The sequence below is a fragment of the Fusarium mangiferae genome (genome assembly GCF_900044065.1).
Source record: "Fusarium mangiferae strain MRC7560 genome assembly, contig: FMAN_scaffold005, whole genome shotgun sequence".
Classification (NCBI taxonomy): Eukaryota; Fungi; Ascomycota; class Sordariomycetes; order Hypocreales; family Nectriaceae; genus Fusarium; species Fusarium mangiferae.
Window position 1 is genome coordinate 1,622,238 of NW_024573925.1, and position 135,195 is coordinate 1,757,432.

A 135,195-nucleotide genomic window follows, 5' to 3' on the forward strand; every position below is an offset into this window, starting at 1 on the left:
TTGGGGGATTGCAAAAATCAAGAAGAGGTCGAGATTGTGCAAGTTGATAGCGAGCAGTATTTACAACGCGGCTGGTGGGCGGAGTGTTCGGTCGTTCAGCGGTAGCTTCAAAACAGCAATTGGATTTGGAATCGGCATATTTCTCACCATTTTGCCATCTCTTGTTCCACTCGATGTCCGCTCCTCATCTATTACCCTTCGATTGATCCGCCTCTCACACTGGCAGGATGTCGATCGGCTCCTCCGTGTTGACTGGGAATGCTCACAAATAAGAAATCATTGGACTGTTTTCAAGCTAAACGAGTGCTTACCGCCTCATGGAGTCTTGATCGTACGAGGAGACAAGCCTAGGGATGATTCCACGGCGACATGGCGTTCCGTCACCTAGGCAATTGGCTTCTCCTGTCGTATTCCGGAGTCATATTTGCAGTCAAGTAAAAAAGCCCAAGTTCCCCTCTTTGGACAGTGACTGCCATTGACAGCATACCAAGTATAAATCAAGGACCTGATCCCGGCTGCTCCCATCTTCCTTGGAGTTCTCCAGCTTCCTTAGTTATTAACGCATTCTCCAAAGAAAGTTCATCGCTCTCCTTTGCGTTTACTTTTTGTTTCAAAACATTGCATTATATCAACATCAAGCATGAGATACAACGCTTTGGCCTTCATGGCCCTCGTCAACGGCCTCGCTCAGGCCAATCGTTTCGACTGGCAGAGCGAGTCCAAGGCTGATGTTGCCAAGCATGAGCACAAGAACGCTGCCGACCCTGTCTTTAAGGTGGAGGTGAACAAGGGTCAACTTGAGGCTGGAAAATTAAAGAAGGAGGGAGAGAAAGCTGAGCAACAGGCCAAGAAGCTGGAGGAGAAGCTGCAGAAGAAAGAGGATGAGCTTGAGCTCAAGGCTGCACAGGCTGGAGGGAACCGCCATCACCACCACAGCCACTCCTCATACTCCCCTGATCCTACCTACGATCCTGCCACAAAAACTACTGGATATCATCACCATCACTCAGGCCACCTCCAAAAGGGCCCCTACACGCTTGATGGAGAGAAATACGACTATATCCATAAACCAAAGGTCCACTTCCACACCTCTTACACAACCCACGCACCTACTCTCAGTCCTGGATGTGTCGGTGACAAGTGTTCTCGTAAGCCTTGTAAGGAATGCCATGGCAACTGGGCACAGCCTGGCTGCTGGCACTGCAAAGCCCTTGGAGCCACTGGCGAGGAGGTTGCTGAACAGGCGGCGAAGACCACCAAGCATGCTCCCAAAGAAACCAAGGCCAAAGAGGAGAAGGAGGAGGAGGAGAAAAAGGAGAAGGATCCTCACGCAAAGACATACACGCATGGAGACAAGACTGTCATTGTTCCTAAGGAGACCAAGGCCCCTGAAGCTACTCGGCCTGAAGCTCCCCAGATTGAACAACCTCATAAAGAGGGCCCTAAGGTCATCGTCATCGAGGATCCCAAGAAGAAGCCTGAGGAGAAGAAGTCTGAAGAGGAGAAAGAGGAGAAAGAAAAGTATCACGATGAAAAGCCAAAAAATGAGTTCCCCAAGGAGAAGCCCAAGCATGAGTACCCCAAGGAGGAGCCCAAGCATGAGCCCAAGCATGAGCACCCCAAGGAGGAGCCCAAGAAGGAGGACATCTGTGACAAGGTCCATCACCATGGCCAGCCTAGCATCTGTGACAAGATCAAGCATCAGCACCACAAGGTTGACGAGCCTAAGAAGGAGAACATTTGTTCGAAGCCCAAGGGTTGCCATCCCCATCAGGCTCCCGCCCCGGCCCCTGCTCCCGCTCCTGCTCCTGCTCCTGCTCCTCAGCATGAAGTAAAGCCTGCTCCCGCTCCTCACCACGAAGTGAAGCCTGCCCCTGCCCCTGCTCCCGCTCCTCACCACGAAGTGAAGCCCCCCCCGGCTTCTGTCCCGGCTCCTCATCACTCCGAGCAGAAGCCTGAGATTCAACCTGTCCCTATCCCTGCTCCAGCTCCCCAACAGCCTGAGCAGAAGCCCGGAGAGGTTCAGCCGGCTCCGGCTCCGGTCCCAGCCCCTGCTCAGCCCGAAGGAGCCAAGCCTGAAGAGGGCAGGTACGGCAATGCTCCATCAGTTCCTGTAACAGTGCCCAAGTCCGGAGCCACCTACAACCGCGTCTCTGTTGGCATCGCCGTCTTTGCAGGTGTTGCCAGCATGATGCTTCTATGAGCTTCAAATCAAGTCTTGTATGAAAGTGCGCTGAACGAAGCACCACTGAAAGGGATACGTTGGAAGCGGTAAGATGGTGTTTAAAAAAAATTGGTGTTATGTCCGCAAGATCTTTGGAACAGGGCCTTTGAGATTATCTTTGGATTCATAGATGACTAGTAGTTTTCAATTGATCGTCCCCTCCTTTTGTTTCACTTCTCTCACATAATGAAGAGAACCACACCCATTGAATGCCCGTTTACCAGCGGGAATTTGGTCGGAGTAAGGATCGGATCGAGAGGCATACCGCCGACCTGATGCTTTGTCATTCCAAGCTGACGTCAATGCCCTTACCTAACAGTGCGGGGCAGGATCTCCTGGAAACCTTGGGGATGGCGACTTATACTACTAGTCTAAGGTAGTTGTGGCATATTCCCCTTAAGGAAAAGCACGATTTTGACCATCTCATCGATAGTAGGAATTATAGAATCTGAAATATAATCTTTGTTGGGGACATGGCGTTCAAATATCATGAGGTACCTAGATAATATAAAAGCTGCTAAACCGTCGAGTTACGCTCCTGTTACTTTGGCCTATTTCCCGGTTGGTTGTAGTTCGATGTCTCGCTGCACTCTGTACATCTGGCAGAACCCCCCTCCTTCGTGACAGTTTTATCTCCGAGCTACAGTACCGAAGACAAAGGTATAAAACGACGCCTTCAGGCTTCATTTATTTCCCTTGATATCCAAGACTTTCGGAAAACCATTCTACTTTCAATCAAGCCGAGATGAAAGACAACAGCATTCCTCTTTATGCTTCGCCCCAGCTGGGCCAAAAAGTCACTGACTACGCAGAGCAACACTCGACCCCGTTACCCAAGTACATTAGTGACTACCACGCGGATGTCTCTGCCAACAGAGAAGATTCTTACTATATGAGCTCTGTTTTTCAGTCTCAATATAATACCTTTCTTGCAAAATCTATTCGTGCTACAAGGGGTAGGTCAAGATACCTTGACATGGAACTAGAGTTCCCTGAGGCTTTTGTTATCAGCCAGGAGAGCAATGCTGATCACCGTCTAATAGTTCTAGAAATCGGTGTCTATGTTGGCTTCTCTGCCCTCGTATGGGCTGACGCTGTGGGACCGAGTGGACTCGTGACTGGCCTGGAGTTCGAGCCTGAGTACGCTGAATTATCCAAGAAGGCTTTCGCAGCAAATGGAGTCGATAATGTTGAGATCATCGTCGGCCCTGCTTCTGAGTCGTGAGCTATTCATATATGTATCATCTTACACCCCAAATTACTGATGCTCGAATAGTTTACCCAAACTCAACCCCACGGAGCCCTATGATCTTGTTTTCATCGACGCAGACAAGACTGGTTATCCGGGATACTTGAAGCAACTTCTCGAGTTGTCGGAGCCTGGTAGCTCGAGCAGAATCCTTCGGCCAGGCGCTCTCATCGTCTCGGATAATGTGCTGCGCCGAGGGTTGGTTGCAGACGACAAAGCGCTGGGTGACGACGAGCTCAAAGGCGATCAATTGAAGAACGTTTTAGCTGTGAGACAGTTCAATGACTTGGCACTGCAAAGCCCACGACTTGAGACATTTCTTTTGCCGTTGTGGGATGGCGTCAACGTTTCCCGCCTTCTTGATTAGTGGTAGCACTGTCTCGACTGGAGAACGATCAGGATGGCGGCATATGGTTATATATATTAGGGCTAAATGAATATGAAGACAAAAAAATATGTATAAAAAACCGTTCGTGACACATCCTAGGCTGATATCATCTCCGTTGATATTCACACTTCATGAACTCGTATTTGGAAAACCATGTCAGGGCATTGTTATATCCATATGTCGTTATTACGCCCCCTTCCCCTGACTGGCGGCAAGTGATTGACTATGACAACACTACCGAAACGTAAAGTGATTAATTAGTATCGGGTGGGAGAAGAGTTGTAGGCTGCCATCTTCTTGTTCTCGCGGTTGCGGCGACGACGGCCAGAACAGCAGGTAACGAAGACGGCGATAGTGCCGATGAGACAGAGAATAGCTGCGGCAAGGACGAGCCAGATACCAACAGACCAGCGAGCACTGGCGGAGGTGTCTCGGTTGATACGTCGTCTGACAATGGAGAATCCAGCGAAGTCACAAGCCAGGGCAATGATAGTAACAAAGAAGGCCAGGAGTGAAACAAGCGTGGACATGAGGGAGCCAAAGATGCCGGCACCGAGAGCCAGAAGGAAGGCAATGAAGCAAAGTCCAGCACCAATAGGATGCAGGACCATGACATACGTCAAGGCCTTTGCAGTGTCCGAGCCAGCATTGGAGAAGTTGGTGCCGGCTACGGCATTGGAAGGGTCGTAGCCAATGCGAGCGCTTGTGCAACTATCGCTGCGGGATATTAGAAGACGAAATCAGACACGGTGTGTTCAAGTGATATGAACTTACCTTCCACTGCTTCTTGTGACACAATACCCAAAAGTTCCAAAATTCACACCATTTCCTCCCCCAGAATTGCCGTTCAAGTTGACCTTGAGGAGGGCTATGTCATTGACAACAGGAGCTGTAATGCTCACTACAATGAGCATGACTGTTGCTGCCAAGAGGAAAAAGGCACCGATATGGTGGATGAATCGTCCCAGACCCATTTTGATGGTTATGATGGTTTGGAAGTAGTGGTAGCGTTGGGCGTCTGCGACTCAAAAATCGCAGGAAATTATGCAGTTATTAAGAGGAAACAAAACCGCTTGCCGATTGGAAGTGATGTGAGACGATACGAAAATAAAAGTCAAGAAACCGAGAGAAGCAGGCCTAGATATATAGTCACTCGGTCGTATGAGGGTTCCCGTGTCATGGATTCATGGAGCCAATGCCAGGAACCAACATTGTGCAGTGTCGTTACGTGAGACGTCATCACTAAGCCTTGTTCCAGGTCTCGTGTGTGCCGAAATCCGTCATGATCAAAGCCAAGACAGGCTATATTGTGGTATAGCATCCTCGTCGCAAGAAGCCGTCTCTACTACGTAGTGACGTAGAGTTGGTGGCTTTGGCCGAATCGTGGCTCATCTACCGGGGTGTGGGCCGCCCCGAATTTCTTGATTCGGGTGTCTCTTTTGTGTCAATTAGATGATTTAGATCAATCTTGGCCCTCTGACCCTGCATTTCAGACAAGACTAACCCACCTGGGCCAGATCATACCAAGATCCTTGTTTGGAAGTTCTGCTTGTTTCTTTTCCCAATCAGCGTCACACGTATCTTATTAGTGTGAACTGTAATGTGGTTCAGAAAAGCATGTGGTGACTACCAGGCATCAATACGACGAGGAGAAATCGATTGTTAGACTACTCGGTGAACCCCGTTCTGTGTCTAGCTGCCTCTCCATGCACTGATTGTGTACTTATAGCTGTGTCTGGGTGCATGTGTAATCTTTTCTCCCAGTCGTGCGCTGCATATTGCGATAACTAGTCAAGATCTGCGCTATGCAGAGAAAGAAGCGAATCGTCAACATGGCTGAGTTAACAAGGTGGAGAATAGTAGATATGTGTTGCGCAAGTGCCGCCTAAGCCTTGGGTAATGAAGCCGAGATTCAAATGTCTTGGTCTTCAGAAGTGATACGCGTCTCTTGCTCATCCACCTTTGAGTTTGGTTCCCGGCGGCGCTGCATACGTTTTCGACGCTCCCATTCTCCCACTGCCTGCGATATTGGCGCTCTAGGCGGTGTTTTTATCTTCGTTGGAATCCAATTGCGGGTTTGTATTCTGTCAATCTTTCTGGAATCCATTGTTGGTTCCCGTCCGAAATCAACGGCCCATTGGCTCAAGCCCCTGGCTGCGATACTATTAGGGAGCGACTGTTGCAGAGTTTTTGAAGCAAGAGTCTTATTTTCTGTGGCAAAGTCTGGCCAGACACTCGCGAGAAACGAGCTTGAGCTACCCTTATGATTGTATGCGGGAGACTCAGTTATTTCGATGAAAAATTTGGTGTCTTTGAAAGACTGCGAAGGCTGCTTTTCAAAACGTGGTTTTAGCCCGTCTACTTTCACAACGGACCTTGGCTCCTTGCAGGATGAAGGAACAGTAATGTTGACTGGGCTTGAGGAGACGGCTCTGGTGGCAGCTTCACTCTCTTTCATCAGTGATATGAACGCAGAACCTTGACCCTACAGTTAGAATAGTCAGCGAAAACAGCTTGTGTCCGCACAGTTCGAAATCAGACATGCCGGCATGAGTTTGAAGAACTCTACTTGTCCATATTGTTCAAGCGCTCTCAGAACAGAGCGTCTCTCAGCAAAATTTACTGGCGCGGGCGAGACGTAGAGACGTATAGAGCGCTTCCCGATTTCTATATTCTTGAGATGACTCGTAGCTATACGCTCAGCCTTCGCGGCTAATTGGGCTGCTCTGTAGGTTTCCGAAGCAGACATGTTGAGTTGGTGAAGTGAAGAATTCAATGCCAAGGAAACGATCCACTGGGTTGGGCTACCTACATTTCATATTCAATTGTTGCTCGATTTTCCTCCACTATCGGCTCGGCTTCGGTGGGGCCGTACTCCAACTCAGGTACGGCCAGAGCTCTTCACCTATTGGATCCATCTTTATTGCTTTCAACCTGGAGCTCGAAACATTTCGAACCGAACCAGAGCGACCTGTTGTTAATCCCCAGATTCCTTGCCACGTCTTGCAGTCATTGCTGAGAGTGTGACTTTCCTGTTGACACGCCGCATTTCACATCCTCCTCACATAAGAGATACAACTCTATTCGCGCCCTCACGAGAGGGCATCATCACTTTCGCGATGGCGACACCAACAGCCGCAAAGCATGCTTCGCAACAGGGCCGGACCCCCTCGCAACTCGCCGCCGCGACTCCTCCTGTATCAACTCCCTTCTCCAATCCCGCCCATGTTGTCTTTTCGCCCAGGGGGCCACGATCATCCCCTCAACAATTCAAGAAGTCGCCCGCCGCATCAACCTTGATGGCGCACGCCTCCAGCGCTCCTCTCAACTTCGACAGCCCTTCCACAGCTGCCGCAATGGGCGCCCTTGGAATTCCTAGTGGGCTCGATATGGGTCTCGATAATGTCGGTGTTGGTGGACTGGGCTCTTTGGGTGCTCTGGCGAGTGAGGATGATAAGTTGAAGCGCCTGGAAACGATCATAGCCACCTTGGATGTAATCGTATTGTTCCCTATGTGATCGGCCGTGTTGCTAATTCAGTGCAGCAGAAGAAGGGACTTGTGGGCGAAGCAGGATTGGAGCGCCTGGCGCAGCGAATAGGACTTGACTGCCTTTCGGAGGATCATACAGCACCTGACGGCCGAAAGCAAAGAACTCTTGTGATAGCGGGCTCAGCCATTCAGCTGGAAATCACCCTGCACAATAATATTGTCGAGAATATATCCCTGGCCTTCCCGGAATCTGCTCGTTCAGTTACCGACCATGTCACCAGAGCGAGCGAGATTCTCTTGAGGGACTTGCAACTTCTCCCCAACCAGAGCCCACTGACAAAAACTCTTGACAAGTTTGCGGCCAATCTTGAGCGACTAGCCGTCCTTGATAAGCTTAGCATCATTCCTGGGCTCGACTGTCATGAGGCATTGGCTGGTATTTATGTGAGCTTAGAAAGGCTTCACAAATGGGATGTTGGTCGGCTTCGTGATGAACCCGGAATGGGTGGCAAGTCGGACAGTGAACTGTCTACCATGGCGATGTGCACGCGACATGGCTACCCCGTTATGCATTCAAAAGACCGAGTGGGCCTCGCACTCCAGTACTGGAAGGCCCTTCGCCTCGTACAGCCAACCAACACCAAGTTGGCTTCATTCGCTTCTTCTCATGAACCGGTCTGGTCTCTTCTTATTGGGTGTGCTTCAACAGGAGGCATGGGACACATGCCTGTTCGAGTCTCCGAGGACTGGATCTCTAAAGATGTTGTGAAGGCAGAGCCCTCGATGGACCCTAAGCGTCCCAATCTAGACTGGCAGGAACCTGATAACGTCGTGCTTCCGCACTCAGAAGAAAACAAGGATGCTAGCATGGAAATGCTCCAGCCAGATCTCTCAACCGCCAGGGTGCCACAGGTCATGTTCGTCGCCACATTTGACCCTCCTGTCATCCTGCCCCAGAACGAATGGCTCCGGCTGCACTCATACGCCAATGTTAACGCAAACCCATTGTTTGGGTACTCACCAACCTTTGACAGTCTTTTCTTCCCTATCCCCCCTGGAAGTGCTCAGGACCCTAGCGAGCTCCGGGCGATCTCTCGCAGCCGTGATGTCCGCATTTATAACCAAGATCAGGAAGCTATCGTTAAGCCTCATCAGAACACATTGTATATCTACAAGCAAATATATTCACAAGTGGTGACTGAAATTCCATTCTCTCATCCTCAGCAACTCATCGAAATGCTCCCCCTGCTTCGACAGTATGCTTTTGTCGCAACTTTGCTAGAGAACAGCTTTGGATCACAGACGAACGAAGTTGAGAGATCACCCAAACAAGGAAACAACGCATCGCCGGTGCCGAAATCCAATTTAACTACCAGAGATGAGCTGGCTGAGTTTATGAACTCAGCTTCCGTGACTGACGATCATGCCTCTGCTGCACCGGAGGTCAAGCTTGACGTTACCCTGTGGGTTCATCCGATTCCACATCTTCAAGTTGTCTTCCCATTCCGAGATTCCACTGCCAATATTACCTTAAAGGTACTCGAGGACGGAATTGTGGAAGTCGTCGAGGAGAATGTCATTCCTCGTGGTGATGATAATAGAATGAAGGGCAAAGAACTCACGCGGGCAGACTTGGGAAAGCTGCTAGAATATATGGAAGATCTTTGCAAATGGGCAGAATGGATTCGGACAAGACTTGCATGAGTCGTTGAGACTTGATATAGTGGTTGGACAGGAACTAGGAGTTGGACAATACCCTCTACGTACCATACACAGTGGATAGGCGGAGAAAACTCAACGACTTATGCTACCATGATATGACCATACCTTTCCTCATGACACGACAAAAAGCCGGACTTAAATGTTGATAAACATAATAGATCTCAAAGCATAGGCTTAGGTTTAGTCATCAGCGATGTAGCCCCTCAGTCCTGCCATTGCATCACGTTGCGACTTCCCTTCCTCCTTAATCTTCTTCACGCGAATTACGCTATCGTCCAGAGTGCGTATGGCACAGCTTCCATCGCCTTGATCCCAAACCAGATTCTCCAAGACAACCCCAGTGTCTTCAAGGAGGCGGACTTTTGCTCCATGGTTCCCGATATCCTTTGAGGATATGGTCTCGACATCTTGGAGAATCAACCGCTTTTTATCACCCTTCTTGTTGACAGCATGAGTCCATACAGACCCAAGAACTCGTATCCTTCGCACAATGTCGTCCCCTGTCCACTGAGTCCATTTTATACGTCCATCAGCCTTTGTGAGCTTGGGCGCGTGTACGAGCTGCTCGTCGCTCAGCTCTTCTGCTCTCCATCCTGTATTCTGGCGAAGTGGCACATAGACTCCATCCCGCAGACCTTGAATTAACATTTGCGCTCCAATTGGTGCTAGGAGGCTCGTCAGTTCTTGGACGGTACAGCCTGGAGGTATCGATATTCCGGGACGAGAGGTTTGAGACAGGATAGTCCCATGATCGAAGATTCTGTGGTCTAGTGTTTGCAATGAGATTCCCGTGTAGTCATATCCTTGGAGAATCGCATGGTGGATCGGAGCAGGCCCACGAAGACTACTTTTGTTTAGGTATCTGGCGGAAGCATGCGTCATGAGACTTACTCAGGTAGCAGAGAAGGATGCACGTTGAGTCCACCGTATTTGGCCGAAGTTAAGATCCTGGGCGGGACGAATAGTCCGAAGGACACTGCTATCACAAGATTTGTTCCTTTAGGGAGCTACTGTTTTTAGCCACAGAGTTCCCAGGAAGTGCTCAGCAGGAAGCACGCAAACTTACATCCCATCCTGTGAAGGTCTTGCGCTGGTGAATATTCAATCTCAAGTTTTCTGCCAGTAACTTACAAGGTACTAAATCGATATATAAGTTCAACATCGTGGTGTTCTCATAGATTTGGCATACCTTCTCTCAGTGTTTTGAAACCTCTTCCCATGCGTCGTGGTGGCAAAACCATAACATCCAACGACTCTACAAGGTTCTTATTGTGACGATGCTCTTCGTAGAGAGCTTTCAGAGATGCGCAACTGAACTCATCGGATCCGCAGAAGAGAATGCGCAGCGGGTCTGGGGACTTTCGAGTCACACTTTGCGAGAAGAGCCGTCGCCATTGAGGAAATCGCACATCGAGCAATGATCTAGATTTGGAACCGGCAAATAGAATCATGCTCTCAGTTTAGTATTAGTATTGAGCCACTTGGATCTGTTAGGAATTTGCCGGCGTATCAAGGCAGGTTGGTAGTCTGAAGTGACAATAAAACAATCGCGTTTGTTGCATCTCCGCTTATATGCATTGACATTTTCGTCAAGGAAGACCTAACTATCTCACTCGCTTGAACCGAGCAGAGCCTGAGAACGGTTCAGAAGGAACTTGACACCATCCAACAACCTTGCCATAGAACCTGGCAATTGTATCAGATTATTTTTGTGTTTGATCTGTTCTTCATTAGTTCAATTTGTCAAAACAGACCGTTATGGCGCAAAGCCATCGCCCACATAAAGGTGTTTGCTGTAAACGGGCACTTTTGGAAGCGAGCAAAGAACTGATGAACTATTATGTATTTGAGAACTATTAGGTAGCAGGCAGGAGCAGGAAGAGCCTGGGACCGTTAGGTGATTGTGAACTGCGAAAACTCAAAACTGTCCAACAGTGATGCACGTGGTTCATAGGCTGGATATTGAGTCTTATTGCTATCTTCACCCGCATGTAAACATATTTATCTGGCTAGCAATTCATTATACAAGTATAGAGTTGACAGTACAACTGCATTGTTATGAAGAATGATACTCGTCGAAGCGATGTTTAGGTAGCCTCTGGCGACGGCAAAGAATAGTCAAGTCTTATATCCAGCAACTGGGTTTAGACAGTGGATAGTATGGTTTATTTTGATATGTTTAAAAGAGATCATCCACGGCCTTGTCAGCATCTTTTTGGATCAATTCGACCATGCCCTAGAGTAGACTGTTAGGTTCTGATGAGTATGGTTAAACGGGTCCACAAACCTTGGGCATGATAGGCTTGCCGTCTTCACCTTGTACATATCGGAATGGCATCTCAGTGCTCTCGTGTTCGTTGAATTTGAGCTCAGGGAAGTCCAGATAGGGCACCTGATCAAGTGGCACTGGTGTCTATCATAAGCTTCCGAGCTACAGGGGCCTAATAGGCGGATAACGAACCCTTGTCTTGAACAACAATACGAGTGACCCGGACGGCCGTATCTGTTGTCATCTGCTTGGGGCCGAGTCTGCGACCTTCAAAGCCCTTCTTTCGAAGCTCTGACGTACGGTCTAAGATCTCTGGTCAAAATGCATCAAAAGACAATATGTTGTGAGAGCCACAAACCTCGGGGAGGATCGTCGCCTTTCACACAAACATGAAACGTTAGTAACAGTACGCCTGCCGTTCCTCATGCTTTTTACGTACCGAGAATGCCTCCAAACAAGAAGGCATCAAAGTTCTCACCATCCTCAGGAGAGAGATCCTTGGTGGCTGATGGATCTAGCAGGCAAACTCGCGACTTGTTGGCGGCGTAGAGTTCCTCAACACCACGCTGCTCGGCAGTGAAGGCGGGGTTGCTGGCCAGGTCTGTTGGAACCTGGAACGCAGAAGGCAAACTGGAGAGGATGAAAGAACCATGAGTCGCTTGTGTCTCGCGTGCAATGGCCAGATATTCGAGTTCGGACCAAGGGCCCAGCTCTGGGTCGAGATGCTCAACAATAAAAGTCTTCCCAGAGGCTGCCATTTCTTCTTTGTTCTCTGGTGAGGGAGCAATTCTGAGCAAAGGTCAGTGGCGCGTACACTAGGCAAATGATGGTGGTAAATACTAAAAGCTTAGGCTATTGATCGATGTTTTCTGATATTGAATAACGTTCAGAGTTGTACCGTGAATATGAGACTTTACAAAAGTGAATGTGGTGGAGAATCTGGTTGGTTTAGTTGGAGGGGGTTTTGAAACTCCCTACCTAAGGGACCTTATCCATCTGTCTACTAGCTTGAAAGTTAGTTCATAGGTAGGTAGCCTGAAGCAATAGTGATCATCTGTATTCTGTAGATGCACCAAGATTTTTAATCCATTCCTCTCGCCTTTCCAATATTGAATATCGCTACTTCTTATTGATTTCGAACTTGACCATAAATGTAGAAGAATGTCGGGGAATGAAAACAACAGAGCAAGCCAGTGGTGATCGATCATTGGAGGGCATGCAGTTGATTTACTGATAATGCATACCGTTTACTGACGTTAGTACTGTGTCACTTTATTGGTGCTGTTATGTCCGACGTCCACGAAGCTATTTCTTACTGACTACCAGTAGGAGCAAAGTTGACAGCGCCACGATATTAAAAAGACAAACATGAACACGCCGGCCAACACGAACCGGCATAAAGAAGTTGAAGGGTATGCGTCGGAGTAAAACAAAATAAAAAGAAGAAGAAAATGCGTGGTACCTATGGATGCCACAGGAGTAGGTAGTCCAGATTAGAGGCAAATGCCCAGTGGACCCTTGCCCGGAGGAATTACCTCCCTACCTCATCCACTGCAACCAGAATTAATGCGCCAAGCCACAGTTGCGACCAGCGACAGTACGGAAGCTACAGCATCGCCCCCACTAGAGCCCGTCCGGGGTCCCGAGGGGCCACCTCATCTCTCCTGGACTAACAAAGGTCCCAACTACTGGCTGGATTGTCCCTTTATCAACCAAGGCACCTTCATTCCAACAACAACTCTTATTGCTTTCCATGTCGTCGACGAGGAGGACCTCCAATTCTTTGTCTTTTTAATCTTCACATTCCGTCGTCTTATAAGTAACCGCCCTTCCTTTCTGTGTTCTTTTAACATTACCCGCGGCGTCCTGCGTCCGCAACTTCATCATGGTTCTCAAATTCATGATTCCGTCCCCGAGACGATGGGCCGCCCTGGTCTCCTTCTGTCTCGCACCAACTCTAGCCATCGCTGTAGGCGATGCGACCGCAACAAAAGCTGCAGCTGCCGACTACTATGTTCGCGACCTTCCGGGGTTACCCACCGATGGGCCCGATGTCAAGATGCACGCTGGGTTAGACAAACTGTTTCCTCCCTTTGCTCCAGGCTTACTGACGCATCCGCGTGCCTTTCAGTCATATCGAAGTCACCCCAGATACGCACGGGAACTTGTTCTTTTGGCATTTTGAGAACCAACATATCGCCGATAGACAACGGACTGTTATTTGGATCAATGGTGGACCAGGCTGCAGTTCAGAAGATGGGTCCATGATGGAAATTGGCCCCTATCGGCTCAAGGATCAAGACCATCTGGTCTACAACAATGGCTCGTGGAACGAATTCGCCAACCTGCTGTTCGTCGATAACCCTGTAGGCACCGGCTTCAGCTCGGTCGACACCAATAACTATATACACGAACTTAAGGAAATGGCGGATCAATTTGTCAAATTTCTTGAGAAGTGGTTCGCTCTCTTTCCCCAGTACGATCGCGATGATGTGAGCAAACTCTTCCTTTTGGGCTTTTCAATTTGCTAAGAACAACGCAGATATACATCGCAGGCGAGTCTTACGCCGGACAGCATATCCCATACATCGCCAGGGCTATCCTCGATCGCAATATGAAGAATCCTGCAACCGCATGGAACCTGAAAGGACTATTGATCGGCAATGGATGGATTGACCCAATCGAACAGTATCCGGCTTACATTACATTTGCCATTCAGAAGGGTCTGATCAAGAAGGACTCCGACGAGCACAAGCAACTGCAAGGCGATCTGCGCAATTGTCAAAGAATGATGGCCTCGGATGTTGGCCATGTTGACTACGGCGAATGCGAAGCTATCTTGTCAAACATGCTCAGACTAACCAAGAACGGTGACGGCGATAATGCATGCGTCAACATGTATGATGTACGACTGAAAGATTCATACCCTAGCTGTGGCATGAACTGGCCTCCGGATCTGGTGCACCTAACTCCTTACCTGAGAAAGCCGGAGGTTACGAAAGCCCTTCATGTCGATGGTATTAAGAAATCTGTCGGCTGGACCGAGTGTAACGGTGCTGTTGGAGGTGCCTTCAACGCAAGGAAGTCTAAACCTTCGGTTGATCTCCTGCCCGCTCTCCTTAAGGAAGTTCCTATCATGCTCTTCTCTGGAGCTGAAGATCTCATTTGCAACCACATTGGAACCGAAAACATGATTAGCAAGATGGAGTGGAACGGTGGGAAGGGTTTCGAAGTAACACCAGGTAACTGGGCCCCGCGGCGTGACTGGACTTTTGAGGACGAGACAGCTGGTTTCTGGCAAGAGGCCCGGAACTTGACATATGTTCTTGTCTATAACTCTTCCCACATGGTCCCTTTCGACCTTCCACGACGAAGTCGAGATATGCTGGATCGCTTCATGGGCGTTGATATCAGCAGAGTGGGTGGCGACCCTGCTGACAGTCGCATTGATGGCGAGAAGGGGCCAAAGACTAGCGTTGGCGATGCCAAGAACAGTACTAAGACCGCCGACGAGGAACACCAAAAGCAGTTGGACGAGGCCAAGTGGGCAGCATACTACAAGTCTGGCGAAATTGTTCTGGTCATCGTCATCATTGGTGTCATCGTTTGGGGATACTGGATCTGGCGTGAACGTCGCAGGGGTGCTGCCTATTCTGCTTTGGCTGATCATGATCTTTCCAGCCGATCCAACGGCCACCGAGCCAAATCGCAACCTGGTGATCTTGAGTCGGCGGCTTTTGATGAAAGCGAACTGGACGATTTGCATGTAACAACACCGGGAACCAGCAACAGTGCTAGGTTTCCAGCGAATCATGACAGTAGCGAAAAGTTTGTCACCAAGTACGTCGAATAATGGAAAGCCAAAGTCATGAATGGGCCTTGTTTCCACCTGGATAAGGTTCCTTTGGTTGTATAACACAGCTGGCGCCCTGGTTCTTTTGCATAAAGTGGTTGGTTGTCACAAATGGGAGGTCTGGCGTTTTCCTCATTTATATCGCGAATCGAATCAATTTTGTCATCATCTAAGTTGGTAATCCTACGCCGACAAACTCCATATCTAGATCTGAGCCCTCCCGTGAAACCTTGCCCCGAGATCATTGTGTGACTTGCAGCCTGTGCATCGTGCTCCGTGTTCCAAAATAAACAATCCACCTATCAAGTAAAGCTGATATTTACGCCTGCAGTGCTGCGCCATCGTTGCCCATAAAAAAAGAAAGATTGTAAAAGTCAAAGTTTAGAGTTGCACATCGTTATTGAGCAGGCGAACTTCTTCACCTGGTTTGAAGGGAGGAAGGCCAATATAAGGACATCCGTCACAACGGAAAGCGTCGCCAAGAGAACAGTTGCCGCATGAGCCGACCTTACCTTGCACGGTGAAGTCGATCTCAGCCAGGTCGTCTGTTGCCAGCTTAATGCTCTCGAGTTTCTTGTCAGCGGTTGCGCGTTTGTCGGCGTCTTCGGCAGCAAGACGTTCGGCCAGACCACATGTGCAGTCCTTGCAGGCCCGACGACGTTTGCCAGCCTTGGGTTGACATTCGGCAGCTAGTATGTTGTCAGGATCGCATTCGACTATGAAAGCATTTGCAGGGGTTACCTACGGATACTGATAGGTCTCGCGAGATCCGCTTCAGTCATGAGAGTATCCTCATCAATTAGATCGTCGTCCTCAAGATCGTCTTCAAGATCGATGAAGCCGACGCCGGCGGGGACCGCTGGTTCCGGTTTCGCCTCAGTAGGCTTCCTCTTCAGGTTCAGAGGAACAGAGCCATCTGCGAGAGGACCGGGCTGGGATTTCTTCTTGCCAAACTTCAGAGTAATGGCTCCGTCATTCTCACCGTAGTCGGGTTTCTCAAAACCACCCCGCGATGATATCAACCCGGCCAAAACCGCTTCCTTTGACAAAGTGGACTCCTCCAGGCTGTTGCCATCTTGAGACTGTAGGCGACCGCTAGGCTTGAGGGACTCGGCGACAGGACCAAGGACAGTTCGGTTCATCAAGGCGAGGGATTCGCCCAGCATCGAAGAGGCATCGGATAGGACCAAGACGAGGTCGTAGGTGGAAGGAGGTAACGTGACCAATCCCAAGGAGAGACGGTCAAGCATCTGAAGATCGGTGAAGGAGCGATCATAATCGGCGAGGACAGATGTGAGGGCGTCGGAATTGGAGGCAAGAGAAGGAGGCGCCAAAAGAAGGGTTCGCTTGGGTGGCGAGGATTGGACAGACTTCGTGACAGGCATGACGAAGTCGTCACTGGGATCAATCATGAGGGTCGCGGGCGCCATGGCGAGTGAATAGACAGCAGAAAGGCAAAATCAACGAGGTAGATGGGAACAAGAAGTAGGGGAAGATTGAGGGACAGGCCGTTTTTAAGATCTTCAAGGTGATGTTAGACCCAGACTTTTTGACTCGGCGGTCCGTGGTGTCTGGATTAGTCAAAGAACGGTAGTACCGTGCACAGCCAATATGAACTGTGCAACATGCCCTAGCATACGGGGGGTTGTACCGTGTGGGCTGACTATTCAGATGAACGGTACTGCATCTGATATTAGAGTTGCGGGGTCATTTTTCTGCTTTTCCACGGCGGGGGGCTTTTGGCTTCTTCGAAGGGCCCTTATTCCGACTGCGGAGACGCCGAGTACTTCTGCCGAATTAAATTGTTACTATGAGAGCCCATCATATTGGGAATGGCTTTGCAATCATGCAGTCACAATCAGTTGTCGCTGATAAGTTGATAACGAAGTAACCTCTAAGAATTGGTGTTTGGTGTTTCCGTTTGCATTTCCCGGAGATGCAAGAAATTTGTGTTCTTTGGATGGCTAAGAGTTACCTGTCAAACCATACGACTTGGCCTTTCATCCCTGTTGGTTTCGAGCTCTTCTTTTCTTCCGCACTTCAATTTAGGTACCTGAACTGTCTTGAGCAATGGGTACGACACCTTAGGTACCTGACATATGATCATTGGTAATCCGAGCCAGGTGGGGAGACAACGGCTCGGAACCACCTACCGTAGATATTGCAGTACGGGTCGGGAACGGGCGGTGGGCGATGTCGGACCAATCCCGAACAGTACGATTGCTGTTTGGTTTCGATATGCGCCATTACCATAGGTTGCCTATCACTTGTGCTCTTAGGCTCAATCTCGTGAGCGGATGGCACGGGCATGGAAGCCGCGATCCCGGCCCTCAGTTTATGGCCTGCAGCCTTCGTGACCTCCCATTGATTGTGGAATTGCGGGGAGTCTTTTTCTGGGGTATAAACGTTGGAGTGCTTATGAAGTTATCCCTTTCGAAATTGTGAGGCTTAAAGTGACTGATTGGTGTTGCACAACAATTTTGATACAGCGCAATTCTCACCTGATCTTTCGTAGATATTCGAAGCATTCTGAGATATATTTTTCGGTCCCGTACAGTACCTATCCAGGTCGTTGGTGACGACTTGTTGGTTGACTATACAACTTGATTTGATCTCGTGTTACACAATCTGGGTGTGACAATGTCTTGATTTCTAGCTTTTAATTTCATATTAGAACAGCAAGAAGGCAACTCGACTCTCCTTTAGTAGTATCAGTCGATTGGTGTTTGTGCGTCGCTGGTTTTTCTCTAAATCTCACTCGGTTTCTATAAACCATATGAGTGACAGGCATTGCGAGTAGGATCTAACTACCTTACTAGGTAATGTTATATTGACAAGAGAATCTTATATTATCATCATCGCAATGCTCTTCTTTCCGCTTCTCTTTCAAGGTATTCTCGTATCGATAGTCTATCGTATTTCAAGGTCTGCAATATTCCGGTGCTTTGATGCCTTTACTGCAGCCAAGTGATTGCCAGTGCTGTGCAGCTGTCAGTGGCCGTTATATTTTATCTCTCCTTCTTGATTTCACCAAATCGTGGGATAAACAAACGCATATGTGTTTCTAATAAATTCTTGCCCCAGGCAACAGTGATTCACTGCCTCCTTCCATCCTGCTCTTTCTTAAATTTCTTTATCTCCTCCTTCTTCTCTTCCTCTTCTCTTCATCTTCTCCTTCCTTAACCACACTCGCATTCCTCAACATCCCTCATTGGCACAAGAAGGTACAGGATCCTTACGCTTGCCTTTGAGAGTCATCTCTAAGATAAGGCTCTGCTTTATTTCTACTCTTTTCAACTCCGAGAGCCCTCGTGCGGAGAAACAACTTGCTGTTGTCTTTGCCGGTCAACACTTCTGTTGGTAGTAGTCAGGCAATACTCAATCCTCAAGGTATGTAAAAGCTCGGCTTTTTATCTCATCTCATATGTCTTCTATTCATCGAAATTCCCTGTTGTCGTGGAACCGCCGTGAGAAGTTCTGCTGCTTGGCTTTGGCTATTCCACGTTTCGCAGTACACGTCTGCCACTTTCCCGCGTTCTCCTTCTCATCTCATAACATATTTTCTCCCTTCTCGGAAGCCAGGGAGCCTTTACTACTTCATTCCCTTCTTCATTTGCCGTTAATAAACACTCATTTCATCTCTGCTCACATATAGTAGCAACCGCGTTTAGACTCGAACCGACGATCTACTTCCATCATGTCGGACTGGGACAACGACCAGGGTGGATCGGCCGATCCGAACACTTTTGAGCAAGAGAACTGGACCAGTGGTGGCCAAGCTGCGTATGTGCTCTCGCTTGTGTTTTTCTGGAACTCGATATATTGACCTTTATAGGAACGCATCCACCAATAACGCTGGCTTCGGGAACAATGGTTTTGACGATGCCAATGATTTTGCAGGCGAACAGCCCGCTGGTGATGACAAGTGTTTCGGCTGTGGCGAGACTGGGTAAGAACCAACTTTCTGGGGGACCATATCATCTAACAAGTTCAGTCACCGCCGTGCCGAGTGTCCCAACCCTCAGGAGATGACCTGCCGCTTCTGTAAGCAGCCTGGTCATATGATCAAGGATTGTCCCGATAAGCCCCCCATGATCTGTGAGAACTGTGGTGATGAAGGTCAGTTCCACCCATTGCTGCGTGATACTCTAGGCTCATACGTCCAGGCCACATGCGCAAGAATTGCGAAAAGCCTCGCAAGATCAACCGCGACCACATTGCTGATGTCAGCGCCGATGACGCCTGGAACAAGATCAAACAGGCCGTCATTGACCGAGATGTTGACGACGCGAAGGAGGCGGTACAGGAGTACATAAAGGCCGTGGATGGTGACATCACCTACCGCCAGCTCCAGGAAGCCCTGATCGATCAAGGCATTGGCCTCTGGCTCATTCCGACTGAGCGAACTCTCGTCCAAGTGTTCACCAACATGGATTTGCAGGGCCATATCGACAAGAAATACACCATTTCTTATCGCTTTGTCGAGCAGGCAGATCGTCCTCGCGAGCTGGAAGGATGGCCCAAGAGTCGGGATGAGCTTCTCTCTCGTTTGGACGATGCTGGCGAAGTCGTGGATCGAGGTGTTCCTCTTTGCCTGAACTGCAAGGAACTTGGACATATCTCCAAGTTTTGTACTCAGGAGAAGACGGAACGTACTGATGTGGTCAAGATCTCTTGCTTCAACTGCGGTGCGGATGGCCACCGCGTCAGAGACTGTGAGTCAACCTATTGATAGTCCATCAATTGAACATGATATTAATCCATTAGGTCCGGAGCCCCGTGTGGACAAGAATGCTTGCAAGAATTGCGGGTAAGCTTTGAACAAAGAATCTGGAACTGTGAACTGACAGCACTAGCAAATCTGGTCATCGGGCTGCTGACTGTGAGGAGCCGCCCAATCCCGCCAATGTCGAATGCCGCAAGTGCAACGAAAGTCAGTCTATATGATACCTTTTCACTGGCATTGTTCTAACTATTGTAGTGGGTCACTTTGCCAAAGATTGTCCTCAAGGTGGTGGCAGCCGTGCTTGCCGCAACTGTGGTCAGGAGGGCCATATCTCGAAAGACTGTGACCAACCTCGCGACATGTCGACTGTGACTTGCCGCAACTGTGAGAAGCAAGGACACTTCAGCAAGGAGTGCCCTGAGCCGAAGGATTGTGAGTTGCTTGCGTTGCTTATTGTCATAATTGTGACTGACCAGTGTCCAGGGACTAAAGTTCAGTGCTCCAACTGTCAGGAGTACGGCCACACCAAAGTTCGATGCAAGGTCCCTCCTGTCGATGAGGCTGACGGGTTTGGCGTTGCTGGTGACGGGGACGGTGGATGGTCCAACGCTGGTGCTGAGGGAGGTGGTGATGGCTACAGCAACCAAAACACTGGTGGCAACGACGGGTGGTAAACACCATTCATGGCATGAACCTGTCCTGTAAGACAGCCTCTTCTGCGATTTTGATGGGTATAGTCGGTGGACGGCATTTAACGGAGGTAAAAAAAAGGGTGATGTTGGACGCGATTTCGTCAGAGGTTGGCCGTTGAAAGTAATTAATCCATGCATCCACGTAAATGCCTGATGAATCGAGTGGTCGTAATCGCTAATATTAGTCGCCTTGACCACTCAGCGAAAGTTTTCGTGAGATGCTTGAAATGGTTACAATGTGGTGAGATCAGGTATCATCAAATCATGGACATCCATTGAGGTATTATGATTGTGCCCATTAGGAGGAGGATCTTCCTAGTGTTCCCATGTGCTGGTGGCTAACTTATTTTCACATTTTCCCGAGTGTAACAGAGGATTTCAAGCTGTTGGTTTGTATCATGTTGCGGAAGGGCCGTAAAGTCGGACATACTTTGTTGTGTTAGGTGGATATAATGATTCAGCCAAGGCTGCGATGGAGACGGGGAACAGACGTTTCTGGTCGCAATTTTGTTTGTACTCTGATTATACAATCTTGCTGCGATTTATTCTCATATTCAGGTTAAAACTGTATGGTAGCTCGTGCTTTATGGTGTCGTTGGCAGCAATGATGCCTCATGGGCCACTGATAGGGGGCTGTCGGTGCATCCCTCTAGCTCCACGGATATTGGGAAAATAGCTGGTACTAGTGTCTGCGTGGATATTGATGGCGAATGTGTTGTCTTGGGCTCGGCGTGGTATGACGAGGTTGTTATTTGGAGGACCCAGCGAGTTGATGGTTATGGCTGAGTTGACTAATGGGGAGCAGCTGGTGTGAATTGTGGTAGGAAACAACCCGAGAATAAGGGCGTGGCGTACCTCAGTCCTACCACTGAAGCTCCATCTACTAATGTTTCAAGACAACATGTCATAACCGTCTCGGCAGTGTGTTCTTTGCCTGCCACTGTATATGCAAATCTAACTACATATACATTGTGACTGCCTGTACCCCTTAGTTAAAATATGTATTGAACAATCAACTCTGTATCTTGTAAGCCAGTATCGTAGGGAACACTGTTCTCATTGCTCATCGATCGGCCTTTGCACCTGAGTCCCAGAATTGTGTGCTGTATTGCAATCCACAAAGGATGTAAGAGGATGTCTTTGCATCTTACTTCATAATAAAGATGCCCGAGAAAGCACAACTTAACGGCGGGCAATATATTAAACCATTAGGTTGAAGCCAATCAATAATATAGCAGCTATTTTGTCTCCCGCCTGTCTTCTGTCTCCTACCTCATGGTTGCTAATTCAGATTGGAAAGTCATTATGTAGGGTAACCAACTCATTGTATATGTCAGATAACCAGGGTCGAAGGTATTGGATCAAGCTAAGGTTAGGTAGGTAGGTAGAAAAAACCTCCCATTCATCCTAGGACAGCAGATAAATCTGTATGAAATTCGCGCTGTTGTGCTATATCGTGACGGCTGTTATACATCAGAATCACAGCATAGCTACCATATATGGACGTCGTATGTATGTTAAGCAACATACCTATGAGGCTTGGCAACTAGAAGACAACCCCCAACATTGAATGCAAGGCCCAATCTCGATCATATCTCAACAGTCCACCCAGATCTCGATTATCACCAAAACGTCGATCGCTTTGTGAACCGGAGTTACTGCAAGGGCGGTCAGTAGACTCAGTACCTGACGGTCTCATGGGGCAGAGCGTGACGATGGAACATTCACTCCATGACCACATCGCTCGTAGGTGTATAGTTTTTAGGTAAACGACAATTCGCGAAGCTACGTTGATCTGAGACGAAGACCTCGAGAGTTGGCGAAGCAGGAGATGCTGTTATGTTACTGAAATGGTTGGTACTTGGCTCGGCCGAGTCCACTTAAACGTCATGCTAGGGCATGGGGCATCAAATTAGAGTTGTGGAAGCGGCTCTGCTGGATACCCAGAGATTCCAGCCTCAATCTTTACCGGAATCTTGGTTAGAGCTACAAATCCATTTTGAGATACACAATATCAATTACTGGACCAGTTTCAAATTTCTGAGGTGACGGGGCTGCCTTGGATATCTGCAATTCTATTTGAGGGAACTCATAGGCCGGGTTTGCGTCATAACTCAACACTTACAAGTTTGTCCCTGGCCCTTGCGTGGGCTGATGAATTGCATGAAGACATGATGGTATTCCCGTTGTATATGCAAAACAAAACTGTCTTGTCTGTTCGTTGCCTCTACCAGCATTGCAGGCCAGTAGAGAACGAGAAGTAAGTACATGCTATTCTGCTCCGTCGTTTCTTTGACCCCGGTTGGCGCATCGGTGCCAGTGCTAGCTTATGCAGGCCGCTGGGGCTTTATTAGTGTTGGAGATTGTGGAAAAACTTGGAAATAGGTGTCGAGAAATGCAAGGTAGTACCCGACCGCCAGGCTTCAACGAAATCCAGGTCTTAGAACGACCAGCCTTGAAAGAATGGGAGGGGGTTCAACTGAAAATGAACGGCAACGGAGGCTTGCGCAGCATTCCATAATATATTCAACATGATGTTCTGATTGCGGGTGAGTAGGGAACAGACCAACATATATACTGTTATCGAATCAGACCGTGGGGAAGTCTGTAGAAGTACATAAGTGAGTGATCCAGCTTATTGACAAAGCAGGTGCTCAGTGCCTGTTGTTTTGCACTGGTAGGAACGAGGCCGTTGAGTATCTGATAACTCGCATATCTAAGTTGTGACTGGCTGAAAGAGCTGACGTCATGGACAAGTCATATGGCGCCTGAATAACTGCAGTACGAGTTCCTGACACAGTGTTTTGTCCTCGGGCATGTCAGATTTTAAGGTGACACAGTGTATCTTCTTCCTTCTCCTCAGTCCGCCAGATTTGCATGATGGGGTTTGTTATCACGCCTGCTCTTGTCTTGTTGAAGCCTATCACCAGCCAAGAGTTCACTCACTCACGTACCCCTCACAATAATGCCGAAGGTAATTCTTGCATGTCCCCGAAAACTCGAACGCCATCAGAGTTCGACGTGATGCGAGGATACCACTGGACACAGCCGATTTCACAAGACAACGCACACTCGTGCGCGAACACAATGCGATATTGCTTGTGAGTGGCCAGAGTGAATTGAGGACCCAACCCAGTCCAGGGGGTCATGCCATTAGCGTACAGCCTTGATTTCTAAGGTGGAACGTCGCCAGGTGAAAGCTTCAGTGTGTCGATCTGGATGTCCAGGTTCCTTATTGCTAATTCGCCCCTGGCAAAAAGTAAGGGGCTTTGCTTCAGAGCGGATGAAAGACAATGGTCCTGTAAGCTGGGTGCTGATCGAGATAGACAAGGACATGAACAAGAGCGCGTCTGATCAGAAGAGGCTCGCGACAGTCAGTTCCTCTTCGCGAGTTAGGTGTGTGTAGTAGAGTTCAGGGGGTGTGTTGCAACCAACGTCGATCCCTCAACGACGCCTCCGACTTATAAATCCATGAAAGCTGGGAGGGGTTTTGAAGTATGTGTGTACTCATGAAGTAGAAAGTTGCAGAAATGAGAGACTCGTGGGGTTAGTACCAGCCAAGAGCAAAGAGTCTGATACAGAAACGTGACTTTGGAACCTTGGTTTCCAGAATGAAAGGCCAGACGAGGGGCGGGACTCGGGAGCGTGGAGCGTGCCCCCAGACTGGAACACAGAGAGGAGCACGGAGCTTTTCAACCAGCAGCATAGAGCATGGGGCGTCAAGCTTGGCTCTGGTATCCAATCTCAGCTTAATTCTAATCAATCTACTCCGTAAGATATCAAGACAGTATTCGGGTTTAGTCAGGGAACTGAAAACGGATCCAGTCGCGAGGTTTCCAAGATTGAGGGTGGTGAAGGAATTATTGCTGTTGTCAAGATGAGCTTGACGAGGCCACTCCTTGCGTCATCACAGAAAGGTGCGCCAATTGGATTGGATGAAGTGGGAATGACGGTGATGCTCCGGTCCAAGTCCCCACTTGCTTCATACTGGCTCCTGCTGGAAATGGGGTGTGGAGACAGAGAAAATGCTAGCATATCTGGCATCCGCACAGTGGCAGCATTGAAAGCTGGTTATCTCATTTTATGATTTGGACCCATTTGGATCCTTGGAAAAAGTATGTGCTAGTCAATTACAACTTCCAACGTTGAGTCTGTTTAAAGGATTGTTTTGCCGACATTTGCAAGCCATGAGGAGAAACAAAGACAACTTACCTGTCGAAGACCATTATAACTTATGGCTTAACCACATGATGCGGAGAGAGCTCGGCGGCATTAAGCTGTAATCACCGATTCGTGGGATGATGCTCGGCCATCACGATCGATTTTCTTTCTCTGGGTTCTTTCTATGGCACTTCTGTTTACAGATTCAATGCTGCGTTTCTTAATCAGTGAAACGTTGCCCCCCCTTCCCCCTTGCAACTCAACTGAAGTGATTCGCCCAAAACGCACTCGTCTGGTTGGTTCCCCGGACCTTTTTGGAGGGGAGGATCGAACGATGCAGTCAAATACAGTGCCTACAGTGTGAAGCAGGATGCCTAGGGTGTATCCAGTATCCAGGTGCGAGGCCAGTGCCTGTCGGTTTTGTCAGCCGGCTTAGTGTTCCCCTCAGTCAAGTCCTTTCCCTTATTTTTTCGCCCCCCCAGGCCTTCTTGAGTTGCTTTCAGGAGCCCAGCCGCCGCCGTCTTTTTTTTTTCTGCGCCTTCTTTTCCTCGCTGCCAACAACGTCATCTCTGACGTCTTTTCTCAATCTAATCCTTTCACAATCCTCGTCCAACGACGCAATCCCGCAAGCAAAGCAACGCCCGCTTTGTCGCTCCCTCGAAACACGGCGCAAATCTATCGTATCCTTTTTTTTGTGTGTGTTTTGCTTCGAGAGGCACGAGCCTCAACTCCACCACGAACGCCTTTCGCGCCTGTTTATCCTTATCCCCTTTCTTAACCAATCCTTCGCTTAGTACATCATCTGTCTCTGTCCACAGAAGAGACACGCGCGCGCCTCTTCACTCTTGCTTCACTCTTGCTTCTGCCTCGTTGACGCCGAGTGCCGAGTATAAGCAAATATCCCTTTCACACGCTCGAGGTTTTAGGACGCATTCCCTTGGTTGAAGAGGTTTCAGAGCGTATGCTGTGCGCTGTCTGCGCTATTGACTTGTCGAAAAGCGGCCATCGCCCCTGGTCCAACTCTTAAAACCGTGCCGTCCTATAGTAGAGTCTCAGACGGCTGCCGCGTTGCTATTCTGTTCTTCTTCGCCTCTGACCTCATTTGACTTTTTTGTCTTCTTCCATCTTTGCTGCTCTACTGCCACCCACCCCACACTTCCAATCCAGCCAGCACTGTTCAACCTGCCAGCCCCAGATATAATACATCATCGTCATCATGGGGACTACAACTGAAGCCTCTGCTGGAGGTGAGTCGAAGTCCCCCAAGCAATCTAACAGCTCTCCTGCTCGGCCTGGTATGTTCTTCAATTTCCCCTACTCTCGTTTATTATAACGTCGACTTTACACCTACATGCCTTGTGCCTTACCCTATCCTGTCGCATGACGTATGCTTGTCATCGGCATCGATCATCCCTCTCTATCCTCACCTCTGTCCACTTCCGTCATCGCTTTTCTTCTCCATCTCTTGTCATCCGTCATCGTCAAACCAAGGCCCCTTCATTCGATTGATTGCAACGCTTGCTTACATCCTGTCTTGTCGCAGAAACTACGACCGACACGAAGGCAGCCGATCCTCCCGTGAAATTAGAGGCTGCCAATGCCGAACAAGCCAAACCTCTTGCCCCTCCTCCTCGACCTGGTCAACAGCAAGGCAACACCCCCGACTACTTCGCGGTTCAGGCCGGCGGATCTCTCAGTCTGGAGCCCAATCCATTTGAGCAGTCCTTCGGGGGCGCTCCAGAGACACCAGGGGGAACAAAACTACCTTCAGTTGCTGCATTGACATCACCGTCCTCTCTTCTGCCTGGTAGCAACGCGACACCATTCAATTGGGGAGGAGGCTCCTTACGTACTGGTCCTCTGAGTCCGGCAATGCTTTCTGGTCCCGCTAATGATTATTTTGGCGATACACATCACCTTCGTGGCGGATTTCCTACTCCTAACGAATCCTCCTTGAGGACGGGTTTGACACCAGGTGGCAGTGGTTCTATGTTCCCTGCTCCCAGCCCTAACTCCCAAGCACTCTTCGCTCAGCTTGCTAGTGGCGGAGCAACACCTAGCACTCTCGATTTCCATCGCACTGCGATGAGTGCTGCGGCAAAACGTGATCAAAACGGCACTGCTCCACGTCCTCAAGCCCAGCAAACTTCCCAAGCACAGCAACCCCAACAGCCTTCTGTCACTTCCCAACCCCAAGAAATGCCCAACGGTGCTTCAACCAATAAATCCGAAGCGAAGCCCGCGTCCGGGCCCTTCGACCCTCACGATAACGACGCTGCCAACGGCCTCTTTATGCTAGCCCAGGGTCGAAACGGAGCTCAAAACGCGAACCAATTCGCTGTGACGTCAGGTGCACCTGGTCACGCCCATCCTGCCCCTGTCGCGCCTCAGAATATGAATACCTCACCTCAAATGTCCAGTGTTAACGGCGGCTCTATTGGCTCAGCTCGCGGTATGAGCGAAGGAAGCATGATGTCGGATGAAAGTGAACAGACACGACCTAACACCCGTGGCCGGGGCAAGAAGAACCCCTCCGCGACGAACGGTCGCAGGAAGGCGGATGAGCCTCCCGCAAAGACTCCTGCTAATAAGAAGTCCAAGACTAATAATTCCATGTCTATGGATATGGATATGTCTGATGACGAAACTAAGATGAAGTTTGAAGATGGTGGTTCTAAGTCCAAGATGACTGACGAGGAGAAACGCAAGAACTTCCTTGAACGCAACCGGTATGCATGTGATAGTATCATTTATTATTTGTCACTAATATCTGTACAGTGTCGCTGCTCTTAAATGCCGCCAGCGAAAGAAGCAATGGTTGGCCAACTTACAGACCAAGGTCGAAATGTTCAGTACTGAGAACGACGCCTTGACGGCGCAGATAACACAACTTAGGGAAGAGGTCGTCAATTTGAAGACGCTTCTTCTTGCCCACAAGGACTGCCCAGTTACTCAGCAGCAGGGGATACACAGTGCCTTTTTGTCCCAGGTTGTTGAGCCTTTCAACCCTCAGATTAACCCTTATGGCATGGCAGCACCTATGCCAAACCAGCAAGTTATGGCTGGCCAGGGTGTCCAGCGGCGTTTCTCATAGAACGAGTTACAGCCCCAGTTAGGACAGTATGACAAGGTTGAGCAACTTGACCACGCTTCTCCATCGAACCACATAATGCATGGACTTGACGACCCCTTCTTTCCTCAATCACGACACCATACGACCTCACCGAGGTAATTATTTATTATATGCATATACAAGGTTTAGGTTTATTCCACCGGAGGCCTATCGGCTCACAACTTCATTTCACATTTGAGCTGTACAACATTTGATCGGAGGCAACATAGCATCCAGACGGAGGCGATGTCTGAGACCAGGAGTTTGTTGAGCTTCACTTGGAGATCACTCGACGCTCTTGTTTTGCGCGAGGAGGCCGCTCTCTCTTGAGCGTTTCTTACTAGAGGCAGCGCCGTTACAACTTTTAACTTGTACGTAAAGTATTTCCCAGCAAGGTACACGGAACGCGCAGTTCAAAAAGGTGTTTGGCCAAGTTGACCTTTTTGCCAACTTGGGTGGAGGGCGTTTTGGGGAATTCGGCTCCTGGAGATCAAATTCTTTGGTGTTTTGGTTTTGAGATTTTATACGTAGCTGCAAGCAACACAAGCTACGATTGAGATGATTGATAGTTGCACTATGAACACGAAGAGTATATACTATGATGTCGTTTCACCGGTGATATTCCATTATTTGCTTCACACTGGGTAGTAGCATCACTTGAGTGGTAGCTTTTAGAAGCCAATTGAGACGTGAGGCTGTTATTGAAGATGCTATTAGTGGCGGCACGGCGATTGTTGAGATGTCCTTTTGATCCATGTTTGGAACATAGAGCCAGCTTGATGATTCATAACCGTCGTACCAAGCTGTTCGAGTTGGGGGCATTGACGTTATTTGATTTTGCTCCACTGGCTCATGGTGAACCTACCTATGGGTAAGAGGATTTCAAGGTGGGGTCTGGCAGCAGCCCAATTGGGTCTAGCGTTGAACAACCAAATCATCTCTCATGTAAACAAGGCGATGCGCTTAAACAGTAACATCCACGTCGCGAACCACCCATCACCATCTATGAAGCCATAAACAGATTGAACCGTCACGAATTGCATTGCGATAGCATCTGAGCCTTTTATACAGCATTTTTAAGCAGCCAGTACACGAGAATCGCGACGCGACGCGCCTTTTCGACCCTCCGCGACAGTTTCAGCATCCTCATCAGTGCCGCACTGCACCGACAACTCCCCAGCATCACGACCTCAGAATTAAAAAAAAAAAATCGCATCGTCGACGGTCCCGAATGCGCCACCCATGACGACTCTGGTGACGACTCGGCGGCCGCTACAAGTAATTAGCATGAGCAACGAGCACGGGCGACGATTGAGTAAGCGTCTCGCTGGTAAGTTGATTGATGACGAAGGCGATGGCACCCACAAGAGACGACCCGCTGACCGTCGAAATGCAGCGGCGGCGACAGATTATGAGCATGACGATGATTTCGCATTTGTTCGAAAATCGAAACGACTTAAGACGGATAAGTCAGATGAATCAAAACCAAGGCCAGAGCCAGAGTCAAAGGCAGAGCCGGTCAAGAAAAATGCCAAGGGACGACCTCCGAAGCAACGCGCTGCTAAAGTGCCAACAACAAATGGAATCATTGCGGAGGAGACACCTACAGAGAGCGAAATGAACGCTACGACGAAACCTGCGACAAGAAGGAATAGTAGACGAAAAGCAAGTGTCGACGCGTCAGAAGGGCGACAAACTAATGTCCCTAAAAGACCATCGACTAGGAGGAGTACACGAAGGTCGGGGGACTCACAGGATGAAGTAGTTCCTCAAGCAGCGTCAGCACCAGAACCGGATTCCGGGCCCCAACCAGAGGTAGTACCTGCACCGACACCGGCTCCCAATGTCAACGGAACGTCCAAGAAACGGGGGACCCGTGCAAAGTCTACTCGACCGCCCCCGGATTGGGACAAGTCACCGCAGCGTGAACTGCCTGCACAGTCGGCCACGATCGCGCTGCCTATGAGCGACACGCCCATTATTAACCGGAATAAAGAGATGCGAAAGAAAGGGGGCAGCTCCAACAGGCGGAGCAGCCTTGGTAACCGTGGAAGAAGGGCGAGCTCTCTGATTGAGAGTGGACAAACAGCAATACCTCATCGAGAGGTCAACCCTGCGGATTTCTATAAACACATTGAAGCCGAAGGCCTGACAGAACCTCGACGTATGAAGCAGTTGTTAACGTGGTGTGGCGAGCGCGCGCTGTCAGGGAAGCCTCCTCATGGCACACCGAATTCTAACGCCATTCTCGGTGGTGAGTACCATTTTCAGATGATGCATGTCATGCTTGAATACTGACTATAAATAGCTCGTGCCATTCAGGATCAGCTATTGAAAGACTTTGCGGCCAGGTCCGAATTCTCGGACTGGTTTAGCCGGGAGGACGATGCCCCAAAGGCGCCTGTAGTGATGAAACCCAATCCTAGAAACATGGAGTTGGACGAGAAATTGGCTCAGCTTGAAATCAACATCAAGAGGTATATCTATTTAGGCAACCGACTGGACTCCAGACTAACCTCCTCGTAGATTACAAGATGAGAAGAGAGCGTGGCAAGCAATACGGAAACCTCCACCGGAGCAACCACCTCTTTTCCCTGAAGACGAGATCGGACCTCTTGTTCTGCCCGACTTTGATCTCTTGGACTCGGAAGAAGGCAAAATCAGAGGCTTCCTTGCAGACGAGAAAGCATCGTTCGATTCTGTTAGGTTAAAGACAGAATCAAGACTGCGCAGTATTCAGTCGTCACTCGAGTTTCAGATTGACGAACTTGCCGATAACGTTCACAAGCTCGAGCAGCGGGTTGTGGTCGCGGGCAAGGAAGCGGATAAGGTTCTCAATGTGAGCGCCCTTCGTCTTCGACAACGTGAGGAGCGAGAGAAGGCGAGTGTGGGAACAAGGGACATGCCGGTTATTGAAGTTCTGAGGAGTCTAGGGAACATTCTGCCTGAAGGAGGTGGGTGAAGGTGCAACACCTTGAATTTGGAACGAACGGCTTGATACCCTCTGTTTTTATTCATGACCCCCTTTTCTTCAGCCTATGATATTGATGACGAGACGAGACAAGAAAAGACAAGATTATGCGCCCCTTCTTCTTCTTCTTCTTCTTCTTCTTCTTCTTCTTCTTCGCCCCCCGCTTCTTCATCCCCGTTGCTTTCTTGTCATGGCCCTCAGTCACTTGTTGCGCCGTTTTTTATTCTTTGTTTGGTGGTTTCGTTTTGTTTTGCATTTGTTCTAGGGCTGAGGTCACGAGGCGATATCCCACGGAGTTTGCGAACTAGGTTGGGGGCATGAGGAGTTTGGAAAGATTGGTTATACTTGCTTTGTTAGTTGCCAACATGCAGAGGAGATCCCACACATACGTGGTTCAGCGAGTTGAAAATTCACTCGAATCCACATACTCCTTATTTCGCTCCCTGCTTGTATGCAGTGGTCCTCCAAGCGACGTGGAGGTCCTATCTTGAGATTTAAAATTCTCGGCCCTGTGGCCATGATAATAAATGATGCTAGACGTATAGTACAATGACTTTGCGTGATATTCTTCGAAATACAGCTCTCGCCAACTTCTTCTTGGGCGTTCCATGTAAATTCTAGTTCTTGACCTCAGGGGGCTCAAGAGGAGGCATGAAGCCCATACCACCACCCTCGCCACCGTCAACACTCCGACTTCTCACATGGGCCCTTAACTTCTCAAGGATTTCACTGTCCTTCCAGCGCGCAGGCACGGGCCTGTAGGCGGGCTTGAAATTGCCCACAGTCTGCGCCCATTCGCCCGAAGGAGGATGCCTGGTAATCTGATCGCTCTCAGGCTTTGCGTCGATGTCAGCGGTAGATGGTGACTGGGCGGACGAAGGGTTCGTCGTGGACAGTTGCTCCTTTTGCGTCGCCCAATAGTAAATATCCCAGTCGTTCTCGTCAAGGAGTAAGTCATACTGGTCGAGAAGTTCAGGGGACAACGTGGGCAGATGGGCGGCTGCGAAGGTGGATAGAAGAAGATCAGACTCCAAGGTACCTCGTTTTCGCGACTGGTCTATTGGATGGAATCAGCAGTAGTTCACTTTGATCAATTGACAGTTGAAAACGTACAGACGAGGCGAGCCCGCTTGGTAGCGTCGTCCTCACCCACCCGGCGTAGGGGTTCGACTCTGAACTTAGCACCCTGAAGTTCGCCCACCTTGAGCTCCGAGGATGAGACACTATCAGATCGCTGTGAGATTGTTGTGGTGAGTGGTCTAACGGGTATGGAGACAATGCGGCGTAGGGCAGCCGGGCGCATAGTGCGCGAAGTGAGGGAGGTCATGGCTGTCTTTTCCGAGAGAGTTGTATGAGGCGATGGAAATATAGCAGGGCGATGCTGTCTTGTGAAGTCGGCAAAGAACTATAAATCGGGAGAGTAGTGGCAAATAAGAAGCGCTTGTCTATCGTTGACGTCGAGGTTCCGAGACTTCAAAAGCCGCGGCCGAATGATAATTTCTGACCCGGAGCGGGTGGGTCCGGGGGAGCAGGTTATGAGCAGGGTTCGGTAGTTGACTTGCATAGGGAATACATTCATGAAGAAATGACTAAAAAGAGTTTTCACAGCGAAAAGGAGAACCTGATATATATGTACAGAGCGAGACGTAACTCCATTTTATCCTTGACAATAACTTTATTTCTTCTACAACGGACAATCACCTGCCATCAGCATAATGTCTAGGCCGACTTCTCTGTAGTACGGTCAGGCAACTCGGTCTTGTTGTCGACATTCTCTTTCTTCGTTTCCCCCTTTGGCTTCGACTCTTTAGGCTTGGGGCTTGGGTTTCCACCCCACTGAAGTTTTCGAGGCTTCATATACGACCTGAGGACCTCATCGGTGACAGCTTTCCTTCGGTCTTGGAAGGTATCTACAACAGACTGCAGGGCCTCAATTGCCATCTTCTTCAACTCTCCAGTGAGAAGAGTGCCGCTCTTGTAGTCGTCGTAGATCTTTTGTAGCTTCTCGTCGTCATCCTCGAAATAAGTGAGGTAGATGTAGGCCACATCTACGTCGGGGTTTCCTCCCTTCTCGCGATGCTCTTCAAGCGTCTCGCGGCCACCACTGAAGGCAAATTTGTTGATCTTGTTCTGTAGTAAATAATTTCAGCTTCTGCACCTCAATTGTGTGGCATGCAGCCTTACCTTGATCTGCTTCGCTGTATCGGTCATAAAGATGGCTGAGTTGGGGTTTGAGGATGACATCTTGCCACCGGCACCCTGCAGCGCGGTGAGAAATTTGGAATGGATCAAAGCAGGCTTCGGCGACGGGTTCTTCATCCTGTGGGCGTTGTCGCGGATGAGCCTGAAATAGGGGTCTTGGTCAATGCCCATGGGGATAAGGCACTGGATCTTGCCCAGTGCCTTGGTGCGAACGGGAGAAGGGTCATCAGACCAGATCTCGGGGTAGGATGTAGCGAAAGCAGCGCTACACTGCACAGCTGGAAAGAAGATCTTGCCGATGTTGGCGCTGTATCCAGTTAGTGCTGCGGTAAGTAGACACGCGGACGATTTGACGCACCTCCCGTCGAAGCCAAAGGCTCCACGGACCTGGTTGAAGGTCACCAGCTTGGAAAACTCATAGGCGTTCGTAAGGAAGTGGTGGCTCAGATACTCGAGATCACTGTAAATGAAGGTCTTCTTCTCATCAAAGCCAAGGGCAATGATATCTTTGGCGTTCTCCAGAGCGTATTTGTGGGTGTCCTCGAATGACAAGCTGTCTTTGAATAAAGCCTTCTCATCATCCGTCAACATGAAAACCAATGGCACGTCAAAGACATCCTGCAGCCACTTTGTGAACTCGAGGGGAATCGTGTGACCAAGGTGAAGACTGCCAGTACTAGGTCCTCGACCAGTATAGAGGAAGAAGGGCTCGCCGTGCTCGTACTTTGTAAGGATCTTGTCGAAGTCGCGGTGGCTGAAAAAGAGGCCGCGTCGTAACCAGCGATGAGGCTTCTTGCCAGTCACCTGTTCGAATCGCTCGAGAAGCGCGTGGTCGATCTTTGAGGTATTCCACTTCCTGTTTCCAAAGTGTTAGTCACATCATAGTCAGGTCAGAGGGGTAGCACGTACGAGCAGATGGCGTCGTAGTCAATGGCAGCAACTTCACCATTCTCACCCTGAGCTCCCTCGACTGACCAAGGATTGATATCCTGGTCCTGAACGGCGGTTTTGGGAGGGTTGAGGTCCGCCATGCTGTGCAGTTTCGAGTTGGTTTCGTTTCTTTGTCAAGTTGAGGCACCGCGGGGTCTTGCAATTGACAATGGCAGGAGTGGGTGGGTCTGGAGGGGCACCTTCCTCAGATATGGGATAAATGACAGCGCACCAATCAGAATGATGCCCCCAGACAGGTAAGGTATCTCGTACGTGTCGCATACCTAGAAACTCGATGATGGATCCTAGGTTCCTGTGGGATGGCCATTTTTGTTGACTGCATTAGATATGTGAAGGTCATTTGTCAATTTTTAATCATTTCTGGAAAAACTGAAAAATAAACAAAAAGTATTAAGTTGGCCTCAGACGATATACCCAGATCTCCAGAGCTTAAAAGAGTTTGAACAGATATGACTCTATAGCTGGCAAGGCTTTATTACGGTAGGTTGAGTTATTGTAGTTGACGGTCTTAATTGCGGCTTGAAACTAGCTGCACGGATGCCAGCTGAAAAGCCTTGGTAAAGAAAGTACACAATTAATGGCGTAAACGCTTAGAGAAGCATGCATTCGCCACAGGCTCATTTTCCATGGTGCCTAAGCTTGTTGCTGTGTTGCCTACTGTCTGGTCGAAACATTGATAGGTTTTACTCGACTGAACAGACCTCACAACCTTGAGTCATTGAGTCGTGAGCAGTTCTGTTGGCTCAATACCTCATGTACGTACGTAAAATTATTGCTCTTTCCATGACTTTTGTTACACATGACTCTTCAAAACAGAGACCCGAAATTGCCAAGGCCTAAACCTTGTCTTCCCAATCCCAATCCTACATGCTACGGATTCCAACGCAAGCCTGCCCGGAAACCACTAGCATGGCCAGTCGAAATCAAGACAGAGGGACACGATCATATAGGTAGCTCCAATGCCCTGAACAGGTCTTCTGAACAGGTCTTCAGAACCCGAATGGCCGGCTGTTCGAGGCTCGAAGGAGGCTGCGGACCCAATAGTTGACACGCATATAATACCAGTCTCTCAAATAAGATGCTTTGATCGAAAGTAGGCACGGAGATACATGATCTGCCAGGCCCAGAGACCAATAAGCAACCAAGTGGTGGCGATACCGAACCACTTAACACGGTTGTTGGTGCTCTCGTTGGTATCTCGAAGCTTTTGCTCTCGGGCACGGAGGTACTCCATCTCGGTGACAAGCTCGCCAGTGATTTCCTCGATGCGGCGGAGCTCGGCCTCAACAGGCTTGAGCTTCTCGGTGGCCTGGATGGCGGACCAGTCCTTGGCGTCGGCGCCGATGTCGATATCGAGCTCAACATGGCGGGTAGGGTTGTTGATTCGCTGGGCTGAAGAATTGTCAGCATGTTAAACAATAGATTAGAGCGGAGCATGCAACGAAAACACCAAACATGCTACGGTCAGGGACCATCACATACAACCAGTAACAATATTTTCAAAACAAACATCAAAGGCAGCGTCAGCATGTGATGTAAAGACGGTCCTGGATTCCCCGACAACGTCTCTGGGTCGACCGTACTCGTTGCCAACGGCATCTCGGATCTGTAAAGCTATGTCAGTTTTGCTTTGTAACTCGTAATCTATCTGTGCGCAACGTACGTAGAGATTCACCAACATGCCATCACCCTTGTAGCCATCGACAGTCGCTGTCACCACGACAAGGGTGTCTTTTCCGACAAAGTTGCGCACACAGCGTTCCCTCTTTGAGCTCTCTGCTTGTGCGATCAGGTCGAACTTCAGAGCACTGGCAGCGCTAACAAGCAGCAGAACGCTGCAGATATACTGCACCAATTTCTGTTGGAGAGCCATTGCCGCGGTCAAACACTTTGTAGGATTTGATCTCCCTCTCCAATAATCGTATTCTATCGTATCGTGGATGGTAAGTCGGAGAGGAAAGGCTACGTAAAGTAGTTCTTGAAGACAGACAAGGGGCTTCCACCTGAACTTGGGTCTAAACTGAAAGGTGTCCCAGTTGAGCTGTGCCCCACATGCGGGAGACACCCCTAAGTTTAACTCGCGACCAATTATATGAATATGGCGCTTGCCTTGTAGCCTCCATCACGTGTGGGTCCAGCCTCGTCAACTTCAGTCCGTTTTCGCGCCTGAGCATTACAGTCTAAACACAAACCAGCACTATCACCGGCTGATTACCTCAACAAGAGCGATCGCACAGGTTTCCAAGATGCCCAAGTGTAAGCCCGCCCCCTAAACAACTACATATCTCCAAGAAGAAACATTCGCTAACGCATATTACAGTCTTCTGTAAGCCCCGTCCCTCGTGCGCCCGAATCAACAAAGGCCCTCTCCAACTGACAACTTGCTCCCAGGCGATTATTGCGATGTCTACCTCACGCACGATTCCATGAGCGTGCGCAAGGCTCATAACAGTGGCCGAAACCATTTACGAAACGTAGTTGACTATTACCAACGTGTGTCCGGGTCCGTAGGTCGTGTTATAGTATGAAACTGACGTCCTTCACAGAAATCGGCCACGAGAAGGCTCAATCCGTCATCGACTCCATCACCTCTTCTTATGCTGCTGAAGGCCAAGCACATGCAAATCCTATGCTTCCTCAAAATCAACCTGGACAGGGCTTTCTTCCCCCTCCCTTCGCATTCCCAGGTGGTAAGAAACAAGATCCCATGATAATTAGGCATCAGGAGTACTTACACATGAATAGGTATCCCTCCTCCGCCTTTCCCGGGGATGCCAGGTGCGCCTCCTGGACAATTCCCCCAAGGACTGCCTCGTAAGAACATCCTTTTCCCTCAAGGACAAAATAATTTCTGACAATATCCAGCCCCTCCTGGCGGTGGTCGAGGCATGCCCCCCATGCCCCCATTCCCTGGGCCCAATGGCATGCCCGTACCTCCTAACGGTCTTCCGTTTCCTCCTCCTCCAGGCGGCTTCCCGTTCCCTCCTCCGGGCGCTCCAGGAGGACCTGGTGCTTCCGGCGGTGCCCCTCCTCCTTTTCCTGGCATGTCTGGCATGCCTCCGCCTGGCCAAGGATTTCCACCACACGGATTTGCTCCTCCCGGAGCCGGAGCCCCCGGACATGAGAAGCGATGAGTGTCATCTTTATGACAAGGATGAGTTTGGGCTGATTATAACCATAGCATCATTGGCGAACTGGGCGTTAGACAAGAACTGGGAAAATGGAAAGGACTCCCTGTTGGAGATACTGCGAGGTAAATGTTTTCTTTGACAAGAGGTGGGCCTCCCGAGCACGAAATGAGCACCGGGTGTCTATCAATTTTGGTTTATGGTATAGTTATAGGAATACATGGTCCTGTTACTGCTGCGTCAGTCAGGCAAATATTGTGTATGCGTGTGTATTGGTAATTATCATACATGAGAGTTACTCTCTTCAATGTCATAGTATCCTCCAACCAACTCCCATATAGAATCTCTTCAAAAACAAATCCCAGATAGCAAATCATAAGCAATATCATTTTCATAATCCTCCATCATTCGTGTCGTAAAGCGTGAATCATCAGTCATGAACCTTGTCTTATATCTCCTGCAACGAGCAGTGGAAATTGTTTGCCTCCCTGGTACACCAAGAATGCCATCTGCACCAGTAAACCCAATCAGTTGCTCAGCGTGTTCAGGTCCTATCGAGAGGCTTGTAATGATCGCGAGCTGCGCTCGATCTGATGACTTCTCCAACTCCATCACGAACTTCCTTTGGCCCGCTTATCTTCTTGCGAAGCTCTTGTGATCGCTTCTCACGCCGCCTCTCGCTGAATTTGCGCGGGAGGTTCTGCAACTCCTCTAATTTGCTTCCCAAGGAAAGCCTTCTCTTTTCTTTATTAGCACGCCTGTGGATGTTATTGGCTCGCCAGAATGATCTCTTGACTTCGCCATCCGCCGAATGTGGCCTCTCGTCATCGTTGTAGTTTCGTCGTAGAGATTCGAGACTGGACCGATGTCTCATGACTCGGAGGTTACCACTTGGAGTTCGCCCAATAGTGCGACGCTCAGTGGTGGGCCAATCATAGCTGGTGTAGTAGGAGCCATCACGAGGCGGGAGGACGGCAAATGTGCGCTTCATCCTGGAACTGAAGCTTCTCTGAGGTCCTTTCGGTCGGTTGTCTACCGGAGGATATTGGTAAGTCTGTTCACCGAGTTCATCCGACCAGTGCAAATCACAGTCATCTTCACAGTATCCATCGCACTCGTCTGAGTCCTCGCTAGACCACTGAGGGCGCCAAAAAGGGTGCAATTTGTTTTCCTCCACGGGGCTGTCGTCATAGCCAAGATACGCTGGTTCACGTTCCATAGTGGGCATTCCTCTGATCCTCCCAGTGCGCGAAAGGGACAGAGTGCGCGACAAGAAGCTCGAAGGTCTTCGAGCTGACGGTGTATAATCAACCGAGTGGCGTCGTGTACGATTGAAAGCACGGCGTACCACAGAAGGACGACGAGGGGGTTTTTCGTTCATTGACTCAAAGTAGTTACCCATTTGGGCCATTTTCTCATGAGCTGGAGTCGTTCCTGATGGGGTGGCAGGGATAAAGTTGATGACTGGTGGATGGTTAGGTGGCTCGGGAGGCGCTCGGGGGTTTCGAAGAGGAGAGTCGACATCATCAAGAGAAAACTTTGGCTGAGGAGGTGTGGTTGGAATGTCCTCCGAGGAATCAGTCGGCATTGGCACATCCAGATCTTCCTCCGCCTCTGATTGAGTCTCGTCTGGCGACTCGGAGGGTTTCGTCGAATGATCTATCATCAATAGGGACGAGTTCTGGTGTGGGTACATCTGCACTGCGAGCGCTTCTGATACCACTGGATTGGTCCCATTTGTGTCGACTGAAGCTAACGAAAATGGAGTGTTTTGTGAGCCATACCCCTTTGTGTTCAAGAAGTCGTCATGGCGTTCAGAACCTGACCGACGGTGACTTTCTGAGGTATTGGAAAACGTTCGTGCTCCAGGCGTGTCTTCTGAGAAGCGAAGGTCGGGCACTCTGGGTGTGTCCTTCTTCTTGTTGAGGTATTCCTGCAAGGCGTTGTGAAGCTTCATACTCTCAGTTGTCAGGGAACTGGCTCTTGAACCGTTACGGCTAGTAGGAGCAGATAGAGAGGACGAGCGAGCAGGCACGATAGGTGGATAGTCCATGGTTCTCTCATCAGAGCTTTCGGACATGGAGTAAGATCGGCCTCTCAATTGACGCCGCACAATGGGAGGCTCATCTTTCATTGATCTATCGTTCAGCGTATGGCTGGCGCTGGTAGTGCAGCTCGACTTTCGGCTGGAGTGCGACCTCAGTGACGGCTCTCTGGACTTGGTTTTGTGTGATGATAGTCGACTAGGAACAACCACCACAGGTATGCCCCCTGCTTTCCATACTTCGCGTCGAGCCTTACTGCTAGAGATAGAATTAAATGTCGCGTTCGAGTATTGGCTCTCTGACTTCGGAGCAGTGGAACGGTTTCGACCACATGAATCGGTATGCGATCTGTCCGACTTTAGAGAGTGTGCGGTTGAGCTAGAAGACTCATTGGTCGAGTCTCTCAGAATGGTCTGTTTTCGCACATGACGCAGTGTCCTCTGCCTCTTGGGGACTGTGTCCAAAAGATATGCCTCCACAACGGTCGAGACAGTGGATTTGGTAGAGATGGCCGACATCCTACGTGGGTCAGAAGTTGTGATTGAGGTCGATGTAGCCGAGGGGGGGGTATCACGGCTCGAGATGCCTCGCGGAAGTGTCTCTGTCGTTTGGTACAAAGGCATGCCGCGCACAGCTTTAGCTGCTTGTGTCGGTATGATTGTGTTGGGCTCGACGACTCTCGCTCTGTTTGGGCTTAAACGAGGCATAACAAGTGCTTCAGGCCGCTTCTTCACAGTCACCAGTCTTTGCAAATTGTGATCCCATTCCTGCTCTACCTCACTGACAGAGCCCCAGTCGCTGTCGTTATGAACCCAATCCCCTGCTGGTGACCGGGACGTACTGCTCCCTTCCGATTGAGGTGCCAGGTTGCCCAAAGCCAGATCGAGCTTTTCAGGTCTGTCGATACGAGAATTTGAGTCGAAGATCTTGCGTACAGTTGGTCGTGAGTTCTGATTGACAACAGGCTTGTCTTCGTCTTCGGATGATAAAGGCTCTTCTCGCGCAGTTGTGAAGGAACCGGATTGGGATTCACCAGCTGTAGTACTTGAGCCAGCACGGTCACTAGCAATGGGCCTTAGTAATTGCGGGCGACTTGTGGAATGAGGCGGCGTCACATCGGGCGTAGGCGGGCTCTTCTGATTAGGAGGCGTGGTGGGTGGACGCAGATGTGATGGCTGGGGAGTTCGTAGTGCGATATCGGTCGCAGTTGGACTATTTGTCTTGCCAGAGGAGTTCTCCGAGGGTTGGCGCGAATGTCTCGGCGGGGTTGGTGGTAGATCTGGACCACTACCTATCCTTCGCGACTGATGTTTGAGAGTTCGTGGGCTCGATGAATGCTTTCCATTGCCGGAAACAGAAGTGTTGGTAGCCAGTTCATGTCTAATTAAAGGGCTAGAAACTCGAATTGGTAATTCGGAGGTCCTTTCGGATCGAGGTCGTGGGAGAACCTTGTGCTTTTTGAATTGTAATTGACTGGTTGGGCTGGTCTCATGTTGTGTTTGGAGCGAATAATCAGCGGGAGGTGCCATCATGACTGGCGATGGAATAGAGTGTGCTGATAGCATGGCTTTTATTAGATAAAAGGTTTTTAGAGCTTTTGCTTCGCGGCAACGATGTTGGAGCGGTTTGGTGTTGGCATGCTGGCTGCCATCGGACAGGAAGCAGGGTTTTGGAACAGTTGCGGAACACAACAGGAACAGGTCAGACGGTAGTCCGAGACATGTAAGTAGGGAGGCGACGCGCTTGAATAATGACGGGCCTTAAGCAGAGCGAGAGTTGGGAGCAGCTTCGAACGCGAGCTAGCACCCGAACATAATCGCAAACGTGGCTTACAGAGTTGCGTTGAGTGTCGAGCGCGACAGTCGAGTGCGCATACTGGGACGAGATGGGCGTAGTAAGAAATCTCGAGCTGGAATCACGTCAAAGTCGGCACATGAGATGACGGACGATCTTAGCTTCCAGTCACTACTGACGTAGATCAGAGGAAGAATGCCAGAGATGGAACAGGGACGAGGAAATGAGGTGAGGTGAGATAGCGAGAGAGTTGGAGAGGCACTGGTTGAGGAACAAGAGCACCTAGAGCCTAGAGGACCTTACCCACTAACCTACTAGGTACCTAGATGACGGGAGAGTGGAGGAACCCAGCCATGGAAGCCCAGAAGAAGCAAGTCCTGTCTGGTAGCCTGTTAAGGATCAACAAGGAGGGAGGGCGGCCCAAGGGGGGGCAGCTGCGGAACACGCCAAAGGGCCAGTTTCTAGCAGCCCTCAGTGGTCTCAAAGACATATTCAGTGGCCCCAGTGATGCATTTCACGACCTGCAGTGGCCCAGCGGCCCGGGCCAACAGGCGCGCTTCCTTCCCTCTCTCCACTCCACTCCACTCCACTTTCAAAGGTCGAGTCACCCAGTGCAGGAAGGAGCGAGTCGTCGAGTCCTTCCACTCTCAGTGAGGATTGGCAGTTCTGGTTTCTGACACTAAACCACTGACGCAACCACAGGCTGCCCTGGGGGCCATTGTTCAAGTTTGAGGTCCCATTGGATTGGTCCAATTCGTTTTCTGAGTGCTAAATCTGGATCTCTATTTCGAGCTGCAGTCTCTTAGCTTACTGCTTCGTGCACAGGGAAATTCAATGCAATGATAGACGTGTCCGGGGTGTATTGTCCACATTGTCGTAGCGCAAATGCCGAGTCTTACGAGGGGCCAACTAAATAAGCGGATGGGATCTTACTACTACTAGAGCGTCTAGATGTTCAAGGGCGCTTCCACATGTGCAAGGGATGGTATTGAGTTCTTTGTCTGTAGCTCGGCAAAGCTGGCTGGCTGGATTGTGCCGTTATGAACCTTCTATTGGACAGAGTCAGGCGTCTCAGTCAAAGCCTAGAACTTGAGGCGATTCCTCATACTGTGAGACAGTGCGATGAGTTGTAAGTTGAATGGATATTGCGAAGGTGAATGCAGCCTTAGAGCTCAGAGGCACCTTGGGGTTCCCAAAAACGATAGAATGCATCATAGGACTGAACATGTTAACAACAAAGTACTTCTAAATAACCTCATTGGCTCGTGATACGGAGGGAATCATGAAGGGATAGTATCCTTTTGCGGTAAAACGAGCAGTTCGCACATTGGATACTGCATATTTCTTGAGCCCGATGTTTGTTATTAGCTAGAAGAGGTCCAGTGGTGTTCACACACTTTTCCTTGATTGCCAAAATAGCGAAAAGTGCAAGGATCATAGCCTGATCAAGAGTTGTTGGAAGAATGGCAAAGTGCCCCGCTCATATCGTTTGTGTGGTGGAATAAGCCTGTACGTAGCCCCAAACAAGGTTGTCCAGATCGATTGATGGCTGGCTGAATGCCTCTTTGACAATGTTACAGGTCTTGATTTGGGATTTAATGGCGATCCGATGCTATTGGATATCCTCAGGTCGGTCGCCCCAAGCATTCGTGTGTTTGTCCTCTGTATGTTCCTTTCAACGGACCATGCCATCTGAATCACACTGGAAGCCAACTCAAGTGCTTCCCATGACAACACCACCATCAAGTTTCTCATGCTTTTGGGACAAATCCACCGCGTTAAAGTGTAACCCTTCCGGGGTTGTGACAGAGCCACTATGAATGAATGGCAACCCAGCTTGAGTTTCTGCACGCCAGCATAAGTGTTGCCTTGACCAGCCATTCAGGATTGAAAGCACCTCTCCACCCCGTTCACTCACCTGCCTTTGCATGTCTCGATGATCGAATCAAAATCATTTGCTGCAAGTCGTGCAACCAGAGCGATTACCAGCCTTTTTTTTTTTCCTTCTTCGTCTTTTTTCAGTCTTGCGTCTTATCGGGGGCTAATAAGATACCTAGGCCCGTAATTCAGCTTACTGCGTATATCCATCGACTCTCGCTTGGGTACATTGTCAAACGTCTGAGCCTGCACTTGATTCTACTCGTGGACTTGGACGAATAAATGATGCTCAGTCAACTCGCCGTGACCAAGTTACTACTTTATTGACAGGGCCCAGACATGCTCGATGCACCCCTTAGGAGTGCATGCTCTAACAAACAGTCTTGACAGGTTTCAAGACATTGGCCTCGCACGTCTCAAATTCAGCCCTGCAAGTGGACATCGACGTAGCTTATTGATGAGCGCATGCAAATGATTTCGATCGATATGATATCACAAGGACTCTCTGTGCCTGACTAGTTACTGTCCCTGCGTCTTTCAAGCGGTGTTTATTGTGATCAAAACTCCTATGGGTGGATGACTACCTTATGAGAGGCGGTTACCCTGGAGCATATGTGAGGGGTATTACGTCAGGCATACAAAGCTTTGTTCTTGATATGAAGAACACATCATCACGATGGGATGGCACGGTAGTCTGTGTGTGTGGTACGGTATCCAAATATACCCATAAACAGTACTAATGATATAGAGTCGTCGTTTCACGCATGTGAATACAATACTGCCTACTACCCTATGTGGAGAATCAAGATAATGTGCTACCGCAGCCAGTAGACCCTAAGTACTAGAAGGATATTGTAGAAAAGTCCAACGTGCCTATGAATGCCTAGCGGGTAGCCAGTGCATAAAGCATACAGCATTACTGAAAGACACAAGTGACATTAGCTGTTCCCAGAGGTTGAACAACGTAGTATCATAGGATGGGAATATAGCTTGCAACATTATCTATAACAATTATGATTATTCCAGGGTGCATTTTTATCATTTGGCAGGCGAGCGGACTACCCTGCAGCTATTCCAAGATCCCCGCCTTTCCCTGGAAGTTTGCAAAGCCCTCAACATATATGAAGCGTATACTCAGCACCACGACGTAGTAGTCGAGATGTCCGACAATTTGTAAGTTTGCATTTGTAGTTGTATACTTGTAGTTGAGCGATCGTCCTGTTGGAATATCCAACAAGCTCTGGAGGTTTGTGGCCTAAGCAGTCACAGATAAACCAAGCAGATGGAAATCGCTATCCCTTGTATGAGCAATAGACCCTCAGTGTAGGAAACGAAACAAGGAGAACCGCCTCCAGTTCACCGTATTTGGACACCAGAGGACCACCGACATACCAATCTCCACATCGGCATCCATGTGACGGTCTGTAAAACTCCATAGTTTGGGACGAGAAACGATCTGCCAGGCTTGCCAAATTGGCTTGCTGATAAGCCACGTGCGAGAATGAGAAAAACCATTGTTATCACGAACCCCATCTCACCGTAGAGTAGCGGCACAATTTTCTGCAGCACCGTAGATCAACACTTGAACCAAACGCTTCCTTGCTCCAGCTCTCAGACCACCCACTATTTGCAAGGCTCGAGCGTCATGGCAGTACACTGAAAGGACTGCTTGGGTTGATAGACCCCCACTCACTGATGCAGCCTGGGCCAAATTGACAGGGCAGCTCGATAAGCTTACATAGAGTGCAAAAATGCAGAGCTTTGCCAGTCACTGGACTCAACAGCAAATCCCCGCAACGAAAGACTCTGGCCAGGATTTCGGTCCCACGAGATCTTGAGATCTAGAAGTGTCACCGACCACTGCGTTGGCCATCATCGCGTTCGTTATCTGTCCTTGCCCACAATGGGCTGATTATCGCAAGAATCGAGGTGAGTGGTCATTCAGCCTGATCTTGCAGTGACTGCGTGCGGGGATGAGGTGCGCTGATGGCGACAAAGATACGAGCCGCCGTCGGATTTGTATGGCCAGCCTTGTTAATTCCCTCAACCTGAGTATCGTGCCTTGTTGTCTAGTTCTGTCCTGGCCATACCCGCAGAATGTTGACGCGCCGATGTCACCTGAATAAAGGCTAGACGAACAGCTCACGTTATGTGGCGTTTGCGAACCGATGGTGAAGTCAAACCTACTGTTCATAACGGACTTCTCCATGGGCCGATTCCCACAATAGAGCCGGAGGCCCTGCTGCGAGTCCGAACGGAGGCTTCACGTTATATTTATCAACGTCGCCATGTCCAGTTCCCTAAAGCTTACTGGATGGGGCATGACGCTAGAATCTGAGGCTGAGTGCCGATGAGGCTGTGGCTATGATGCTACTGGTAAGGACAAGCCACAGAATTCTAGGTCCCGACGGGTAACTTTGAAGCTGGTAAGTTTGCACAACCTTGGCAACGTTACTTTGACAAAGTTTTTGCTAGCATCTTTCGCACCCCTGCCAATAAAAGTTGCCGAGCTAGTGGCTGTCGCCGGTTTTCTTCTTTCTTTTCCAAAGATACTGCAAGGGAAAGAAAGGGTGTGATCAATACGAATCAGCAAAACTGATATCGAATTGATGTCCGAATGGAGATGGAAGAGACGGCCGCACCTTGTAAAAGGGAAGTGCAAAGAGAGGTTCCAAAGAGAGGGCTTTTGGCTATTGGCTATTGGGCTATTGGTAATGGTCACTTGCCCACTGAGTCACAATCACTCAGCAATTGGTCGTGTTTGTCGGTTTGCATAGATAATGACAAGAACTGATGCATCTCCAGACTGCGTCACTCAATCACCCGATTATACATACATAGGCCACCCATGGAGATCTGTTTGGGGGATACAGAATCCAAATTTGGATTCGGAGAGCACGAGATTCGGAGGTTAAAACACGATGAAGTCATCAGACGCTGGAGGCCGTTGAAACATTCCAGCTATTTCGGTTGTTTCTACCAGCGATCCGGGGACCTGTTCTGAGGCTCAGCTCAGATGGGCGGGCTCCATGCTCGTGGCCCGGCAACCCCGGCGCTGGCATAGGGCATGTGGCGGACCGCTAGCCTGCGCAAAGAACGCCATTTTCCAAGAATAGCCCTTGTCAATTCTCGAAGGCAGCCTTACACATCTGATTGACCCGACGTTACGTCCGCCATCGTCAACTGGATGTTTAAGCTTTCTCACGAGATCGAATCGTTACATACTGACATAGCCACACATGCGCGTAGGGTTCTGATTATGCCACTCCGTTCTGGACCCTCAGTCGCTTCAAATTCGAAATTCTCCAACAGGGGTGCATTGCCAAGTCTTTGGATTACTCGTTGACGGTCAGGTCAAGACAGAATTTGAAATTGTAAGCTTGGTGAGCCCAACAGCTATCACCGTGGGTCCTGTATGCAGAGATTTGCTCTAGACTTTGCTAGGTGCAGTAGCTGTGGACATGGCATGGTCCGCTGCTGGTTGACGATAACGAGAGCCAAGGAAGCAACATGGCTCTTTTGGGTCTGTCTTCCTCTTTGGGACATGGGGGGAGTGCCGTGAATGGTGGTTTACAGCTGTCAGCAATACGGAGATCCAGGGTCTTGGCACCGGACAACCCACACCTCGTATCCATATCGCCATTTTCAACAGCCACTTCGCCATGGGCTTATCATGAGCCCTGCTCACAAGAGCTAGTCCCGTCATTGGCTTGGAATAGAATCGAATTGACGAAGACTTTAGTCGGCTCCGCTCTATCTCGCTTACCTACCCAACAAATTTAGGCCACCAGGTCGACGAGATATAAGAAATGCTCTGCCTCGCCTCCAGCCCCTTCTCTCATCATCTTATACACCATCGTCTTTCGTTCAAAGATTAGCTCTGTCGATCTAGGATCTAGATACCTTGACAAAGTACATTCGTTTAAACAAGCACAACCACTAAACACCAACCACTATCATGAGGTCTTCAGGAATCATCGTCGCTGCTGCGGCTGCTGTCGCCAACGCTCACTACGAGAACGTAAGTTGCAATGTATACTGTTCATGTTTCGAAACTTGTACTAACTTTCATGACTTAGCCCTCTGTTGGCTTCACTACTGTGTACACCCACTCAGCCAACGTCACCAAGCCTACTGAGTACACTACCAGCACTGTCTACAGTACCAAGACCTATACCATCACCCAGTGCCCCCCTACTGTTGTCGACTGCCCCGTGGGCCATGTCACTACCGAGACCATCGCCGTTTCCACAACTGTCTGCCCTGTTACTGAGGTCCCTACTGAGCCTAGCAAGCCTCATGAGCCTGTTTACCCCAACCCTACTGAGCCCAAGCCTCATGAGCCTGTACCTACTCACCCGGGTCAGGAAGTCATCACCAAGACTCAGACATACGCCTACCCTCATCCAACCAATCCTGGCCAGAGCGTGACCAAGACCATCACTTACACCGTCCCCAAGGACCATGGCCACAACGCTACTGCTGTCAACCCTCCTCCTCATACCTATCACCCTGTTCCTACTGGTGGTGCTCCCGTCTACCACAATGGAACCACACCCGGTTATCCCGGTAACCACGGTGGAAAGACTCCTCAGGGTGAAGAGAGCGGTAACGATGATGGCACGGACAACGGATCCCATGGTGGAAGCAGCAGCGGCAGCAAGGGAGGCAATGGTGGATCTGAATCAGAGGACCACGAGCCTTCGACGTCCTCTGATGTTCCCGAGACTGTCCAAACTGCTGGTGCTCACATGAACGCCGTCACTGGCCTGCTCGCCATTGTTGGTTTCGCCGCCGCCTATCTGATCTAAGATGGGCCCTGACCAAGACACCTTTTTTTCTACAAACTTCTTACGATCCTTACATGATGCATGAAAGCATAGCATTTGGGCATGATTTGATTTTGTTTGCGAAAGCGAACGGCGTTTACAAACAGGGGTTATTTCCGCTACGGATACCAATGGATTGGGCCTAGCGATGACGGGATTGGGGATGCATTATATGAGATCCGAAAGCACATGCACACGACTTGTATACTAACTAATTTCTACACTTAATACTAGCGACCATTCATTTAGACTAGACTTTGATTCACATTATACCTAAAAGGGTGATTTTTAAAATATAGACGGTTGCTAAGACACATTGCTATTCCCCAGTTCCATTAACCCTTATTCTCTGAAACATAAAATCATTACCAGGGTTGAAGATAGAACAATGTCTCGTATTTTGGTCCGACGTCTAAGCATTTGGTAGACAATGAAGTCCATAGCGCAAAGGGCCCAGTGCTAGCTATGCTTTGCTGCAGATCGCATTGAAAACCCAAGCCTGTGGTACGTCTTGTTCGTTTTCACACTCGCTCATATAACTCAAATAAAGTGCATATCGAAACAGAACCTCCCTCAGTTCCTCTTTGCGTATGCTTCTCCCCACTCCGATCTGCCAGTTATCTATATCCAACTTGACCCCATTTGCACCCATCTCCACAGCCCATGACTGCCCACGCAAGCCAGCCCACAGCGCCATTAGGAACGATTCGTCAATGTGCAGGTTCTGTGGCACGCTGCATCTTGGTGACCAGATAGACGGTCGTCGACGGCGTCGTTCTGGGTCTCGCGCGATCCTCATAAGGGTGTCTTGAGCAACGACCGGATCGAGAAATGATACAAGTACTTCAAAGGTTCGCTTTGCAAGTATGGTGTTGAAGAACCGGGACGTCAGACGGACTTGCTTAATAGCCGGGGCTTGGAGGTTGTCAAGGATCTGGATAACGATTTCTGTGGGGAGCGTTTCCATTGTAACAGGCCACAAGGGAGCCATCATAAAGGGTTCAGTGCTGCGTCGTCAAGTTCGCGGAGTGAGTGAAGACGAGGGCAATGGAAAAACAGAAGCGGCGGCCTTCATGATAACGAATGGCTATGTCTTGCTCTATGTACCTCCCTTTTTGCGAATAATCTTCCGACCTGATGCCTTGCCCGCCCTACAAACTCCCAATCCGTAAGGGTTCTCATGTGAGACAGCCAACACAGTCAATGTAGATCCACCAATTTGGTCAAGTACAAGAGGCCAATTAGCTCGTAAGGGCTCTCGTAAGGCTTGCGGGGACGGTAAGCCAACCAGACTGACTGTGTTTTTAGTCTATCGGCGTGGGGATTCTAGGGGTGTAAGATGCCATCCATATTCGACTGTACTCGACTAAGGCAGTGTCTTGTTTCTTGGACTTCGGTTTATATTCATGACTTCTTCAAAAGACCACTTTACTCGCTAGTCTCTTCTTGCCACCATGCCTTCATTAAACGTAACCTCTCCGTCCTCTCCTTAGCCATCCTCCTCCCTTCCTCTGTTTTCATCATGCCCTCAAGCAACAGGAGCTTGTCATCAAAATGCTCCATAGTGTTCTCCAATGTCCGACTCTTGGCACCTCCAAATGCGAACGTCCTCGCAATACCTACGGCTCCAATGGCATCTAGGCGGTCGGCATCCTGAACAACGGCCAGCTCCGGATACTTGCCCACAAGAGCCCGTGTCCGCGCCGGGTCCTTAACTTCGGAGGAGTAGCTGACGCCGAGACAAATGGCCTGGACGGTGTCGGCAAGGGTCTGCGGTGCACCGAAGGACATGAGCACGGATGCTACCATGCGAGAAGGGTCCTCGCCGGGGCGGAGGTACTTCTTGTCGCCAACGTCGTGGAGCAGTGCGGCCAGCGTGACCAAATCTTGGCGAGTTGAAGGGGTATGAGACTGGATATGCTGCGAGAGACGGAGGACACGCTTGATGTGGTTGAAGTCGTGCGATGCGTCATACTTGGACATGTATTCCTCAACATAGTTTGTCACTTTGCCAACAAGGGCGTCATCAACTGACCAGTCTTGGGTAGTCATTCTGTGAGGTCTGCGACCTGAGATGGCTATGTCTGCAAACAGGACGACAGATTTGGCGTTTCAATAGAGGAAACGTGTCTCGATATCTCACGGTAACCTGAGATTGTCCTGAGGATGACTCAAGCACGGAATAGTGGAGGTTGGAAATAAGACCCTAAGATTCTATGCCATGAACTGGCCCTGGACACGAAATGGAACTCCTCCTAGCCTTTGTAGCACAGCACTCTGATTTGAGTACCTATCTACGGTAAGGGTCATAAAACGCAATCTTTAAGAGGGAAGTTCATTCAGATGCCTGAGGTCGAATATATCACGCTTGTCCAGAGAATGAAAGACGCGATGGCCCGACGTGTTTAGAGAAGGATAATCTGGACACAAAACGGGTCCCCCACGTGACGGGCTACCAGATTTCCAATTGGGACTCATTATTGCATTGAGAAAGTTCTCTGATGTACCTCATAAATGAAGTCATCTGTGTTTCATTTCTGTCAGACTCAACATTCGACAGATGTCTTGAACAAGCAAGTATCGTGATTCTCAACTGTGGCCTCTCATCTGATGATTACTAGCACCTCTATTCTTTCTTCTATTTCCTTTGAGAAGTATTATGCAAAGGGAACACGATTTTGCTTGGAGTTGAAGCCCTTTGTCCACATTCTACCGCTTGCCCGCTTTCTTACTTAAGTACTAATCTATATGTACCTACTAGGTATGGTAGGCAGTCAAGGTACTGTAGTATATTATGAGTGTATGAATAAGTATCAACTTGTACTACAGTGTAGGCATTGACTGTGCTGAAACATGATTCAAAATGTCTAATAATAGACATTACTTGTCACTTGTAGACTGTTTTGATTACTAGATATACTGGATTTGTGCCATGCAGCATATTAATGGTGAAGTGTTATTCTTCATGAACCTTAGGACAAAAACACATCGATACGAGCGAAAAGGTGTTATCTGAGACAAAGTTCGTGGCATGCAAGACCATCTGAGTGTACCAGTGACCTGTTGCCAAGTGATTGGCACGCGCTGTGGGAAAGCCGTGTTCTATGCTGTCGATACAGTATCAATTAGAAGGACAACAAAAGCCCAGACTCACTGCTCGACATACCGATTGCCCATTCGATCAAGCAGAGGAAAGGTCACGCTCTGACCGAGATTCCGCAACGAGGAACCTTCATCCGTATCATGGAGTCCCTAGAGTCCCCCTCTTTCGAAAGGCAGCCATCATGGGGAACGACTTGGTTACCCTGGCCTCTCGCGGTGTCAGAAGATTTACATAAGTGCCTTGGAAATTATATGAGGGGAAAAGAATAAACTGGTCAAAGTGCATGCTAACTTCATGATGAATTGTGTTAATGCAGTCTGAGCTTTTTTGTCGTTGGGGACTTCAGTCCTGGGTTTTCTGTCGGTTCCCTACCTAACCTGGTAAATAGAGCGGTGGTGGGCGACTTCGTGTAAGTGTGACGGACCTCACATACCCGCCGAAGCTAAAAGGCATAGCATGCATAGAGATGGATTAGAGAGGACTGATGCTACCGATGCTAGACCCGGGAAGGTAGAAGGCATCGGGGACACGCGGACGGGCCGTAGAGGGGGAGATGGAGATAGTACGCTTAGACCCATTATGCTTATCGAACGGGCACCTGGCCTGGCATGTTTTATTTTGTCTGTGAGTCGAGGTCATCTTAATGATAGTCATAACTTGTCATCAGAGATTTCAGTCTGCATAAGAATGAGGAGCGAGCAGAGGTGGCTGGATAGGGGGATACAGTTAGACGAGGCCTCGATATGTATGTACCTTGTAGGTGAAGGCCACCGCCAATTCGCATGTCTCTCTTCTGGGTCATGTACTCTGTAAGCGTAGCGCAGACGCGGCAAACCCACACTACCATTGTCGACTTGCATCTGAAGCGTGATATGGCGTACATACTACCGCCAATACGACAACAGCGGAGCATACAGTTCCGCCGTGATTCTGAGAGCAAATCCATCTAGTGAGTCAATTATTGACTGGACCAATTCTTCAAGTCGGGCGCATGAACTCGAGGGTTGCACTACAGCTCGCCCGACTAGAGAGCGGCCCAATAGTGGCCAGAGGTGTCAAGCGGTGCAGTGCAAGTCAAAGGCAGAACATTACGGCAGATGCGAGGCAAGGCGATGCGATGTGCGATGTGCGATGAGCTTAGGCCTTGCATGATCCATAGATTTCAATGTGCTGCTGAGGCCACGAGAGCCGACAAATCTGGTGTCTAGACCGTACAAGAAATGACACTGATGTTGCGTCCTTGCATGGCTGAAATGCAAGTGGTTGATGTGAGATGTGGTTGACGGGTGTTGGTAATTGGCTGTGATGCAGCGTGACGAGATGTCGAATCTAGCGGTGCCACAAGCCAATGACGGCGTTGGAATAGACGCTCTACGGGGGTCGCTCTTTGGGCCTGTTTAGCGGTAACGGGCTTCTGATTGGCGCAGTGTTTCTCCCCGCTCTGGGGCTGCTTCTAAATATCGCAGCATTTAGCATGGGTTGTGCCCCACTCTTGATGCACGCACTTACTTGATCCACACTTGCTTAACCGCCCACGCTTGTCCCGGGAGGGAAGAGGGAACCGTTCAATTGTGATGGGTCGAGTGATAGTAGATGACATGAACTCGGCATTTCCTTGTCTGCAGTCTGTGATTGGTTGTCTCTGTAGTTGAAGAGTCCTTGTTTCTTGTAATTCGTAATTCACACGGGCAACAGATGTTATTGTCAATACATTGGGTCCATCACAATTATCTTCCTAGGTAGGTACCTATCCATCCATCCACATGATTGATGATGATTGATGATGGATATTGGATCTATGTATCCATCCTTGCAAAATGGCTGTGGCCGCTATACACGGCCGTTCCTTATAAACAGGACCAACACCCGCCCCCAAAGCCTCTCTTTTCTTTCTTTCTCTTCTTCTTCAGCAAGTCCTTTTCAATCGCAAATCCTGTTTTTGTTCTTGGGTCTCTTACCCTCCCCCTTTTGTGTTTTTCGTTGTTCACCGTGGAGCCGGCCTCTACATCTATCTTTCTAATTTTCGTTGTCTCTAATCAAAGATATCCGTCAACTCCAAAGCCTACTCAATAAGTTGCTGGCCAGCTTAGAGACATCAACATTTAACGATTATCCTGTTTTTTTTGTTCGTCCCGCCTGTTATAATCATCTAATTGCAGAAATCACGGATTTCACTTGCTCGCGCCAACTATCAAACAATATTGCATTGATCAAACTTTCATTGTTCGCATCATCGACTCACCAGACAACTCAAACGCATAATTGAATCAAATCAAATCAAAGCAAAATGTCGGCTGTTCAACTTTCTTTCTCTCTCCGCGTCTCCTCTGGCGTCAAGACTGTCCACCTTCTCGGCTCTTGGGACGGTTACGTCGGTCAGCTCCCTCTCTCCAAGGACAAGTCCTCCTCCAAGTCTGGCTCCTGGAAGGGCACCTTTAGATTCCAGAACTCAACTCTTGAGGCTGGCCAACGATACTGGTACTACTACATCATCGATGGTTACCATGTTGCCCACAACCCCAGCGTCACCTCAACCATCGAGCCCACCACTGGCCGTGAGCTGAACGTTCTTGACGTCCCCACCGACTCTCACAAGTCCTCGTCCCACCGCTCTTCATCCTCCAAGTCTTCCTCAAAGTCTTCCTCTTCCTCCAAGTCCTCATCCAAGTCATCGTCGCACAAGTCTTCCTCCAGCAGCAAGAGCTCTTCTCACTCCTCCAAGGACAAGGAGTCGCGATCTTCGCGATCCTCACGCCACAGCTCTAAGCTCTCAGTTGACATCCCCAAGGGTCGCCCTCTGTCAATCTCCCAGATCCAGGCCCCCAAGCCAATGTCTCCCCATGCGACTAAGCACATCTTGGATGCTTCCTACTACGACAACGAGGAACTTGAGGAGCTTGCCGACCGCTTCGGCAGCGCCAACATCGAGGACGAGTTCATCACTGACTTCAGCACATCGCCAATCTCCTCCAGTGGTTCTTCTTTGTCCTACCGCTCCGACAGCTCTTCACCCAACTCGTCCCTCTCCGGCTACAGCACTCCCGGCTCCGACGTCAGCTCTTGCACTTGCGAGCGCTATGGTATTACTCGCAAGGGCGAGCGTGTCAAGCTCGACTGCGGCGGATCCCGCTGTGGCTACGATGACGATAGTGATTCCATCTGCTCTAGTGGCAGTGAAGACGAGTATGAGTATGAAGCCTCCGTCTCGCGCACCAGCTCTCGCCGCCACGGCGTGGTCGCATAAACGCGCCAGGTTGCGGAGGGCTCTGTGGCAACAGGTTGAGAGAACCTATAGCCGTTCATTCTTTAAATCGGGCATCCCCTGGCAGCACACTCGCGCCGGGATGACTCGACCTATGTTGTTGTGGTAATATCAGCAATCATTTTTCTGTTCCGACCTGCGTCACGCTGTCAGTCGGGATGGTACGCCGAGCTGGTCTCGTACGTGCCACCGCGCCGAAGTGTTGATCGTCAGCTAGGTCGATGCTGCGGCCGTTCAGCGCAGTCCTCTCGTGGCTACGCAGACGTAATTTTTCTTCCTCACTCTGTTGGTTCCTGAGTGAGCTGGGAGTCCTCGAAAGAGGCTGCCCCAGAAGCAAACAATGTCAACGCATGAGAATCCCATCTGTCCTGATGATGGGATCCCGTCTCTTGCAGACAATATCTGGATGTGGTTCAGGGCCTGGCGATTGATGAAGGTCTAGACTAGCCATTACGAAGTATGAGGTGGATGATGAAGGACAGTCATGAGCAACGATTTTATGAATGAAATAGCTTAGCTGTCTAGGATAGACGACGATTGAATCTATTCATGAAACGAGATAAGAGGCCTTGAGTAATAGAGCAACGTGATGCTGTGAAGCTATCGATTTCGGTCTTTCGGTTCAATGTTACTCCCCATCGTACTGCACTTCTAACAGGTACTAAGGTGGTAGTGAGTAAGGTAGGTAGGGCCTCCAGGAGGCGGGGCCCCAATCTTATGGCGGGGTAACTCCCTATCATGTATTGCCCAGCTGTAGTATCACAAACTCATCTTCACCGTACTTGTAACGTCTTTCTACACGAAACATTGCATTGTATCTCTGGTTTATGTAAGACGAGGCCCGAGGTCACCAGTGATCAGTTTCGAATTCAATTTGAGTGCGTGCCACTTTCTTCCTCAACCACGTTCCCTCCATCTCCTTCGGTCATTCGTCGAGCTTCACTTAACACGATCTCAAGTGTAGCATCGCCAAACTGCAAATATGTCCGACGAGCAAATCATACTCCCCATCATCGACTCCCACATTCACCTCTACCCAGCGGCCGAAACAGACTCCCTCGCTTGGTACACACCCGATGGCCCCCTTGCCGGCCAACATTCCCTGGAAGAATACCGCGAAGCTACCTCTTCGGCACCGTCTCTCCTAGGCTTTGTCTTTGTCGAAACAGACCGCAAGAATGATGTTGAGTCTGGCGCAGTCGATGGCTCCGGCTGGGAGCAGCCTTTGGCTGAGGTCTCGTGGCTCAAGCGTGTTGCGCTTGGCCAGCCGCGCGAAGGAGAGGGCCACAGCCCCGAGGATGCAAAGCTGTGCCTCGGTATTGTACCCTGGGCGCCGTTACCAAGCGGCCCTGGGGTTCTAGAGCGTTATCTTGATCGAGTGAAAGAGGAGGCCGGCGATGCTTGGCCTAAGATCAAAGGGTTCCGCTACTTGCTACAGGACAAGCCTCATGGCACTATGCTGGACGATAAATTCATCGAAGGCGTCAAGCTTCTTGGTCGACGAGGATTTACCTTCGACGTTGGCATTGATCAGCATCGACGCGGAAAGAAGCAGCTCGATGAGGTGATCGAGTTTGTTGACCGTGTTCACGATGGTGTTCCCGAGGAGGAGAAGGTCACATTGGTGCTAAGTTCGTGCAGCCCTTCTCCTTGCCCTACTTCATTCTAACAGCGTCGTCTTAGACCACCTCTGCAAACCCGACTTCAGCATCTATAACCTTACATCAGACCCCAGCTTTCACGCCTGGCGTACTGCTGTCTACACCCTCAGCAAAGACTCTCACGTCTACATGAAGCTCTCCGGTGGCTTCTCCGAGATGCCTGACTCCCTACGAAACCAGGACCCCAACCACATCTTCGAGGCTACTCTCGCTTGGCTCGGTATTGTCCTCGCTACCTTTGGTCCCAGCCGTATCATGTTTGGCAGCGACTGGCCTGTCTGCACTGTCAACACCGACAATGCCTGGCCTAGATGGCGTAGCATCGTCGAACGCATGTGTTGGATGGCTACGCTGAGTGATGAAGAGCGCGCAATGATCTTTGGAGGTGCGGCCAAGAAGGCTTATGGCCTCTAAACTGAGGAACGGCATTATTAGGGCAAATACTATATAAATATAAAAGCCTAAAGAAAGCTTCCTTGATGAGATACACGAGTGTAAATAAACAGAAATTCTCATAAGAAAAATAAAGGTAACCCTTGCTATGAATGAATCTCATGATTTACCTCAGAGACGACTTTACAACTGGCCTTTTGACAGAAGCTCCAAATCTCAGGAAGGAAAAGAAAATCAATTATGTTCGAGAAACTCCAATCTACAACCAACATCCATTGTAAAATGCAACGCCGGGCTCCCATGACTATCAGTCGTAGAAACGTGAATAAACAATGTCATGTCAGGGCTCTAGAGCAAGCTCGTGGCACCCCCCGAGCATATACCATGCAGAAAAACAGGCTCCAGTCATGCAGTTTTATGTGTCATTAGTTTTCGCGTTCATCTGCCCCTGTGAGGCTCATTGTGTTTCTCCCCATCCAATATTACTCTACTCCACGTCCTCGGTAGTTGCCCATCTTCTCAATGGAGTTCATGATGCCGCTACGGGCCATGCCGCCTGGACGAGGCAAGCCACCTGCGCTCTTTGTTCGCTCGTGAGGTGCTCGGAGTCCCAAACCTGGCGCGCGTAGTCCTGATGCACGACTGACACTGCTTCTAAAGTGATCTGCACTTCGTTTTGGCGTTTTAGTCTCAGGCTCTCGATCATGTTGTCTCTCATGAGGGTAACGAGACGCAGATGGAGGCTGTTGAGCTTGTTGCTGTGGTTGAGGCTTTGGTGTCTGCGCAACAAAGCTCTGCATACTCATCATCTCCTCGGCAAGTTGCACAAGCTCTCCCTTCTCTACGCGCTCCTTCTCCAGCATACTGCGCAGTGACTCGTTGTCGAGCTGTACTGTGTGGACAACTGCCTCAAGTCGTTGGATGTCAGCATTCAACTCCTTGATTGCTGCGCTGTCTCGCACTGCTTGGGCCTTGCGCTCATCGGCCTCAATGTTGTCGGGCTCGACTCTGCTCATTGTTGTATCTCGGCAGACGCGCAGACGTTCGTTCTCCTCGACAAGTTCTCTGATTTTGCTTTCAAGCTCATGGACACGCTTCTCCCACCGAGTCTCGTATGACTTCTTCAAGGCAGTGACCTTAGATTCGTGCTTGCTCTTATAAAGAGCATGAAGCTCGCGAGCCACCCGCTCGACTGCAATCTCAACCTCGTGATTGGTGTCGTTTGAACTCTTGGGCTTTTCGGGCGACGACTTGTCAGTGTCTTTCCCGGCACGCATACCCGCCATCTTACTCTCCGCCTCTTGGTGCAAAATCTCGGCTGCCTCACGTCGCTTCTCGCTCTCTTCCAACTTCTGTTCGAGTTCTTCCTGTTCTCTTTGGCTCTCCACAATTTCTTCTTTGGCCTTCCGCAAGACATGTTCCATCTCACGACCGCGGTTCTCCCAACCTTCTTTCTCAGCAATAAGTTGCTCTTTGATAGAGCGTTCCTCGCGGAGCTGCTCCTGGGACTCACCCACTCGCTTCTCTGCATCGCCGACTGCGGCCTTGAGCGATTGCACTTCGGCTTCCTTACCGCTCAATGAAGCTTTGAGTGAGCTGATCTCTGACAGAAAGCTTGATTTGAGAGACTCAAGTTCTCTCGCGGTGATACTGGGAACGCTTCGAGGTGTAGGCATAGGGGGGATATCAAAGTCGATGAGGTTGGCAAATCCGCCACGAGAAGGTGTCGCAGTTACATCAGGTGCTGTGCGAGATGGAGAAAGCCCGCCCTTGGCTGGTGACTTTTGGGGTGATTTCTGTGGAAAACGCAGCTGCTCTGTAAAGTCCAGAAGATTCGTTGTGTTTCCTGAGTCGTGTCTCGGTCTGGCTCGCGACGTTCGTGATGGGGAGGGATCAGCTCGTGTGTTTGCCCGAGGCGTGAGACCACCCATGTCGGACAGCTTGGTGGGACTTTGGCCGAGTTTGGCGAACATGGTTAGGTTGGGCACAGCCGAGAAGGTACTGAAGGTACTGATCGCTGTATCATCAGGGCACACGGAATCGTCGACCTCCATTTCCCCAGAAGGGTTAACGTTGATGGTGCCGGTAGTGACATCCATGTCGTCCAGGCCGCCTTCCAGGACGCTCTGCTCATCTTCAAATATCTCAATTGCGCGCTTGAGGCCTTCATTTTGCCGCACTGCATCCTCTAGGCTCATCGTACTCTCTTGGGAGGTAGGGCGGGCTGTGTTGAGAGGGTTGCTGATCTTAACAGGAAAACGCTTCTCAGGAGACACCTTTCTAGGGCTGCGAGCATTGGGGCCCAGTCTATCTGTTGGCCTTCCGTCTCTCACCTCTCGCTGGTCGGTGAGGATCTTCAACGGTGAAAGAGTCGCGCCAGAGAGGACTCGGGAGTGTCGTGATTTTGAGGGAGAATGGTTCTCCTGATCGGAAAGCGCAGTGTCGTTGAGGGTAGACACGAAAGGAGATGATCCCTGAGAGGGCTGACTCTGTGATTCCGAGGACGTAGAGACTGTTCGTACCTCGTAGGAGTCGTATCGCTGAGCAGTAGCTGGTGTCTGGATATTGAGATTTGAACTTTGCGCGGGCGACAGTGGTGTTTCCATTTTGATGCACGCTGGATCAAGGAAATGAGATAATCAGACAGTCAATATGTGTAGTCACAGCTCCAGTCGGTAGAGGATATCGTTGACTTGATAGTTTGGTTCAAGCCACTTTTGAGCAGTGTTGCTTGTTTAGAAAGTCGAGTTCAACGGTCACGCTAACACCCAATATGTTGACTTTTGGTAGTTGACCCGACAACAAGCAACAGTGGATCTCTCACGTGGTAATCATACCTTAATCATCATCCAACAGGTACCTACTAACCTTAGTCCTTGTATATTAGTAGTTTCTTAGGTAAGGTAAGGTACCTGTAAATACGAACGTAAATACCTACTAAGTTACAAACAAGACACTCATTTCACCTACGGTTGCTTAGTTGCGTTATGGCATGCCAATGTTCCTTTCATCTCACAAAGTTATTGCCAAACTGACTTGGAACTTAAGCACATCTGTGGCCATGCAAGTGCTTCGTACACTTGTTCTCACATACACTTCGTAACACTTATCGCCATGACACATCTGCACAGGAATTCGGGCGCATATGATCCAAATCTCTAATTGTATCTATTCTCGAGAAAAAAAAAACAACTTTTATTGTTCCTTCATAATTCGTTACCTAATAAAGCAACATTTCAAAAAAGAAAAACACACATCGTCTGTGCCCGCGATTTCTTGACCACGGTGAAACGCGAGCACATAAGAAAAGAAGTGAAGAAAGGAGAAATGTAAGATCGTAATTCGTAAATCAGAGCCTTTCCCATAGGTTCCTTTCGACGTCTCGACTTTCCAACATTTTGGGCATGCCAAGACAGCTAAGTAAACAAGGGTCCACTCCAAACTCATCATTCCCGCCTGGGCTCATTACAGGCAGTACTGTCCCATAGTATGCGATCATATCGCATCTCGGAGCAAATCATCGAAGGGGAAACCTTGCTGCAGTGACTCTTTCCAGAAATTAAGCCTCCATGCAGACCGTGACTCATTAGTCATTGTATATCCGTGACAGAGCATGCTAGATCAACAAAAATCGGAAGTTGTATCGTGAACTCGTCGGCATCATCTTTGCAATCAAGGGCTTTCCGATGAGGGACACTCCAGTGCCTAACAAAAAAGAAAGAAAAGAGTTCTTTTTAGAGAAAAAAAAAAGGAAATTGAGAGAATGTGTTTTCGTGTCCCTGATTGTCGGAGATGGGACGTATCATAATTTCCACTTGCACTGTTCAATGAGTGCACAGGGGAGATGCCACTGTTCCTTGCAAAACTTCGACAACAAAACACCGCGGGTCATTTATCGGTCCTGAAAACTAACCGAAAGATTGCTGTCTTCGAGGAGCGCTAATGGCAGAGGGAGGCCGGGCGCCAGTATCGTACACCGGGGCAGAAGGATACGAAGGAGACGCAGCAACAGTGGATGCAGGTCGAGCCAAGTTGTCATAAACAGGAGCAGGGGCATAGGAGGGAGAGGTGCCGATGCTAGAATGAGGGCGATTCATGGCGTCATACTGAGGAGCAGGGACACTTGTCTCCATGGTCTTGTGTCGCTTCAGGTCGAAGCTGTTCAAATGATCATGTACATTTGGACCAGGACGTGGCGTCTCTGCCTCATCATCTCGTCGTTTGTATGGACTCATGCCATTCATCACACCGGGCTGGCCATATCCGTTGTGCAGGGTGTAGAATCCACCAGGAGAAACCATGCTGTCATTCGATGTTATGGTTTTACGCCGCTTTACTTCGAAGTTGCCTGCCGAATCATGCCCATTGGGACTTGATCGGTGAACGTCATCATCCTCATCTCGACCTCGCTTGAGCATACCCCCGTCTCCATTGGCAAGAGGCTGATGATGAACATTTGGTAGAGGCTGCTGAGCATATGCATTTGGCAGACCAGGCATACTACCAGGCATGTTGTTCATGGTGTCGTGTGCGTTATGCGCTGACCTATGAACCTCCTCGTCTTCCTCTCTGCCCCGCTTGAGCATATCTCCTCCATTCTGCATAGGAGGCTGATGTACATTCGCAAGGGGAGGCTGTTGAGGGTAACCATTAGACATTGCATGCATGTTACTCATAGGATCATGTCCATTAGAGACTGGTCGGTGCAGATCTTCTTCTTCTTCTCGCCCTCGTTTAAGCATACCACCTCCGTTTGGCATGGGGGGCTGGGAACCATTTGTGAGAGGCTGGGGAGTGCTTGCGAGAGACTGAGGACCATTTGCAAGGGACTGAGGAACGTAGCCTCCGGTTGGCAAACCAGGCATCATTGGGTGATGCTGCCCAATTGAAGGCAAAGCATTGGGAGCAGGGGGTCTCTGATTACCGAGTCCTTCGTGCTTGCGGCGCTCGGCAGCTGCCATGACCTGACTGGTCCGGTTCGAGTTCGACGGATGATAAAGAAGTGCCCCGATATTGTGGACAAACAAGGGGAACAGGAGCTCTGTGATCTTCTCCTTGTTCGCAAAGTCTAGTGCACGGTCGTAAGGGATCCTGGGCCATCGTCAGTCAAACATCCAGCAATGGGTCTACAGATCCAACTACATGGGGATACATACCAGACACCTTTCAAGTGCATGGGACCAATCTTGACGACGTGGCGAACCTTTTCGCTTTTCAGGATGCCGTCCCTTCGACCTCGAGTCATGCCAGCGACATTTAATAGTTTCGTGCCGTTAATCATGTGGTTATCTGTACTTGAAGTCAGCTGGTGTATATGGCGCTTAGGGGTAACAATTCTGACCTTCTCTCCGTGCTACACATATACCTCTGGCTTCCACCTGGAAGCAGAGGCTGCCTTCGTCTTCCCACAGTGTAGCCGTGACTCTGGGCTTCATACCGGGGGGGTTATGCTGGCCAGTTGTGTCGAAAGCGCCATTATTACTACTGTTACTGTAACCTGGCTGCTGCATTGCTCCTTGGTTGCTGAGCGCTGAAGGTACTGGCAGTACATTTTGGGGCGCGGGCATGGGAGTGGAGACTGCGGTAGTTGGAGCACCATTTGTAGAATAACCATAGCCGTACTGTGGTGTCGAATAATGAGGTGAATAATACATGTCTGGCTGGGGATGGCCTTGGTTCATCGCGGAGGTGTTGTTGTTGTTTTCAATGGGGGATGATGGGGTGCGGTTGGTCTCAACGGTCGAGATACGGCGGTTGAGCACTCTCTACTAGAGATAGAGAGAGGTAGGGCTGGCGTAACGTTAATATGGCAGCACAATTGCGAAGAGGAAGCAGTCGAGGAAGGATGACTGCAAACTCGAAGGAAGAGGAGGTGGACGGCAAAAGGGAAAGAGACCGGCAAAGAAAGAAAGAGAGAGAGAAAAGAAATAGAAAGAGAAAAGGAAAAGGAAAAAATCCCGAGAAGGTCAGGATCTTGGTGGTGAGGGCAGAATGAAGAGAAAGGAACAGAGGAGGCAGGTCAAGGTACGTACCCTCAACTTGCTTGATCGATGGCCGTGGTAGAGGTACCCTCAGTACCCTCAGGGCCTTGAGCAATACCCGCCCCTCAGGCAGGCAGGTCGGGACGGGGGGGGGGGCAGGCAGACGATGGGGGAGTGCACTTTGGCTTGGTGAGGAGTGTGAGGGAGTGTGGAGCATAAGAAACAGAATCAGAATACATCCTTGGTGAGAAGGGAACGAGAGGGTGTGGCAGATATCCACCACAGATCCAACCTATCAAGGGCAAAGAGGGGTTGATCCTTAGTTTAGTTAGTCTGGCTCAAGAGTAAACGAAGAGGCAGGAGAAATACATCATCCACAGATGAAATCCAGGAAAACCATTTCTATGCAGCAGACGGGAGGCGGAGAATGATAGATGATATTCCAAAGTCAAGGAAAGACTATTTTTTATGCAGAAGCTTTGAAAGGCCTGAATTGTATTGTTCATTTGACGAAATCATGCTCAACGGCCTGCGGCACTAAAAAGAACGACCATGCAGCATGTATGCACACGCACCCAATATGAGTCTATTTGGGGTTCAGTGGACCACTTGCATGCTCTGCTCGTACCTTGAACTTCGCGGTTTGTGTGCATGGCACAGAATTCTCAAGGTTGATAAGGTCCAGAGCGATAAAGAAAAAGAACACGGCTGTTTCTGAGGCTGCTCGTCTTCGCAATTGCTCGTGGCTAACGAGTCTATCGCCTTTTTGAGTTCCGAAATACCGGCATGCAACGGTCAACAATGAATTATCTGAAGAATGAACTTGAAAACCCTTCTCACCGTACGAGCCGACATCGCCCTTGACTTTTCCAGGTGTGTGCTGGCGTGGATCATGAAATAGACTAGACCATCTTTGGCCCGATCACGCACGGTACGATACCTACTGTGTAATGCTTGGGTTCAAGCTGAGACTCAATGCCTGGGCACCCGCTGTCCTCATAATTGAATGCTTTTGATGATATCTCGTCTTTCCATGAGCACACAACCAGACATGGCCTGGCTTGAAGTATCCCGTCCTCCTCATCTCATGGTTCAGAAGTGCCTAGAGAAATATAACTACAGGCAGTCCTTCGGCTTGTCGTATGCGCACTGGGCACTCTCCTGTCAACGCACAACAGAACCAGGGACCATCCAGCCCGCAACCTGCACACAAACTCGGTGGAGGAAGGACTCTCTGTAGGGCGTTGTCAAAAGCTAAAGAGCGCTCCCAGCAACTTTGGTGGGTGGTGCGAGGGGTGCGGCTACAGGGGCAGAGGGAATTCATCGGGGTGTAGCCAGAACAGCGTAGCACCAGGCCACCTCAAAGTGCGTTGGGCGGAGAGGGAGTTGATCATGGGTTTTCTCAGAGCGGTTGTTCGTACAGTTACCGACTGAGGTATCGCGATTGCAACTAGTACTAGGGTCTCTCCCTAGGTAGAGTGATCGGTCACCCAGAATCCCAGTGGCTACAGGAGCCTCGGGAGGCAAGAAAACAGCAAACCTGGTTGTGAGGTGTCAAAATAAACTTGGTAAATGTTATCCAGATTAGGATAACTTTTACCAAGTCTTTTTGTCATCTAGGATCGAGGACCTGTGTTTTCTTTCCTCCCTAGAGGAGGCCACGGGGTCGGCAGGGCTAAGGCACCCAGGCCACAGCGTGCAAGGATGAAGGATCCGGGGGGGAACCAGACGGGAGCGATGCTTGGTGTCATTAACCCCTGGCAGCTCAAACTCCGCTTACTCGCGCCAGCAGTTACTGTGCACCCACAGTGCACCTCAGCACCCGCTTGATGCGACAAGGAAAAGCCCGCACACAGCGTCGATTCAAGATACAACTTAGAGACGGGCAGAGAGTAAGTCATAACATTAGAAGCTTTACTCAAATTCGCTATTGGGCGATGCACTAATACTAAACATCTCTGAAGTTGTGCCTCAGATACCTGGCTTCAGCTTGACAATTCATCTAAAACCCAAGTCACCTCGATCATAAGTTGTTCATAAACAGTGAGATTGACTACGTAGATCACATTACAAGGGTCGATTTGATTGGTCTTTTCTCCCCTCCAGGACCTTGTTGTCGTCCATTTCCCACTCAATCACATCAATCCCTGGTTAAATGCTTGACCAGTGTACATACTACACAATTGAGGTAATACTGGCCAGGTTCGCTAACTGCAAGCATTCTCTGGATACTTCCGACAGGCTTACGGATATTAGGAATCATTCATGCCCTTGTTTCATCACCAGTTCTTCAGGCTATAAACGATAGTTATCAAAGCATCCAAAAACAGCTGTGAGTCTATTTGATGTCGTCCACAGCTGCGCTAGAGTTCAGGTTGCCTTTGTGTCGCGTCAGTTTGTTGTGGGCTGGGCTTTTCTCATTTGCCTACCTAGTTGTGTTATTGCTTTCTGTGGCCGTGTCGTGTCAGTGTCGTGTCGTGTGCTAGTAGTGTGTTGCGCTGTCATGTTGTCTTTGTTATTGTGTGCTCTTGTCGCTTTTACGCCATTCGTCGGCTTTCAACTCTTGGTTGACTTCTTTCGCGCTCTCCTTCCTTCTAGCTCTTAGTTGCGGCACAGCACTGTGCAAACTACCCGAAGACTTTGCTCCCCATGTGAAGTACGGGCTGTATTTGCGATTGAGTTTCCAGAGCTCTTTAACGAGATTCATCCAATCAGAGACTTCGAACATCAACTAGAAGAGACTTGGACCGAAGGACGGGAGAGGATATTATTAATGGCATCAGAGTTTGCGCTTCCAGACTCTCGGCGCTTCTGATCTTTCTGCTTTCTTAACCCCGAATGATCGATCTGTAGGTACCTAGTTAACTACCTACTTAATCGTAGTTCTCAACGGTGCGCCAAACCACTACGGGACCGTTACTTTGGGTTCCCTGTATTGCGTCAAGTGCCGGGACAACCTGTGCACCATTATTTCTGTGCAACTACCAACAACTCGTATTGAGATAAGTTGAGAAACCAAACGCGACCAAAGACCATCCCATAGTGCCGAGAATTCAACAATGGGGGTATCATGCAAACTAGGAGCGGAAAGGCTGTGTACTCTCACTAAGTTCTGACTACGGGATTCGCTTGCGCAGGAACAGCCACCGATGATGAAGGGAGAGGTCTTGAACAGAGACTCACCAAGTCAAGTTTCTGTAAGAGGCTCAATGGATTTGGTTCCGGCCCGAGATTATTGGTCTACAGTTGTCAATGCTCTTGTTCTGCCAACCTCCTCCCCCAACCCTGACTGAGCGAAATATGGCCACATCAGCATCCCGGTCTCTCTACATACAGTTGCTCAAGCCCGGGCCCACGGCCGTTCGTGCGGAAGTCCGTTAATGGCCCGGCAAGTTCAGCAAGGCTCATGGCCCATGTTGCCATAATCGCATGGGTCGCCGCCGCTCTCCGAGCTGCCCGGATTTCCCCTCTTTGACTAGGATGTTGGAACAAGCATCCGCTGCTATCGTTTATTGGATTTGATTCGCTGATAAGGCATAGGTGGAGTTTCCGTCCTCTCTGTTCTGCATAGCTCAATGGGAAATCATGTCCATCAAGTCATCGTCCTCGTGGCTGAGCTTCATGGCCCACCAATGATGAATGTCTTACACACAAGAAAACGATGAAGGGCCTGAGGGGTCAGTCGAGCACAGTGCTGGATTACCAGATGGGTCTCATTCATAAGAGCTTCTCTCTACGGTTCCTGATCCATGGCCGAATGTCCTCGGGTCTGTGAGTTACGCTGTGGCGGTCTCGACGAGCCACTTGCCAGGTATCATGTCTCACTTGAGATCAGTTTATCTCTGCTACTGTTACCTCTCTCTCCCTTGAGAAGGACTCGGCGGCAAGGTAGCCTCCCGCGAGATTCACTGACGCTCAGACAAAGTACAAGCTCTCTCTGGGCCCAGAATTTCCCGTCTTTGTTGAGCCTTTAACAATTGACCGGCTGCTTCAGCTTGATACAAAGTTTCGATGGTCTTTCTCATAATTTCCACTCTTGGGCGCCGGCTCAGCCACCCGTTTCCCCAAGACATGTGACTTTTTTCAAGTAGTACTATAGTTTTTCCTGACTGCCCTCTCTCTCAGTCAAGACACCGATGTTTGCTTTCCTCGCTCCAAGTCTTTGCACTTATTATCAAGCCTTGGAATACGATACCACTGCCTAGCAGCCTCCCACGTCAACTATTTCCTACGTAGGAATATCACGAGCCCGGCACAGTGGCAGTGGCACTTCTGTTCAATTGCCTTTGACCCATTCTTGATGCCTAGCGAATCTATCGAAAGTCAACACAAAAGGTCAAGGGTCTTGCTCGGAGTATTAATCCAGCTGGCAAACTCTAAAACCATCAACAATACATTGTTCACGACCCAAAAGTACCTACCTACCGCATCATACCGAGGCACCGATAAAGGGTCTGACCGGTTGAAGCTGGGTTTGACACCATTTTGACCAGGGTGGTACGTCTCTAGGCGGGGATCTCTTGTTACTACTACCTTAGTGAGAAGACAAGTTTTTTTCATGGTTCTTCCTCGGAGCGGCGCGACATCCCGACCACGATAATCGCGATCATGGAGATAAACAACCAGATATCTGATAAAACTGGTCTAGAAACGAACAGCCTCGAGATATGCAAACTTAGCGAGCCTGTGGTGTAGATCTTGTGCTGCCCACCAAGCCGACACTACTGTACTGTATGTGTGTCTACATGGTCCTTACGCACCGTTGACCGGGACCTTATGCAAGATGCACAACAAGCTCAGCCAACCAGGGCCAGTGTGACAGGGCCAGGCTGCCACTCCCTCTCAAGGTGCATATCGATGCATACATAAACAAGCTGGTCCTGGGATGTGCATAAGTGGATGTATGATATTCTTCGATGCATATGATTCACATAATGCCACGAGGCTGAGCCTTAGGAACGTCATCCCTTGGCTTGGCTCTTTCGGTTTTTTTTCCCTCTGGGGTTTATTTTAACCGCGTTAGAGAATACTTGAATACTAGCAACTAACCTAACTAACTACCTTACGAAAACTGAATGAACCTCGCTCCCCACTCATGATAGATCTTGTTACTGACCACTAGTAAAACAAGTTTCCGAAAACCTCGGCCAAGACAATGCCATATGACCCTCGTGCCCGTTGCATCTACATTGTTCACGTAAGTCTGGTTGTTTAAAAAATATCTCGGCCGCACATGCTTAAGCGTCTGGCAATGAATCACTACCTGCCTCATATGGGAAATGGCGCAGGTGTTCGGCATTTTTCCTCGATCTCTCCGCTAGGGGATAACTGAGGCGTGTGACGAAATCTACCTCTAGTCAACTACGACACCCCGAAATCGAGCCTCCGCTGGGGTTTCGCTCCGAGGTAAATTTCCATCATGAGGTTGTAGCCTGTGTTTATATGAGTGTCTCGCCAAAGTGAGGCCTAGATTTTTGTTCGTTGGTTGACTCTTCGAGAATTCAACACATTTGTGGAGAACGGTTAGTTGGCATGGTTAAGCGATAGAGCGTACACAACGGACATAGATAATGTAAAACATGAGTAATATTTCTAGAAATTTACCCTAAACAACGGCGCATAACTCTTCTGTTGCACTACCAGTACACACTGAGGTGCCTAATGTATACAGGCTAGTGAGCGTACTGCAGCCTCATGCACGATTTCCGCCGAGAGCATGATGGGATATCATCGGTTCCTGCAGCCGAGAGAAAAGAGAAGGCTGGGCAAGAGGCTAACACTGGTGCTGGCGGACCCTAGAGACGACGGTGGGTATGTACATAGTATGTACGTACGAGGGAGATCAACCTCGCAGGTTATTCCTTGTCGCAAAGGTCCATTCGTACCAAGTCGGCGAGGCTGGGGTTTGGCGCCAAACAAGTGACTCGGCGGCAACCATTCGGAGGAACTCGACAATACGCACGATCCTGGCCGATCTAAAGCGAAACTTTCTTAAGGGGCTATGGGATTATCTCATAGGCTGGGACTAACTCACGTATGTATGTTGCCTCAAGGTATAACTAGGACAATCTTTATGTAGGGTTGATGCAGGTACCATGAGATGCATGTCGAGAACAGCTTAGAACAGAGATCAGTTTAGAACATGAGACGCAAACTCGGGTCTGGAGCCGGCTGGTTTCACATTAGGGACTTAACACTAAGAGACTTATGGCTGCGAGTCGATGTACAATCTGACAGGTAAGCTGTCAGTCTGGGATACATGCATATTTTGACTGAAATTGCTTTTTCTTTTCCACTTCCTCTCAGCCAAGTAGCACACAAATTAATAACTGCACTTAAAAGAAAAGTAAGATAGCAAGAAGCAAGAAAGAAAGAATATAAAATAAGTACATAAAATAAAATAAAAAGTCAACGTCCTTGATAATCAGTTTGCCTCGGTCTCTCATCAAACTGTCGAAACTCGCAACTTGATACCCAAATGGTTAGTTATCCTTCCACGTTCTTTCCTTTTTTCCCCCTCCCTCGTCGAGTCTCGCTCCGAGGGACGTCAACATCCGAACACATCAAACGGGAAGGAACAAATGGCGCACTGTGGCAGGCATTTCCGGGCAAAGTACCGATACTTCCACCATGGAACATTAGGTACCCCAAAATGAATGGAACCCTCGATCTCTTCCCGCCTCTAGTCTCCACCACCAACCATTGCCAGCCGTTATAGTCGCAAATCCAACCCGCCTCATCTATCGAACGAGGAAGAGGCAAAACATGTGGTTGTTGTCTCTCTTTTATTTTGGAGCAATCCTCATGCCTTGGCCTAAAGTCAATGATCGAATAGGACACTCGAGGATATCTACCCCTCTAGAGACAAAATCTCCAAGTTGGGGACGTACTCTTCATGCTGGCTTCCAGCCGTTACTTGAGCTAGCAGGGATGTGGAGCAAGAACGTTTTTTCTACATAGGCACCAGAGAAATTGTGGTCACTGATATCAATTGTCTGTTCGCTAGCTTTCTACCGTCGTTCTGGTGTCTTTGCTATGTTCCAGCGAGTTGTTGCTTTTGTTTTTGACCTGGATGTCAATCACAACAGCTGCCTCCATCTCCGTCCAGCAAATATGAACAGACGACTGGTCCATCTGTTCAACTGGCCCGCCCTATTTGCATACTGGAGCTTGACAGCTGGCTTCCCCCGACTGGCTTACCCCACGTTACCCAGCACGTTTCAATGGAGGACACATGTCCAGCCACACATAACATGCCCCGAGTCCTTCAGAAGACGTCCTCAGTCTATTCTTGATACGGAATGCTTGTCTCACATACCATAGTGTTGTGAGCATGCGTTGGACGGCTGGACGTGTTGAGACAGGCCATCGTTCAGAAATAATCTCAATCCAGCAACCCAATCTTGCGACACCTGGCGTTCGATCAGTCAGCCCAACCTCTCACGTATTCCATTCCGTGATTAATCGATAGGCAACAATAACCCCGCACAGTCTGATTGGGGCTTTTCCCTTGGATATTTTTGCGGTTCACCTGCCGGGCATCTCCGCGAAGCTATTTGTCGCTGATGCTACTCTGACAGCGCATGGGGGAATGCAGTTTTGCTTTTTCTCGACTTCATCGTACCATTTCCTTATATCTGATCCACTGGTATAAACCCGTTCCCTTCAAAAACACTCCAACAGAATTAGACCCGAGGCAAGCAACAGGTTTAGCACATGAGTGGACTGTGGCCAGATCCTCACAGCTAGTCATCAATCATTCAGGCAATGATATTCTAACAGATCCTCATGAGCTTTTGACACATGAATGTCAACCACGTACCGCGTCGTCGGTTTGGTTCGGATTCATATCAGCCAATCTCGGCACTAGCCATAATTACGATCCATCCCTGATGAGGCACTCAGTCGATATTTAACACGCTGCCTTAGTATGTTATTTAACACACTGCCTTAGTATGTTCATATCACTGCAACGACAGGGCTCCTATCGTTATCCATTCGCTAACATACATTATTCCACAACCCTGACAATTCTTATGTACCAGTATGCTCTTCGTGGTTTCGAAGAGCCATTTGCTACATTCAAATCCCCACATGGTGCATCTGGTCGATCAAGAGCATAGCGCATGGTCAAAAGTAGGCAGATAAAAGACCAACTCTTTGGAAGTGTCGTCGTCCAACCCTCTGTTACCATAATCCAAGTGCTGTGGCTTGGTAACTTGTTGCTCGACTTAAACTTACAACCCAACTCGTGATGGGACCAGAGTTACTGCCTGGAGAACTTGATCAGCGTATGTATGTGCTTGGAAACCACATGCTCGACAAACAGTCCACATACGAAACAATTCATTGTGATTCTGGGAGCCGGAACTCGGAAATCACCTTGCCTGAGGTGCAAGTCATTGCGGTATGGTTAGTAATGCTCCCCGTCATCATCCTTATCCTCACAATATCCAAGAAGGGCTTGGTCTACTTTACATATCGTTGAACCTGGCCTCCTAGAAGCTTCAGTCCCTGCAGCCGCCCTTGCTCCCGGTCGACAAGGATGGCATGGTGGACATGCTGGCTTGAGCACTCGCATGTTCTGCACAGCGGCTATGTAGCTGCAAGTCTAAAGGCTGACCAATTAAAAATGCATTATCATCGGGAAGAACAAACATGGGCCCCTGTTGGGACGTTTCAAACCCTACCAGCCGTCCTCAGGCCCGCGTGTGAGCCTTTTGAGTCTAAGCGGCCATTGACTGGACTGCTCCAAGATGCCGTGGGGGAGCCTGGTCGCCAAGACTTAGCCAGTAAGTTGAGTCGCCACGTTTACCTTCTAGAGCCTTAGGGCGTCCACTACCTGGCACACCGGTGCGCGTTAGTCAGTCGTTGGTGGGGGATCCTGACTCTAGTCTACCCGTTCGTCGTGCTGTCAGATGCAGATGGCACAGTGGGAAGAGCAACTGGGGCCTGGGCTGTTGAGTGCTGACAAAAGTGCCCCACCGAGTTTGGCCATGTTGAAGACTGGCGATTTTCAGTTCCGAGGCTGACCTCCAGCCGAGAAACATGTCGGGAGCATTCAAGTTCTTGGAGGAGGCAGGGAAACTCACTGAGTCCCAACGCTTGAAGTTCCATGCAGTCTCCAAACGGTGAAGCAATTGCATACTACAAGCCATGTACGACGATTGTCGAGATTCTCTTGCGGCTAACTAGGAAGCTATGATGGCATTTTGTTCTGGCCCAGTCGCTATATCTCAATCCAATGATAGCTCACCACGTCTCTGGCACACCACCCACCGCCGCCACCAGCTCCTCAACGACCAGGACGCAACCTCGATAGACTCCGAGGTCATCAGATGAAGCTTTCAGATTGCTTGTCTGTCCTGTGTCCGCATCTTCTCGGTCATTGTCTCCCGACGGTCTCTGGACGTGCACATCGTGCAAGACCTGCTACCAATTTCTTGCCACAGTCCAGGGAATAATGCATCGTGAACTTAACCTGAAGTTTGTGACTTGCCTGCAATCACCAGAGCATGGCAATGGTGCTTTGAACGACTCCGGGATGTTTTGCCCAGTGCCATGGATGCTCACCCCGGCCTCCGGAGTTCGGGGCTTTGTCTACATACTGCCGCTGCGTTCTTAATCCCCAGATGCGATCTGGCAGCGCTTAGTGCGCTCCTGTAACTCTGCCTTGGAGCCGACCCTGTTGAGAGATCTGACCTATGCTTGCATACGCACCCAATTTCATGCTGCGAGTTCTCCATCATGTTGATGGAGTAGTAGGTCGCGGTCTTTCCAGGGACTGTGGACTCTGTCGTGTATGGTATCAAAATCATATTGACAAAGCCTTGAAGTACCGTCAGTTTTTTGCGCCCCGATAGTGGCTTTTTAGAGCCTAGTGTTACCCTCACCGCTATTCTCTGACCCAATTGAACCTTTCAGTGTGAGATGTACACTTGTACAGTACTGGCCTCTAACGCGACCCCCTTTGTGGTGGCCTTGGGCGTCAGTCAACAAGGGTGGCCTTGTTATGATAACGGCACGACTTGGCTGCCAGCTCACTTCAAGCTCCACAAGGCCATAACCAAACAGATCTCAAGGGAAGCCAAGCCATGATAGCATCGTTCCCTGTCAGCATCATGCTGGTTGGAGCTTGACGGGTAAGTAGCATGTATGTACTCCGCATCTGCTAGTGGTGGTCCACAAGGGCCTCAGTGAAAATCAGACTGAAAGAGTCTTGCGTGACACAGGCTGTCCTCATCGAGATATTGCAGGATCGCATCATGATCGTGGCTACCTGGGAAAGGTGCACGGCTTGGGGAAGGTCTCAGCCTCAGAACCACCTGGGGGCGATTCAGGGCTATTCAGAAATTATATCGACAACGGGAAAACATTGCATCGTGCCTGGTGCCTTCAATTGCATTGCGTGAAGAGACAATATCGCGATTCTATGTGCTGCCCACTCCGTTAGCCTTCCCGCACATCACATCAAGCAGCGGGGTGTTTGAGGGGTTGGAGGGACATGATGGCTATCCACCTGGCAGCTAATGTACGGAACGGGAAGCCTTCATGCATGCACGCGTACGTGCATGCAGGCCGGGCGACCGTGGTATTAATTCGTAATGTACGGATATGTGTTTCAACAGAGCACGAAAGATCCTGACAAGCCAAAGGGTATGGCCTATCTGCTAGGGACACATGGAGGTCGATGGGCAGAGGTGGCTGAGAAGCCAGGATGTCATATCTCCTGGCTTTGGCGGCCAAGGTCCTCAACGATGGTTTCCTGAGGGAGAGCCCCTGATCTGAGCAGCTTATTCACAGAAGCACATAGTTAATTCAGATGACAGGAACTTAATGAAGCAGACGGCTGCATCTCGTTTGTGTGTATGCATCTGCTGGGGCGGCCCATGTCAGCATGTCAGTCACTCCCGATCGAGGAAAAGGGACGAAAATAGCAGTGGGAGGATGGGTTTGATTCATTGTGCTCCTGGTCGAAGATGCTATTACCCTCCATGCCCATGTGATGCAAACCCTCAATCAAGCCAAAGTTATAGTACCAATGTACTGTGCAGATACCTCTTTGCCATACGCCAGATCACAATATCTCTGTTATTTCAGAGAGGGGTGCTGCAGGTATGTTATGCATACTGTAATGTACGTACAGATGATTGGAGGTGGTGCTTGAAATGCTGGTCTGGATTATTGGTGGCAAATGCTTTCGTTTGTTGAGCAAGGCAAAGAAAGGATAGTCTTTAGTCAACACCTCCACCTCGTCTTGGGTTGTATCGAGTTCCAAAGATCCTGGTCGAGCCGTCAAGCGATCGGTCTTTTGTGTTTAGCATTGTCCGAATCCATGAAGAATTTGAAGGTTGAGGCTTGGGGGCCAAGAGGGAGGAAGGGGCCTAGACAATCTAATATCTTTACGAAGGGGGAGGAAAGAGAAATTGGGTGGCCTAGGACTGTGACATGACATGAACATGAACATGGAATGGCCAGGGCTGGAGTCGCTGGTGCCTGTACGGAGTATGTATGTACGTAGAAGCAAACTCGGCGAGACGAGACGGGCCGTTCACCGGGTGGATGTTCAAGGCCGAGTTGCGAGAGGAACGGGCCTTTCAGACAAGGATCGATGTGATGAAGTTGAGGGTGACAGGGATACATGAGATGTGTTATGTGATTGACATGGCACCAACTGGTCCAGGCAATTCGTGTACCATGACAATGTATATTAGGTCTGGGCGCAAGGGTCAGAGGATGGTCAGAGGGCAACCGTGAGGGATTGGAGAGCTGAGACTGAGAGGGAGGGAATTGAATGGGATCGAGCCCGCATGTCAGATAGAGAGGCCTCAGCCAAAGTCCAGGCCTAAGCCCAAGCCCGGCCCTGACCCTGAGCTTGATCCTGAGCCTTGCATGACACACATACTTTTATCAAGGTGATAGATGAGAGTTGAGGTGACATGTTCAACTTAGCTTGCTTATTAGGTACTGTACGCACCTGGGTTGAGGTGGGCGCGCGGCTCTACCCGCCCGCTGCAGCGCGTGAGACAGGTTGCAAGCCGCGGATGCATTCTAACTACATAGCAGGCTTTGTCAGTAATGCCATGCCATGCCATATCCTGCTACTCTTGCCTGCCAGGAGGTCGCCTGCCTAGGTAACGGGGATTTTGGGTTTGGTTAATCAACATATCCTACTCCGTACCGCAGCAAACTATTGGCCGTTTCAGGTATATGGCCTACCAGGTTCATCGTGCACAGCACAGCACTAGTTGGAGCGATGCCCGTGATATTACATAGATCCAATGCACATCATGTTTGCAGCGGGCTTTGTTGGCATTCTCCTTCATCCAATGAGGGACTGGGTAATTCACTAGACTATGGTCTTTGCTCTCCCCTTCCGGGCTGGGCGGTGAGAACGGAATAAAGGGGTGTATCCTGTCATGTCAATTGAAGGTTTCGATGATGGCGAACAGACAATCTTCGTCCCCGTTCCCCTATTCTGACACCACAAATCCAACTAGTTCTGTCATGGCGGTGTCCAAAGTATACCGAAGTTGGAATCAAAATGGAATGGACAGCATGCTAAAACAAACACACCGTATAAAAGACACAGAGACGACATGCGATAATGTATTCAAATGTTAAATGATTTGATATCTCAACTACTGCTGAAGAGATATCAAAGTATAGGGTAAACAAACGTTTTCATAAGACTCATGTGACTACGCGTGTAGGTCCTGTACGAGCCAACAAGAAAGTCGTGGATACAGTAGTTAGTGACACGCGCCAGCGCCAAAAGCGGACACAACATGACACAAAGACAAGAAAATGACGGCAACGCACCCCCACAAGACAAAGAACGCTTCATCATCACATCACAACTCACTCAAAACTGGAAACGGTGATGTTAAGCCATAACCCTCCGTCATAAGCGAAAAGGAAAAGAAATGCCACGCCCTATACGAAAGGCCGCCGAGCCTCAACACGCTGCATCTTTTGACCCATGGAACTCATCGTCAACCGGCCACCAACGTCCGGAATCATGCCCCGGAACTGGCTGGCGCGAGTCCCGTAACCGCAAGCTCAACAGCCAATTTCGCAGTGGCTTATCCGGTGGAGAGCGTCTGAGCGACACATGGGGTGCTGGCTCAGAGGATTACGATGTGAAGCGCAAGATGTTGGTCCCCAAGGCCGTGAAGGAAAGGGCACAGCGGAGCGTAAAGGACATGCTCGTGCAACCAGGCAAGATGCGTGAGAGTCTGGGGGTGAAGGATGAGGCTCAGGGAAAAGGATATGAAGCACTTATGGAATCAAGAAAACTGGAGGACGAAGAGAGAGAAGCAGAGCTACCTCGCCGACGGATGTTTGATGGGGTGACTGTTTACGTTAACGGGAGTTGTTTCCCCCTCATATCAGATCTCAAGCTCAAGCAGCTTGTCACCGAGCACGGAGGTCAGATGTCACTGCACCTCGGTCGTCGGAAAGTCACCCATGTCATTCTAGGAAGGTCAGCTGGACGATACTCGGGTGCCGGACGAGGCCTTGCTGGAGGGAAACTAGAAAAGGAGATTAGCAGAACGGCTGGATGTGGAGTTAAGTTTGTTGGTGTTGAATGGTACCTGTAACTCTCATTTGTACTTGAGCTACGACTAATGCTATCGATAGGATCCTTGAAAGCCTGCAGGCTGGGAAAAGACTACCCGAAGCACGCTTCTCCAGTACCAAGATGGCACCCAAGGCACAGGGCAGCGTATATAGCCTCTTCTCGAGGCAGTCGAGTGGCCAGTCATCCAAGGACTGAGCTGTACTCACCGAGGAGCTATGTCTTTGTTTACCGGAGTCTAGGATGGGGGCCATAAGAAGTTTCGGCCACAACCTTACACCTATATCTCCGGTTACGAATGGTCAGACATCGGGGGGCCTTTTGCTTCAAGTAGACGGTCGGTAGCGTGGGACAGGATATCTGTGGTTACGGATGCGGCTGCGATATAGAATACTGGAGTCTGACACACCCTCGCGGGCAACGGAGGCTCGTCTCGAACTGGCTTCCTCTCAGCAACCATCCATTGTTAAGTAAGTAGATTGATTGTCAGAATATCGTGCGCGGCCCATCTGCCAACGTGAAATCGACGCTGGATGAAGAAACCAAGTCACTGTATCTTCCACCAATATCACACCACTCGTATTTACCAGAAAGATCCGTTATGTTCAGAAGGGCCGTTCATATTAAACCTGCTCTATAGGCGAGCCTTCACCATGCCATCCGTCTCAGTTTCTGCTCGTTCAAAGTACTCCCTGATCCTGGCGCGGGCAACAGTCAAAGTCGACACGTCTTCAATCGTGCTAGGAACCGCAACTTCCTTGTCAAAGTCACCACGAATGGCGTTCTCCACCATCTCCTTGAGGACCCGTCGTAGCATTTTGCCAGACCTTGTTTTGGGAATCATTCCTTTGCCCTGAATGATGCCGCCTAGTGAGGCTATAGCACCCACCTGGCCACGGACTAACTGCTGTATTTCCTTGGCGACTAGTTCACTCGGCGCTGCTGGATCTGCACAGCCTTGTCCCGAAAGTGCTACGAAGGCGAAAGGAAGCTGACCCTTGAGTGAGTCTGGTACGCCGACAATACAAGCTTCAACGACACGAGGATGAGCTGCAACAGCCTGCTCAATAGATCCTAAGCACTGTTAGCCCATACCAAAGTTGGAAGAAATACAAACGTACCGCTTGAGAGACGATGCGCGCTGACATTCAAAATATCGTCGCTGCGTGCCATCACATGGACATAACCTTGCTGGTCGATCCAGCCTGAATCACCGGTATCAAGCCACTTTCCCTGGAATCTTTTCAAGTAGCCTTTCCAAAAGCGTTCTTCTTCCTGCCACAGCGTGCGAAATCCTGTCGGAGCGAGAGGCATTGCCAAGACAATATTTCCCATGGATCCCCTCTCAACCTCATTGCCCTCATCATCCACAATACGAACATCAAAGCCAGGCATTGCTTTCCCAGCACTTCCAGCCTTCAGGCAAGGAGGAGGATGTCCACGGACTTCCGTGTTGCGATGCTTGCCAGCGTGCGGAACGAGCGCTCGCCCCGTGATGGGGGAACCAACTTCTGTAGACCACCAATTATCAACTACGGCTGCGTTTTTAGCGCAGTATTGAGCCATGAGATGCTGATAACTGTCGATAAGAGTAGGTTCGGAGCGTTCTCCAGCGAGGAAGAGAGCTCGCAAACTCTTGAGAGCACCCCGGTTGCCGTAATCGATGAAGGATTGGTTATTGGGGTCATCGCGCCTGATTGCACGTAGAGCTGTTGGCGCTGTAAACATGGTGTTGACTTTGTACTCTTCAACTATTCTCCAGAACGACGATGCATCAGGGGTGCCGACGGGCTTGCCCTCGTACAAGACAGTTGCAGCTCCCGTGAGGAGTGGGCCGTAGATGATGTACGAGTGACCGACAATCCAGCCAATATCCGATGCCGTAAAAGAAACACACCCAGGTCCGTGGATGTTGAACAGGTAACTTATGGACAGGTGCAGACCGACAGCGTGACCACCAGAATCGCGGAGTACACCCTTTGGGGTTCCAGTGGTGCCTGAAGTGTGGATGATATAAATAGGGTCGGTGCTCTTGACTGGCACACAGTCCGCCTTGATTCCTCGAGATCGGGCACTGTCGACTAACGTGTTCCAGTCGAGCTGACCAGTCTCGTGGTCGAGATTCCAACGGAGCTGATGTCTTTGCCAGACAATAACTTTATGGGGTTTATGACCAGCCAGCCGTATCGCCTCCTCTACCAAGCCTTTGTATGCAATTGGAGGCTTGTTGCCATCGATACCACAAGACGCCGTCAGAATAGCCACAGGACGGCATGAATCGATACGTTGCGCCAGAGCATTAGGGGCAAACCCACCAAACACAATAGAATGGATAGCGCCCAGTCGATTAGCAGCAAGAATACCTATCACGGCAGCGGGAATCGTAGGCACTATTACTCGAGTTAGCTGCCAGCACCACTGTAGGAGGACGATGCATGGTCTACTTACTATACAGCAGGACTACATCGCCCTTCTGTATCCCCTGCTCTCTGAGGGCACCAGCAAGAGTCTCAACTTCGCTGAGAAGCTGGCCGTATGTATATTTTTCCTTTGTGTTTGTCACAGGACTGTCAAAGTAGATTGCGATGGAATCGCCATGCCCATCAAGTACATGTCGATCAACGCAATTGTAACAAGTAGATATCTCGCCGCCTGGAAACCACTCCCAGCTATCATGTGTGACACCATTCTTGAGAGTTTTCTGAGTGAGCTGGATGGTTGAAGAGTATGGTTTATGCCAGTGAAGATGCTCGGCTTGGTGTCTCCAGAAGTCTTCAGGGTTCTCAAGACTATGCCGAAGTACCTCGTCTTGTATGTGTTGATCTTGCTGGTTGTGAGGCATAGCTGGTATTTCGTTCTTACCTTGTATCTTGGGCTCCTTATTCAATGCAGTACTTGGCATGGATGAGTAACTCCGTGATTTTGTCGATGCCAATGGCTTTGGCAGGGAAGGATATCTTGACAACAAATAGCAACCATGACGATTAAAGGGGCATGTCGGAGTGGGAACCGATAAGCTAGGGGGCCGAGTGTATATGATAAATTGAATGGCTTGTCTTAGGTTCAACGGCATCGGACCTCGCTACCGACAAATTCCGGGCCGTCTTTGACGGTGTATAAACAACTCTGCCTGGACGACGATCTCCTCTGCAATAAAACCGCCCAAAGGATGTTTCAAAGGCCCAGCTTGATGAACGATGCCCCGGTGAGGGAGTTTGACTTTGACACATGAAAAGAGATATCAGATCAAAGGAAGTGCTGTTGACTGAGGAGATAGGTGACATGTCATAAGGCGAGGCGACTTCAGTGAAACTATCTTGCGCAATTGGAGACTGGCAGTATCAAGCAACATACAGCGAGGTTATCCACCCCCCCGAAACAAATTCTCATCCTATTCATCAATTGCGGCTCTCCCAGCTTGCTTGGCAGGGCGAGTGTAAATGGTTCGCTGGCTTCATACCAGATGCCTTCCCCGCATTACGCCAAGATGGCCGTCCCATTTGTCCGGTAGACCTTACGGGTAACGGCCGGGTCGGTACAAGACCGATCCGTGATAGTTAATAATTGTCGAGTTCGTTGGTAACTAAACTGTAAAGCTTATTTGGTGGTTTACATCTGAGTCGGTGATATCCCGGATATTCGGAATCACTTAGCTCTGACTGACTACTGTAGCAAGTACACTTGTTCTGTAAACAATTTGACAGGGTGACCCTGACGGTATGCCTCACCGCATCAAAAACTGTTTTTTCTTCACGGAATGTAATCTTTTTGTACGCCAAGAAGATACATATATATTCTAATAATGATACCATCGAAAAAATTAACCGGCGTATTGCTATGTCGCAAGGTGTCTAAGTACATGCTTTCGATAACACTGAAACTCAAATTAACCCCATGAAGCCCTCGTATTACTGGCAGTAACAAAAGCGTGGCTAAGTTATAAGTTAGTAAAATAAGTGAACCAACGTTAGCTTTGTCTCGGCACGTAGCAACTGAAACAAAGATCCAAGACATATTCACAGGGCAAACACGACAACAGAGTTAATGATGCCGGACCAAAACTGGCCTCTCAGCAATGCTTGCTTTTGCCTTGACTATGATACATGGTTTCCCAGAGGCTCGCAATAACATTGAATCTGATTGACATGAGACCATAAACACGCCCGGCTTTGAGTATATATATGCGCCAGTAACCCGACCGCAAATATCAAAGACGTTTGGCAACCCAAAAATATGTATCGAGAAGAGGAAACGGGATTCGAGGTTGGAAATGCGTCTCTTGAAGTTATTGATGGGAGCAGAAACAAAGACGAACCGCGAGTGAAGCTAGACAAGATCGTCCTGTTTTGCTCAAGGCAAAAAAACACATTATATTCCCAGCCCCGAAAGAAGATGTCACACACAGGGAATATGCGAGCTCCTTCCGAACACCGAGACAAAACTCATATACAAGAATGTCTCAACTCCTGCAAAGCGTGGCCATCATTAGACAAGACTCCATAGAGCGTTGCAAGGGTATACCGGTTCTCCCGTGCCGTATGTTCGTAACCCAAAATAAAAAGTTCTATACATTCCCTGAAAGATCGCTTGCATCCCCAACTGAAACCAAACCATCACCAACTGTTCCACACCACTCCATCAGGAGTGACGGAAGCCCCCACGTGAATTAAGTATTACTGAGCGTAAAGCATCGTAGACACGACGTGGAACAGGCTTGCTAGCTGTTGATTTACAGGAAAGCAGCAAGACCGACGACGGCAGCGAGACCGGCACCGGAGAGAGCGGCGACCTTGCCGGCACCAGCGGTGGGGACCTCGGAAGGAGCACCAGCGGTGGGGGTAGCGCCGGGACCAGCAGGAGAGCCAGGCTTGCCGCTCTCACCACCGTGGCCGGGCTTACCGGTAGGGTAAACGGGGACCAGGGTGGAGTTGTTGCCGTGGTGGGCGGGAGGAGCAGGGCTAAGAGACTGTCAGTATGGATGTCTTGACAAGACTGAGGACATTGGATATCGGTAACTTACCAGTCGTGGCAGACGACAGCGGAGGTGGTGATGACGGGCTTGGTGACAGTGCAAGGGCAGTCAGTGATGGTGAGGGTGGTGGCCTCGGTGATAGTGTAGGTCTTGTCGCCGTGGACGATCTCAGTGGGACCGGGGCAGTAGGTGGTGTAGGCAGTGACGACCTCGGTGGTGTAGGTAACGTTCTTGGCGTGGGCAGCGACGCCAGCAGCGAAAGCGAGAGCAGTAGCGAACTTCATTTTGTCGGTTTGTTTGGGGTTGGGATTAAATTAAGGTAACTCGAAAGTTGGTATAGTTTGTAGATGTGCTGTAACGAATGAAATTGACTAAAAGTCAAGGTATAGTAGCAAATGAATGTGTGTGGGTGAAGAAGAAGGAAGGGAAGAGACTCTGAAGATCTGGAGGACTCGAGCTTTATATTAAGATGAGGTCTTCGCTCAACAGGGACTGACTGATAGGGAGGTTGATGAGATTTTGGGTCCGGGGGGTGTGGGTATGCGCGTGGGTGTGGCCCGCTATGAATCAGTAATGGAGGGGCGGGACTTGGAGCGACAGGGGATCTGGGGCATGGGGGGGCCCTTGAGAATAGGTAGGTAGCGATTAATTAAAATCTGTACATACGGTGTACGAGCAGGCCACTCATCCAGTGTCAGAGGCCCCGTGCAAGTCTAGAGCGGACCAGAGTCAGGAAAAGACAAGAAGATAAGCTCATCTAGGCTCAAGTTCCGGTGGCAAACTACCATATATACATACATTCAATGTAATGAGCTCGGCAGCGGGGCCTTAATTCTTTCTCCCAGTCGCCATTATTGAACCATGGTTAGGGGTAGATCCTACCAGGATTGCAAGTGTAGTTGCTGCACTCTTAAGGATATGTACAACCACAAGTTCATGAGTTGTTCTATCTTAGTGGACGCTGGTGTCTGGGCAGCTTCTGGCCGAGGAAAACAACTGACCAAATACAAACAATTAGCCATTCATTAATATCAAGCTTGCAACCAGCAGCTATGTCTTCTACTACTATCCCTAGACCGTATATTTGTACCAATGAGACGAAGCCCCTGTGAGAAAGCTCTTTATCACACCTTTGGTATTACTGTATTGTTCAACAATTCGATAGCCTTTTGAACATCAAGAGGCATTATGAGCCTCATTTAGACAGCGTCGACTGTTGCTCTGTGTGTGTGTGCGAAATCGTGCTTCTGATTGTCACCTAAGAACAGGAAAGGGGTGCTTGTCTAGGTGAGAACGGGCCCTGAGAACGTGTGTGTGGGGAGAGGAGGCCCTTCCACTTTGCCTCGTGCTCTGGTGTGGGAACCCCGGCAAATGGAAATGGATGTCTTGCGCTCTGACGGGTATCATCACCGAGGCAGCTAAAAAAGGAACCAGTCAGTCTTACCAGAAACGAGAGGGGCGAAAGGGACCTGGAAGTCGGCGGACCTTCCGCAGCGCCTACAGATATCTTTAAACCGAAATTACTCCCCCATATCACACCAGAAATAGACAAATAATACCGGGTGATATTGCGAGGAAGAAGATACTGGGTAGTATTGCCATATGCTGATATCGAACTGAGCCTACTGAGGCAAGAGTTTTGCGTCTATAATTATCGTCGGATGAGCCGAAGCGGACCGACGTTCCACGTCGAATATCCTAGTGATATGATTAGAACTCCGGGGTCGCAGTGTCTTTTCTTCTTAGGAGCCAGACTTGCTAGACATGTTAATTCTTGCCAGTTTGAAATAGAAGCATGTTCCAAAAGAGAGTATGGAGTAAGATAGTCATGAACGAGATTGAAATGTAGGCATTGCGAGATAGTCAGAGGTTCCCAGATTTGATCAGAATGATCGATCGACAATTCTCAAGCGCAAGGTATGTGCCTATCGAAGGATTTTCTGTTTCTGAAGATCTCATGATTTGACTTTACAGATAGAATCATGAAGATCAAATGAGAAGCATGGACGGACTGTCGCGTGGGTGTGAGGCAGCCACCCCGTTGCTCTTTGCCAGGTAATGTCCAATAGACTTTGGCCTTCCTATTACGGGCACGTTCACTGGTCGGTTCCCCTGGCATAATGCGACGCTAATGCAGGAACAAATCTCTTCCCGCTGTCTTGCCAATCCCCTTATTCGACTTTTGCAGTATTCACTCCTCCCTGAATCACACGGCTCGAAGAGTCCCCTCCAATGAAACCAACCCATCCTTTATCTGCCTCAACTGTGCTCTCATCTGAAGCTGCAGCGAATATCACCCGTTCATGTAGTAGCGGGAAGCTCATACTTGCCAATCCTGGCAATAATCGCCACCAGCGATGAACTGGCGCCATCATCTGATTGGTCGCATTGATCATGCCATGCCTGAGCTGTGAATCCAATAGCATAGAGTAAACAGACAAGACCACAAGGAGATGGCTCATGGCAATGTCCTCTCCGATATCCATTGGACAGTATCCGCAATGCACCGTGCACCGACTAGTTTGTCTTGGACTCTCCAGTGGCAGAGTGGGCAATCATCCACGCGGTAGTCAATGGCTTTTTTGAATGGGTTCCGGCACACATGTATGTATGTACCTTATAGCAAGGGGTTAGGAGACTTGGGGGCGGTCTAAGCTAGAGCCTAGGGGGCCGGAACATTAAACAGAGTTCTCACTGAGCCCAAGCAACGGTAAACACATGGCTGCCAACGCTACACCGATAGCCTGTTCAAGCAGCACAGTTACTCAAGGCTCCTCATATGGTCGGGTCACACAGAAGTTGTTGAGAAACAAAGCGGCCATGTTCTAGCTGTCCATTCAAAGTCCCAGAAGTGGACTAGATCCTGAGTTGGCAACGGCCTCGAAGTCTGTCGACTTTCCTCTTCAGGCTGCTCCGTGTTGTCCCTGATGAGTGCTTCAAAACAGTCGGATCCGTCTGGCGGTCGGGTCTTGACACCCACCCATACAAGCTCCCTTGTCATGTCAGATCTAGGTAGCCTGGTACCAACCTACTTACCTACCAGTCTCTGTGTAGTACTTGCTGATCCCTTTCCAGTGAGCAAACCAAGATCAGTCAGCGAGATATCACCACGGATAAAGTACTGGTGATAAGGCGACTCGACGGCTCTGTCTGTTAGCAACCCTCCATAATTTCCCTTTGAACCACTAAAACATAGTTTAGCTATCAGACAGCCTGGACATCTTTGATATCTCGCTGCCTTATCTTTGATTGAAGATGAGGGCCTGTCCATTCCCCTGGCTTTTATTAAGCCAGTTAACATTGACTTCAATCGAGGCGAACCCCTGATACAAGGCGAGGCGAATCGGTTCCAAACTGAGTATCGAAAGCACCACCACTGTCTCGTATTTTCCCCATCAACCTCTTTCGAGTCATGGATTCTCGATGGGGCCTCTCGGTTCGGTAGCTCTGTCTTGTCTTAGTTTCGATTATCACTCTGGTAAGTTTAGATGGCGACCCACGTCTCAAGTCCACAGAAATGAGATTCATCGCCCAGGGGTTATCGGGTACTGTAGTCTTCTGATGGTCAACGACAAGCTTTTGGCCGCTTTCTAGTCTAAGAAAGCTGGCGAGGCCAGGTTCTCTGATCGATGCGATCCGAGGCGTGCCATGGAGGAATCGAAAGCTTGGCATACGATCAGTTCCTGCATCTTCAACAAACGCAGCGGATGTAGCCTATTGCTAGGTATACCTACAGCATGTAGGTTTGCTGGCCCGAAACTCTCTTTGATCAAGCTTCTTTTCTCAAGCTCCAATCTCATGCCCGAGTCTTTGCCTACATTTTCCCAAATGGTGTGCCAAGATTTTTCACCATCCCTTTACGTCTTTTCCCGCTCACACTCCAAGCAAGGCGCTGGATCTCCCGCAAGCCTCTCAAGCCCACTTCCAATATCGAGTGAGACGTATTAAGATGCTTGTCAGTGGCAAAGTTTCTGGCCACCCAAATCTGCTTGGCTCCATTACAATATTCGGAAAAGGTATACGGATACCCGGACTTCATTTCCACCACTTGTCTTGGTCGTCAGATCATCCATGTCGGGTGCTTCATTCTAACTGTTTGATTTATTCCAATGTAACGCTTGCTACGTTGGCTTGACCAGATTGGTGGTTTTGCATGTTGAAAATTTCAATTTGTATAGATTTAGCACTTACAAACAAACACCAAGGCTGTTTTGTTGTTCTGTTGTTTTGTTGATGTTGACGCGTATTATTCGCCTGATTTGTATTATATTACTCGCCCAGACAACCAGGAAGACCTCATTTGCTAGGTCCACTCAGTAGTCGGTACTCAATTAACTAGTCCATAGAATATAGAACCAAAACGCGGACCGTCCAAGTGTCGACTTCTGATTAACTAACAGTAGTTTAATTGCACTCGATCGATAATTTGGCTTGCTAATTTGCCGTCGCCGGGACTTTTGGCCCAGAATCGAAGTGCTGAAGAGGACCCAAAGCCAGGCAAGTCGCTCTTCATCCAATGGCTTGGTAGCTGGTCTCTACTAGTTAGCTGTTGAACCACTATCGGATTATGCCCTGATGGTGACTAACGGCTAGACGATATTACTTGTTGCCGAGTCTCCGGGTGGCATGACTGCCATGATCAGGTATCGTTGAAGTATTGACAAATGCGTTGATCTGCTATCTACTCCGTAATACCGTATGTATCTTAATCAAGTGAACCCGTCTCTGGTGGATTCGGAGGTTGGAAGCGTGGTCTTGTCTGCATAAAGGTTGTATGAATGTTGGAGAAGAAATTGGGCTGAAAGGTCTTATCATGTGGCCTATTCCTGCTCAAGCTGAGCATTGTCGCTTTCCATTTCGCTTTAAATATTATATTTGAAAGCTGCAACATGTTCGACTGACATCCTCATCCTTTATGAATTGATGCATAGCTTAGCTGAGATTAGATCCCTCTCCTGGTGGTGGATCCTCATGGACTGATTGATTGACTATTCCTACAGTAAGGACTCCGGCGCAACAACAAACTGCTTCTGTGGTCGAATTAAAACACGAAACTATTAGTTCGGCCTCCGACCATCCTTTAGTACAGTTCAATCAAACATTTTGGATCAACCTTTATTACACACTTTGAGGTCCCAATCGAGTTTGCTGCCAGCGGACGTCGTCGTTAACACATAACCTCTCACATATGTCTGTTTACGGAAATATGTCTTAATGTTATGTATTCTACTTACAATGGGTCGGTCCCTCTTATGGAGCCCTTCCCGGCCGAAAGTTCGGCGGAAGCCAAATATTGCTTCCATTGACGTCTTCAAAGTTGTATTAGTAATGTACGTCATTGCCTCGGTGCAGACAATACGAAATGCGGGCGTTGCCTTCAACACAGAGCCTCTGACTTCATAGCTGAACATTCCTTCATCAATATCAACTTTCAACGATCGAAAACCATTTCTGATACCGAAAACATGCCCGAGTACATCAAGGCTGTCGGTATGAAGCTAACATGCCAATTCAAGACTGTGACGACCAGCTAATCCTCCCAGATATTCGTGGTGGCACTGGCGAGCGTGATGCCCTTTTCATCAACGCCGAAACGCCCAAACCTTCTGCTACTGAGGGGCAGGCTATTGTACAGATCAAAGCTTTTGGTATTAACCGCATGGATATCATCCAGCGTCGAGGTTTTTACCCGCTGCCACCTCAAGCGCCTAAGACATTGGGCGTGGAATTCAGTGGCATCATTGAGTCTTTTGGACCTGGCGATCATGGTGCTTTCAAGGAAGGCGATGAGGTGTTTGGGCTAGCTTACGGTGGTGCGTATGCTGAGTACATCGCGGTCAGTACTCGCATGCTGCTGCACAAACCGGCTTCCATCGACTTTACCACGTGTGCTGGTATTCCCGAGGCTTGGATTACTGCAACTCAGGCGTTGCATCTTGTGCTTGGCTTCACGAAGGGCAAATCAATCTTGTGGCACGCAGGCGCTTCAGGAGTGTCGGTTGCCGGCATCCAACTGTCACGTATCGCCGGGGCCTCTGAAGTGTATGCCACAGCCGGATCTCAGGACAAGCTCGACTTTATCACTTCGAAGCTCGGAGCAACAGCTGCATTCAACTATAAAACGAAGGACTGGGCGGAGGAGATCAAGAAAGCTACCGGCGGCAAGGGTGTTGACTACATCGTGGACTTTGTTGGTGGAAACTACTTCCAGCAGAACCAGAATGTCGCTGCGCGTGATGGACGGATCGTTCTCTTGGGAACGCTGAGCGGTGCAAAGGTCCCTAATGCTGATATTTCTCAGATCTTATTCAAGCGACTTCGTATTGAGGGCAGTACTCTTCGAAGCCGCGATGAGGCTTACCAGGGTGAGTTACGGGACCGATTGGAGCAGTACCTACCAGACTTCGAGTCTGGTAAGCTTAAGATCTTTGTGGATGAGGTCTTTCCGTGGGAACAGATTCAGGAGGCCCACAAGCATATGGAAGATGCCAAGAACCTCGGTAAGATTATATGCACTATCTCCTGAGGTAGAGAATGATTTTAGGCTACAGTATGTGGCATTTGAATATAGCACAAAAAGTCATCTTCCAGAAAGACTTTCCATTCGAACCCCAAAGCATGGATATCAAACAGTTCACTAGTACGTTAGGTGTGGGAAATTGTAGCCTATCTTCTTCCACCCACCATGAGAATCCCCATCACTTGCTTATATTCAACCAAATCAACAAAGACACTAACAGAAATCACTGCAACGACCTGCACGCCACATTTGAAAAAGCAAAAGGTATCATGACACAAGTCAATGAGCCTTGAGCCAGTTGAGCATCTGGTCATAGGCCGTGGCTTGAGCATCCTTGATTGATGAATCTTGGTACTCGCCTACAACCGCGAACCCTAAAGAAATCATTAGCTGACTCATGCACAAAATTCAAATTTAAGGAGATATTACCATGCGGAACTCCTGGATAAACCTGAACCTCATGCTCGACGTTGGCGTCAGACAAACTGTCTTCTCCCCCTATCCGAACGCTGTCGGGGAAGAGAGGGTCATTCTCGACGCAAACCAAGCTGAGAGGAACACTGATATCCTTGAAATCATCAGGTATAACAGAAGCAGCATGTGCCAAAGCACCAGCCTTAATAAAAGGACCGTTCTTGACACCGCCGCTCTCTGCATCTCCTTCAAGGGTCTTCGTTTGTTTAGCAAGCAGAAGAACAAATCGTGCACCAACACAGTATCCAGCGGCATAGATGCCGTCGCCCTGTTTGATAGTATCCGCGTACTGCTCTCGCGCAACATCAATGACTTTGTGCAGGATGGGCATGACCCTCTCATCTGTGACGCGGGCGAGCCACATATCAATGAGGAATGACTTGGTAACTTCTACAGCCTTCAACTTGAATTGTTCGAGGATGGACGTGGAGTCGTCTGTAATAGCTGTGGCCCCAGGAGCTGTATCGCCAGCGAAGAGGTCGGGCATGAGGACAAGATAGCCCTCCGAAGCAAACTTATCGGCCTGGATCTGGTTGTTGGTGGATTTGATTCCCGTACCGCCGGTCAGAAGGAGAAGGAGTCGTGAAGGCGCATGGGGGTAGTCGGTGGGTTTCGAAACGTAGACCTTAGTAAGGGAGGGTCAGCTAAGAGCTTGAGGAGCTTGTTGACCACGTACATCGACATCGTTGAGTTTGATGATTTCGCCTGTGGAGGACTGGCCCGAAGCTGCAATTGTTAGCGATCTGCGATGATGCCGTTCTAAACGGTGCCTTACGGGTTGGTCTGTCAGAAACACAATGTTCGCCTACGACTGGAGCTTCAGCAGCTGAAGCTGGAGCTTGTATGTTGTCGCTGGCCGCAGGGGTCTCCTGGGCGTCGCTCTCAGGAGCGCGAGTAGCATTATCTGCGTCGGCCATCTTCATAGACTTCTCGACTTCAATTTACCTGTCTTTGGCTGGGACAGTGAGTGGGTTGGTGGAACCGTACTGACTACTCTGTGGGCTGAAAGGCAATGAAAGAAGATGACGCTGCCTGCTGCATGTGGAGGGGCAATCTGACGAACAAGGTCCAGGCTGGAACTCAACGTCATGTTGGAGGGGTAACTGACTTGGTAGGTACTTTACTTGACTTGCTCTAGCAAGAAGTGTGTAAGGTAAAAGCCAAATATAAAGCATACCTATATCCCAGAATAAACTTCTGAAAAAAAAGGACTATCATAAAGGTCTTGTAATTACCGAGCTACACAATGCTGTTATCAGGATGCATGGATTTTACTACGAAACTACTGCCTACCTAAGGTCAGAGATCTCATGGCAAACTAGAAGTAAACGCACTGGCCCTTGGCCATATAGTTGTTGCTGGTAGTGTGGCTAGGGGAGGGAAGAAAATACAGGTCCTCGATCCTAGATGATAAAAAGACTTAGGTAATATAGCCTAAGCTTGGGATGACTTTTGCCAAGTTTATTTTGATACCTTACAGCCAGCTTTGCTATTTTCTTGCCTCCTGAGGTGCGGATATATGGCCATATACTACACCACGGATTAAGGGATGGCTTAATTCCCAGCCTCTTCGCTACGAGGTGAGGATTGCTTTCATAGCAGCCAGAAGAAGAAAGCAAAGTTGGATGGTGACTTGGCATTTGTGTCTATTCCTCTAGTGGTGAATCAGTACAAGTAGTCCCCAAAAGGTCACAATCGGTTGCCATGAGATAGCTTCATCAGCTACGGAGTACAGATAAGATCATCGCTAATGGGACGGAAGAAATGAGCTAGAAATAGAAACTCAGGGTCTTCAAAGTACTTTCAAAGGTAAGGTACCCAATATCTGAAAATGAGTACCCCCGAAGGACTGTCGCTGGCTCCTAGTTGATGAGGGCATGTAGGCTGTCTCCACTACTTACGTAAACAACAACCCCACGATTCTTGCCACAGCGCGTTCCACTCAACGCGCTGAACGCGTCTTCCACACCTTCTCATTAATGCACTTCACTTCTCACCTAGAACAAAACCAAGAGTTCTCTGTTTCAACAGCATACACAACCTACCCCAAAGACACGTAAAGCACAATAATCATGGACGCAGCTTCGGCGCTATCTCGAGGCGCTCTTGAGTATATTCTTTTCACCTAACCTTCCTGTCGTTGCTCGCTAACTTTTGCCCAGCGTGATCTTCAATGATCCTGATAAAGCCAGCAAGCTCTTCCCGGTACCTGTTCTGCAATGTCTACAAGTTAAGCAGATGGCCCCTTCGGCCCAAGGGGGAGACCGATTTCGACTTGTGATGAGCGATGGGCAGCATTACGTTCAGACCATGCTTGCTACGCAAGCCAACCACGTCGTTCACGACAACAAGCTGGTTCGTGGTTGCATTGCCCGAATCAAGCAATACACACCCAATAACTTGAAGGGCAAGAAGTAAGTGTCTTACTAAATTCTACCGGACGGCCCTAATACTATGTAGCATTCTCGTCATTCTCGATATCGAAGTCATCGAATCTCTTGGCGTCCAAGAAAAGATTGGCGAGCCCTTTGCCGTCGACTCCAAGCCAGCGGCCCAAGAGGGTGCCATTGCTGGAGGCGATTTTTATGGTGTCAAGAAGGAAGAGTCAAAGACACAGCCCCAGCAATTTCAACAGCAGCAACAACAGTCGATGCCCTCCCGACCCGCCAATCATGCTGGCAGTAACATCTACCCTATCGAGGGTCTGTCGCCCTTCGCCCACAAGTGGACCATCAAGGCACGAGTTACCTCTAAATCAGATATCAAGACATGGCACAAGGCCACTGGCGAGGGAAAGCTTTTTAGTGTCAACCTGCTCGATGAGAGTGGTGAGATCAAGGCCACTGGTTTCAACGACCAGTGTGACGCTTTCTACGACCGCCTGCAGGAAGGCTCTGTCTACTACATCTCCACACCTTGCCGAGTTGCCTTAGCCAAGAAACAGTTTTCGAACCTTACCAACGACTACGAGCTCACCTTCGAACGGGACACTGTTATCGAGAAGGCAGAGGATCAGACCAATGTTCCGCAGGTGAGGTTCAATTTCTGCTCCATCCAGGAACTCCAGAGTGTGGAGAAGGACAATACTGTCGATGTCATTGGTGTGTTGAAGGAGGTTGGCGAGGTTGGAGACATTACATCCAAGAAGGATGGCCGACCATTCCAGAAGCGAGAATTAACACTTGTGGACGATACCGGCTTCTCAGTCCGTGTTACTATTTGGGGCAAGTCGGCCAACTCTTTCGATGCTCCTCCTGAATCCGTGGTTGCTTTCAAGGGCACGAAGGTGTCTGATTTTGGTGGCAAGAGTCTCAGTCTCCTCTCTTCTGGCACAATGACCGTTGACCCCGATATTCCCGATGCCCATAGACTCAAGGGCTGGTACGACTCTGCCGGTCGCAATGACACATTTGCCACCCACCAAAACATGGCGTCCATGGGCAATGCTACAGGGAGAAAGGAAGACCTCAAGACTATTTCTCAGGTCAAAGATGAGAACCTTGGCATGGATGATCAGGCTTACTACACTATCAAGGCGACTATTGTCTTCGTCAAGCAGGAGAACTTCTGCTATCCCGCTTGCCTATCTCAAGGCTGTAATAAGAAGGTTACACAAATGCCTGACGGTACATGGCATTGCGAGAAGTGCGCCATCTCTCACGAAAAGCCGGAATACCGGTACATCCTCTCTTTGAACGTTGCGGATCATACCAGTCACCAATGGCTGAGCTGTTTTGACGATTCTGGTCGACAGATCGTGGGACGAACTGCCGACGAGATGATGGAGCTCAAAGACAATGACGACAATAAATTCATGGCCGCGTTTGAAGAGGCTAACTGCAAAAAGTTCACTTTCCGATGCAGGGCGAAGATGGACAACTTTGGCGAAGCTCAAAGGTAAGCAGGACGATCATGTTGATCATTAATCAAATACTAATACCGATTTTATAGGATACGCTACCAAGTGATGACTGTCACCCCCTTAGACTTCAAGTCTGAAGGCACCAAGCTTGATGAGCTAATCAAGCAGTACGAGAGCAGCTCGCTATAATGTGCTTACGAATATTCAACCTGGGATCATTGGAGTGCCGGCTGACTAAAACATGTGCTTCGGGGGATATATCGAAACACTTTCTGCGAAGTCTGATGAAGGCGGACTTTCGCCATCGGGTCAATATTGGCACAACATAGTAATGAGACAAAAGCAGTAGCACAAAATATCGCTATAATTGTGTTGAAACCGTGACTGGAACAGCCTGCTATTTTTATAGCTGTTAAACTTAACCCAACGCCTCCGTGATATGCCGTCATCTTTTTCCTTCCTTCCTTCTTTCTTTCTTTCCCTCTACAAGAAGTTGTCTAAAGGGACAGCTTCTCGTGCTTCCAGGGTTTCTTGCCTTCTCCGTCTCCATAGTCAGCAGTAGCCTGGTAGTCACCTCTGATCTTGTACTTGTAAATAGTCAGTCCATCAAGGCCGACTGGACCACGAGAGTGAATTTTGTTTGTGCTGATACCAACTTCGGTACCGAAACCATAGCGCATGCCGTCGGCAAGACGAGTAGCGGCATTCCAGTATACACCAGCTGAGTCAACCTCGTTCATGAAACGTTCGGCTTCGGCAGAATCAGAGCTCATGATAGCGTCCGTGTGGTGAGAGCCGTGGGTGTTGATGTGGTTAATGGCCTCATCAATAGAGGAAACAGTCTTTACTCCAATGGTGAGGGATAGATGCTCAGTATCATAGTCTTGAGGGGTGGCATCTTGAACACCTTCGAGTGAGAGAGAAGAAATGGCAGCCTTGCTGGACTCGTCGACTCGGAGGGAAACCCCTTTGGCCGCAAGAGCGGAAGCAACAGCAGGGAAGATGGTATTCAGAGCCGATTCCTGGACGAGAAGGGTTTCGACAGCATTGCAGGCAGCGGGATAGCTTGTCTTGGAGTCCACAATAGCAGTGATAGCCTTTTCCTTATTGGCAGAGGCTGTCAAGTAGATATGACAGAGACCATCAGCGTGGCCGAGAACGGGAATCTTTGTGGACTCCTTGATGTAACGAACAAGTTCGTTCGATCCGCGAGGGATGACAAGATCAATATAGCGGTCCTGAGCGAGGAGCTGGGAGATGACGTCGCGGGTTGTGACGAGCTGGATGGCTGAGTTGGGGACCTTTGTGGTCTCAAGAGCTGATGAGATGACCTTTGAGATGGCCACGAAAGACTCTGTAGACTCTTTTCCACCTGCGATAATAGTGAGAAAATAAGCCAATTTTATGATATTTCGGATGAGCCATGACATTACCCTTGAGAATGGCAGCATTTCCAGACTTGATGGCGAGAGAAGCGATGTTGGCGATGACTTCGGGACGGGCTTCGAAGATGATAAGGAGGACGCCAATGGGACATGAGACACGCTCCATGATGAGATCATCGTCGAGTTTTGTTCTCATCTGAATCTGGCCAACTGAAATAGTATTAGTTTCACGAGTCTTATAGTCTTATGACTGTTAGATTACTTGGGTCATTTAGATCCCTCACATCCAAGATCCCCTTGAGCATATCCTCCCATTTTCCCTTCTTTCCGAGATCCAATCGCGATACAAGAGCCTGGCTAAGACCGCCCTCGTCAGCAGCCTTCCTTGCCAGCTCAAGATCCTTGGCGTTGGCTGCCAGGATCTCGTCTTTCGAGGCCGTCAAGGCAGCGTGGATGGCTTCAAGTGCATTGTTGCGCTCGGTAGCCGGGAGGGTTGCGAGAGTGAAAGATGCTGTCTTTGCGGCGCTAGCTGCAGCCTCGGGGGAGGCGTTTGTGAGAGACATTTTCAGTGGCGAATTTGAGAGACGAGGATGAGAATGAGAGTGAGGTTGTAGTCACAAATGTGTGAAAGTGACTCAGGTGAGGTTAGGTATGTTTAAACTGTGCCCCGCTGGTATGCACCCCGCCATTATGAGCCTCAGCCGTTACATGGTCTACATTTAAGTTAATTAAAGGTTGAGTATAATTGAACTAGGTTTACTGCTTATTACATCTAGGAACCAAATCCTAGCTATTAGACTACCCATGCTGTGAGATTGGAATCTCTTTTGTCTGTATCTATGTGGTACGTAGCAGCAAATTGTTGCTTTCGAGGATACGCCCTGCGATATCGGCCGAGACCAAGCCTCTATAATTTCATACTTGTCCAAGGTCACACTGATTGATTTCTTCCGACCCCAACTGCCCGGCCTTTTCTAGCTGTCCGAGTGACTATAACTCAATGTTCCACTCCTTCTTGTCGGGCTGAAAAGTTACTATCAAATGTCCTTTCGAATCACGAATTGTGATATTTTATGAAACGGGTCTGCTCATACAGCATTGTCTATTTTGGACGAACGGCAGCTAAATTGCTGTGACTTGTATATTGCGCCGTTGTCCAAGACTCAGATGCTGCATCCCGAGTCCAGTTCTTAAGCATGCTCGATATGCAATAATGTCATATGTTTCCGCCTCACATGAGATTCTCGTATAAAAATATTACAATGAAGTTGCAAATTATCTCCGCGTTACCCCCACATACAAACCCCATAAGTTGCTACCTATCGTCGGCACCGTCTTCGGCGTCCCCCTCTTCGGTGTGGTCCCGCGGAAAGTACCCAGAGATAATAGAACTATTGGTCATAGTCAGGACCGGAAGCAGGGTGGTTTGTCTCTCCTCGCAAAAGTCGGCATTGTTTGAAGTGCTAGGATGGGCGGTTCCCTTATTATTCATCTCTAAGGCGGAATCACTCTTCCGCACGTCACTATCCCCGGTCCTTTATAATCCTTTCTCTCATATTTTCCCCTTCTTTTGCCAAGTGCTCCAATGGTTCTGAACATACCGCTATCCTATATCTGAATATCAAATCATCTCAGAGTTCATCTGAAAACCCTCTTTCCGTCCCCTTTCCGGCCCGATAACCGCAACCTTTTCGGCCGAGGCTTCTCCACATCTTCGGGCCCGGCCGCAGTGACAATGAAACCTGCAGGGAAAAAGCAAGAAATTGATGATGAAAAGATCGATGCTGACCGAGAAGAAGACCGCCAACGCCCGGGAACTGCTGTATCAAGTTCCATAAAATCAGAACATGATGTTCAAGATACCATTGAACCAGTCGTGCTCGGCGAGCCCCTGGGACATATAGATACTCGACGATCTAACAGGCGTGCTCAGTCCAGAGCATCATCTGCGCGGTCGAGGGCTCTCTCTGTTGTTCCGAGGTCGAAGAGGCGTGGTCTTTTTGCAAAATTGACATTTGTGCCCGAGATTGCGTATCCTCCTGATTACAAGAACTCGACGAAATGGTTTCTCACCGGTATCATAGCATTAGCCACAGCTGCTGCACCTCTAGGCTCGACCATTGTCTATCGTAAGTCCTTAGGAAAACCGTGGTTGCATCCAGAGTTGACAAGAATAGCTGCCCTTCCCGTATTGGTGAAAGAGTTCAACACTTCTGAGACTGTTACCAACCTGTCAGTCGCCTTGTATATGATATCCATGGCCATCTTCCCCCTGTGGTGGTCCTCGTTCTCTGAAGAGTTTGGCCGTCGGTCTATATATCTCATCTCTTTCACACTCTTTGTCATATTCTCCGTCCTCTCTGCCATTAGCAAGAATATTACCATGCTTATCGTCTTCCGCATGTGCGCCGGTGGTGCTTCCGCAAGTGCTCACTCGACAGGTGCAGGCTCAATCGCGGATCTGTTTGAGGTGTTTGAGCGTGGCAAAGCCATGAGTCTATTCTACCTTGGTCCATTGTTGGGGCCTCTGATAGCCCCTATTGTTGGTGGCGCTTTGACTCAGGAGATTGGGTGGCAAGCGACTATGTGGTTTCTCGCTATATACGGCCTCGTTGTCCTCTTGATGATTCTCTTCTTCCTTCCTGAGACGTTGCAACGCAAGCCTGAGAGTACATTGCCCACCACAGAGACTCAGGGACTCAGTCGAATGCGCACTATGGACTCGGCCAAGGCCAAGACCAAAAACTTTGCCAAATCTGCTCGACATTTCCTCATTGATCCTTTGGGAGTCCTCCTATACCTACGGTTTCCACCCGTCCTCATCACCGTGCTTCTTGCTGCCATTGCTTTTGGTTCCCTCTACGTTGTCAATATTGCTATCCAGCAGAAGTTTTCCCGCCACCCATACAACTTCGGCCAGCTTTCCATTGGTCTCATGTACATCCCCTCCGGTTTGGGTTACATCTGTGGATCGCTGTTTGGCGGGCGCTGGATCGACAAGATCATGGCGAGAGAAGCCCGTAAAGCTGGTCGTTATGATGAGAACGGGAAGCTGATCTATCTTCCGGAAGACAGAATGAGAGAGAATGCCTGGGTAATGACGACCATTTATCCTCTGGCACTGCTGATGTTTGGCTGGGTGCTTCGTTACGGTTTGCACCCTGTTGTACCATGTCTCGCCCTATTCTTCTTTGGAATCTCATCCATGCTTGTCTTTGTAAGGCAATGCCCTCCTCTTGCAGCTTCACTAGCTAACCGGTTCTTACAGTCAGTTGCTACCACCATGCTCACAGAGTTAATCCGTAAGCGCAGTTCCTCGGGCGTTGCCATCAACAACTTTGTTCGCAACACGCTTAGTTGTATCGGCGCCATTGTTGCTGCTCCATGGATCAACGCCATTAACGTTGGATGGGTCTTTACAATTCTGTGTATATGCTGTCTCATTATTAGTTACGTTAGTATCATCCTGCTGAGGAAGAACGCCACGAAGTGGAGGAAAACTATGGATGAAGCACTGGCCCAGTGAAGATCGCGGCCAAGGGGCAGCAAATAATGCAGCCATGATAAGTTGATGTGTGGAACTATTTATTTCATATACGACCAAGTAAATAAGAATGAAAACAATCACAATTTATGGTCCAGACCGCGTCTCTATCTTCGTCTATTAACATGAAATTTTACTTGTTACCTTCGAAGAGCTTGCCAACAGCATCAAGACCAATATTACCACCACTGAACACCAGTCCGAGGTCCCAACCCTCTTCGCCAGCTTCTCGCTCTACCATTGATCTGAAATCCTCATCAAACAGCGCTACTGCCAGCGGGACGCAAGCACTGGGCTCCACAACCAGTTTGAACCGCTCAAACACCAGCTTCATAGCCGCCAGGATCTCTTCCTCAGTGACGCTGTACATGCCCGATACCAAGCGGCGACCATATATGACTGACCAAGGGTGCTCGCCCACGGGGGTGCGCAGTCCATCAGCAACTGTAAGAGTCTTGACTGTTGTGATCCGTGTGCCAGACTCGAATCCGCGCTTTGCATCATCTGCATCCTCAAACGATGGCTCCGAGCCAAAAACTCGGATTCCAGTGCCTTCACAGCTCAGAGCAACACCTGAGAGCATACCACCGCCACCGCAAGGGGTCATGATAGCGTCCAATCCAGGTTTCTCCTTCTTGGTCCTCGGCGCCTCGTTGTCCCGCCCTGTAACCGGTGCCCGGAAAAGTCTCCTCTGCCCGTCGACGACGGCATCAGCAGTCATCAATTCGGAAACTTGCTGTTGGAACTCTAGCCCGAGGGTGCCTTGTCCAAGGAGAATATCCGGGTGGTCATAGGGCGGCACAAGTCGAGCGCCTGTCTCGGCGATAACTTTTGCGGCCATTGCTTCGCGTTCAGTGGATGTGCTTCCGCTAAAGATAACACGAGCACCGTAGCCTTTTGTTCCGGCGATCTTCTTGGGGTTGGAAATCTCAGGCATGACAATGTGGGCTTTGATGCCACTCTCTCGAGCCGCAAGGGCTAGTGCTTGAGCATGATTTCCTGTAACAATTAGCCATCATCGCCAGGTAAAGCATGTATGACCTGTTACCAGAACTGTGTGTCACGACTCCTTTCTCCTTGCCCCCTCCCTCTAGCCATCCTGGTTCTTTCTTCAGCCTCTCGATGGCATGAAAAGCACCTCTCGCTTTGAAAGCGCCAATGCGTTGCAAATTCTCGCATTTGAACCAGAGTCTTAGCACCGGTCGGGCCGGCGTTCTGCCAGCATAACGAGTCCCTTCGAGTTCCTCCGCTGTGCGAGGGGTTGAAGCTAGTTTCGTGATAGTCTGGTTGGTCAGGACGGGCGTGAAGTGGACATATGGGCCGATGAGTTTGTGAGCTTCGATGACTGACTCACGAGTCAATGGAGGAGTTGTTGATAGATCAGCCATATTGATTGTGATAATGGTAAGTTGGAATGGTTGGGTTCAAGGTATAAGTCTACAAGATGGACAAACTGTGGCCCTATCTTTGCTGCGCAGTCGAGGGTCTTAAGTATCACCAACTCTCTGGTCATGCTCCGGTTGTCGGCTACTCCCAGCTGCCTGTTTCAGCAACTGATGAATAACGTTACAATCTCGTCGCCAAGCTGACGCTAGACGCTGCTTGTCATATTTAAGGCGTGGGAAGGCAACAAAGGCCCAATGGATCATGTTCGAATGTCAAAGAACTAAATATCACCAGCTGATTGAAGCGATAAATAGGGTTTGTTTGTTCGTTTGTTTAACATAAAATAAAAATGGTATTCGTTTTGGCTTCAAGCCTGATATCAACTTTTGGACCAATTTCAGATCCCCCTCCAGAGCCCAGGAAATTTTTTAAAAGTACAGACAGAAAGTTCATGTGGTTCATAAAAGCCGTTTCCTAGACATCCCATCCCATGTCATGTCCATCTCCCGCTCACAAATTATCATTCAACATTAATAACCGCTTACTTCTGGTTCTCGGGTCGGAGAGATCGGACGGCCTTGCCGGCGCGCCAGATCTCGAGATCGCGGATCTCCTTCATCTCTGCCTCGTACTTCTCACGGTAGTCAGGCTGGCTGTTGTACTCGAGAGATCGCTTGGTCTCGGAACCATCTTTGACGGCGTCGTACAGGGAGTTGAAGACGGGCTTCAGGGCGTCCTTGAACTTGGGGCTCCAGTCGATGGCACCACGACGGGCAGTGGTGGAGCAAGCCTCGTACATCCAGTCCATGCCGTTAGCACCGATAAGAGGGTAGAGAGACTGGGTAGCCTCCTCAACAGTCTCGTTGAAGGCCTCGCTGGGGCTGTGGCCGCGCTCGCGGAGGACCTCGTACTGAGCGAGGAACATGCCGTGGATACCACCCATGAGGCAGCCACGCTCACCGTAGAGATCGGAGTAGACCTCCTTCTCGAAGGTGGTCTTGTAGAGATAACCAGAGCCGATGGCGACACCAAGGGCAACAGCCTTCTCCTCGGCCTTGCCAGTGACATCCTGGTAAACGGCGAAAGAGGAGTTGATACCACGGCCCTCGCGGAAGAGAGATCGGACGGTTCGGCCAGAGCCCTTGGGAGCGCAGAGGATGACGTCGATGTTGGAGGGAACCTCAACCTTGGTGAGGTCCTTGAAGACGGGGGAGAAACCGTGGGAGAAGTAAAGGGTCTGCAAGATTTATGTGTTAGAGCTGTGCCTTGGCTGACAATGGGCGGAGAGTTCTGCTTACCTTGCCCTCAACAAGCTGGGGCTTGATGGCGGGCCAAGTCTCAGACTGGGCAGCATCGGAGAGAAGGTTCATGACGATGGTACCACGAGAGATGGCCTCGTCAACGTCGAACAGGTTCTTGCCAGCAACCCAGCCATCCTGCTCAGCATCCTTCCAGGACTTTCCGTTCTTTCGGACACCAACGATGACGTTGAGGCCGTTGTCACGGAGGTTAAGACCCTGGCCATGGCCCTGAGAGCCGTAGCCAATGAGGGCCAGAGTGTCGTTCTTGAAGTACTCAAGAAGCTTCTCTTGGGGCCAATCGGCACGCTCTGTGGAATACTAGTCAGTACGGGGTGTTCAATTGATCCAGCAGCCGCAATTGGAGATGCAACTCACCATAGACGTCCTCCTTGTGGCCAGCAAAGTCGATGGTCTTGACACCGCGAACCTGCTGCTGGACGGGGCCAGCGGCAACAGGTCGGGCAACGGCACCAACACGAGCAGCGGAGCGAGCAGCAGCAACGAAAGTTCGCTGCTGAACGCGGGGAGCAGAAGCCAGTTGGCGGGCAGGGCCACGGAGGGCCTTTGTGAAGTTGCGAGAAGCCATTGTGAGGATGTGAGGGGACAGTTTGGGAACTGAGGGGAGAGTGTCTGAGAGAGGATGAGGAGGAAGAGAAAGAGGGAAAGGCAATGGCGAGAGTAAAGGTTAAGTAGGTTTAAGCTGTCCCTAATTTTCTCTCCAAGGGACATCGCTTGGAGGGGGGGGACCGATTTCGGCTTGTACTGTGAGGTGGGGGCCCTACGCTGAGCAGCGGGGGATGTGTCTGGGGCCATGTGGGTAGAGGCGACTTGACTGAGAGCGTATCGGAGCAAGGGGAAATGTGTACCATGGACATGACCTAGACCTGGAGAACTCTCTCTCACCTTGAGTCACGTAAGTTTCGTCCAATTAGCGGTGACTTAATATTGTCCAACCACCAAAGCTCTCCGTGTGCGTTTTTTGATGCCTTTGCCATATAAATCTGACCGCCAGAAGAAGGCGGCCCAAGACACTGCTATGGGCAGTAATAATACACTGTAATAATGATAAAAACTCGCCGCTCTCCTTACAGTCCAATTCTTCGAAGATCTTTTCAAAATCAAAGCCCTAGACTAATTGACTTCAATTGCGTGGCAAAATTGAATACTTCTCGCCCGCACCATCTCAAGCTATCCCAACCTGGAGCTAATGCTTTGACGGGGTAACCCTCGAAAGAAATGGGCCCTGTTGCTTTCGGAGTTCTGCTAGTTCCCCCGAGCTCATAAGCCGCATGCCGTCCGACGAACAACACCACGGCCAATTCAGGCGTCTTGTCCAATAGGTCCCTGCCGAACTCAGCATCACGACTCCATATCTGTGAGCGGCAACGGCAGCTGCACCGCGCTCGGGGGCATATCACTTCCTCCGGTCAATATGTCAGACAAGATAGTCCAGATCTGGCGCAATGTTGACTCCTTGAAACTCCACTTACTCCGGGTTACGGACTCTTAGCACCTGGATGAGGCTCAATTCACCTTTCTAGACTCCACGTTATAGTCTATACTCCACGTGCGTAGACGACACCATAAAGCAAACCAGGCAAGCCACGCGATGCTCATCTTGAGCCGTTGATCTTACGTCGGCAGCCAGGGCAGCAAGATATCGCCAGCCAATAGAGAGTACCACTAAACTGCGAGAAGCCCCCCCAAAGACTCACTCAGACTCAAAAAGGCAATACAGGCTAGGTAGGTGGTTGAAGTGAGCTTGTGATCATCTGTACCCGAGCAGGCATCGGAGGCTCAGCTCAGGTCGACTCTACCCCGCCTCCCAAGTCTCGCCAGTGACTCTCCTCTCAACCAAAACCCGTCACTATGAACAATCATGGAATGCTTGAAAGTTGGAGGATTGCCTAATCAAGATCATGGATTTATCAGACGCCACGCGATGCTCTTTGTTATCAAATGCTTGTCTGTCTCAAACACCCATTAAGTCGTTGTATCGTCCCAAAATCTTAACGGCCCGTCCCTTCTGGTTTTCCTTCCCTGGGACTCCTGTTTATTTGTCTTATTCCAAATCTATTTCAGGACCCTGTCGTATGTCCTGCCCTTGACTACTCCACCACCCATAGCAGTCCTCACGTTGCGCTTGAATCCCTCTCGGTTGTTTCGTAGATCTTCAGCTGCCTCCTTGTTGAGCGGGTCCGATGCGTTGGGTTCGAGGAACAGGAACTGCAAAAGTATTAGTCACTAATCCACAATCATATGTGCTTCGTATTTCACGTCTGAGCAACTCAAGGCGCTTTGCTTTCCGGACTCCTTACCTGCAGGCCAACAATCACAGCATTCAAGTTCAGCACTGGCTTCCAATCCTCTCGTAGAATGTTCAGGCAGACCTTTCCCTCAAGATCGATATTGGGGTGGTAGATCTTTTCTCGACACCGGACCTTGGGAGGCTCGTGGGGAAAGTTCTGGTTTATGGTGAAATCGAAGGTAAAGCGGCTGCCTCGGTACATGCCCTCATCAGGGTCGATCGTGAGTACGAAGTTGAGGATATCATCGGGGTCGGGGAACTCTGTCTTCATCGTTGATCCGAGGGAAAGTTCTGAAAGATCTGTTGTAGCATACGTTAACCTCTTCATCCTAAATACACCGCTACACGTTAAGGTCTGGACAGGATGAAGCATACCTTTTTGCACGCGCAGCTGAGCTGCAGTCACCTTCTTCTTCTTGCCACCCGTCGCCTGGCCCTCGGCGTTCTCTGCTTCCTTCTGCTCCTTTTTCTATACCACTGTCAGTGTCTACCTAGCTGGTAGCGGCCGGTAGATAACTCACCATCGACCATATCTTCAACATCGTGGATGTGGGGAGCCCAGGTTTGGGCTGTCGTTATACGCTGCGGAAAGAACTTGATGAGATCACAGAAAATGAAGTGCGAGAGCCCAGGCACGACGGAATTTTCAAATAATAGGATAATGTAGGGCAAGTAGCACTGCAAGATTCTGAGAGATTGGTTGTGAATGCGCTGAACTCAGTTGCAAGAAGGGTCTAGTCGTGCTTAGTGGAAAAGGTGATGATGCTTGATAAGATAGCACGGCGTAAGGCAGCCACAAGCCTAAACCTTGAACCCCACCGAAGTTTAGGCGATAAGGTACCACCAGAATGACGCATAATATGTCGTGTGAGTTAGTACCCAAGGAGGTAGCCAATGATGGAAGAAGACACAAAGGACAAGGCAATATTAACTATCAAAAAAGAATCATATCATTCAAATGCGTCATAAACCCCCAGGGGCAGATGCCAATCTGAAAAAGACTAAATAGAGATGCATTTGCTCGTGCTCAGGTCTGGTCTGAATACCTTCACTTCCAATGTCCTCTTTTGTGGATGTCCCTCCATTTAACTCAAATAGTCAAAACCCAGCGTACGTTACATAACAAAGGTATCCGGTACAAAAATCCAGTTTGTCTACTATGACAAGTGCCAGTACTTTCCCGTACCTGGCCTCTCCAGAAAAGTGCGAGTGTCGAACACAACGAGCGTAGGTACGCACGAAGTTTATCGTCTCGAAAAACAGCACATGATACCAGTCCTGCCCAGAAACCACAAGAAACCGGCAAAACGAACGAGCGAGAGCACGGCAGTAGCGTACAGAAGGAACTGGAAGTAATGCGCCTTGCGATCTGTGGCAGGTTCCTATCAAATTGTTAGTATAAACCGCGTATCGCGTAGCGCTGGAGAAAACTTACACCCCATCCGAGGTTATCGAACTTGTCGCTGGTAATGCAGACAATAAGGAGAATGTTTCCGAACAGCCAGCTGACGACGAGTCCTGTTCGGAAAGACTTGTAGCCATCTTCAACATCAGCCTTCTCAACCTCTTCCTCCTCCTTGAAGGGAGCAAGAGCTCGGCGGACGGTCTGCTCGAATTGACTGTCGATATCCTCCTGCTCCTTCTCAACTTCCTCGACAACAACCTCGTTCTTCTCACCCTTGGTGACGTGGGCAGAGGGAAGTGCCTCAGCCTTGTCTGAGCCCTTGGTACCCCAGGAGACATCGTGCCAGTTGTTGAAGGCATAAACCATGAGAATGTTGATGTAAGTCGACATGAGAAGTAGATAGTAGGGGAAGGAGTGGAACATGTGCCAGGGATCGAGGTACATGAACGAGGCAACAAAATTGAGTCCATAGATGGTGATGAGGGCGACTAAAATAACACCTCCAGCACTTGAACCGCCAAAGAAACTGTCAAGGAAAGCGTCGGTCGAGGCGAACGAGATCTGGTCTCCAATGGGCGTGTCAAAAGCACGAACAACTAGGTAGGCTGAGAGGACCAGGATGTAACCCTGAATGAGACTGAAGACCATGAAGGAAGCGATGTACGTAAACTTGGAGCCCTTGGGCCTGTTACCAAGAGCCAGAATGAACTGGAGCATGACGAAAGCTAAGTAGAGGTACTGAAGCAGGGCATTGACGACAGGTGTACCCGTGTCGCCGAATGGCCAGGCGTGATAACCGGACGCAGGCTTGGGCGTACCCACAAGATCCATGATAACGGATGTTGTAAGCCAATAAGAACCAAGAGAGAACCATGCGAAGAGAGTGTTGAGAGTGGTGTAGATGAGTTGAATGTGGAGGAAAAACATGCGGATGATGTTATGACCCGACTTGTACATTCGTCCGAAATGCATCAGTGAGTATAGTGTGGCAGCGAATGAACCATTGAGCCATCGTCGACGTTGACTAATGAATTCAGCTGCACCTTCAGGCACATCGGTTTCACCCTTGGCAGCCTTGATATAGGACAAGTGCCACTTCTGGCCAGCCTTGGCCACCAGCTCAAAACAAAGAATACGATCCTCGGCCAAGAACATGTTCTTCTTGAAAATGTTCATACCATCGATACCCTTCTTACCAAGCATCTTAGACAAGGTATGATCACCATGGAAATACTGTTCCAGCGGGCGGCCCATGATGGCTCGGAATCGGTAGGCCGAGAAAGCACCAGGTAAGACAGAGACATAACCAAAAGAAGACTCGAGAGGCTTGTCCAGAATGTTTGAAATCTTGTACTCGAAGTTCTGGACGGCAACGAGGGGGTTGAACAGCTTTTTTCCCCCCTTACCCAGCATAGCGTGAATCTCTCCACAAGCACCTCCCAGGTCCTTATCGTTGTAAAATCCCTCCCAAAGAGCAAGGAGAGATCGAGGACTGGGCTTGGTACCTGCATCAAGCAGGATACACACCTCAGGATTCAAGATACGGCCGAATGCGTTGAACAACCATCGATGCGAGTTAATCTTCTTGGTGTTCTTTTGCTTCAAACAGAAGATCATTTGAACTGGTGGCAAGTTCTGTGTGCCTTCGTTTGTGGGTCGAATAAGCTGCTGGTTGGGCGTGACGGAAAGCTGGCTGGTGTATTCGAAGATGTGAGCAACAGTCTCCTTGCCGTCGACATCCTTCTTGATAACACCGTCCTGGTACACACCGACAGTGGCAAGGACATCCAGAGTGTTCTTGTCAGCCTTGTCGATACCATCGAAAACCAAGCATACAACGATCTTCTGCCAAGCTGGACCGCCCTTGTTCCAGAAGGTCGACTTCTTCAGGTTGACGATGTCGCGGATGTTCTGCATGGTGTGATGCAGTGTTCGTGCGAGAAGAACCTTGTCTTCGTTATAGTATGTAATGGCGATCAGCAACTCAGTGTGTCGGTTGTACATGCGAGGTCGCAAATCGTAACCGTTCTTGAGAGTGAAGTCGTTGGGATCACAGGTGGCAGCGGTATATCGCATCTTATGGAACTCTTCGGTACCACTCTCAGCGTCGCGATACTGGGGCTGGACAGCATTCTTGATTGCACTGGGAACAGGGTAATCAATGCTCAGAACTGAACCCTGAACAAGCTTGATCTTTCGGGTTTTCGAGCGGCCAAGACCACCGCCCATCTGAGGCTGCTGCTGTCGCTCAACCCAGCTGTCTTCGGGGTCGAAGGCAGAGTCGGGGCGAGGGAAAGGGGCAGCGGCATCAAGGTTACCAAACTGACCAAAGCTGCCTCCATCACCATATCCAGTAGGTCCCTGGCCAGGCATGGTTGACGAGGCTCCAGGGGCATAGGACTCGGTGAGACTGTAAGCAGAAACGGGGCGATCGGGGGGGGTACGGGCGCCAAGTCGATCTTGGTCGTAACCTGAGTTCAAGAGACCGCGGCCCTGCTCCTCGTCGTTCTCTTGAGGGGGGAGATGGTACTGCTGGAGAAGAATTAGTCCTTGTCATTCAGCATTAAGCCATGGACAAAGAATGTGCACTCACGCTTCCGCCAGCAGGAAGGTCCTGCAAAGCGTGTCCTCCATACTCCTGATCACGGCCATTGTACGCCATGGTGAATAGTTATGCTCCCGTAGGCGCTCAGCACTGTTGGGATTCTAGTCGATGAGCTTGGGATAAAATAATGCGCGATAGCGATAGCGGTGCGAAGTGAAGATGGTGTTGTGATTTTTTCTCTAGTCGAGATAGGAGCTGAAACAGGAGGAAGGAAATGCGAATGGTGGTCACGGGCAGCCACCTATTGAATAGCAGTGGCAGTTTAGTAGCTCTAGTACCTTGGCCCCAGCAACAGTCGACAGATACAGTAGGAAACTTGAGGCGCCAGCCTCAAAAGAATGGTGATAGTTGGGGCGGGGGGGAAAGGATAAGGAGGATGAAGTTGAGGATAGGAGGGAAGAGGGATAATGAAGGCAAAGAAGAAGGCTAGTGGCAGGGTTTATTTTTCTCCTCTCCTCTGAGAAAATGTTTTGATGAGAGGCCCTGGGAACGAATCTCGTTTTGCTCCACGACTGGGCTCACAGCTTGAGAAAGAGAGGTAAGAATAGGGGACTCATCTCGCGCTAAGCCTGCTGAGCCACTCCACTCCGCCATAAGTTGGTACATACTTGGGGGGCGAGGATCCATCCCATCTCCAGCTCCCATCCCTGTCAAGAATCAGATACCCGCCCTCTAAGAAACGAGAATCTGACTGCAGTGTATTTTGGGCTGGTGAGTTCCCTGATGGCGATTCACAGTCGTTGACGACTAACGCGCAGGTATCCTTTGACCTGGCTGAGCGTTGAGACGGGCATGCCGTCAAGCTTTACTGGCTACCTGCACGTTGAAGCATCTCTCACGGGCAGAACGGACTCAAAGAGGCTTGCGGCTGTAAACTATGGAGAGATCTACAACCTACACTGTACGAATAGACGTGTGACTGGCTACCAACGTACGTACGTGCTGTACACTTCCGCTAGGTCTCGTCAGCATTGAACCCAAAGCCAGCCAGCATTTTAGGGCGGAGAAGACGGCTGGTTCTTCGTTCAACTCTCATAGCGAAGACTTCAGCCACCGCAATATCTGCATTCGCCTGCTCACCGTTCAATCGACCTCATTTTTCCCAACCCGTCTTACAGTTCACGGGAACCAAGTTCCTTGAAATGAGGAACTAGAGTGCCACAGATTATGGAGATAACTACGGGACCCTGGCACTTTGCATTGTTGTCCATCCAAAGACAACGGGGCATGCCACTGACAGGAGATGCCCGATGCCTAAGCTGAGAATTGTCGGGTCTGCATCTGCATTGCTGCTCGGGCCTGGCGCCTACCGTTTGCTCAATACAGAGTTACTGGCTGTGTTGCACAGTACTCTGCATACTCTGCTGTTTCAGCGTGTAGTTTAGTAGTTTAGCAGCTTCTGCGGGGGGCCAACACAAAGTTACATAAATACCATTTGATTCCCCTTTTCCTTCAACCGCCAGCTTACCGGAAGATCGTCATCCCCTTTCTCCCGCCACATGCCCTTCGCATCGTTGTCCGGTACGGGCAATGGTCCCTAATTTCCCTCCAAACCTAGGCACGGGCTTTGCAGTCTGGCTGCCTCAGGAACTTGTACGCCAGCCAGCCATCGCCTTCCGTTTGGGAGTACCCGCACCCAGCCCTGTTGGCTTACGATCCTTTCCCTTTGACATCAGCCGCTGAGCCTACTGCAAGCCTGCTCACCTGCACGACTTTTGGGCCATGGCAGCTAGTTCGCCAGAACCCGTCAGCAGTCAGATTTAACCATGTCCCGGATTGCTGCTTCGGTGCTGGTTGCTGACCGCCAACGAAGAACAAACAAAACGGGCACCATTACTCAAAACGAAGCATATGTTTGTGTTACTTCCCATCTCTACCTTATCCCCTATCTCTAGCAGGATCCCAAATGGTGACATTCAGGCGGTTCCTCCCTTGTCTTGAGGTTACTTGGCTAAAACGCTCGACTGGGTTAGTCTTTTGTCCGAAACACGACAAAGAATCTGCCACAACAAAGCGTATGTTCTAAAAATAGCCGATCCTGTCTTAGCAACTTGAAATTAGCTGGAGCGAGCCGACACCTGGCTGGGCTTGCTCAGCCTGGCTGGTTAGAGACATTGATGATGCTGGGGTGCAAGCATGGTACGTACATGGTATTTTACGGTCTTATCCGTTAACTTAGTACGTTGCCTCTCTGTTCTGAATTCTATCCAATATCGGACGAGTGAAGGGTGGTGAGATTTGTGGCCCGCCATTCTGACTGCATCTTGTTGTATTGAATTTGCAGACAAGGCCACCAAGTAGCGGGCTTCAAAGCTGAGTTGTTTCCAGTTGAGTCAACGTCTAATGCAATGGCGCGGAATCCTTCGTCCTCACGTCAGCTGGCAGTTGATGGGAACCTCGGGCTCCCCAGCCCTACAGTTGAGGCACGCAGCTATCGAGCTTACTCGAGCTGTTCGCATTTGTTGTGCCGGAGATTCGTTGGACATCCATTACCGGATCTCTTTATCTCACATGTGAGCTCATGCATCTAACGTAGGACTGTCGCTATAGGTCTTCCGGTAGACCACTACATATCAATGCTCTGGCTAGCAACTGCAATCAATTAGCCTAACACAATCCCCGGTACCGTCAATATCGAGCAACCTGTGGTCCCCATCCTCGGTTGCTTTTCCGAGACATCGGCTGGTTCTGGTCCAGTGATGAGAGAAACATAATGAAGCTCGTGGCCTGAATGCTAAGATCCCAATGACTGCTGCACTGCAGAAAAGTAAGGCAAGGGGCTACCAAATGTCTGAGTTCTCTAGTACTGTGCAGCGCCGGAGCAACACGAATCATTACTGTACGGCATCTATTCAACGTCCTAATAAATGTTGCCAAGGCATAGCGACTGAGCAGTCAATGATTAATTAATAAGGTAAATACAGTGAACGGGTATCTATCACTTGCCCTGTATTATTGCAACGAATAGATAGTACTTAGATTTTACTCGAAACCTTTGTAAATACCCAACACGGGTCTATCATTGCACACTGCCACAGGGTAAACAGCTCGACATATTCAATCAGACAACACAGGACTACGTTGAATGCGCAACAAGTAATTTACATATTCGGATTCCAAAAAATATTGCAGAGTCGCTGGACTATTGAGAAGTTGAGATGGGGCGTACGAAACCGATTAATCTCAAGATTTTCGCCCAAGGCGTAAATTTGACATTCTCTAGTATCTGAAGATGAAATTCATGTCTGGTACCACACAGTTTTGATATCATAGTATGTAAGATATCGGCACAGATCACCTGCAGATAGCGAAATTGAGAAACATGATGCTCCCGCAGTGGGTCAAAGTTCTTGATCATGGCACAACGGTCGAGCTAACATAATATATATTCGCCTCGTCAAAGACCCGATGAACAGGGTGGAAGTATACACGAATGTTGCCAAGAGAAGCAAAAGTCTACGGTCAGATTGCAATGTTGAATTATGATTCGCCAATTGTGATATTTGATATAGGTCGCCAATATGAAGCCCCAGACATTAACAGCCAAAGAATAACGGGTAAGACCCTGCTGATAACATTTGTTGATTATAAAGCCGAAGCTAAAAGTCGGGCACATTGGATTCGGCGTAAATGCATTTGTGAGCGCTGCTTCTTAATGATCGAGGGGTGATGGCGAGGCAAGCTTTTTCTCTTGCATCGGGAGTTTGTTGTTTCGGATTTAGGAACGCGCGTCTGGTGCAGACAATGCATTTTCTGCAGAATTCGCCCAAGTCTGGTATGCAAACTCGTGCCACCGGTGAGACTCTCTCTCCATAATGATTGGCCAGAACTACACTCCTAGAGCATGGATTCGGGGAAACAGGTTGTAACTCTACGGAGTTCGGTAGGGTATAACATTTAACGTATAACGGCCTGTCTTGATAAGGCCGTTGCGCCAGTTATAGTCTTGAACACAAAGTTGCCTCTTCTCTTCAACGTAGAATCAAGAACCTTATGAGTAGTGCATTGTGCACTGGGTGGTTCTGCATGATGCCTTTTTGTTCGTTCGTGTTCACCTGAAGCCGGCGTCCAGTTGATGGTTTGCGGCACCTGAATTAATAGCTCAACGAGCGGCATTGGATCTAGGCCCACATCGACTGGTTGAGACAGTGTCTGGCCAGGATCCTCAGGGGCTTCTAGCACTGCTTAGTGGATATCATGCAGGGATACTACAAGCTTTTCCATAAGCCAGTCTTCACTCACGGAGCCACAATATCAGGGGCTGATATACAGTGCGAGTAATTTACCTGTTTCGCCATCGCTGAAAGAGGCAGAGTCAAGCATCAGCATCCCTGCTACACCATCTCCTCGTGCTCCAATCGATGTCTCGCACCCACCAACAAAGCAAGTGCGTGTGTGCCTCTACTTTGACTTGACCTCCTCCCACCTCCCGCCGCTTCCCGCTTGTGCAGTTGATTTCGCTCCTTCATCGTTCTTTGCAACCCCAGACGATCGCATCAATTTCTCATCGACGGCCAACACCTTCACGCATCGATTTGAACCGAATCGAATCCCGAGAGAGAAGAAGCCCGGCTTTTCTTTCTCGTATTTTATTATTCGAATCAATCGCCCGGTCGATTATGTCTCCTTGCGCCTCCTAACCAGCCTTCCTTTTCATCTGAGCTAGCCTCTGAACCCACACTCGTTTCTCACTCATCTCACTTCGACTATCACGGACTCGATTTTTGGATATACATCGACTTGTTCTGCTCGTTCTCATATGCCGGAAATCACCACCAAAAAAAAAACCACATAATCATTCCATCTCTCCAAGCCCTGTCGCAGATCACTATTCGAGTCAGCGTATTGCCAAGCATTGTTGATAACTCACCTCAACTTGTGCTTGACTGATCATCCGAAGCGATCGACATATCTTAGCAGCCAAGCATCATATATCATCGCATTCGCTCCATAAGTCTTCCATACCCAGACGTCGCCATGATGGAGAGGTCAGGATACCTCGTTGCCAGGAACCTGGATGAGTTAAACCATGGTAAGTCAATCAGAGAGTTGCCGACATGTTCAGTTTCACAGCCTCTAACAGTCGTCCCTAGCATTCCAGCTTGTCCCTCGAAGCAAGGACTGTGTGAAATGTGACGATGATACACAACTTGAATGTCCAAAGTGCGCAGATAACGAAGTCTGCCAATTCACCGTTCCCCTCGACTGTACCATGTGTGCTACATCCTTCTGCGAAAAGGACTCGGACAACTCCAGCAACAGCGGCGGCGGTGGCCCAAATGTTGGTGCTATCGTTGGTGGTGTTCTCGGTGGCATCGTGGTCATTGCTATTGCTACCTACATAGTATGGAGATTCTGTATCAAGCCGAAACGTTCGCAGATCCCCACGTCTATATACATCGAAGACACAGACGCCATTCAGAATGAGAAGGATGCTGCCTCAAGAGGAACTCGCCCGCACTCTACACACACCGTTCACTCAATCGCATCAACAGTCCTCACGCGAGCATCAAACATCATCCAGATCGCATATATCCCCGGCGTCACAAACCGAGCGACCCCGACATCGCCAAACGTTCTTGTCCCTCCAGTCCCACCGATCCCTATGCACCATGCCGAGGCCAACCGGGGTCTAGGACACGATGATCAGCATTTCTTTGTTCCTGGCGATCTCCGAGACTCTACCTACTCGGGGCTATCAGGCTACTCGGACCGAACATCATACGCTCGTACCTCTTACGCACCTCGATCTAGTGTGGCTTCTACGATTTATGGAAAACAGGCTCAGGTTCTTACACCTGCCCAGACCGGAATGAGAGCCAAGCCCACCGTTGTCAGTGTCAAGTCCGTCGGTAACAACAGCGGCGACATGGTGGCACCTCCAGTCCCTACAATTGACTTCGAGAAGTTTGGTGGCGGCAGGCCCAAGAGCGGTGCAAGTGCGTTCAGCGTCGGCTCAACGTTCCTCAACAGCGCCAACACTGCTACGCAGGCTCGCGCACAGGTGGTCAAAGTTGGAACATTGAAGAAGGTCGACGTGGGAAGTAAGACAGAATCAGACACATCGTCATCAACCATGGCACCATCACCACCAACAACACCAAGTGGCCGTGTTACTAGAGATTCGAGCATTACCGTTATCGATGAGTCGCCTTCTGTGGACCAAGGCCCTTTCTCGGACCCCCCAGAGCGATCTAGTCCACAGAAAGCAAACAAGGCCCCTAGCCTTGGTGCCGTCATGGAAGATTCAGCAGGCGAGGATGACAAGCCTCTGACTCTCACGCGGCGGGACAGCAGTCCTTTTGGGGATAAGCACGCGACAAAAGAGTAGCTGCTACGCTGCTCTACTCTGATATAGTGCAACTTTCTCACGAATCTGTCACGAATCTAGCCGAATGTTGGTCAAGGGACATGGACTAGAATTTGTCTTTTATTTATTTTCTTTATGTTATATTCACTTCATGTCAACTTTTATTGGAAGACAAACACAGAATTGTCACGGGATATGGCACCCTTTTTTATGTTATACTCAGGGTAGCGGAGAGGGACTTGTTAACAGCTATGGCGTCTTGGAAGGAATGCCGTGGCAACGGCTTCAGGGATGCCTGCAGGCCTCGGAAGTCTCTATGTGAATATTGAATAGAGATGATTCTATATGTGTTTGTGTATCCGTGATGGGTTCCCCCTTGATAAGCCCTCAACCCGTTGCGGCACCTGGAATTAGCCCTGTAGTACCTTGCCATGGGAGACATGAAGGATGCAAATGTGTATCCCGTCGCCTGTCTCCATATACTGCAAATGATTGCAGAGACAGGAGCATCGATGCCTGCATAGGAATCAAGACACAATGGGAACATGTGGAGACTGGTTATCATTGTCACATAGTGTCCTATGCTGGGTAGCTTGGGTAAAATGAGTTTCATAGTCTACAATCCAAGTAGAACCAGACCTGGGATGAGAGGGATTGTAGGTCATTTGTTAAATCCTTTCTTTCCCAGCACCTCGGGACTTTCGGGGTTTGTCAGTACTGGACTACCTCATTATCTCAGGTATGGATTTCGTCATACTAAGGTAGGCACTGTTGAAAGCCGGCCTCTCAGCCACTTCCCCTCACAATCAAAATGCTATCGCACGAAGATCATCGTGCTTAGACTGTCGATCTCGCGAGGTTATCACCATGACTCGGCCGATAGACAGCGCTGCCTATTGGCCACTAGATTGATCATCTTTAGCATCGCAACTCGCTGAAGATAAAACGACAATTCGATTGACACCGTGTCCTTGCCGCAACACAATTGTACCCTAAGGGTCAGAGTGAAGTAGGTGTTGCGAATGCAGGTTTATCCGTAACACTGGATATCTAGTTCAAAGCCAACATGTTGATCTTTTGGTCGAGGCTGGTTAGAAGAGTTGGCCGAGACTATCGGCGTCCTTAGATCCGGCACTGTCTCTTGACATGACTTGTGAAGTGGTGGAGTTGGCTCCAAGAGCTTGTCATGAAGGTCAATGCTATTGTAGGTTCGGTAAGGTTAGTACTGATAATTTGTACAAGCCCTACTACTCACCCAAGTCCAGTGTCGAAACATGAGTCTTGAACCACGCCGTCTCTTCTGTGTCCTGCAGGGCTTCTCCTTGGTCCTATTTTGTCTCTTCTCTAAACCCTAGCTTCGGGATTTCTCATCCCCTGTTCCCCGAACACGTTACGTTTGATGGGTTTCTTGACCCTCCACTTCACTTAGGTTGATTCCTTTGGATGGCTGACCTTCCCCTTCTGTGCATGTCCCCAGCATCCATCCATTAACTTGAACTGCCCGTCACAGCTGAGTCCTTTTCACAAGCAATCAAGTAGCATGTAATAGAGACAACTACATACAGTCGTAATATGCCGGGTGTGACTGCCACTCGCTCCCTTTCGTTCAGGGTCATCTTAAACGCCCGCTGCTAGTCTGCTGTAGCCTCCAGCCATGACGCCGGTCTATATTCCGGTCCTGGTCCGCCTCTGCTAGACCCCGACACGGGACGGCTTCCAGATGCCCAAGGGTTTCGGAGAGCAGTCTATCCGACGTGTCTAGAGTATATATACATGCATCTATGCATACATACATACATACACACTCTCGTGCATAGGTACGTAGTTACGTGATTTGCAAAAAAGAACGCAATATAGCTTCTCCTATCCTAATGTAGCGCCATAAGCTTCCCTGGGTTAGACCAAAACACGATGCTACTGTGGCTCACTTCCAAGGATGAGTCCTACCTAGTCATGGATCTTAATCCGAAGCCCCTGCGCAATTCTTCGAGAAAAAAACGAGGCCGGTAGTATCGGCATAGGTTTAACCGTATGGAAACTTTATTCGGCACTTGTTCTGTCACTGTGAAAGCCTAGAGCTCTACCATCGAATTTCCTGTGGGTGAATGACTAGCTGCCCATATTAGCAACAAAGGGACCATTTTTAATAGTCCCAGCCCTAAATTCGATATCAAGTTGATGTCATGGGTGCCAGGCTTACCTAGGTACTTTGGATAGATAGGTCCGTACTATCGACTACCACATTGATGCTTCCATAACAAAGTGTGAAGCGCCACTACGATAACATCCGCAATGGGAATAAACATACATACGCGGCACGCAGTCCATCTTTCAAATGACCTGTTCTACAGCGCACCAGGTAAGGTAGTTTAGTAGTGACTAAGTATGTAACCGAGTCGTTGACCACTAGCTGCATATAATAAACAATGTCCTTCTTTCTTTTTCCATCACGCTTTACTCTTTGGCGTCGTTGAGAAGTGTCATGGTTCATGACAATTACGTGGGGTGAATGATTTGATAACCATCACATAACCTGCGGGAAGCGTGGGAGTGGTGCAGGCATGCGATCAATCAATGACCATCCATCCTACGGCCATGGACAATAAGTGATGAGCTACCTAGGTATGTACTGTAGCTGCTCGTAAACAGAAGTATTCCACAGCGTCTCCATCGCTGATGGGGAACCTTTGTGGTTGAACATCTACTTGTAGCGTAGCGCGAACTCGTCCATTTTCAACTGCAACGACACCCCCATTCATGGATATCACCCACCCACGTTTGCGCACTAACAACCTGCCTAGCAAACCCCACCAATTTCGCTATCAGATCGATCTTTACTTTACTTTACTTTACTGGACTTGTGTCTTTCATTCAAGTCGCCGTAAGACTATGCTGCGTGTGTTGCATGCAAGAGCTTTCGAAGCAAAGCCAGAACAGCAGCAGGAAAGTAGCCTTTGGTATAATGGCAATAGATGAGATAGCATCTCCGACCAGCTCTGTGCTCTCTCAGCATCAGGGCTCGCATTTAAAGTCCACTGGCAGGGAACATGGTTCCGATAGATGCCAAGGTACGCCGATGCTAACGGGGCTAACACCTTTCATGCCCTTGGTGAGTGAGCCAACATGACACAAGACACCAACAAAGGGAGGGGAAATCGGCCGTTGCATCTTTGTTGGGTCCCTTTCTTTTCCCTCAGAACAAACATCTTGTACATATCTGACGGGGTCTTAGTCCGGACCGGGTTATCAGAAGGAGCTGGGATACTGCGGATCTCAGCTTTTCGTAATGGTGACACGACTGCCATTACTACCTAGTAGGTAGGTAGTCTTTGCTTCAATAAATGTAGATCACCTAGGTACTCACTGTACACGATTCACAATTTCAGGAGGTTAGATACTGCGTCGGAATGGCTTGGGAATTCATCCAAAAGCAAGCAGGAAGTAAAAGAAACGTGAGCCGAGATGTGAATCAGGATTGATGGCCATTCTTTTATCGTTGCTCTATTCTGTAGGGTTGACTGATGTTGGGAATTTCCAACCCCATAACAAAATATTATCTTCCACAAGTGACTATTAACCCGAAATCAGATGTAAATGGAAACCTTTGATTAGGTAGTGGAGATGTTTCCGCACGGATGTGAGAGCCAGCGATAGGTTGCTGGTTGCAGAGGAATGCCATTCAAATTTTGGTCGTAAATTTGGAAAACAAATAGTAGTATAAATGTCAACAGATAACCTAGCGCCCCAAGAATATGCCTCTTTTTGTTCGTACGCCGTGCGCCGGTGCGGAACTGCTTCTGCTTTGGTTCGTCAATCGATGCTGCGTCGTCATGTCGCCCTACTTGTTGGGCAATTGGCCATCTAGAAATCGCAGAAAAGTAATAAAGCCCGTCTCTGATCTTATCCCCTCCGTACTTCCCACGATATCTCACCAATCATCTTCAAATCATTGGGCATATCCTCTGTCAAGAGAGATGAGGGATCGCCTCATGCGTATTTCTTGACGTTGGCCTGTTGTCGCTAGCGAATCGATCTACTCGTTCGCCTCATTTTCCTCCTCTTAGCTGATAGATTTCCAATCCGTAATGGGACGTATCCACTCATAATACCACGCACTTGGACTTGCTTCGGTCCTTGTTCCTATTTCTGTGTCTTTCGTCTCGATCGCCCCCCCTCGCATCTCCGTTGCCTGTTCGCGTCCGACCGCTCGATCTTTCCGAGGGGCGTGAGGCTTGTTGTCGTTGACGACGTAAGATCCTAACAACGTCGTAAAACGCCTTTTCGACGTTGATGCAATTTTTGGCCGAAGCTTCTACAAACTCGCAGCCGAGCTCACGGGCGAGAGCATGACCTTCTTGCGTTGAGACCTCTCTCTCGGTGACTCGGTCGCTCTTGTTACCGACAAGCATAATGGGCACGGGCAGCTGCGGGTTTGCAGCGGAGATAGGAGAACCGGGATAAGACGGCGACGAAGCGCACGATTCTTTGACTCGTTGGATCTGATGGTGGAATCGTTTGATCCGAGTGAAGGAGGATCGTGACGAGATGCTGTAAACAAGAACAAAGCCTTCGCCATCACGAATCCATTGATCTCGTAGTGCTGTATATTCCTCTTGCCCAGCGGTATCGAGTACTTCGAGCATGCAAGGTTGGCCATCGATGACAACCTGCTTTCGGTATGAATCCTCAATCGTGGGGTCGTACTGTTACAGAGGCGTTAACTCAATGTCACCAATAAAGCGGAAACAAAACTGCCATGTCGAACTTACAGTCTCAACAAAGTGCTGCAAACATAGCTGAATGGTAAGAGCTGTTTTTCCAACACCGCCATCTCCCAGAACCACCAACTTGTATAGCACCATTCGGCCAGCCATGATGATGGCGACGTCGAGTAAATCGACAAAAGGTAGAGCCGATAAAAGAGGAGAGAGATTAGGTCTCGCAGGAGAGAAACACGACCCAAGCGACCAACGGACCGGAGAGGGGGAGGGTGGAGAAAAGAGGGGGTGGTCGGTAATTGAGGCTCACGAGATGCAGTGTCGATATATCCAAGGTGGTTGGAGGTTGTGAGGTCGAGGTCGTCTTCACGGGTAATAAAACAGAGGCGAAGGTGAGAAACGGAGGAGGGGGTGGCTTGATGGAGCAAAGAGCTGTGACCAAGCGAAAGCGGCGGCAGTGGCAGTACCAGTAGCAGCACCAGAAAACGTAATGGAGGCAGGCAGGCAGGTATGTGCTGACTTGTAGCGGCGGCGGTGGGCGTCAAGGCGTCAAGTGCGTCAAAATGAGGCAGCTGGGAGGGCGGAGGGGGTCGACGGCAGTGCAAGGCAAATCAATGCGTAGCGATGAATGCAAGGCTCAAAGACACGAGGCAGGGCGCGGCAAGGCAGCTACAGATGTCGACGAACAAGCGCCAGTGGCAAAAAAAGGATAGCACTGGACCGGGCTGGTAGGGACTGATAATAATAGCAGTCTGTTTGTGAGTTTGTAGTGTCAATATCCGTCCAAGAAAGAGTTGGGAGTGGACAAGAGGTAGATGTTTGGTCTAGGTCTAGGTCCAGACGTAGACGTGGAGCTGCTTGGACTCTGAGTGCTAAGGAAGGTGAGTTACTGGACTGAAGGACAAATGGAGCAAGTTGGCTTGCTCTTGCACATTGGGCTTTGAATTGGGATTGGGAGAAGACAGCCCAGCCCAGCCCACCTCCAGTCAAGCTAAGGTGGAGAACCCTTTTTTTTTTCCTCTTAGCTTTTTCCTTCTCTCTCCCTCTCCCAACCTTACCCAAATATTTGAGCATACTGTAGTGGTACTTTCACTCAGTGCTAGCAGGCCCTTGAAGGTGGGCGCCCTGGACTCCCAGGTTGCAATCCAGGCGGGGCGCCAGGTTTTACCAAATACCTGGGTGAAAGGTATCCATGCGATGGAGACGCGGCAGCGGTACTCTCTTCCTAGGACCCAGAGGAGAGGCTAGAGGTCCTTGGAGGGGTTCTCTAGGTTCTCTAAGGGGGGATCAGCAACCAAACAAGCCACTTCACCGTGCAGACGGTCTGGTACCTTGCGTGGAGGATTTACATTGACCAGAGGTACTCCCTTTTAGACTGTGCACGTTTACGGATAAACCTACCTAGCGTGGATGGGGAATGCAGAAGCACACCCCAAGCTATCTCATTACTCCAGTCTACTAATAACTCCGAAGTTCAATTGCTACATAACCCTTCACGGACAAGCAGAATAGGGGATTCGTCGTCGTGGATCAATTGACGAGAAAATCCCCTACAGACAGGCAGCTTAGCGAATACCACGAGCTACCCAAGTCCCACGGAATGGAGCTGCCCTGGCCATTCATGGGTAGGATGTCGGTTCGGTGGGTGCCCCGAGAAATGGGAGAGCGAGGGTGCTGTGCTAGGCTCCTGATAGGCGAGGGATGAAGCCGGAGTGGTGAAGCGGTGGACGAGGGGCATGCCCTGGTCACAAAACTCGTTGTCGAGCGTCTCCATTTCCCTCACCTTGTGGTGTTTATGTATACCCATCACCCAGAAGTATGCATTCTTTTGCGTGCCTGTCCTTCGATAGTTGAAAAGCTGCAGCATGAAAGCGCCTGGGACTCTGCAACAATGCGGTTTCTTGATCATGCTTAAACTCAAGGATGTTCGGAACCCAAGCCCAGATGAGTAGCTAAGGTATTGTCGATTTGTCCAATTAAGGCACACATCAATCCGGGCCGTTTTAAGTTGTATGAAAGACTTGTCCTGTCCTCTGCCAGGTACATGATCGAGTGCCACCTTCGTCAGTGATGTGACTTCTGGTGTGGCTATTATTTGGAGTGAACAGTACAGACTAATAGGTGGTTGTTCATCGGCGGGCACCCGGGAGCCCGGGTCACGGCTCGGTTGTGTCGCGGCGGGCGGAGGACTCGACCGGATCTAGGCAGCTTTACCAGGTTTGGCCTTGGTCCGTTGCTCATACTGTAGGAATAGAGTGGATTGGAAGAGTCTTCCGTGCTGCTCTGTGATGTTGCTGGGCTGTGACAGGAACTTAGCTGAAAGAACCAACATGAACTTGGCCTAGGTGGCTAGGACAAGAAACACGCGTTGCCTGCCTGTCTGTGCCTTTAGTGGTTTGAGTGGGGAATGAAAAGATTTGTTGTCACTGTCGTAATTCTACTCAAGTCTTTTGCAAGATCAGTGTGTGTGTGTGTGTGTCTGGCGTAGATGGTTTGGCAATACATCTTTCTTCTTCCTTATTTAGTTGGAACCTCCATCTGGGATTTATGATGAAGGATTTGATTGATCGCATATGCTGCGTTCAGTCGTATGCCGTTTGGTGATCAATCGAGAAGCTCAGCTGGAAATAGTTTCCCGGGCTGCCTTCTCTTTCCACAATGGCTTGATATTATTTATTTATTTATTTCTTCCATCTCTCGTTTGCTCTGGTTTCTCAAATCAGCATCCTTGTTGTTGTGTAGTCGTCTGCATGCTGCATGCTGCTGCAGCCCAGCCCACACACAGGCCAAGCGGTCGCAGGACGGACAAGTGGTGTGGTTGTGTTCAGAGGGACAGGGTCCTTGTCTCCCCGGGAAGTCCAGTCCCATGGAGGCATAGTCGCATTTTAAAGAGGACCAGCCTTGGAAAAAAGGTGGTGGCCTGTGCGGAAGCCGCTCCCAGCTCTCAGCATCCATCAAAGCTCACGTTTCTTGGATGCAGAACTGATAAAATTACTGAAGTACCTACCAGTACCTACAGATACCACCTAATTAATTAATACCTGCTGTTCTCGACAACTAACCTTAGTAGTTGCCTTCCATAGCACTTTACCAAGGGAATTTCTGTATACCGACAACGATGCATTTCCTTCGATTTCAAATAGACAAGCTTTTGCCAGCCAAAATAGGTCTATTTCACCTGCACTGATCGCCCAGTCATGCCCTCAGATAAACAAGCATCGCCTAATGAGCACCAAGCTCCAAGCATTTCCAGAGCCGCGCTTGTCGAGCTCCCAGTGACAAGTAAGTGACCGGCATTGTTCCAGTCCTTTCCTTTCGGGTTCTTTCAAGGGACCCGGCGCTACTGTACGGAGTGCGAGGACGGGATTCCACGCTCCTACAAGGCACGGCACAGCACAGCGCAGTAAGTAACGCCTCTGGCTGTTGTGCGTTACGTCCCGTGTGCTCTGGGGTATCTCCACCCCTGTCACTTGCTGATCTCACTCATCGGCGAGCTTTGATTCTCCACCAGAGTTTCGACGACGTTGGAGAGACAGAGGGAAGGGAGGAGGTTGGATTTGGAGCAATCGGGCTGGTTGGGCACCAGACCAATGGACCAGCTTCGGAAGAGGACAAGATGGAATTTCAGTTAAGTTATTGTGCTGAAAGAATTCAATGAAAGTGCTTTGGCGATTTCAGTTGCCATATAGGCTTATCAATATATCAAATAAATTACAGGATCCTAAAATCTAGACCAGATTGGCCGACCGAGTCTTGGATGCGCCAAAAAAAAAAAAACCCCAACGCCAAGAACGTTACCGTCGTTTCTTTGCTTTTTATTACTTCCCGCTAACGGTGTCCGCGGCTTTAAGACACGGCAAAACCCATTACTTGCTTTCGTGGCTTTTGGCGATAGCATCAACATCATGTTTTCCACTATTGGGATGGAAACCGAGCAAGCGCCCGACAAGCAACAAATCCCTAGTTATAAATCAAGTAATCCCCAAAACTGACTGCATCCTCTTGGCATCAGCTAATCGGTCCACCACGTAATCTTCCAATCTTCCGAAACACGACTGCCTGCCCTTCTAGAGCAGCATGCCCATGTCAAATGCTACATGCATGGGGATTGATATTCCACCCGTCTCGGTATTCCATAGAGACCCTGCTTTTTTTTTCGTTTTTTTTTTTTTGTTGGGCTCGCATGCTTGACACGGACGAAGACAAGCTTCGGACTACAGCCGTGCATACATACGATCGCCAGCCACTCATTCAAAAACGCGACTTGATGGCTAGTGAGATCTATTCGAGTCTAGACACCCGATGCTAACACGAGGATCGAGAAACGGCGGCGCCACTCTATTATGGTCTCTGGGAATTTAGACGGCCGCGGGACCGGCGTTTATCTTACCTCGTCACGCCAGTCAGGGATCCTGTCCAGTCTTCACACAAGGGACAACTAAGTTAAGTCCACTGCTTGCATGGCAACTGGGACATTCAGGGGCTGATGAGTCTCAGCGACCTCTAAAGACATGATGCTTGTTCTGTTGGCTCGAAACGAGTCCGTCGGCCCTTGGACGTGATATCTGCATTCGCCCTACAGTATCAATCTCACTGCATTGTCCTGAACGGGAATGCGAGAGCATACCACGATGACACGGTGCTCCATATCTCGCGAAGGTTCGTCAGAGTTGCACAGACAATGGGGGCAGCACTTGGGTCAAAGGTTTTGCTACTATTGAACTTCTCTCGACGATTGAACAACAGTACGACTGGATTGGCCAGATAGGAACTATGCAGGTGTGCCAAACACTCCCGAGACAAATCTACCCCACACCCTAAACGTGCCAGCCGAAAGCTAGGTAGGTACCTATTATAAACGTCTTGTTACCCAGGTACCATAGTATGTAGCTCACCAATTCCAGTTCAAAGGCCCTCATTACAAAGTCAGTAGAGTCAGGCCGGTCAGAAAAGAAAAGAACACTGAAACTTACTTCCAGATACGTCAGATCTCATGTTTCGAACAGGACTCGGCCCTTGAAGCCATCCCGGATCTTGCACACCCCAATCGTGTAGGACCGATTGACACCCCAATGTCACATTTTCCCGATCACACATTTGGGTGATTTCCCCAGTCTTTGCTTTGATCCGAAAACGCCATGGAAAAATTAACAAGGCTAGTCAAACGGTCTTAACTTGAGAGGGAAACTCGTATGTTGTCGGGCCGTTGTCATCTATGGGGTAAATCAACGTTTCCCCAGACTTTCTATGGATGCGCCTTGTCGTCAGCCGAAAATTGGACATTATTGGCATCTGAACGACAGCCTCAGTGTATATCAGACCCAAGACCAGATATCTTTTGCCCTGTCATGTTGCCATGTGCTTTGCCGCCGGATGTCCCTCTTCTTGTTACTCTCTGGCACATCGCAAATGAGACCGACTAACTTGCGGGTGTTCGATCCGTGAAGCCCAACCAGTCACAGGACAGTGTGATCTGGGTTACAGGTTCATTCAATATGCAGAGAGAACAATATCATACCCGTCTGCGCGGGGGGGCGGGATTTAGAACGCGAACGAAGGTGGTAGGAAAATCAGCAGGGCTGAGTCGCCCAGAGACAAACTCTACCTATACATACAGCCTTGGACTACCTAGGTACCTAGACTATATACTCGTACTGTAAGAGCCGCAAAACAAGGTTTCAATAGGGCGAGTTTAGTTCAATGGCAGGCTCACTTGTACACTTTGGGCCTCTCTGCCACCTCGCTTCGACCGAAGGTGCTGTAAAAACTGCTCGTTCAAATACCCAAAAGTTCAGCTCCAACACTTTCTGGATACAGATGCCGACTGGGCCACTTAGTTCTCGTTTACTCGGGTTCGGTTAGACCTGACAGTGAACGCGGCGGAGAAAACGGAGACGGAATCGGTCACCTAACTAGAGCCGAAAACATCAGCTCCATGATCGTGGGGTTGTTCACGTTCGAGCCTTTATCCACTTGCGCTCATGCCTTAGCATATTTTGGCGACCAGCGTTTGTGTGATGTAATAGGATCGTATGATTGTAAGTAGAGAACTAATGATCAACCTTATTCATGTAAGCTGGTTAAATATATCTCATGGTATTACTGGAAAGAGAAGTCTTGTGGATGAAGTCCGAATTGGGAATCAACACACGTGAGGTCATATGACTCCAAATAGCTTAGAGGAAAGCTTCTATGCTACTAATGATAGAAACAACAATGTTATGTAACAATCCAAGTGGCTCTGGGTTGAGAATAAGGCTCCGCCGATTGAGTCTCGACCATAGGCATGTCCGAATTCATGCATACTCAGCACTTAAATGACCAATAACAGCAACAACAGGTGCTCGAAACTTTGCGACTATCTCATGCAAACTCCTTAAGTCTCTGAGCCAAAGCCAGAAATCCTTGATCGTCTTCCGTGATCCAGATATCGACCCATTTCTGGGCGTTCTGGTACCTTTCATCTTCCTTATCCCAGGCTTCCTCTTGGGGGCGTTCGACATAGATGGTTCTCAGGCCACAGGCTCTCGCGGCCTCGAGATCGTTGAGGTGTGCTGCAACCATAGAAACTTCATGAGGCTCCAGTCCCAACTCACGTGTCGCACCAGTGTATACGGCCGGGTTTGGTTTATAAGCCCCGAACTTCTCTCCTGAGAGGAGAACCTGAAAGCCTAGGTTTCCAAAATCGTTCAGGTCTCTGAGTAGCGAGACGTTGCCGTTGGACAAGGTGCTGGTTTTGTATGTTTTCCCAAGCTCATGAATACCGTCTGAGGAGTCACCCCAAGGTGTCAAGCGATGCCAGACGAGACTCAGGGATTCAATCTCAGCTGCGCTGTATAAATCAGCTAGATCCCATGCCTTGAGAAGCTCGACTAGACTGTCGTGGTGATGCTGATCAATGGTCTTCCAAGTGTGCTTTTCCGGGTCAAAGCCTCTTGTGAACTTCCCGTATGAGTTCCTCCACTCCTGTGCGAAGCGGCCCCAGTCCTCTTCGGTGAGATTCTGAACACGAGCTTTGACATCTTGTTTTAGGTCGGAAGAAGTCTTGCGATAAGCTCGAAGCGTGAGTTCATCGGTTACGGATGAGCGCCAGTTGACGACGGTCCCGAAGACGTCGAAAGTGAGGGCTTTGACTTTGCTAAGCGGCGAGATTGCTCCTGGTGACATTGCGAACTTTCGTTGTGGGTTGTGATTTCTGTGCGTATTCTGAAGTAATTTTGATCTTATGTTTGTGTGATTGTAGTAGTGTTGTGTTTACCATATCTCTTTCATCGGTTACCTAGTACCTACCGCCGCCATCTACAGTCGCCCGTTACGTCACATGATGCCTACGCCCTTCGTTCAACAGGCACAAGTATAATGGTGAGGTGTGCCGAGGCAATTTAATTCGGAAAAATGGACATCAAGTAATCGGCCCTGACTCACACTGCGGAAGTGAGGCCGTAAGGTATGATCATTGAGTATATTGTTTGTGATCGCACAACAGAAATTCGCAATTGTCTAGGGTATGCCAAGTCAACCTTGAATTTAAACACCTCATTGTCGCTCTTCAGTCGTCCTCCGGGCTATGGTTTAACCCTTCTTCAAACTCTGGTACTTGATCTAAAGTAGTGCGTTGTTTTTGTATCTCTGAGTGATCATTCTTAAAGTCATGCTCCAGTGGCGTGGAGTGATTTCACGAAGTCTATGTCACACCAGTTTAGCTAATGAGACAACATACCAAACACAGCTTTACGAGAGACAGAGAATTCTATTATAAGAGCAGAAAATATCATAGCGCAGTGAAAAAAGAAGTAAAAGACCCTGAGTACCATGATTTCCGCTGGCTCGTGGAGAATTGTATGCAAAACATTGCACAATGTATGCAGTAGATGTTCCATTCAATAGCCGTAGGTAATACCAACAGTAGAAACCAGTCACAAAGAAGTAAACTCGCTGAGTAGAATATATTATGTTGAACATCGTTTATGACCACCGCAGGCTTGATTTACAGCAATTCTAATGTTTATCCTACAGTTCTGAACTGACTTCAATATGGGCTGACACACATGTGTCCCCTATGACAACTATTGTAAACAATCGGCTTCTCTATTCCACTATAAACCACCATTGCCAAGTATCCTTATATACCAACTATCCATACCGGGTTACCTAGCTTGCTATAAGCAAATATCGGACAAAGAATATGGTCAAGATAATGACGTCCAGCCTGGCTTCTGCAAAGCGATACAAAACATGATACAGCGGCACTGCGTTGTTTGACGACGCCGCGTGATGTAAGTCAGGTTCCACCACATTGTCGCTCCATGTAGCTGTATTGGACTCGCATCAGCAACTGATATCTCAAGCATGGTAACCATATTATCAAAGTTTCATCAACGTACCCGGTGAAAGGATTGACACATTTACTCCACATGAGGTGTACAAGATCGAAAAGAAAACACTTATAACATCATAGAATCGGTAGACCGTGCATATGAGTATATATCTGAGTATTTGTATAAACACACTTAGTAGCTTAGGCTTAGCTTGCGAGTGCAACAAAATCTTGATCATTGTGTATATTCTCGTTGTGGGAGAACCCCACGAGGATCTCAAAGGCATTCACACAGCAGGTAGAATGAGTCTCACATGAACCGTTACCAGTTGATGAGCTGTTTATAGCAGTGTTTGTTATAGCTGTGATCTTCAGCCTATGCCTCGTCGACTTGCAAGCCTGGAAAGACAAGACAGAAGGTTACCTTGGTTAGACTGCATCTATAAACGCAACAGTGGTTGTACGAAGTTTTACCATGAAGCACCAAAAAACGTATCCAGTAAGCCCATATGAGTGTCCTGCAAGCATGAATAGGTATATTTTGATATAGCTCCTAGTTCACAGAGTGGGTAACAACCAACTCCTTGTTCTCCCTATCCTCAATTATTCAAGGCTCAGAGGAAAGAGGGGATTAAATATATTTACAATATCGTCAGCTTGCTTATGAACTTGTAATATTGAGGATATCTCGTGGATGTGCGTCTACTCATTGCTCCATGTCCTGACCAGATAGTCGTAAGTAGTTGTTGGACAGTGAGTTTTATAAGATTTGGGGATGATTCTCAGGAATCCTGAGCCTTCACAAGATAACATATCCAAGAGTCGAGTCTAGGACATGAGGCAGTGCTTCTCTAGGAATAAGGGCGTAAGGCTCTCAGACAGCAAAGCATAGACAGCGTGTTGCATATAGATATGGTTAGAGAGTTTGATAACCATACGACAATGATGTAATTTCTACGAGAATGTCTGTGAGTTGTTTCCTATAGATTCCTATGGATGGGTCATAGACTCGTGAGTAGTTAACAGTGATATCCAAGCACATTAGTCTACGTATGCTAAACTGGATCATGATCCATGTTGAGCATGTACAAAGCAGGAGACACTAAGTATCAGATTAATTGAACCGCCCTGCTCCTTTCTCCGACGTTCAACGCTTGAAAGCATCCGTGCCCCGAGGTCCGTGGATCATGCCTATTTGTTTTTTCTCCTAGTCGTATTAGATCACGCCATAAGACAGAAAGTCCAATAAAGTCCAAATTTTCACATTGTGTTGTCTTCGCCAAGTTGCCTAGATCTATCTCGCCGAGATATCGATGTGGATTACTAGATGAAAATGAGTTTCCATGAACGAACTTCCTTGGAAGAAACCACATCTTGCATACGTAGTATATAATGTTACCGGTTGACAAACAAGTAATACAGCATCACGGAATATATCCTAGTACCCCTTCCGTCTTTGGCTGCGAAGGGACTTCAGAACTAGAGTACATTGTATATACATCTTTATTTATATTTTGGGGTTGGGTTCGCGACCAGCTCGCCATGCAGCTAATACATACGGCAGTGGCATCGCTATTCTTGATTCGAAATCGGCTTGACGGGCTAGGCCTAGCCAGAGCAGTAACTTAGAGCTTTGTGTTGAGCTGATGATATGTCATGGCTAGCGAACCAGTATCATCATCTTCATGGGTCTAGGGACCTTTGCGAAGCCGGTGGGATTTGGCCTGGCCTGGCGATAAAACACGGCTCTGTAGAGATCGCCAACCTCACTTTGCTTTTTCTGCGACGAGGCTTGGTTTTGACATACGAGCAAAACCATGTGAAACTGAGGACCATTGTGACCTATCAACATATTCTGGAGGTGGTAATCATTCTTCCTAAGCATTCTCTGATCTGATTGAGCAAGTAGACTACATAGCAAGTCTACCTGAAGGTTTCGTAAGAGACAGCTCCTGTCAATTTGCGTCAAGTCAATGTTAAAGCTGAACGCTGAAATGAAGTCTAACAGCCTTGAAGATACATACTCCTCCTGATGGAGCGAATTTTGCCTACCTAGGTAGCCTGCATGGGCTCACCGGTAAGAAGCCGAATACATGCTCCGTATAACAATGTGCGTACCGTACATGGAACCGGAGTCTACGGAGCATGGGTGGTATATTGGCCCACGGATCTAGTTGAACTCTCCGTCACCCAGCAATGAAGCCACATGTTTCATGTGGTAACGCAGCGCCGTCTTAGCGCGTGAAACGGGGGATTTGCAGGAACGAACCATCCTATCGGCGCCATGAACCCTTAGGCTTTATTAACTCGGTTAAAGCCCAAGACGTATGTAATACGGCAAGTAAGTACATAAGCAGGTCTCAGGGGGCAAGAAAACAACGGACCTTATTATAGTGTCAAAATAAACTTAGCAAAGAGTCCCCTAAGTTTAGGCTAGATTTACCTAAGTATTTTCATCGTTTAGGGTTAAGGTCCTGAGTTTTCTTTCCTTCCGAAGGCAGGCTAGGAAGAAGGATCTTGTCCTGAATACTGTTTCTTCCTCCGAGGACGCCACATTATCGATGGCAACTTGAACATAAGAAGAGCTGCATAACTAACTACCTAGCAAGAGAAAGAAAACCCAAGATAAGACCGATGACGGAGCGTACTTGACGCGTCTTATAGACTCTGAGCTGCTTTGTTCATCAAGGTCGAAACGGGCCGCGCCTCAACCACCTACTGAACTACCTTAGTAGCGGATGGGGCAAAGTTTAATGAGGTAGTTTGTACATACATAGAAGGAACACGCTGACCCAGCGTTGGGGTTTGACAAGTCCAATTTTCATGGAGGTATTACTTCTATGCTTGTCCGTATGCCGTTGATAACGCCATGAGGTAGTGCGTTTTATATGGCGTTCTAGTCAGCATTGAAAGAGGACGAGATCATCATGGAAATGGCCTGTGCTTGTGCTTGCGTTTCTGTCTCTGACTCTCTGGTCTTGAATCGATGGGCGGCCTGTATTTGCAAGACAGATGGTGGCCAAAAGAGAGTCGGGAAGAACGGAGCAGCGGCTCAGTACTTCATTGGCACAAGGCTGATCTTTGCTCTCATGGGACTGGCACGTTTCTCGTCACGGGGACTCTATCTGGTGAGAAAAAAAGGCGTTGATGCCTGACTGATTGAATGTACTCTGTAGAACGACACGACATTGAGGAGTATGTACAATAACGTACAGTAATGTCATTGACCTAGACCAAAGCAAACAGTCGTGCTGAGAGAATGGCTTTTGTTTCCGATTGTTGACCGTGAATGGGTCAGATAGTGGTAATAAAAAAGCTTGCTTTTCAGACAGCAAATAAATAAACACCTTAATCAAAAGTGAGTCCATTCAAAGTGGAGCAGAAGCCGGGGTCCTGAGCAGTGGTCATCTGGGGTGCAGTTCGGTAGTACATACATACCTCCCTACGAAGGTAGGTATGGAGGTCTCCGTAGATTGTTTTACACGTTGTGCATGCATCGGGTTGATCAGACGCTTGCCAGGTTGTAATAGTAGACAAATGCAATGGTTTGCAAGATGCGATAACTCACCAATGAGAGAAGCAGCGAAGCTAGCTCGGCGATCAAAGTTGTTCAGGTTTCGTCTTGATTGAGGACAACAGCCCCCACTTTCACGAACAGCCTTTGGGTGTTGAGCAGGGGCATGATTTTCGTCTTGACATGTCGGTAATTCTGTCCAGAGATATGGACCCTTGTATATACTCGCCCCGACCAGTATAACTCGAATTGTCGAACTGTCAAACGTGTTTGCATTTGCATATTCAGCTATCCGTAGTTTGAAAGAGGCGGCCGTAGATTAGCTACCTCGACAAGTGACGCCTGTCCAGATATACAGCATCATTACCGAGCCCGTGGCCTTGTTTGCCAGTTTAACCCTAGAAGGAGTGGTTCGTGCATTGTTCGTCCCGTAGGCTAGGAATCTTCGAGTACCAGGTGTTGGACCAGGCGTTGGCTTCGATTAGAGCTATATTGTTAGCCTCGGAGTAAATTGCATTTACAGCATTGTCTCTGTGCAAGCATAAATCACAATGATAAATGATTGCTTGCTCACGCTGTTAGTCTGTATCGCGTATATCGCTTACGCCATAGCTCAGAAGGCGTTGCAAAGGAGGGGAGTAGGAAACTTCCATCCTGTTGAAGATCAACAGTTCCAGTGTGGACATCTTGGACTCGAGAAGGTCTGAGTGTGATAGCCAAGGATCGGATACGATACAGCTCCGATCATCAGTAACTACTCACATAGTACCTCATACGTATGTAAGTATGTACTCCGTACGATCACCAGCATACATCATCGATGAGAAGAGAGAAGAGATTGGACATCCAGCAGGGCCAACACAAAAAGCGTGGAACTCCTATCCGATCATTGGATGTCCCTGGAAATATGCAGGGCCGATATTGCGGCGCCACAAGGGGGCCCCCTAGGTCGTGCATTAGCTTTCCCGGGGAGGACTCTTTAGCTCATTATAAAGGGGGACCCGACGTTGGTCATGTCTTGATCAAGTAGCGGGGTTCTGCGAAATGTGTTAATGAGAAGTTATTATTAGGCGAGAGCAGATGAAATTTCCTATCCTTTTCGCGATTTGCTGTTTGAGGCTTGAGCTGACTTGTCGCGTAAAACTTGCATCTACCTTAGGTAAGTGCTTCGAGGTATCTGAATACCTAAGGTACCTAGGTATCCAAGGCAGGTACCTACCTCAGTGTCCAAATAAGAGCCGAGGCACAGCACTTGGAAGGGAAAGTGAGTTCTGATATTAGTAGTTACCTTGGTCGTATCAATTTTCCATGATGGAACTGAAAGGATATGATGGAAGGCCTCAGTCATCAAATCCCTCAACGGCTGGCCCCTCCTTCAGGAAATAAACGTTGTTTCAACGTTAGCCCTCAGCTGCATCTCCTCAACTTGAAGCACACTCTTCAACAAATCAATTGTCTTCACCTTCTCGTTGTGCTTCCCGGGTCCCATTCCGCCAGCCAGGCCAGGATGTAAATGTGCCAGTGGAATTGCAGTCAACTGCAGGCTGCAAACCCTGCCCTACCTAATCACTTTCACAGTTGTCGACCAACGCCGCTACGACGTGCCTGACCAGGATGAATTCTCTTGGGACAACTAAGCTCCATTAGGCCAGGCGACCTGGTAGGGACGGGTCGAATCGAGAGAGGCGTGGAAGGGTATCCACCAGTCCACGGCACGGAATGGTCTAAAGTCAGTTATGAACAAGACCAGGCTATACCATTTATGTTTGTTTAAGCTGACGAAGGAAACCACTTGGTACCAGGCCTGTTGGTCAACATTGCTTTGGATGTTACGAAGGAATTTCATCTTCTGAGATGTGGTTGGAGGTCGACATCCAAGATTCGAGCGCTCACATGTTGTTGGCCTCTAAAGTAAACACCTCCTTTTCGGCCTCACATGTCTTCCGAATGTATCCCTCCCTCATGAAGCATTCACGTCGACACTGTCACCCTCCATCTTCCTCGCCAACCGATTGACTCGGATTGAGTAAGCCTCGTTGACCCTTAATCAAAGACAATCAAGTCCGATTTCTCGGGCTCTGTCTGGAAACTCCACCTCCCGTCGACCACCAAAGTGGACCATACCCTTTTTTGCACAAACCTTGCAAGGCCCCCATGCTTTCGCACCAGCCCGATGCTGGCCTGTCTTGGTGAAAGACCATGTTCCTTGTTTCCTCACTCGCCGCTGTCACCTGCAAGGCTTTGCTCTCTTGTCGTAAGCCATTGGCCTGGTTCAAGTGAACGCCTCAGAAGTGGACACTCAACAAGGATATGGTCTTCTGCGCCCGCGTAGGCTTTAATCACACATTTGGTCCTGGGGATAACCCGCGTCACTACCACCTCCTACCTTTGGGCTCTCGAGATTCTTGATCATCCATTGAGCATTTCTTATCTTTCCTTCCTCGCCGTCATCCTCGTGTCCTTGACTTTTGGTTTATTTAGTCTCTACTTGTAACTGCTCCCGTTCTTCTAACTGCTGGTGCTGGTACTAGCTTATGATATTCTCACTTTCATTCTTTGCACCATCTCAACCTACGTACGCTACTCACATTTTTGCGGCCCATCCTCAGTCACTGATTGTGTACTCGATGCCATGGCATTGCGTTCGCCTCTATGTTTCTGAGTGGGCAACGCGGCTGATTCAAAACGCCAGTTGCTTGCTTATGCTGTAAGTCAAGACATGTTTTGAGATTGTGGTACTCGGTGCCAGTTTCAAATTCTTCCCGTTGTCGCACGTATTCCTTATCTGATTTTCGGAAATCTATATGTTCATTCGAGTTTATCGAGTATGGGAAGAATGACCCTGGCTAATATGTGCATTCGCAGTGATGGTGAAAATCACTTTACGTGAAAGACAGCATCGAGATTATTTCTGTCAATCTTTGAGCGCATTTCCTTCCTGTCACAGACGCTCATTATTCCATTCCGAGAGAAAACATTTCCAACTGTGCACCGGTTTGCACGCGTGCATCCACAAGCCACCTTCTACAACGGTCTTTGAAAGGGGACTTGAAAGCACCAATCTATCTTGTTGTTTGAATTCACAGGAGTTTCTGAACGTCGCCAGCTGCAAGGCAACTGCCTTTACTTCATTATGGGTGTCTGGGAAACAGATGACGAGTATCTCAGTGGCCCGGCTGCTACTTCGCTGCCAACACCTTTAGATACTCCCTATCGAACTCCATCGAGAGCATCAAAGAGGTCCCGGCGCTCGGTCACACCACCTGGAAAGGATTCTTCTGCAGCTCAATTACCCAACGAGACAGGTTCTAAGAGATCCTCACGAATTATACCGACCGACGAAACCATTAGTATTCTCGATCCTCGGCGTTTCACACCAACACTCCACGCCAACCTCGTCTCCGAGATCTTGTCTCTCCGCCGAGACCAGGAGGAGAAGACAAGGCAGATTGAAACCCTCGAAGCATCTCTTCATGCGGCAAAGGAGGAAAAAGAGTCAGTGAAGCAAAATCTCACTGAAACGAATAAGGAGAGCAGATCGCTCAAACGACAGCTTTCCCTTCTGGAGGGTGGATCGTCATCTGCATTAGGAGAACTTGCTCGGGAGAGAGACGAAGCTGTCGACTCTGTCGCTGATGCGAGGAAGCGACTCGAAACTGCCCAGAAGAAGATCCGGGTCCAGGAGGAGGACTCACAGCGTGTTCACGAACTATGGGCACAAGAAAAGGATAGCTGGGAAGATGAGAGGCGGAAGTTCGAGAGACGTATTCATGTTGCAGAAAGCCGCTTGAAGACTGTACTTGATGAAGTCGCCGCATATCAACAAGCCCAAATCAACAATGCCCACGGTGGAGCTAATCATGGAACTGGCAACGGCCATGATAGTGAAGTTGAGGAAAGCGGCCGGGAGAACGATGCTGCTAGTGTGAGGACCATGAGTATGACTAACAGCATTCGCTTTTCCATGACAAGCGGCACTGGCATAATGAGGCTAAATGGTAACTCTCTCGCTGATGAGCTCAATTTTGATGACGAGGATGAACAAAGCGACTTTGACGGCCGGGAAAGCGCCATGTCAAACTACGCAACATCGTTCCACACGCGCAATCTAAGCCGCGACAGTCCAGTGAAACGGTTCCATGCTCGAAATCAGAGTCTGGAGAGTATCAAGAGAACCGGAAGTGTCACTCGGGGCAGACTTTTCATGAATCAGTCAGTGCCTGAAGCCCTGGAAGATGAAGAAGACGAGGGGAAACCCGTCTCTGCACCAGTTTCTGTACCAAAGCTTTCGTACACCGACACGGGAATCCAATACTCGCCGCCACCTTCACCCAAGCTTCCTCCTGCGAAGCCTGCAACACCCGAGCCCCGTGCTCCTGTCAAGTTACCTGAAGTCGAGTGTTCGCCACGTGGTGATGGCGAGATTGAAGCAAACCAACGTCGGAAGCGTGTTCACCCCCCTCTCAACATCGAGCCAGCAGTAACTCGACGACTCATGGTCTCGAGCTCTGTTCAGACAACGGAAGAGCCATTGCTGCCTCCGACCCCCAAGACGCCCAAATCACCTACTCGGCCACCACCGCCGCCGCCAGTACAGCCTCCTGTGATCGAAAAACCCTTGATGGTCACATCTTCTACCCAGACCGAAGGCCCGCCCACGCGCCCACCACCCGCTGTTCCACCTGCTCTACCGTCGCTCCCCCCTCTTGCAATTCCTAGTATTAGCGTCCACCCTCCTACCAGTCAGCCTACCACACCTAAGGAGCCGAGATTGCCAGTGCTTTTCAAAGATTTCAGTTGTCAAGTTGCCTTGCCCTCTTCATCCTCTACAGCCGAGGCAGCGGTACAGACGGAAGGCATACAGACTGACAAGCGAATGGCACTTCTTCCACCCCATCTCCAGCCCTCTGCCATTTCCTCCCGGCCTACCTCACCAAATCCAACATCTGGGGTGGAAACAACGAAAAGCTTCACACCCGTCCCCGGCAATGTCCCACCACGGAACCCGCGTCGACTCAATAGGCAAAGTTTTAGCGATCAGCCTTCCTCGCCAATTTCTCTCCCCGAGGATGACACCCTTCATGATGCTTATCCGGGCAACAACGATGATGGCCCTCTCTCCAACCAGAAGGCCCCAGTGCGTCGGCCGCATCGTTTTAGTAGCCTCTTCGCTGGCTTTGATGGAGGTAGCTCTGATGAAGCAGATGATTTTGGTGATCCAGACTTGAGTGATTTGGAGTACCGAACTGCATTGTCTGCACCGCGTCCCAAGTCTATCTCAAGTCGTCCTGGTAAACGCAGCTCAACTGGCACGACTGAAACCTACGGCACGATTCCCACATCCCCTGAACAGATTACTATGCGACAGGGTCCTCGTGTTACCACAGAAATCCATCATGCTTTTACCACCAAGCCTGGAAGGGGCTTTGAGAAGGGCCCTGCTGCCATGCCATCCAACCGGGCTAGCGTGATGCGAAAAGCTGCGATGATCCAGAATGGAATTGCCAGTCATCAGGGCCAAGGGAGGGCGAGGAGTCCAAGTTTACCTGATAATAAAAACCCTCCTCCATTCCCGATCCCCACAAGAGCCAGCTCTAGAAACGTGCCTCCGAGTGCAAGTGCTCCAAGCGATGGTCAGAGAAGCCCAACTCGAGGAGACTTCTTCCAGCGTCGTGGATCAGGTCGCGTCTACCGGGCAGGTAGCGTACGAAAGGTCAGGTCTGCCGCTGCATTGCCGCGTAACCACAGACATCGTAAGCAAGGCAGTCGATCTTCACCTCCGCTGTCTCCTTCTACCGAGGCACCTGAGAGCCCAGGCCTGCCTCCGTTGCCTAAGAACGACATTACGACTCCTCGCACTCGGGCTCGTCATAGTGGCCAATTTAGGCATCAGCATAAGCTTTCTACCAATACTGATAACACATTCAATACATACAACTCTTTCAACACATACAATACTGGCAATACGCTCAATACTTCCAGCACGGATCCGCCCTCCAACCCGAGCAACCCTCAGAATACGAGTGTAGTCGATGCCATCGCACAGACCATGGTTGGCGAGTGGATGTTCAAATATGTCCGCAGAAGAAAGTCTTTCGGCGTTGCGGAGAGTAACGGCAAGGACGATACCGGCAACGATCGCCACAAGCGATGGGTTTGGCTTGCACCTTACGAGAGGGCTATCCTCTGGAGTAGCAAGCAGCCATCCTCTGGTAGCGCCTTGATGGGTAAGGCTGGCCGAAAACGTAAGTTGCTCACATCGATTCTATGATTGATATTGACTAACAAACACAGTGACTATACAATCTGTTTTGGATGTTAAGGATGATAATGCTCCACCAAAGGGAGTCGCAACAGTGTTCAACCGATCAATTCTTATTTTGACACCACAGAGAGCCCTCAAGTTTACGGCAGATTCTGCTGAACGGCACTATATCTGGCTGACAGCCTTGTCGTTCCTTGCACATTCATCGCAGGCAGTCCCCGAAAATATCTCTGCACCACCTCCAATACAGCAAACGCCACTGCCTGACTTTGAGGCTCCTCGCCCCAAACTGAAACGGGGTGGAATCAGAGACTCTATCCGTCTTGCTAAAGGCCGGACGGTTGGTCCTCGTGCTGGACCACCTAGTGTTCCAAGTATCCCAAGTATCCCCAGCGCACCCTCTTCACAACTCGGAGACGTCACTAGTTTTCCTGTCACGGAATCTGTAGGAGGATTCTCAAGTGCACACTCTCGAGAAGACTCGAGAGATGCTGCGGAGCCCCCATTTATACCACGTTTCCATGATAGGAACCAGGGAAACCAGGTAAACATTCACGGGCGTAAGAGGAGCAATACAGGCGGCCATGTACCGCCGCCGCTCTCTTTCCGGGGATTTTCTGGACCCATTGGGGGTGTTGGTCAC

The 135,195-nt window shown here is 49.3% G+C and overlaps 40 protein-coding genes across 40 annotated transcripts in view; 17 read left to right on the forward strand and 23 right to left on the reverse strand.

Moving 5' to 3' along the window:
• Positions 1-640: 640 nt before the first annotated feature.
• Positions 641-2,203, forward strand: FMAN_16113 (uncharacterized protein; the record flags this gene model as incomplete). The annotated part of the gene is made up of 1 exon (XM_041831105.1): positions 641-2,203. One exon carries the CDS (start codon positions 641-643, stop codon positions 2,201-2,203), a length of 1,563 nt encoding a protein of 520 aa, XP_041681702.1.
• Positions 2,204-2,969: 766 nt separating this feature from the next.
• On the forward strand, positions 2,970-3,840 carry FMAN_07478 (uncharacterized protein; the record flags this gene model as incomplete). Its single annotated transcript, XM_041831106.1, has 3 exons — positions 2,970-3,180; positions 3,268-3,445; positions 3,501-3,840. The coding sequence occupies 3 exons, from the start codon at positions 2,970-2,972 to the stop codon at positions 3,838-3,840; spliced, it is 729 nt and encodes a 242-aa protein (XP_041681703.1).
• Positions 3,841-4,118: 278 nt separating this feature from the next.
• FMAN_07479 (uncharacterized protein) lies at positions 4,119-4,835 on the reverse strand (the record flags this gene model as incomplete). The annotated part of the gene is made up of 2 exons (XM_041831107.1): positions 4,119-4,578; positions 4,636-4,835. 2 exons carry the CDS (start codon positions 4,833-4,835, stop codon positions 4,119-4,121), a joined length of 660 nt encoding a protein of 219 aa, XP_041681704.1.
• A 938-nt stretch (positions 4,836-5,773) lies between these two features.
• Positions 5,774-6,610, reverse strand: FMAN_07480 (uncharacterized protein; the record flags this gene model as incomplete). Its single annotated transcript, XM_041831109.1, has 2 exons — positions 5,774-6,346; positions 6,431-6,610. The coding sequence occupies 2 exons, from the start codon at positions 6,608-6,610 to the stop codon at positions 5,774-5,776; spliced, it is 753 nt and encodes a 250-aa protein (XP_041681705.1).
• Positions 6,611-6,980: 370 nt separating this feature from the next.
• On the forward strand, positions 6,981-9,055 carry FMAN_07481 (uncharacterized protein; the record flags this gene model as incomplete). Its single annotated transcript, XM_041831110.1, has 2 exons — positions 6,981-7,355; positions 7,406-9,055. The coding sequence occupies 2 exons, from the start codon at positions 6,981-6,983 to the stop codon at positions 9,053-9,055; spliced, it is 2,025 nt and encodes a 674-aa protein (XP_041681706.1).
• Positions 9,056-9,253: 198 nt separating this feature from the next.
• Positions 9,254-10,524, reverse strand: FMAN_07482 (uncharacterized protein; the record flags this gene model as incomplete). Its single annotated transcript, XM_041831111.1, has 4 exons — positions 9,254-9,917; positions 9,965-10,080; positions 10,140-10,210; positions 10,263-10,524. 4 exons carry the CDS (start codon positions 10,522-10,524, stop codon positions 9,254-9,256), a joined length of 1,113 nt encoding a protein of 370 aa, XP_041681707.1.
• Positions 10,525-11,252: 728 nt separating this feature from the next.
• FMAN_07483 (putative DUF431 domain protein) lies at positions 11,253-12,100 on the reverse strand (the record flags this gene model as incomplete). Its single annotated transcript, XM_041831112.1, has 5 exons — positions 11,253-11,309; positions 11,361-11,479; positions 11,535-11,645; positions 11,701-11,718; positions 11,782-12,100. 5 exons carry the CDS (start codon positions 12,098-12,100, stop codon positions 11,253-11,255), a joined length of 624 nt encoding a protein of 207 aa, XP_041681708.1.
• A 1,127-nt stretch (positions 12,101-13,227) lies between these two features.
• FMAN_07484 (uncharacterized protein) lies at positions 13,228-15,195 on the forward strand (the record flags this gene model as incomplete). The annotated part of the gene is made up of 3 exons (XM_041831113.1): positions 13,228-13,412; positions 13,474-13,834; positions 13,885-15,195. 3 exons carry the CDS (start codon positions 13,228-13,230, stop codon positions 15,193-15,195), a joined length of 1,857 nt encoding a protein of 618 aa, XP_041681709.1.
• Positions 15,196-15,576: 381 nt separating this feature from the next.
• FMAN_07485 (putative Fe-S cluster assembly protein DRE2) lies at positions 15,577-16,625 on the reverse strand (the record flags this gene model as incomplete). Its single annotated transcript, XM_041831114.1, has 2 exons — positions 15,577-15,884; positions 15,941-16,625. The coding sequence occupies 2 exons, from the start codon at positions 16,623-16,625 to the stop codon at positions 15,577-15,579; spliced, it is 993 nt and encodes a 330-aa protein (XP_041681710.1).
• A 2,267-nt stretch (positions 16,626-18,892) lies between these two features.
• FMAN_07486 (uncharacterized protein) lies at positions 18,893-20,595 on the forward strand (the record flags this gene model as incomplete). Its single annotated transcript, XM_041831115.1, has 8 exons — positions 18,893-18,978; positions 19,031-19,144; positions 19,190-19,314; positions 19,362-19,910; positions 19,963-20,005; positions 20,052-20,128; positions 20,177-20,353; positions 20,405-20,595. 8 exons carry the CDS (start codon positions 18,893-18,895, stop codon positions 20,593-20,595), a joined length of 1,362 nt encoding a protein of 453 aa, XP_041681711.1.
• Positions 20,596-25,990: 5,395 nt separating this feature from the next.
• Positions 25,991-27,868, forward strand: FMAN_07487 (uncharacterized protein; the record flags this gene model as incomplete). Its single annotated transcript, XM_041831116.1, has 3 exons — positions 25,991-26,069; positions 26,318-27,503; positions 27,553-27,868. 3 exons carry the CDS (start codon positions 25,991-25,993, stop codon positions 27,866-27,868), a joined length of 1,581 nt encoding a protein of 526 aa, XP_041681712.1.
• Positions 27,869-29,173: 1,305 nt separating this feature from the next.
• FMAN_07488 (uncharacterized protein) lies at positions 29,174-30,848 on the forward strand (the record flags this gene model as incomplete). Its single annotated transcript, XM_041831117.1, has 3 exons — positions 29,174-30,140; positions 30,195-30,363; positions 30,413-30,848. 3 exons carry the CDS (start codon positions 29,174-29,176, stop codon positions 30,846-30,848), a joined length of 1,572 nt encoding a protein of 523 aa, XP_041681713.1.
• A 626-nt stretch (positions 30,849-31,474) lies between these two features.
• On the reverse strand, positions 31,475-32,184 carry FMAN_07489 (uncharacterized protein; the record flags this gene model as incomplete). Its single annotated transcript, XM_041831118.1, has 2 exons — positions 31,475-31,914; positions 31,971-32,184. The coding sequence occupies 2 exons, from the start codon at positions 32,182-32,184 to the stop codon at positions 31,475-31,477; spliced, it is 654 nt and encodes a 217-aa protein (XP_041681714.1).
• A 392-nt stretch (positions 32,185-32,576) lies between these two features.
• FMAN_07490 (putative tryptophan--tRNA ligase) lies at positions 32,577-34,090 on the reverse strand (the record flags this gene model as incomplete). The annotated part of the gene is made up of 4 exons (XM_041831120.1): positions 32,577-32,987; positions 33,042-33,366; positions 33,418-33,915; positions 33,969-34,090. The coding sequence occupies 4 exons, from the start codon at positions 34,088-34,090 to the stop codon at positions 32,577-32,579; spliced, it is 1,356 nt and encodes a 451-aa protein (XP_041681715.1).
• Positions 34,091-35,079: 989 nt separating this feature from the next.
• On the reverse strand, positions 35,080-35,883 carry FMAN_07491 (putative ERV25 protein (component of the COPII-coated vesicles); the record flags this gene model as incomplete). Its single annotated transcript, XM_041831121.1, has 3 exons — positions 35,080-35,402; positions 35,493-35,616; positions 35,674-35,883. 3 exons carry the CDS (start codon positions 35,881-35,883, stop codon positions 35,080-35,082), a joined length of 657 nt encoding a protein of 218 aa, XP_041681716.1.
• Positions 35,884-36,256: 373 nt separating this feature from the next.
• Positions 36,257-37,144, forward strand: FMAN_07492 (uncharacterized protein; the record flags this gene model as incomplete). The annotated part of the gene is made up of 6 exons (XM_041831122.1): positions 36,257-36,266; positions 36,331-36,336; positions 36,402-36,503; positions 36,557-36,700; positions 36,756-36,824; positions 36,876-37,144. 6 exons carry the CDS (start codon positions 36,257-36,259, stop codon positions 37,142-37,144), a joined length of 600 nt encoding a protein of 199 aa, XP_041681717.1.
• Positions 37,145-37,682: 538 nt separating this feature from the next.
• On the reverse strand, positions 37,683-40,712 carry FMAN_07493 (uncharacterized protein; the record flags this gene model as incomplete). The annotated part of the gene is made up of 1 exon (XM_041831123.1): positions 37,683-40,712. The coding sequence occupies one exon, from the start codon at positions 40,710-40,712 to the stop codon at positions 37,683-37,685; it is 3,030 nt and encodes a 1,009-aa protein (XP_041681718.1).
• Positions 40,713-46,813: 6,101 nt separating this feature from the next.
• On the forward strand, positions 46,814-47,666 carry FMAN_07494 (uncharacterized protein; the record flags this gene model as incomplete). Its single annotated transcript, XM_041831124.1, has 2 exons — positions 46,814-46,876; positions 46,935-47,666. 2 exons carry the CDS (start codon positions 46,814-46,816, stop codon positions 47,664-47,666), a joined length of 795 nt encoding a protein of 264 aa, XP_041681719.1.
• A 481-nt stretch (positions 47,667-48,147) lies between these two features.
• Positions 48,148-48,651, reverse strand: FMAN_07495 (uncharacterized protein; the record flags this gene model as incomplete). Its single annotated transcript, XM_041831125.1, has 1 exon — positions 48,148-48,651. One exon carries the CDS (start codon positions 48,649-48,651, stop codon positions 48,148-48,150), a length of 504 nt encoding a protein of 167 aa, XP_041681720.1.
• Positions 48,652-49,112: 461 nt separating this feature from the next.
• Positions 49,113-49,736, reverse strand: FMAN_07496 (uncharacterized protein; the record flags this gene model as incomplete). Its single annotated transcript, XM_041831126.1, has 1 exon — positions 49,113-49,736. The coding sequence occupies one exon, from the start codon at positions 49,734-49,736 to the stop codon at positions 49,113-49,115; it is 624 nt and encodes a 207-aa protein (XP_041681721.1).
• Positions 49,737-53,074: 3,338 nt separating this feature from the next.
• FMAN_07497 (uncharacterized protein) lies at positions 53,075-54,031 on the forward strand (the record flags this gene model as incomplete). Its single annotated transcript, XM_041831127.1, has 1 exon — positions 53,075-54,031. One exon carries the CDS (start codon positions 53,075-53,077, stop codon positions 54,029-54,031), a length of 957 nt encoding a protein of 318 aa, XP_041681722.1.
• Positions 54,032-55,031: 1,000 nt separating this feature from the next.
• On the forward strand, positions 55,032-56,124 carry FMAN_07498 (uncharacterized protein; the record flags this gene model as incomplete). Its single annotated transcript, XM_041831128.1, has 2 exons — positions 55,032-55,680; positions 55,733-56,124. The coding sequence occupies 2 exons, from the start codon at positions 55,032-55,034 to the stop codon at positions 56,122-56,124; spliced, it is 1,041 nt and encodes a 346-aa protein (XP_041681723.1).
• A 461-nt stretch (positions 56,125-56,585) lies between these two features.
• FMAN_07499 (uncharacterized protein) lies at positions 56,586-58,709 on the reverse strand (the record flags this gene model as incomplete). Its single annotated transcript, XM_041831129.1, has 1 exon — positions 56,586-58,709. The coding sequence occupies one exon, from the start codon at positions 58,707-58,709 to the stop codon at positions 56,586-56,588; it is 2,124 nt and encodes a 707-aa protein (XP_041681724.1).
• Positions 58,710-60,011: 1,302 nt separating this feature from the next.
• FMAN_07500 (uncharacterized protein) lies at positions 60,012-61,784 on the reverse strand (the record flags this gene model as incomplete). The annotated part of the gene is made up of 3 exons (XM_041831131.1): positions 60,012-61,194; positions 61,260-61,392; positions 61,445-61,784. 3 exons carry the CDS (start codon positions 61,782-61,784, stop codon positions 60,012-60,014), a joined length of 1,656 nt encoding a protein of 551 aa, XP_041681725.1.
• Positions 61,785-75,010: 13,226 nt separating this feature from the next.
• FMAN_07501 (uncharacterized protein) lies at positions 75,011-75,864 on the forward strand (the record flags this gene model as incomplete). Its single annotated transcript, XM_041831132.1, has 2 exons — positions 75,011-75,678; positions 75,729-75,864. 2 exons carry the CDS (start codon positions 75,011-75,013, stop codon positions 75,862-75,864), a joined length of 804 nt encoding a protein of 267 aa, XP_041681726.1.
• A 436-nt stretch (positions 75,865-76,300) lies between these two features.
• Positions 76,301-78,739, reverse strand: FMAN_07502 (uncharacterized protein; the record flags this gene model as incomplete). Its single annotated transcript, XM_041831133.1, has 3 exons — positions 76,301-76,740; positions 76,788-78,056; positions 78,115-78,739. The coding sequence occupies 3 exons, from the start codon at positions 78,737-78,739 to the stop codon at positions 76,301-76,303; spliced, it is 2,334 nt and encodes a 777-aa protein (XP_041681727.1).
• Positions 78,740-80,395: 1,656 nt separating this feature from the next.
• FMAN_07503 (putative clock-controlled protein 6 (CCG-6)) lies at positions 80,396-80,922 on the reverse strand (the record flags this gene model as incomplete). The annotated part of the gene is made up of 2 exons (XM_041831134.1): positions 80,396-80,624; positions 80,687-80,922. 2 exons carry the CDS (start codon positions 80,920-80,922, stop codon positions 80,396-80,398), a joined length of 465 nt encoding a protein of 154 aa, XP_041681728.1.
• A 5,181-nt stretch (positions 80,923-86,103) lies between these two features.
• FMAN_07504 (putative NADPH quinone oxidoreductase homolog PIG3) lies at positions 86,104-87,164 on the forward strand (the record flags this gene model as incomplete). The annotated part of the gene is made up of 2 exons (XM_041831135.1): positions 86,104-86,128; positions 86,182-87,164. The coding sequence occupies 2 exons, from the start codon at positions 86,104-86,106 to the stop codon at positions 87,162-87,164; spliced, it is 1,008 nt and encodes a 335-aa protein (XP_041681729.1).
• Positions 87,165-87,437: 273 nt separating this feature from the next.
• FMAN_07505 (uncharacterized protein) lies at positions 87,438-88,549 on the reverse strand (the record flags this gene model as incomplete). Its single annotated transcript, XM_041831136.1, has 4 exons — positions 87,438-87,532; positions 87,588-88,257; positions 88,309-88,358; positions 88,408-88,549. The coding sequence occupies 4 exons, from the start codon at positions 88,547-88,549 to the stop codon at positions 87,438-87,440; spliced, it is 957 nt and encodes a 318-aa protein (XP_041681730.1).
• A 1,155-nt stretch (positions 88,550-89,704) lies between these two features.
• FMAN_07506 (putative single-stranded DNA-binding protein 68k chain) lies at positions 89,705-91,683 on the forward strand (the record flags this gene model as incomplete). Its single annotated transcript, XM_041831137.1, has 4 exons — positions 89,705-89,742; positions 89,795-90,046; positions 90,093-91,529; positions 91,584-91,683. 4 exons carry the CDS (start codon positions 89,705-89,707, stop codon positions 91,681-91,683), a joined length of 1,827 nt encoding a protein of 608 aa, XP_041681731.1.
• Positions 91,684-91,991: 308 nt separating this feature from the next.
• On the reverse strand, positions 91,992-93,442 carry FMAN_07507 (uncharacterized protein; the record flags this gene model as incomplete). The annotated part of the gene is made up of 3 exons (XM_041831138.1): positions 91,992-92,866; positions 92,928-93,089; positions 93,142-93,442. 3 exons carry the CDS (start codon positions 93,440-93,442, stop codon positions 91,992-91,994), a joined length of 1,338 nt encoding a protein of 445 aa, XP_041681732.1.
• A 1,172-nt stretch (positions 93,443-94,614) lies between these two features.
• FMAN_07508 (uncharacterized protein) lies at positions 94,615-96,405 on the forward strand (the record flags this gene model as incomplete). The annotated part of the gene is made up of 3 exons (XM_041831139.1): positions 94,615-95,008; positions 95,057-96,096; positions 96,148-96,405. 3 exons carry the CDS (start codon positions 94,615-94,617, stop codon positions 96,403-96,405), a joined length of 1,692 nt encoding a protein of 563 aa, XP_041681733.1.
• A 151-nt stretch (positions 96,406-96,556) lies between these two features.
• Positions 96,557-97,811, reverse strand: FMAN_07509 (uncharacterized protein; the record flags this gene model as incomplete). Its single annotated transcript, XM_041831140.1, has 2 exons — positions 96,557-97,422; positions 97,472-97,811. 2 exons carry the CDS (start codon positions 97,809-97,811, stop codon positions 96,557-96,559), a joined length of 1,206 nt encoding a protein of 401 aa, XP_041681734.1.
• Positions 97,812-98,350: 539 nt separating this feature from the next.
• On the reverse strand, positions 98,351-99,696 carry FMAN_07510 (putative ketol-acid reductoisomerase (ilv-2); the record flags this gene model as incomplete). The annotated part of the gene is made up of 3 exons (XM_041831142.1): positions 98,351-99,046; positions 99,108-99,418; positions 99,486-99,696. The coding sequence occupies 3 exons, from the start codon at positions 99,694-99,696 to the stop codon at positions 98,351-98,353; spliced, it is 1,218 nt and encodes a 405-aa protein (XP_041681735.1).
• Positions 99,697-101,183: 1,487 nt separating this feature from the next.
• FMAN_07511 (putative E2 ubiquitin-conjugating enzyme) lies at positions 101,184-101,960 on the reverse strand (the record flags this gene model as incomplete). Its single annotated transcript, XM_041831143.1, has 4 exons — positions 101,184-101,336; positions 101,429-101,718; positions 101,794-101,887; positions 101,940-101,960. The coding sequence occupies 4 exons, from the start codon at positions 101,958-101,960 to the stop codon at positions 101,184-101,186; spliced, it is 558 nt and encodes a 185-aa protein (XP_041681736.1).
• A 702-nt stretch (positions 101,961-102,662) lies between these two features.
• Positions 102,663-105,485, reverse strand: FMAN_07512 (putative Chitin Synthase 1 (chs-1); the record flags this gene model as incomplete). Its single annotated transcript, XM_041831144.1, has 3 exons — positions 102,663-102,800; positions 102,854-105,355; positions 105,417-105,485. The coding sequence occupies 3 exons, from the start codon at positions 105,483-105,485 to the stop codon at positions 102,663-102,665; spliced, it is 2,709 nt and encodes a 902-aa protein (XP_041681737.1).
• Positions 105,486-110,405: 4,920 nt separating this feature from the next.
• Positions 110,406-111,759, forward strand: FMAN_07513 (uncharacterized protein; the record flags this gene model as incomplete). The annotated part of the gene is made up of 2 exons (XM_041831145.1): positions 110,406-110,460; positions 110,522-111,759. 2 exons carry the CDS (start codon positions 110,406-110,408, stop codon positions 111,757-111,759), a joined length of 1,293 nt encoding a protein of 430 aa, XP_041681738.1.
• A 4,079-nt stretch (positions 111,760-115,838) lies between these two features.
• FMAN_07514 (putative RAS-2 protein) lies at positions 115,839-116,612 on the reverse strand (the record flags this gene model as incomplete). Its single annotated transcript, XM_041831146.1, has 2 exons — positions 115,839-116,441; positions 116,508-116,612. 2 exons carry the CDS (start codon positions 116,610-116,612, stop codon positions 115,839-115,841), a joined length of 708 nt encoding a protein of 235 aa, XP_041681739.1.
• A 6,207-nt stretch (positions 116,613-122,819) lies between these two features.
• Positions 122,820-123,623, reverse strand: FMAN_07515 (uncharacterized protein; the record flags this gene model as incomplete). The annotated part of the gene is made up of 1 exon (XM_041831147.1): positions 122,820-123,623. The coding sequence occupies one exon, from the start codon at positions 123,621-123,623 to the stop codon at positions 122,820-122,822; it is 804 nt and encodes a 267-aa protein (XP_041681740.1).
• A 7,797-nt stretch (positions 123,624-131,420) lies between these two features.
• Positions 131,421-135,195, forward strand: part of FMAN_07516 (uncharacterized protein) — a gene marked incomplete at both ends in the record, with an annotated part of 4,195 nt that continues 420 nt past the window's right edge. The window contains 2 exons of the mRNA XM_041831148.1: positions 131,421-134,532; positions 134,582-135,195. The exon at positions 134,582-135,195 is cut by the window's right edge and continues 420 nt beyond it. Of these exons, the coding sequence (XP_041681741.1) occupies positions 131,421-134,532; positions 134,582-135,195 (3,726 nt within the window). The remainder of the gene's footprint in view (positions 134,533-134,581) is intronic.